Source organism: Thermobia domestica, chromosome 14 (assembly GCF_964235325.1).
Source record: "Thermobia domestica chromosome 14, izTheDome1.hap1.1, whole genome shotgun sequence".
Lineage (NCBI taxonomy): Eukaryota > Metazoa > Arthropoda > Insecta > Zygentoma > Lepismatidae > Thermobia > Thermobia domestica.
Window position 1 is genome coordinate 100,915,131 of NC_137467.1, and position 144,179 is coordinate 101,059,309.

Consider the following 144,179-nt stretch of genomic DNA (forward strand, 5'->3'; position numbering starts at 1 on the left):
TCTTTCCAATACATCATCCCTACCGAAGATATAAGTTGGAGGATAATTTATCACCGGAACATTTGGTCAGCAAAGCCCATTCTACGCATTTTATCTTTCTTTAACGCTAACAATGGAGCATAGCGTAGTTCCCAGTTCCTTTATACTCCCAACCACAGTTTTTCAACCATTTAAGTCACACTGAATATCCGTGATGCACGACTAATGTAGAAGTTTTCGTAATAGTTACTAAACTGTTACATGGGGACACTTCCGTTCCTTTGAACACCTTGTCTACTCCATTTAGACAGTTTGGTTAAGTAACCGACAGGATTGATTGTGGTAATAAGCTATCTCGGATATATCTCTAAGTTGTATTCAAATATTCCTCACAAGACTCAAACAAGTATATTCTTCTTTGTGGTGTGTATCAGGTAGCTTCTGTGTGGATTACAACTAATACTAGTGTTTAGGCGACATAAAACTTGATTAGTAGTGACTTTATCTTATTATAGGGCTATTTACGCTTATATTTATGCACTCCAGTGTATTGAATCGTTAATTTTAAGTCTATTTGCTTTTGCTTTTTTATAACTAATTGCCCAAACCTTCTACCTGTTGTACACAGAATATGTTAAAAACGTGCTTAATAAAAAGTTCTAACTGTTTATATTTAACATATTAATTTATTTACATGGTTTTTGAGTTTACCCACCAACTAACAAGAGGTTACAAAAATACTAGCGCTCAAATTTAAATATCCGCTGGCACTTGTTCTAATAATAATAGCAAAGCACGTCCATGTTCTTTATCATCCCTATCCATTTTGAAGAAATTGAAACAATACAGTTTTTAATTTGTAATTAAATCATCATAATTGTTTAAGAGGGAAAGTAACTTCACATTAGCAACGTCTGTTAGGACAGACAGTTTAGGAAGAGATATCTGCTGCCATGACCGTTTACTATTAGGAGTTAGCGTCATGTATTGATGCGTTTCCTTTTATAAATTGGAAAAATACTTAAAAATGCATAAAACATTAAGGAAGATATTTAAATATTTATGTAGATGTTGTTCGGGAATTCTTATCAGTGTGCGCATCACTGCTATCGCTATATGCATCACTATGTATGTCACAATTGTTGGCGTTAAGGTGAGTGTATATCGGAGAAGGTGTTACGTACATTTTATCGGGCAAGGTGTTAATTTGTACCAAAAACAATTGAAGGGCGAAACTATATTCGTGTTTATGTTTGTAATGAAAACTTGGTTTAGTTGGAAGAATTAAGTCATATGTGCATGAGATTTTGGTAGTAATTTTAAGTAGCGAAAAATGTTATGTCTTTAGGGTATATGAATGATCTGAAGAGTAGTTAGCTTGGCGAAGCTGCAAAGAATAAAGTACAAGAATGGATTGTTTGAGAAGTTGATGTCTGAACCTTAGTAGTTGTCATGTGTATATGTATTTACACAGAGGCTTATAGGTATATTAAAGATTGAAATAGGCTGAGAAGAGTTTCGATATTCATTGCATTAGTAGTTACTTTTACAGGTAAAACAATAGTAAACAATCAGCGTTTCAATACACGGCTTATGCTTTTAAGAACCCAACAACTATTAGCAAGGGTAAAAGTTCATCTGAAAAGGTAGGGGGACGCTCCCCCTGCCTGTCTTTGACCATTCTATTTTTAGAAAGTGGGGGGACGCCATAGATATGTTTTGAAAGTGGTGGAGCGTAGTTCGCCCGCGTTCTCTCTCACTTTTACCTCTGACTATTAGGAGAAATCAAAGTAAAATGGATTCAATCTTCTACTTAATAGTGTATACTTTCATCTATATATTAAAATGCTAGGTTTATATGTTTGTCTCCAAAGAAAAGTTTATATGTTTGTCTCCAATCCTTTCGACAATGAGATCTCGAAAACCACAAGTGCTAGAAATGTGCAGTTTCGCTGGTCGATTCCAAATTTTGTGTAGATTATCCTGTTTTAATTGAATATTTAAAAAAATGTGGCCGTTAATACTTTATTACATATTTTAGAAATAAACAACAAGTGTTGAAATTTTAAAAAAGTAAAGGGTCGTATCCTATGGATTATACATTCCAACACAACATAGTTGTACAAAGGGGTTGTATGTCTCTCAGACGTTTGTTTCAAGCCAAATGATAATGAAAAACGAAGGATAACCACTTCTCCAGGCTAAGATGAATCTTTATTGTTTGGAATGTTTTTCCCTATGAACACCATATATCACTCTCATTATAATTAATTTTGTATATGATGTGTTTTCTTATTACATACTGGATACAAGAAGAAAGAAAACACTGATCACACATGAGTTAGAAACTCCAACCGGAAGTAGGCTCAATCTTGCAAACGGTGCGAGATATTGAAAAAATAATCGAAAAAAATACCCATTTATGGTAACCCTTGCAGATTTTTATCAAGACGTCTTTCACTTGTGTCTGTAAATGGACATGTACAGATGTGAGGAAAGACAAGGAGATTCAAGCTCATATGTGAATGAATCGCTGTGTAGAGAGCGCAGGTTTAGCTAGTATAAATAGATAAATAAACATCAAATATAAGAAGTATCAACTGCATTAGATTCTCAACGAATGACCTACTTTTCAATGCTGTAAGCATGTTTCTCTGGATGCTCTCGAAAACTTATCCTCAGGCAAGTAGTTTTGTTCAGCTCGACGTAGTTTACCGATTGATGTAAAACTTGTATTTTACCAATGAAAAGTATTATAGTTATAAAAAATTCAATGTTAATCATAATTTTGGGCTATATTTTACTAACTATACTATATACTTGTGTATAGTATGATTTTAGTAGAAGGTAGAATGATTAGGTGTATTCAGTTTGCAGATGGTATGGCGCTTGTTGCGGAGTCTGAAGAGAAAATCAATAAGATGTTAGAAAACTTGAGGAAGAGCTATGAAGAATATGGGATGAAAATAACTGATAGAAAAACAAAAGCCAGGTGACTGGAAGAAAGCGGTCGGTGTCAGCAATAGAAATACGAGGGTAGAAAATAGAACAGATCACTAGTTTTTGATACCTATGTAGTATTACTAGTAATGATACGAAGTGTAAAGTGAAATAAAAGCAAGAATAGGAATGGCGAAAGAAGCCTTTAGGAGGAAGAAAAGTCTATTTTGTGCAACCTTAAATAAAAAGTTGAGAAAAAGAATCATAAAATGCTCCGTGTGCAGGATTGTTTCGTATGGCTCAGAAACTTGGACATTACGCAAAAATGATGAAAAATGAATCGAAACTCGAAATGTGAGTGTGAAGAAGAATGGAGCGAATTAATTAGGTCGAGGGGAAAATAAATGAGGGAGTCTTAGAAATAGTAGAGGAGAAAAGAACAATTTCAAACATTATTAAGAAGAGGAAGAGGAACCATCATCATGATCATCAACATCATCATAGGTATTCTGCCTTTATTTGCAGGTCAATTGCCGCCGCTGAGAAGCTTCCATGCTCCACTGTTCTCCGCTAACGTCTTCGTCTTCGCGTATGATCTTTCTGTTTTTATATCATCCATTAGGCCTAATTGTAGTCTCTTTCGCCCCCTCCCTCTCTTTCCCGCCATCATACCTTCTAGGACGTCTTTCATGGTAAAATTTATTTTTAGGGAATGTCCCAACCAGTTTCTCTTCCTCTTCCTAATAATATCTAAAAGTGTTCTTTTCTCACCCACCATTTCTAACATTCTCTCATTCGTTTTCCGCTCGACCCAACTAATTCTTTCCATTCTTCTCCACACCCACATTTCGAAGGCTTCCAGTCGATTTTCATCACCTTTACGTAATGTTCACTTTTCCGCCCCATACAGTACAACACTCCACATGAAGCATTTTATGAGTCTTTTTCTCAACTCTTTATTCAAGGTCCCACAAAACAGACTTTTCTTCCTCCTAAAGGCTTCTTTCGCCATTCCTATCCTTGCTTTTATTTCACGCTCGCACTTCATGTTATTACTAAGAATACTACCCAGATATCGAAAACTATTCACTTGTTCTACTTTCTCCCCTCCTATTTTTATATTTGACACAGACCCTTTCGTTCCAATCACCATGGCTTTTGTCTTTCTAACATTTATTTTCGTCCCATATTCTTCAAAGACCTTTCTCATTTTTTCTAACATTCTATTGATTTTCTTTTCAGATTCTGCAACAAGCGCCATATCGTCTGCAAATCTTATGCATCTAATCATTCTACCTCCAACCGAAATGCCATCATCATAATGTAGGCTCTTTTTCACTATCTCTTCTAGATAGACATTAAATAGTGTTGGCGAGAGGCAGCATCCTTGTCGAACACTACAGAAAAAAAAATAGTGCCATATGATATTTGTCGTTGCATGAGTACGTATACTTTCAATTCAAGGGTATAGAAGCAAAACTTGCTAAAACCATTTTTCAATTTTGTCAGGAAACGAAGAAGAAGTGACGCCCTTACGTTTCAGAATTGTTGAACATTTTTTTTTGTTTAGTGGTCGCTACCCGTGTGCGTGGGTTTTCTCGGGGTGTTCGAGTTTTCTCCCACTTTCTTCATTCCACCATTTCATTAACTCTCATCATCACCGTCTCCTTTAGCCTAACCGGCATAATCGTGGAACGTAAAACTCAAAACTTTCATTTCATTTTCCTTTTAGTGGTCACTACTTAATACAAATGAGTTATATTAACCACTAAACAAACAAACAAACAAAAAAAAGTTGTTCAACAATTCTGAAGACATGAGGGCGTTACTTTTTTTCCGTTCCCAGATAAAATTCGAAAATGGGTTTAGTAGGTTTTGCTTCTATACCCCCTTCTTACAAAGGCTCGATGTGTTAGTCAGCCGCTTTGAAACTAAAGAACGTTTCGCAAAAAAGAAGTATTTCACAAGGTATTCTTTAATTGCACAAAAAAATGACAATTCCTAAAATGTCTTTTCTTCTTTATAAAGTAAGGAATATTGATTAGAAAGAGCGTAATAAGAAACAACTTCTACCTTTCTCATTGTTTTGTAGTGTAATATACTAGTGAGGGTCTGTTTAGGAGTGTACGAGTGTATATACAATTAAATTTAATGATAAAGTTCTTCTCGGGCAATCAGCCAGGTGAAAACTGGTGGATAGGCCAACGTTTCGAGAGCTGTCATCGTTCTCGTCATCAGAGCAATTGCCCTGATGACGAGAACGATGACAGCTCTCGAAACGTTGGCCTATCCACCAGTTTTCACCTGGCTGATTGCCCGAGAAGAACTTTATCATATACGCCGCCAGGAAAGCTTCAAATCTTACTTTAAATTTAATGAATTCAACACAATTCTAGGTTTTAGGATTATTTTGTAAAACTGGAGTATGGAGTTTCGTTTATTCCATTATGCGTAAATGGAGTGCGGAGTGGAACACATTAAAAGTATTATTGCGTTTTAATGTGTTCCAAGAAAGTAAAAACTGCACCTAATGGTAACGAACATGTTTCGGGAAGCTGCAAAAGCAAATATTGCTTTAAATGTAGTAGCATATGCTTGTATTATTTACTGTCTTTCATTTTCTAAGAGTAATAATATACATTTAATAACATGTTGGGAATTAAAAATTAAGTTGTTCATTAATCCCCAGTTTCAGTGTAACTTCTGCCAAACGAGACTCGTTATTCATTACTATGTTTAAGATGATCCTTTCTATTAATTTGTTCTGTAAATTTGTTATTAAATAATCTGGTCACTCAATTTTTCAGGTAGAATTTTAAGGTGTTCGTGAGCAAGGAATAAAATCTCTTCTTATACCGTCGTTGTTTAAGAGTACAAAGGGATAGTATCTACTTGCGTTGCTCTTGCCAATTTACTTAATAAAATATGAAATATGATATACGGTATTTTAACCGAAAAAAGATAGTATCCTATTAGTTATACAACTTTTCGTCAAAAAAGTGTTAGAAACAACGAGGGAAACTAAACTTGATATACAAATATTCAGATCATGTCTAGTTCCCCTATTTTTAACGTCCAATCGCCGCCATAACATTGTTTCTTAGTTTTATTAAGTAAGAATGGCGTCCACAAACAGAAAGAAAGAAGAAGAGATGTATGATGAAGAGAAGATGCATAGACTGCTTGAAGATGGCGGTTCAGATGACGATATAGATGACTGGTTAATACAGATTATGAAAGTGAGCCAAAGATGTCAGAAAGTGAATATAGTGATGATAGTAAAGGTGATTCGGACAATTTGAGATTTTGTACCAAGCTTTCTTCGAGAAGCTACTTTAAATATACACAAACTGCGGGAATCCGGACACAATTCCCAACAACGCGAATGATCTAGATTATTTTGAAAGAGGATATGTGGGGAATGATAGCTGCTCAAACAACATATTTATACCAGACAGTTTCCTGATTCACATCCAAATCTGTAACAATCATATAAATACAAACTTTATATCTGTGTGTGTGTGAGAGAGAGAGAGGAGAGACAAAATATATGTATGTATGTGTGGGGTATCTACCTATAGGAAGTTACGACAGTGGAAGTAATAAGTGGTTAAGATTTTATGGCTACGACGTAGTACTACGTATGCCACCTGAGAGTACACATTTACAGGAAAATGTGCCAGTTAAAGGGTTAATGGACGGTATCATAACAGAGAAGCCATAGCTGGAAACGAAGGGGTTAGCGGAAGACCGTGAAGCATGGAAGCTTACCAGTTGCTGCAAGTGACCTGCCAATACTGACAGAATATCTATAATGACCAGTGCTTCTTGCTAGTTGTCATAAAAACGAGCTTATTGAACTATGCTTTAGGGTGAGTTTCATCAAAGTGGTGTGGGTTATTGTACAACATAATTTTACATGTTTACAATACAATAACTTTTTTAGTTTCTCTCAAAAAATACGCATGAAGATTCACGGTCATATCAGTTTGTTCAGCTTGACGAGATCCATCAAGGAGTAAGTATCTTATCTTTTTTCGTTACACACTAATGACTGTAAATATTTGCATCCTTTGTTTAACCGTAAGTACTCGCGCCCTTTTTTCTGACAGCACTACTCCCGCGGGGATCCAATAAACCCCCAAATTGATAGTTTTTTTTACAATAAAAATGTTTTTTTAAAAATAATTAAGACAATGCAGCATAACTCTAGACATGTTTTTAAAAGTATTTGATGCAATCAGACTTTTTGTACTCGTTTTGAAATATTTTTTAAATATTTTTCATTAGGACTTTTACCTTGCAACACAAAATTTACCTGGGGTTTGTGAACACGCCACGCGAGTACTTAAGGGTTAAATTTTCAATAACAAAGACATAATTCAAATGAATACGCAAGAACTAGTGTTATTATTTGTGATGTATTCTAGTCCATGTTTGTTTTTCTATGGTATTTAAAATTTATCTAATTTCATTTTTTAAAGTTTAAACTAATAATTACTTGAAGAAAATTTATAAATTAGCCGTTCATGATCGACCAATAATAATAATAATAATAATAATAATAATTTTCTTTTTTATATTTCTCTATTATTTGAAAAGAAAAAAATGTTTTAAGTATTAAATTCGTTTAGGTTATATACTAAATCTATATACTAAATTCGTTTAGGTTGTATACGAATATACCGGTATATCTTTAGTCGAAATTTCCTGAGTAAGAAACTAACACAGTTCTTCTAATCAGAATCTTTCCTTGGCATGCTCGGAATTTTTATTATACCTGCAAACAAGATGTGAAATTTTGAAAATTCTTAAGAGTAATATCCTCTTATAAACATTTAACAACACTGTTTCTTTTTTTTTTTAAGTTTTACTATAAAAATATCTATAAATAATATAAATTTTGTTTCTCTGTAACATTCATTATATATCAATACGTAGAAAATACGTATCGAGTTTTAAAATATGTTTATGAATTCAATTATTTTTCGTTCTTTTTCTTCATTACATGAGAATGTTATTTGGTAATTATATTCTGTACATAAATATTTTTCCTGGGAGACTCACTCTGCATTCTAGTGGAGCAATTCGCAGTGACTAACGAAGCTCGTAAAATTATATGTCGATGCAGTGCTGTGCTGAATAAACACGTAACAATGCATGGGGGACGCATTGTGCTATTGACATCACAGAATAAATTAGAACCATATATGACCCCTACGTTAAATTTGTTATTTACAATCAGAAAATTCTCTTCTATATTATATATAAAATAACGTTATTTGCTTCTGAATGTAATGACCATCACAATATACGTTACGAATATTAAAATAATTGTGTTAACAACTAATTTTTTATACTTTTCAAGCACATAATTTAAAATAATTAGTATTATGGCAATTTTCAGTTCAGTTTGGAAAAAATAAAAACACTGAAACGAGAAACCAAATTCATATGTAATTTTTACGAGAATGTGAATAATATTCAAATTCAGTTATATTTAACTATTTACTACTAATTATTTTGCACGTCTCACAGAGTCAATATACCTAGGTAATCTATACAGAATAAATTCAGAGTTTTTATGCATTAAATTTAGCGTGAGTGTTCACGTTTGGTATAACTTGTAACTGAATCTCACTTTTTTGGCATCCAATTCTCGAAAATTTCAACAAAAAAATCTTTCAGTTTAAAAACAAAGATTTGATAACTATATATAACAAATAGGTCCTTAATTAGGGATTCTATACACGTTCATAGTGTAGTCAGAAGTCATACTGTACATATACGGCTCTAGTGCTATAAGAAATCAATACATTTGGCGTCCCCAGCGTGGGATATTACTACTCTTGAAATTCTGGAATTTCGTGGTGCTCCGTGCGTGAAACATTGCTGCTCGTGAAGTTCTAGCTGGACTTCCGTGGCTTCTCCTTAGGCGTGGAATCGCCAGAAGCGGCGTTAGGTGCACGCGGTGTCTAGTGCCAATAATGACCTCGCAGGGCCAGAGTACTGGTGAAAATCCCCGAGCGTGCGAATTCAAAATTTATCTACCATATATATATATATATATATATATATATATATATATATATATATATATATATATATATATATATATATAATAATATGTGTGTGTGTGTGTGTGTGTGTGTGTGATGTGCTTTTGTATCTACTTCTTGGAAAAAACATGCTCTCAGAACGTGGGGCCTTCCTAAGCACGAGGCCTGAAGCGTGTGCCTCATTGGCCAGCGGCAAAATCCGCTTCTAGGAATCGCCGCCCGTGAAGTCCTGGACTTTTGTGGAACCTGCCCAAACTACCAGCGCCAGAGGCGGCTGCCTGTAATTTATGCTTGAAGTAAGGCCAATCTGTAAATTTATTTCCAACAAAAATGAGGGTTATGATCAATAAGTGACAGAAAGACACCCCCAGTAGGTGAGACTTTGTTTCATTGTGCAAGGACAAAATTAAAGTAGAAGAGAATCCTCAATGGGAGGACACGACGAGAAGAATGTTAAGAGAGTTAAATTTTACTAAAGTAAAAGTATACATTGATAAAATTAGGAGTGATAATTGAAAATAGTATATTTATTTAATACAAAATATTACGTCTAAACAGCCAAATGGAGCATTTTTAAAATTCGCACCTAATTTATCAGGAGGAGCCCTGCCTGTCTAGTGAAGCTTTCAGTGCAAGTATATTTTTGTGGTCCTTAGCGTCCAGGAGGTATGGATCATAAAAACAAATGTTATAAAAGAAGTTAATCGACACTTAAACAAGCGCTAGACACCACAAAACAATTTTTAAAAATGTCCTACGACGTAGAAAGTACTTCACATATCCTAATAATATTATTAGTTTGGCGAAGACTAACGTTAAAATTTCTAACGTAGGACGAGAGTTATTATTTTTATTATTATTATTATTATTATTATTATTATTATTATTATTATTATTATTATTATTATTATTTTGTAGATAATGATAATAAAAGTTAATTGATCTTATGTAGGTAAATACAACGTAATATAGATATTGAAGAATATAGGACCCTAAAATCATTACTTTATAATAAATTAAGTAAGTACTCATGTTATTCGAATATGTTTAATGCTTTCTGCTTTTTAGCTGTTTGTGTTTAGAATCACAAGAGTAAAAGTGTGAATTTAACACTCTTCCCGTTATTTAGAAAATATACCTCACGATATCTTTAGTAAAAACAATACGATTCTGATAGAATATGGTTTGTATTTTCTACGAGGCTCTCCCACAATTCTACTCCTTAGATTGAAACTAGTGTGAATTACCGTTTACTTTGATAAAAAGAAACTATGTTGCGCGAAATTTCTTTTAAAAATCTCTTGCTTTTATGAAACATAGTGAAATTCCTAGTTCGAGAGTTAACAGAAGTTAAAAATTTAGCTTCCAACAGTTTCAGCTAATTTAAAAATAGATAACAATAGATAGTCTCGTCGGTAATTGGCACTTTACCTCCTGGAAAGGAACTGGATGAGGTGTTTATACTCTGATAAGGATAGTTTTATATATATTAATCCATAGGCAAAAGTTTTTCTTTGACCTTATAATTATATATTTAAATTGTAATTTATATGAATGCAGTGTAATTATGTTATTTCTGTTAATAATCTTATTATTGTAAATTTTATTGAGACTCATTGTAATAGCTTGTTACTATAGAATATTTAATAAATGTTTTAAAGATAATCAAACTATTATAATTTTTATAGATTCACAATTTTAGACTTCTTCATGTAAGTGTTTGTATATTTATTTTAAATGCTAATTCCAGAGGTGTTTGCGGTTACATAAGTACAGTACAACAGAAAATAAGTTACAAAAGTCTTCTGCTGTTTGGCTGAAAGAATTATTGTTTTAAGGCTCTGGCTTTAAAAAGAAAGAAAAGAGAGGAAAGAAACTCGAGTATGCACAGCAAAATGTATTAATGTATATCAGTACTTCAAGTTTGGTTTACTTTCTGTTTCAAGTTTGATTACATTCTAGCATATAGTATAATACTCTGTCATGAAGATTGCAGTAAATGTGAAACTGCAAGTAAATATAATTTTATTTTATTTCTTGAGATATTCAACCTTCTTAGAAACGAAAATCGCTTTTCCTCACAACCTTCTACGCAAAAGATGAATAGGATTAAACACGTCATGCATAACGCTTTAAATACGTGCTGGAACTCTTGAAGTTTCTAATTCCACCGCATGTTGATTCTAGCGTAGTTAGGGACGAGCAAGAGTGTATGCGTTTGAATTATGGTGACTTTTATTCGTTATGCTTGAACATTTTATGAATATAGAACATTATTTTTCTCCTCGACTTTGTGTACAATCATGAATTAATTTCCTGGATAATTTGCTGGTCTCAAAAAATAAACGAGAACATGATATGATGAAATATTAATATCAGTGAATATCTTAACAAGTGTTTTTTAAAATAAGAAAAATTTCGGAGCACTGGCGTGTTTCCTTGATACAGGCTCCTTAAAATATGCAGGTGAAATTTAGCCTTTTGTCTATTAGATTGTCAACATATTGATTACATCTATAGAAGCCAAAGAGGGCACTTTGAAAACTGTATTTGTAATAATAAGTCGACTAATGAAGAATAGTCGTCACAACCTACAGTCACGAAGAATAGTCGTCACGAAGGATACCGATGTGTCTTTGAGCAGGACTCAGGATAAATTTCGCAGTAAAAGCGTACCTGTAACCTGAAGCCCGAAGTAATTTAGGGAAGTCCAGTGTGTATTTTGTTGTCACCCGCAACAATTCTAAAATTTCTCCTGACGCAAATACACTCTTGACATTAAGGAATGCTATAAAAGTTCTTCAAAATAATATTATTTAAGTGAAGGCTCTTAAGTGGCAATGTTGAGTTCATTTAATCAAACGCATTATTTATTCCTCGAATAAGCATTTTAGTTCTCTCCCTCTTTTCGAATCCACTTACTCAAAGCTTGCGATAGAATTTTAAACCAGCGTAGAGTGTAGGAAGCCCAGGTGTGCCAGGGTGTAGGCAGCCCATTTACCGTTACTCTATAAAATTTACAGTATAGTGATAGTTATGCGCCTGCTTTTTGCTCAAATATCAGAATTGATTACTAGTAAATAATAGGATAGCCCTCACCAAAAGTTAATAACAGAGAGTAGATCATTTCTGTTAATCGAATATGGATGACTTGATACACGTAAATTCTAGTAGCTCCTTTTTTCGTGATTTGGTTTGCATGAAGTGTCCTGGCCTCCTCATTTGTATAGTGACTAGTGTGTCTTTGGTGTACAAGTCCCGAGTTCAATTCCACGTAGAAGAGAGTCAAACACACAGGGCCATACTGGACAGGCTGGAAACCGGGAAATTTTCCGGTGGGTCCTGTACGATAAATTTCATAATGGGCGCTTCGCATCGGATCGTAAGTAGCGGCATATATACAAAAAGGCACACGTCACTCACTCCTCGCATACAGGAGTAATGGAACGGAGAGCGATGAAACATCGAGTACCGGCGATACAGTTAGCTAATCCCAGGCTAGATTGCTAGCCCATGTGACAGTTGCCTCATATTCATTTTTATTTAATTTTAAACAAATTCTTTTAATTCAATTATGCATTTGATTAAGACAACTCTAGCGACTCTATCGAATGCCATTTTAAATTTTGTGTGTTTAAAAACCAAAGTTAACTGAAATAGCATTTCTTATTTTCTTTCCCTATCCAAGAGTAAAATGTTTTCTTTTTATTCCGTATACCTGTCGTTGCGGAAAGGACATTTAAACTACTCTTCTTTTGTCCCAATAACAATACAGAACGTCTCAAGCCCCACAAGACCACACATACAGAGGACCCAAAGGAAGAAACAGAAGAGCTTTTAACATCTTTCTGTAAAACAGGAGAAAAATATTAAAGTCTGGTCAAACTGAATATAATCGTAGTACAAATTAATCTAAGAATTTGTGAAACACACACCTCCGTCAAGATGTCTCCACGTAGAACCTAGATAGAAAAATCTTTGAGGTTTACGTCCCACGGTTTTGCCGGTTAGGCTAAAGGAGACGGTGATGATGAGTGATGAATGAAAAAATGGTGGAATGAAGAAAGTGGGAGGAAACGGGAGAACCCCGAGAAAACCCACGCACACGGTGTTTGTCCACCAGAAAGTTAACTGGCGGGGGCTGGGATCAAACGGGGGATCCCAAGCACCAGAGGTGAACGCTCTACCACTGAGCCACCGCGGCCCTGTAGAACCTAGATAGAATTTTGACACAAGTTTGTAAGTTGCTCCAAGAGCACGAACCAAACTAAAAATCTCCAAATGAACTTCCATAAAAGTTTTAAATACAACTTGCGAAATTTAAAGAAATCACGTGCTTTGGAGAGACGACGCTAGAGAACCGTAAGTGGGTGGATACGAATAAAATAAAATTGAGGACACCAAAATTATTTGCCGAATTAGAGGAAAAGGAGAGGAAATCAAGAATGCAATTAGGGGCGTGTCCTAAAAAATCGGCGAGTTGAGAATTCTAAAATTCCAAGTCAGTAGTAGTTAGCCGGAAACCGGGAGCAAGTGCGATACAAATTCGGTCATACACAAAAATTCCACACACTACCTAGGTACACTCAAGCATATACAACACACATCAACTACAACGATGAGCAGATAATTTAGAAAACAGTGCAGGGACGATTTTCGACAGCACTAAAGTATAGATATTTATACGTAAATTTTCTTTATCCGGAACGCTAAACTTCGAAAAACTTTGAAGGATTCACATACATTTTGTGCAGGTGAGACATGTTCACGCATAAACACATATTTGCAAACACTCCAGACAACGGACATGTTTAACGGAAATTAGTAGTCAGAAATACAAACTTAAATGTTGATTGCATCCTTCTGGAGAGCACTTAGACTATTCTTAATCATACACCATGAGCTAGCATTTATAATGAACACTTCTTAAAAACACTTCAAGACAAAATAAAATTAATCATGTGAACGACACCAACACAATAAATAAAAAAAAAATGTTGAAGGTGAGTGGCTGGGAATATTTAATTAACTGAAGATTTACATAAAATGCAAATATTAGAAATATTATATTAGTAGTTATATATTTCCTTTTGGAGATTAGGATTTTTTTTGTTAGGGCCACCACTTCCTTATGAATTTGGTAGAGCAAATATTAATTATTTATATAGAACAGCAGATTTTAGGGCCATTTGCCTAACAACCATGCTTTAGGATGCTATAAATAGTGAGTCCGTAATAAGTTTTAATTTATTAAAAAAAAAAAAAAAATTATAATTTAGATTTTACAGGTAGCTGCCTGTAAATGTTTTTACTATTTCATGGCTGTTAGTTGTTTTTTTGGGCAGTATTCTTTCTTTGAGCCCCATGCAGAGAGGTGGTTAACATACACATTCAAGGGGAAAATGTCTCCTTGAATCACACTTTTGAAACAAAATTGTTATTAGTGCAGGTACTTACCCTACAGCAATTCAATAGATAGATGTTCTGGTAAGAGCTGACAGATTTATTTTTTATGACGAGAACAGGCATCTCAACCATAGTAGATGAGATAATATCACTCATTATACACTAATTTTTATTACCTTTGTAGTGCACTATCACATAAAACACTTTACTTGTAAATGATATATATTTGATATTTAACACACTAAAAAAAAATAAAATGAATGAGAATAAACTGATAAAATGCAAAGGTCTGTTTGACCTTTAAAAATAAAAAAAAAACTTATATAGATATATTTATAGAATTATTTTATTTCCTCATAATTTTCTAGTTTCTCGTCTCTAACAGTTCTAGAGGAGAGATGTATTAAAATGTCGAAGCAACATATTTCACTATTATTTGTTACTTAAAACCACCGAGTGAAGATAAGAATAAAGAAAATTTTAAATGCTGATACACTGTTTCAAACCGTTACTTGACCTATTCAAAGTTCCAATTTCCTGACACAGTTTCCTCCAAGATGATTATTTCACCACATGAAAATGTTTTGCTATAAAATCAGGCACACTGAATGTGAAGCATTCTATAAAGGAATGTTCAGTAGCTCCAATTTTAAACAAGCAAATGGTTACTTGTAAGCCTTGTGCTAAAATGTCCAAGGACAGGCCTAGTATAATGGCGTTACTGGCCTCTATGTTGTATCTCTATTTGAGATATGTAATGATATATAGATTTTTCCCATATTGGGGAAACTGCAATTGTTTCATATTAACACTGGGATTGTGAAGAGCTTTTAAAGTAGATGAGCTTCACTGAGAGTCCTAAGCACTTAGCGAATGGCGAATAATTAATATTAACTTTTAATGTTAAGCTTTATTTTCACTGAATATAATAGCACCACTGACGTATAACTAAAATAAGGTTAAGTTATACACTGTTTATTATTGTACTATTTCATGTGCTTTTGAGTAATTTTGTACAACTTACTTGCGATACTGTAGTTTACAGGACAAATCCCGGGGAACCGAAATTGTTTTCACCGCGTCCTGGGTCTTGAACTCTGTTTGGAAGTCGGATGACTCCCTTTAGCACTGCAAAACTACCTTTTGTTACTTCACGAGTTTAGCTTTAACTCCCCGTTTTTTACGGAAAACGAGTATATGTTTCGGGCAAAACACAAGAAACGAAGAAACTCGCTTTTTCCACCACCCTTTGATAAAGGGTTCATGCCTTGCGGCGAATATTGCGGGTGGTCTCCCGTGTTAATGCCCTTTTTCCAGCTACCATTCGTAGCCAACTTTACCTTTTTTGGCTGATACGTGCTGCCCCTTCCTGATAGCGGACAACACGGAAGCTTATTGCTCACAGCAGAAACTATGGATGATTTCCGCTTACTTTTGCTTTCCTTTGCTAGTTACATATGAATGAAATACAGAAACATATGATATTACACATAAAAATAAAGTTTAACATACAAAGATTACATATATATACAATTTATTAACTGACATCTCTCCCAGAAGCAGCATTTTACCCAATTACTGTGGCAGTCGTTTAAACCGTCTGCTTACTAATGCAGCCATGCTTTCTTGGAGAGAGATTGAAGGAAAACATCATTGATAATTATTTACTTTTCACAAATACAAGATCTAAATGTCTTGTTTGATAAGGGAAACACGTTGTTAAAAAATAAACAGAATTTTATGCGGTCTTTCCAAGAACGATTATAGCTTAGTACGTAAATATTAATATTAAACAACAGAAAATGAGTCAAATTAAAGTATACATTTTCAAATTGGTGTTGCCTACTGGGAACCTAGCAAGAGGCTCGCTAGCCAGGTTACTGGTTTTTGGTGAACAGGGGGGGAGGAAGAGACGCTGATGCTAGATGCATTGGAAGTCACACGTATAGAAACCAATATTTTCACATGTAGACGTGAAAAAGTTTATGGCATTTTAAACAATACGAGCTCTGTGTTTTAACACATTGTATCAAACCCAGTGTAAATTCACCAACGGAAGTTTCTAGGCTACTTCCTGGGTATACGATACTTATTTCGTTTTTATTCTGGGTGTTTTTTTTCGTGTTGAGTTGAGATAGACCTTCCAACCTGTAGTATAGGCGACAGTCAGTCGGGAAAAGAAAAAAAAACTTTTTCAGCTCTAGCTCTTTTCCAAGCGTTCAGAAAAATCAAGTATGATTCTTATAGATTCTGCTCATTTCCTTTTTTAATTAATTTTTCATCTCTGCTTTATATTCATTATCTTCCATCATCCCCTGTTAGTTATGTATTATGCAACAACGATGTAATTATATGCAACCCATTAATACATTATCTACGGTCTATAAATGGAATAAAACACAATGAAATAAATACAATATATTACAATATTGTATTAATATTTACGTACTATGCTAGGTGTTTCACACATCAATACTAATAATATTCAATAAATATGCACAGAATATGCTAATATTCAGCAAATAATTAAATCACAAATTATCATATTTACATATACATATGCAAATGTGCCCCTCATCTGCATTTTGATATGCAGATGATGTAGACGGGCATCGGCCCTCTACATAAATTTCCCCCCTATGATTCTAGGTGCTGTACTTTCTAGTACAGGACGTAGATCATACGGAGGGCACATTTTTGTTCCTGAAATATTAGAATTTCACAATACATCCAAGGTTAAAAAAAAAAAAACAATATAAAACACTGTTAAACACACAATAAACATAATAAATGCAGGTCAATAATTAAAAGCTAAATAAGAGAATTCAGTGTTCCCTGAATTACATGAACATAAATGACATAAGTTTCCAATACATACACTTACACTAATACACTGAAATATACACTAACACTATTACTATATACACTCGTTGTCACTTCCGGTTGCGTGATGCATATATGTGTGATTTGTGTCTTTTCTATGTACCAGTACCACTTTGATCCTTCTCGTTTCTAGAGATGTATGGTTTCAATAGAAACGCATTTCTTGTCATCTTTGCTTCTTTAGTCGCTGGATCCCCTAGTGTGTACATGTTTCGACCAGTGGCGGCGACAATCTGCCACGGTCCCGAGTACAAGAGCAAGAGCTTTTTTGATACACCTGCTAGAGCATTCGACTTGGGGAAAACTCTAGTTAGTACAAGATTACCCACTTTGTACTTTACAGTACGGTGTGACTTGTCGAAGTTGCGTTTTCGTGCAGCAGCATTTCTTTTATGGTTCTTTTTAGCAATTTTTACATAGTACTGCACGTCATGGCGCTTATCCACTTTTGGGATATCAAACAGCCTAGCTATGTCTCTTGACATAGACTGTCCAAAGTGGCACTCAAAAGCTGACACGCCAGTGGTCAGGTGTTTGGCGGAATTCAAGCACTTCTCTATCTTTTCCAAGTATTTGGGCCACAATTTTTGGTTATCATGGCACAATTTACGTAGCAAACGTACTGTAGCCTTGACAGCTACCTCTGCCATTTTTCCTTGCGGATAATATGGCGTCGACGTTATGTGCCTGATACCAAGATCTGCTAATTCTGTTTTCCAGCGGTTAGACTGGAAAGGTGACCCTTTGTCTGTTAAGACTAGTTCCACACTAGGATTAACCTTCAGATACTCCTTGAGTTTCCTTATGGCAGTGGTAGTGTTTGCCTTTCTGCATGCATACAATCCTATTAGTTTGGAGAAAGCATCATAAAATACTAATACGTAGTGGACTCCCCCAATTTCCTTGGTTAGAGGCCCTAACCAGTCAGCACAGACCAAGTAGCCTGGCTTCTGAACTACCAAGGGATTCAGTGGTCCCGGACTATAACATTGAGGGGGGTTGCTTTTCTGGCACAGTTTGCAGGAAGCACAAAAACGCCTCACACTTGCTCTCATCTTTGGCCATACGAAGAATTTTGTTAGAAGCGGAAGTAGTTTACTGGCCGACAGGTGCCCTCGATCTGAATGGTAATAATCGAGCAGTGGAACTACTAACACTTCTGGGATGCAAATTCGGACTCCTTCCCGGTCACGCTTGCATAAGCGCCCGTTCAAAACTTCAAAACGGTGACAAGCACCGTTCACCTTTGGTGAGTCCGTCTTATTTTTGACGTCTTTCTTGATCTTGCCATAGACAGGATTTGAAGACTGCATCTCCGGTAGTATGGCTATTATTTTCCTCAACTCACATGGAATTTCCGTCAGGATGGACATCAGCGACTCCTGGAGGATAGGCTTCCGTGCAATACTGAGGTCTTCTTCTGTGTGAGGAGGGTACCTAGAGTGATAATCACTTAGATTCTTATTGGACTTGACAAACTGGAATTCGAAATTGAAATTTGAGAGTAACATCGCCCACCGGGTGATACGCTGGTTTGTAAGTCTACAATGGAGAATAAATTTAAGAGCAAGGTGGTTACTGTGTATTATGAATTTAGTACCAACTAAGTATTGCTTAAACTTAACAACGCCATCTATGAGTCCATAAAATTCCTTCTCCGTTATAGAATAGTTGCGTTGTGCGGCATTGAACACACGTGATGTAAAAGCAATGACACGGATGTCATCATTGTCATCACGCTGGTACAATAGCGAAGAACACGCAATATCACACGCATCACATTTGAGAATCAGTTGCTTGTTAGGCAGGACGGTTTTCAGAACTACTTCCTCCTGGAAGATCTGCTTGATCCTGTCCATCGCTGCCTGATGTACTGGTTCCCATTTGAATCTAACATTCTTCCTTAGCAGTTGGAACAACGGATGGAGAACTTCCGAGTACTTCCTACTAAAGCAACGATAATACTGGCAGTAGCCAATGAAGGAACGCAGTTCCTTCACGTTCCGTGGTGTCCTAAAATCTAACACCGCCTTCACTTTCGCCGGATCTTTACCGATACCGGATTGCGAAAGATGGAAACCAAGTATGTTAAGTGATTTTCTCGCAAAATTACACTTTTTCAGCCTGAGAGTTAGGCCGCCCGCAGTGAGTAAACCCAACACTCTGTCGAGGTGTACCAAATGATCTTCGAAGCTCCTGTTGGCTAGAATTAAATCATTTACATAAGCGCCGCAGTACTCTCTAGCCTCTGATCCAATTATCATATTTAATGCTCTTACGCAAGAAGCAAGGCTCTGTTTTGTCCCAAACGGTAGTTTTTGAAAAACATATGAAATGCCTTTATGTAGGAACCCAAGATACTTCTGGTCACTTTCCTTGACCTTAATTTGTAAAAACATCTCAGTTGCATCCACGCAGCTGAACCAAGAGTTGTCGCAAATATCTTGGAGAACAGATAGGGGTGGCATAGGTTTGTCAGAGAGATCCCCTGAAATTTTAGCCAGAGCTCGGCCATCTATACAGACACGAATACGTCCATCGCTCTTCGGTGTCACTACCAGAGGGTTTATAAAAGCAGTAGGCATCTTTTTGATCACACCCCAGGCCTCCCAACGCGAAATTTCATTCGATACTAAATTTCTGAATTTTTTTGGGTAAGGATACAATTTTGTTTTTATTGGACGTTTGTCCGTTACTCCAACCTCGTGCTCGTAGTTAGTTATGCAACCTGGCTTGATATCAAAAAGCGCCTGGTGCTTTAAAAGAACAGCTTTCAAACTCTCTCTTTGTGAGGCTGAGAGATCTGAGTAGTTCGCGACAAAATCTTCAATATTTGAATGGGAGGCACGTGTGTTCACTTTACGCCACTCTTCTGGTGGGAAAACATGAACTGCCATTTTTTGGGCACTTGGGAATTTTCCATTATTCAAGTTCGGGGCGCGAGCAGCCTTTCCTCTGCAGGTTTTATGCTCATTTTGTGCGCTAACCCGTATGGCCTTCCGTCCTTCATCTGACGGGGAAAAATTACATTCAAAATTATCTAACTCCTTAATGAAACTATATGGTTTCTCGCACTTACCATTCAATTTTAAACATCGAACTACTAGATCCTCAGTCTCGCAATCTATAGATTTAAATTTGACTTCTACATCATGAGGATGTTTGAGATGTAGAAGGCCAGTATCATAATCTAACACGGCACGAGATTCTGTAAAGAAGTTGGAACCTAAAATCAAAGATCTATTTAGACCTGATATAATGATGCCTAATGTATGAAATTCCTTCCCATGTATCTGAATGACTAACAGCGTTTGGCCTATGATCGTCGCTGATTTACTTCCGAAAGCAGACGTAACCCGTATATTTTTAGCACTCAAAAATGCGGGTGTGGGGTGGCTATTTGAGACGGAGTCCCAAATTTCTTTTGAGATAGCAGAACAAGTAGCTCCTGTATCTAATAATGAATTAACTTCCTTTCCAAACAAAAGTACATTAATCTCTGGTAGTGAGATGACGTTATTACTGGGTAGTTTTTCATCACTTGAATCAAATAAATTTTTAAAAATGCCATTGGCCTCTTCATATACAGCCCTATCTAAATCAATGTGTTTTCCTGTCCTACTTAACAAGGTTAACTTACTTTTGAACATGCCTTCACTAAAATGCTTCTTTGCTATTATATTTGAACAAATATTACAATTTTCTTCTTCTTTTTCTAATACATTTTCAAAAATCTCTTTCACTGCGGTTTCACACGTATTATTATATAAATGAATATTCTCTACATTTTCTTCTAAATTACGCACATACTTGGAATTTTCATTTGTCAACTCAGATGTACTTGTGTTCTCCATAGTCATCCTACCGTTGTCCAAAGTACATGCGGACCATCCTCATTCTCTGGGAGCAGAAGAAGAGGATTGGTTATTCCTGGTCATGTTATGATTCTGACTGGTAGGAGGAGGCGCTCGGTTATAGTGCTCCAACAGCTGGATTTCCTGGTCCTCGTGACGAAAGGAATTTCCCTGCTGTCTATCCGTTTGGCGCATACCTCCCCTCCTACCTCGGGCTCCACGAACGTTGTTGTTGTGAGAGGAGTGGGAGTTCCCCCCACGTGACCAGCCAGACGACCCATTTCCGCTGCTCTGGTGGCGAGGCGGGGATTGCTGGTGGTTGTTGTTTTGGTTTGTGGTTTGCTGTCTCTTTCTCTGGTAAGGACGCTGGTTTTCTCTCGTTCTATTCTTTTTACGAGCAGCGTGTTTACCACTGTGGCCAGAGGGGTTATTGTCCTCGTTTTCGATGCTCACTTGGAGCATGTTGACCCCTTTCCTCTGGTTACCCTGAAAGAACTGGTCGCGATTCGTCATCGACGACTGCAGTTCCTGAACAAGATTTAGAAGCTCGGCTATTGTCTTTGGGCGAGAAGAGACTATCGCCCTAAACAGCCAGTTAGGGAAATGACGCGGAAGTACCTTTAATAACGTAGCGTCAGACATCCTTGGCTCTAAAATACTGTTTTTGTGTAACAAATCCAGCAGATATTCTGCTGGGGATTTGTGTACACGAGTGTCGAAGTGGGAGGTGAGGATCGTTGCCCTAAGATTTGCCAGTCGTTCTTCACTCAGATAGCACTGTTTGAAGTTGTGTACAAAGTCATCGTATGTATGGATCTTGTTCCGGTTCACTTGAAACCATTGGTAGCAAGTATTACGGATCGCTCGCGGTATGAAGCTGAGTCTCATCTCGTCCGGTACTCCAGTGACCTCAAAGTACCGGTCGAGATCTTGGAGAAAGTTGTATGTTTCTGTCTCAGATTCGTTCCCTGAATACACTGGTAAGGTAACATCCCTGTGTATTAATCCAAAGGCTGTTGCTAGGTGTTGTCTCGTCTCATGATTGCATGAGCGAGACGTCGACGGGACAGGTTCTGTCTCGCGGGAAGTAGCAAGGTTCCCAGGTTGAGAACCAGGCAGATTGCGACTCGAGACATTGTTCGGAGTTGGTGGTTTTTCCTGTGTGCCGGAGACAGAGATGTTAGCGAGTCTCCCCTCTATAACCTCACTGGTTTCCTTCTGGATGGAGCTCTTCCACTCCTCCATTTTCTTCTCGAGCTGAGCACACACGTCTTGAACGGTCTTTTGCATCTGTTGGATGCTGCCGTTACATTTTGACCTTATCTCATCGAGTGGCGTTTCCTGCTCTAGTTCCCCCCGGATCCTAGCTAGTTGGGAAGTGAAATTCACTTCCACTCGCCTGACCTGATTATTTAAGGTAAGGGTGGTCTGTTCGACGCGAGACGAGACCTGTCTAACACTCTCAGCAAGTTCGGTGTAATTCTCATCTAACTGTCTGGCTAAGCTAGAAGCGTTTTCTTGAACTTCGTCAATCCTGCTCGAAGTTTCGGTTACACGCGCAGACAGTTCTTCTCTGGCCTGGTGTATTTCCCCCCTAAGCTCTGCAGTCGTGAGCTCAAGACGCTCCGTCAGCTGACGCTCACTTTGCTCCAGTCTTGAACTCACAGCCTCCATCTGGAGTTCAAGACGAGCATTACTGGACTCAACTGCCTGTTCTAGTCTCAGATAACTAGTTTCTAGCGTGCTATTACTTTCCTCGATTTTCTTTTCTAGCTTTTCCAGACCCTTAGAACTTTCTACTAACTTTAAATTCAAATCCTCCTTTAAACTTTTACTATTCTCATCTAATTTTGCTTCTATTTCTAACTTTAATTCTTCCTTTAACTTCTTTTGTCCTTGCAAGAGTTCACTTAACATGGCCGCAATATTCAAATTGCTCATGTTTATCATTGCACTACTTATGTTACCGGCTGGGCTAACACTACTTTCAGTAATTTCTGCGGTTACCTCCCTGTCCTCCTGCAATGGTACTTCCGGTTCCCTACTGGGGCCTGGCGGAACCGTTTCTACCGCATCAGCGTCTCCCACCACGCTGACGGGACGCTCGCTAGCGCTCTGCGCGTCAATAACATTACTCTCCTCTGAGAGCTCCCCAGCTCTCTGAGCGAACTCTTCAAAAACGAACTTGTTATCCATGTTTTTAACTCTTCGAGCCTGTGCTCGCGTTATCACCATTAAGAAAAACAAACGGGCTTACAAGTTTTCTTCCCCCCAAAGTTCAAAATAACTGAATTCTCTATTAATGTTAAGACAAAATTCAAATCACAATTAAATTCCACAACACAAGACACCTACGTTCTTGGAAATTATCGGGGAGAGAAAACAAACATATACCGAAATTTTACACAAGCCGTATGTTGACCATTTGAGTATATAGAATTATACTCACTTGCCCCACGCTGGGCGCCACTTCTTTGTGAGGTGCTAGGTGGCCAGAGCCGAAGCTACTATTTACCTAACGACACCAACACAATAAATAAAAAAAAAATGTTGAAGGTGAGTGGCTGGGAATATTTAATTAACTGAAGATTTACATAAAATGCAAATATTAGAAATATTATATTAGTAGTTATATATTTCCTCTTGGAGATCAGGATCTTTTTTGTTAGGGCCACCACTTCCTTATGAATTTGGTAGAGCAAATATTAATTATTTATATAGAACAGCAGATTTTAGGGCCATTTGCATAACAACCATGCTTTAGGATGCTATAAATAGTGAGTCCGTAATAAGTTTCAATTTATTAAAAAAAAAAAAAAAAAATTTATAATTTAGATTTTACAGGTAGCTGCCTGTAAATGTTCTTACTATTTCATGGCTGTTAGTTGTTCTTTTGGGCAGTATTCTCTCTCTGAGCCCCATGCAGAGAGGTGGTTAACATACACATTCAAGGGGAAAATGTCTCCTTGAATCACACTTTTGAAACAAAATTGTCATTAGTGCAGGTACTTACCCTACAGCAATTCAATAGATAGATGTTCTGGTAAGAGCTGACAGATTTATTTTTTATGACGAGAACAGGCATCTCAACCATAGTAGATGAGATAATATCACTCATTATACACTAATTCTTATCACCTTTGTAGTGCACTATCACATAAAACACTTTACTTGTAAATGATATATATTTGATATTTAACACACTAAAAAAAAAATAAAATGAATGAGAATAAACTGATAAAATGCAAAGGTCTGTTTGACCTTTAAAAATAAAAAAAAAACTTATATAGATATATTTACAGAATTATTTTATCTCCTCATAATTTTCTAGTTTCTCGTCTCTAACAGTTCTAGAGGAGAGATGTATTAAAATGTCGAAGCAACATATTTCACTATTATTTGTCACTTAAAACCACCGAGTGAAGATAAGAATAAAGAAAATTTTAAATGCTGATACACTGTTCCAAACCGTTACTTGACGTACTCAAAGTTCCAATTCACTGACACAGTCTCCTCCAAGATGATCATTCCACCACATGAAAATGTTCTGCTACAAAATCAGGCACACTGAATGTGAAGCATTCTATAAAGGAATGTTCAGTAGCTCCAATTTTAAACAAGCAAATGGTTACTTGTAAGCCTTGTGCTAAAATGTCCAAGGACAGGCCTAGTATAATGGCGTTACTGGCCTCTATGTTGTATCTCTATTTGAGATATGTAATGATATATAGATTTCTCCCATATTGGGGAAACTGCAATTGTTCCATATTAACACTGGGATTGTGAAGAGCTTTTAAAGTAGATGAGCTTCACTGAGAGTCCTAAGCACTTAGCGAATGGCGAATAATTAATATTAACTTTCAATGTTAAGCTTTATTTTCACTGAATATAATAGCACCACTGACGTATAACTAAAATAAGGTTAAGTTATACACTGTTTATCACTGTACTATTTCATGTGCTTTTGAGTAATTTTGTACAACTCACTCGCGATACTGTAGTTTACAGGACAAATCCCGGGGAACCGAAATTGTTTTCACCGCGTCCTGGGTCTTGAACTCTGTCTGGAAGTCGGATGACTCCCTTTAGCACTGCAAAACTACCTCTTGTTACTTCACGAGTCTAGCTTTAACTCCCCGTTCTTCACGGAAAACGAGTATATGTTTCGGGCAAAACACAAGAAACGAAGAAACTCGCTTCTTCCACCACCCTTTGACAAAGGGTTCATGCCTTGCGGCGAATATTGCGGGTGGTCTCCCGTGTTAATGCCCTTTTTCCAGCTACCATCCGTAGCCAACTTTACCTTTCTTGGCTGATACGTGCTGCCCCTCCCTGATAGCGGACAACACGGAAGCTTATTGCTCACAGCAGAAACTATGGATTATTTCCGCTTACTTTTGCTTTCCTTTGCTAGTTACATATGAATGAAATACAGAAACATATGATATTACACATAAAAATAAAGTTTAACATACAAAGATTACATATATATACAATTTATTAACTGACATCTCTCCCAGAAGCAGCATTTTACCCAATTACTGTGGCAGTCGTTTAAACCGTCTGCTTACTAATGCAGCCATGCTTTCTTGGAGAGAGATTGAAGGAAAACATCATTGATAATTATTTACTTTTCACAAATACAAGATCTAAATGTCTTGTTCGATAAGGGAAACACGTTGTTAAAAAATAAACAGAATTTTATGCGGTCTTTCCAAGAACGATTATAGCTTAGTACGTAAATATTAATATTAAACAACAGAAAATGAGTCAAATTAAAGTATACATTTTCAAATTGGTGTTGCCTACTGGGAACCTAGCAAGAGGCTCGCTAGCCAGGTTACTGGTTTTTGGTGAACAGGGGGGGAGGAAGAGACGCTGATGCTAGATGCATTGGAAGTCACACGTATAGAAACCAATATTTTCACATGTAGACGTGAAAAAGTTTATGGCATTTTAAACAATACGAGCTCTGTGTTTTAACACATTGTATCAAACCCAGTGTAAATTCACCAACGGAAGTTTCTAGGCTACTTCCTGGGTATACGATACTTATTTCGTTTTTATTCTGGGTGTTTTTTTCCGTGTTGAGTTGAGATAGACCTCCCAACCTGTAGTATAGGCGACAGTCAGTCGGGAAAAGAAAAAAAAAACTTTTTCAGCTCTAGCTCTTTTCCAAGCGTTCAGAAAAATCAAGTATGATTCTTATAGATTCTGCTCATTTCCTCTTTTAATTAATTCTTCATCTCTGCTTTATATTCATTATCTTCCATCATCCCCTGTTAGTTATGTATTATGCAACAACGATGTAATTATATGCAACCCATTAATACATTATCTACGGTCTATAAATGGAATAAAACACAATGAAATAAATACAATATATTACAATATTGTATTAATATTTACGTACTATGCTAGGTGTTTCACACATCAATACTAATAATATTCAATAAATATGCACAGAATATGCTAATATTCAGCAAATAATTAAATCACAAATTATCATATTTACATATACATATGCAAATGTGCCCCTCATCTGCATTTTGATATGCAGATGATGTAGACGGGCATCGGCCCTCTACAATCACCATAACATTACGCCCGAACTTGAAGTAGTGTTGGTGGTGGAGTGTAATATTTGAAAATGCTAGTGTAGGATTTGCATTGTTGGAGTGATGGATCAACGAAGGCCCTGTTTCGATGCAGATGGACAGACCAAAGCGCGTCGCCCCTGGCAATTTAGGAGGAAGGCACAGTAGAAGTCCGAGGGGAGAACTCAGGACCCAGGACATTCGTCGCACAGGCACAAACGTAAGGATCCCTGTGTATGTATGGTCAGCGCAGTGGCAACAACGAAAGTGGTCAGCGCAGTGGCAACGACGAAAGGTAGGACCTACCTAAATGATTTTATTACGTTGAAAGGCCGATTCTCAGCATTAAATAAAGATGCAAGACGTTGTCTATAAAAATTAAAGCTGGAAATAGTTGATATGTCGAAGATGATTTGATCGCATTCAGAATAGGTGTTTTAATTCGAACTTGAGCTAGCAAAGATTAGAATTTTGACCTTAAAGTAGACTTACAGTGAACTATAGAGACACTTTCGTAATTTTATTTCTATATATGTTATGTGATTTTAGTGACCACATCGTTCTCATTGGAGACAAATTAACTCCCATAATTTTTCCTTTTGTCAATTATGATTCATAATTGTGGATAAGTGGATAAAGAAAGAGAAGCTAAATGCAAACAAAATGACATGTAGATCTTTAATAGTTCGAATTACAAATTTTCGATAAAAGAAGGGAACCCAAATATTAAATTTAGAATATTTAAACTTGCATGAGGTGAAATTGCGTCACGTACGCTATTGACAAGCACTCTTTGAATGTAAGATAATTAGAAATAAAGCTATATATATTTTCTAGAAGTGCGATTAGTGGTTTGTTTAAAATTGTATAAAGTCACTATGTTTGTGAAGTTATCCACCTAGGAGTTGGTAGCTTAATTAATTTGTTTCAATATGTTAATATGTGTTTAATGAACGATCTGTTGTCATATCTCAATAAAAGTACTTTACGTAGAGAGCTCAAAGTTTAGTTAGTGATTTGAAAAACGTAATTAATCTCACGATCAGTCATTTTTTGTGTTAGAGATATGGAATCCGTCAATAAAACAAACAGATATTATATTGTTGTAACGAGGAATACGTTTTGGCTAATAACCATAAAGTAGGCTAAGCAAAGCCGCATTTAATGTACCATTCTGATCCTCTAAACAATAGAGCTATAGAAGTCTATGCGCATAAATCACAGTAATGACGACACCCTACGGCTACATTCATACGCTACTGTTGCAACATAAGAAAAGCCATAAAAGATAGACACATTTGTCTGAGGATCTCTTAAAAAAAAGTCTTTGCATTTAACCTGAATATTTGAGTGTTAATTGTATTCTGTGTATGCATGCCTATATTTATGATTTATCTATATATATTTGTGTCTTGATGTTTTTCTATATTCGCCAATATGTGTGTATATATTATGCATGGTTAAAAAACAATACTACCCGCATTGATAATATGTATGTATAATGTATTCTTGTTATTTCATGTTAACATCAAATTTCATATCTGGTGTAGTTATCTCCTAATCTCAGTTGTTATCAGAAACGATTACAAGCCAGACATGGGCTTACTTAGTTTTCTTAGATCATTCCATTTTTCTTTCAAATTTCTCACTAAATCTTAAATCCAATTCATGACTTATTTCAACATATCTCGACTTATTTCGTCATATTTCACCTTATCCACGGATTCTAGATCATTCCACTTTTTTTTTTCTCACGCAACCTAAATCGTAGGTATTTAAATTCAGATCCCATCAAACTACATAAATCATAATTCATAATCTTCGGAATATAATTAGTCATAAAGTATCAGCTGATCAACGTTAATCGTATGCTTATTATCCAATGTCACGTAAATAAGTATTTCAGAAGTAAGGTTGTAAATTAACCAGTTTTGTATTGTACAAAATTATAAGAGCTCATTATGTAAGGATAAACAATCATAAATTTCACCTAGGACTGGTTATGGATATTGGTTTTATTAGTTTGTTTGTGTGTGTCAGGTTACTTATAATAATTCATGCAAGCTATAAGTCAAGAAAGAAAACCAAAATGTAATTTACTTAACTTAAATTGAATTTGGTGCTAAGGCCTTATGCTCAATTCTTCATATCTGTTATCATAAAGTTCCAAATTCAGTGTTAGTTTTCGTCGAACTTGATTTTTTTATTTAAACATTTTTTGTTTGTTTCTACTCATTAAAGCTTTTATTATATTGCTAACCTAAATTCGTGAACTTTTCTTTCATGAGCAAATTTTATCCCTAACCTCAGGAATAACTTTGGTTTTCAAAGGTTTGTTAGGCTAAACTAATAAGGCAATGTAGGCAATTTTCTAATTCTATCTACCATGGACTGAATTGAACTGTTTTTCATGATTTTCAATCAAAATTTTATATTCAAGATGTTTGTTTATTTCTTGCATTATTATTATTATTATTATTATTATTATTATTATTATTATTATTATTATTATTATTATTATTATTATTATCTAATTTCTATGGAAAGGGAAAATCAGTCAAGTTCGTCCCTACAAACCTGAAATTAAAGCAAAATTATTTTTTCAACATTGCAGCATGTGAATACACGGATACAGGTGCAAATAAAATAAATTTTCGTTTGCTCTCTGTTTAGGGGATCTTATTTCCCTAAAGCCCTGGAATACCACGGGGAGGTAGGGTTTCCAAATCGTGAAATCAGTCTTCATCAAGTCACAAACCATTTTAGTTTGAAGAACGGAGACTTTAGCGGTGGGGCATATGACAAATTGTGGCACCCGGAACATGAACCCAACACCCCACTCATTTTTCTTAAGTTCTACGAAATTTAAGACCTCAATATTACATTCTATTGCAATGTAAAGAAGCATACTGAAGTTGATAGGAAAAGAAAAAGAAAGGATAAGAGATACTTTTGAGGGATTAGTAAATGAAAGTTTTAAGTTTTGTGTCCCATGGTTATGCCGGTTAGGCTAAAAGAGATGGTCGATGGATTAGTGTCTCAAAGGAAGCGATAGGGGAGAAAGAAGGTGTCAGCACCTGGACAATATTAATATCAAAACTTCAGATACCTAAACAGAAATTAAATAGTAGTTGTCTTCACCACGATAAGGCGCTTCCACACGCTTTCTTTGGATAAAAGACTTTGGATTATGTATGCGTTATATTGATAGTTGCACAAAATATACATAGTCTACCAATATAAAAAAATAGTTCCTATTTACAAATTTTGGTTGAACGGGTATATGGAACGTGTTAGAATTGCCAAAAGAAAATATTATTTCCAGGAGTAGGAGTAATAGTGGAAGACGTTTGGAATAATTGCTCGGAAATATTATCATTTCAGACACATATATGACTCATACTAGGCCCTAAGCATGACCCTTAGGGTCGTTGTTTGCCAAACACGTTACGTATTCACACAATACGAATCAAGGTTGTAGACAGACATGTGATGTCATTTTGCTAGTAGCTCCTTTGTAATCAAAGCCGTCTCAACTCTAACTTGTAAGACCGAAGGGAATTGAGTATTTTTCATTTTATTACACACCAAAAGCCTGGATATTGTAGTTGATAAAAACAACTTACCTCAGCGAGAATCTAACCTGGGACGCCTGAATTACTAAACGAATGCTCACGCTACTACGCTAAGACTGCTTAATTAAATAAGACTCAAAAACCACCCGTTTATGAAGCAAATTGCACACGTTTACGATAACGACGAAACACACTGATTTGCTGTCATGATGAAATACTATAGTCGAGAGACTTCAAATTTAAATTAAAAAACCTCAGACCACTTTCTCTTCTGATTTACCGAAAGTATTTATCTTGTCTTTATAATACTTACTAATACTCGTTTTACATTTATTTCCAGTAACCTTGAACGACAGGGACACGAACACAGATAAATCGAGGACATATAAAATTTCAAAGTATCTCCCACCGGGAATTGAACATGGGACCGCGAACACTGAACTATCTGAGGCAGTGATGGCGTGAGTCAATGAAAACTTGACCCACCATCCACCGTGACCCACCATGACCCTCCATCAACCGTGACCCACTCTAATCCACAACCCACTATCACCCACTCGGACCCACCACCCACAATTACCCACTCTGACCTACCACCCACCGACCCGCTCCGAATCACAACCTACCAAGATACATCGTCATCAAATCTGACACATGATACACATGCTTTTATCTACTGACTAAAGAGTTTATACTTGTAATAATAAGACAAGGTGATGAAATTCTAACTAATGGTCACTCGCTCAAGCACCGGTCTGTTACAATAACGGTGGATCTGACCTTTACGGTATAAAATGGTAAAGTGTTTTTCATGGGCCAAGTTTCGATGAATTTCAAATTACATTATCATGTTATAATTGAACCACTGATTGGAAAAAGGGAATAAGTACAATTTTTTGCGATTTTAACCTGAGATAGCAGATGTGTTCCTTTGAGATAGTTACATCGTTGAGTAGAAAATAGGAATGTTTGGGCAACTCTATATGACCAATGTAGAAGACAAAATATCTCGCTGATTAGAAAAAGGGAATAACTACGTTTCTCATTTCATTCTTCCAATCACTATAGGATACCACCACAACTGTGAGACTGTGTGTATGTAGACAACCATTAGAGCCCTCTGCTGATGTTACGATACTTCGCATTGTCTTCGCATTGCACAATCTATAGAGAAATATTTGGCCCAATCAGTTACAGATTTACGTGTTTTCAGTGATACAAGTGGTGATCATACAATACCAAAACTGGAATCATACAATGACATTAATGCTTTTCAGTCTGATTGTGTCATAACGCTTTACCACTGTACAGCAACATTTGCCAGTCAGAGGTCACAGTTTTTACCATGTGACCGAAATTTTGTTATAATCAAACGAGAACTCAAACGACACAATCGCATTTATTTACCAGCACAGTATAACCACATGATTACGAATGCAAGAAATACTGATACTCCATTTCAGGTTTACGAAGTTGTCAATGAAGAAATCTTAGATTTTAAACATTGGTGGTAACCGTTTTACAAGAAATCTTCAGGTAGCATTGTGGACAAAACAGTGAAATTCCAAGTAAGTAAATATAGAGAATGTTTATAAAGCAGAATCTCTAGGTTATGTGCAAGCTCATAAGTTTATCAATGAACTAAGAACTGATATTTTTCGATTACTCAAAAGTAATGTCACAAACGTTCCACTGCTAACGTCAAAGGCATACGATTGGCAAGTCCCGATCAATCAGAAAAAGATAAACGATTCTTCACAAATCATCAAATGAATACCTGACCAATACAAAAAGTTTTATAGGATGATTTGTTCATGGAAAACCACTGACCAAGAAACTGCAGAAGACGAAGATGCAGACGGATAGGATCCTATGTAAAGTAATTCTATTTTGACAACGTATTTTGCTACGTATTTTTCCAGCTGTCTATTGTATTACTTTTCTTGCTGTACGAATAACACATGCTTTACAAAAAAAAAAAAAAAAAACGAACGGTGACAATAACAGTGTTAGAAGCCTAACATACGTGATAGTTCGGATACATATATCCAAGATTAACATACAACATTGTATTCAGCATGTATATTTTCATAGCTTTCTATCATAAACTGCACATTACATGCCCTACACACAATTACAATTGCGTCCAACTCTAATTGATTGGAAAAAGGGAATATTTTTTCAATTTTTAAGCTTATTTAACCAATTGCAGTGCTACAATACAAGATTCTCCTTCTTGTCTTAGTGTTTGTTAGTTCTTTTGCTACAAGTAATCAATTATACACTTTTTGCAACAAGTACAAACAACGCCTCGGGAAGGTTTTTTAGCGTTTTTGAAAACTTAGGTCTGATGCACTTATTCCCTTTTTCCAATCAGTGATTCAATTATTTCCTTATGGAATTATCGGTACTTTTCAGTGGATGAACCCATGAAATTTGAAAGTTCCAAATCAAGTTAAGTAGACCAACGTACAGAGCAAATTAAAAATTTCCTTGTAATTAAGAGTACTCTACACATTTTATATCTATTTTTATCACAACTTTATTGCTTGCTTGCCCTGTGTCCTAAGCGCTCCATATAATAAACATAAGCTTCAGCAATTATTATAGTAGAAAAGGCACGGTTTCCGTTTCTCAATTTGTTCCGTTTCTGAATTTGTTTCTCAATTAATATCGATCGTTTTCGATTATTTTTACAAACCAACCCACTACCAATTTTGCATATATAGAAAGTGCCGCCGCCCTTCATAAAGAAGAATTTTAAAAAATGCTATGAGACGTTGTGTTCATTTTCAATAAAGAGTTAATATACTGAATTTCAGCTCTGTAAGTTTAAGGGCTTGTGAGATACTCAATTTTTTTTCGCAAAAATTCTTATCCCCCTACCCTCTTGAGATATTATTATAATGAAAGGGATATGATAACATCCCAGTTTGGACTAAGTTCTAACTATATACCAAAAGTAATTCCATCCGACTTTGCAATTTGGCCTTGATGATCAGGCATACATAGTTACATCCATTTTTTATATAATAATTTATATACTATAGCGATTCGAAAATGTACCGCTTCAAGTAGTTAGCTCCTCTAAAAATTTATAGGCTGTGTGTCTTGAAAGCCAAGTAGTAGTGTAAGTCCTATAGTTATTCTTGCAATTACAAATATCAATGTCCAAAAATGCCTGAAGTTCTTATCCCACCTAGAGATACTCATCTCAGGTAAGTAAACAGAAACAAATGAAAAAGGAAGGGTAATGGAAGTAAAACGTAGACAAATTCACCAGTGTTCAGAAGCATATTTTTTAAGAACGCTCGACCATAACAATAGGAGCTAAATACACGGTTGTGATTAGTTGAAGTTATCCGTTTCTCGCCACCTACCATAAATATAGCAGAAACGAACTACCTACTACTGTGGTCTTCGTGGCCGAGCAGCTACACAAGTTTTAGTAATTATTATTAGACACTACTTTTGCCGTGGGTTCAAATCTGGCTCAGAGGAACGTTTTAATTTTTGTATTTTATTTTTTATTAAGTTTCCATAAGACTTTTAATATATGATAAAAAATACTCAAAAACGTCAATTACTGACGTTATGCGTGCAGTTTTGCTACACGACTCCATAGTATAGGTAGTAGTAATCGTAGTAGTAGTAGTAGTAGTAGTAACAACGGGTCAGAAGCCCCATAGGGCTCGTTTTGTTCCAGCTTGATTGTCATGATTATAATTTAACCTCAGCTGCTTCTTCAATTTTCTTCTTCTTTAATTCCATCAAACTGACAATTTTCTTCTATTACTATAATATACAATACATATACTAGAAGGTTTTGACAATCGCAAACTGCAACGAATCAGAAACGTGTACTTAGTTCTTATGACTAGGGTCGAGGGTGAAAGAAATATATTGTTCAGAAGAGACTGTCTACAATGTGGTAAGTAGAGTGGGTCGCAGTGGTCATGGTGGGTCGTAGTTCCTCATGGTAGGTCTCAGTGGGTCATGGTGGGAAGTGGGTCGCAGTGGCTTACATGCTGTTCACCCTCGACCCACTGATCCAATCACAAAACGCGACCCTCTTGGCCCACTGACCCACCGACCCACTCCAACTCTGATCTGAGGGTGGGGTACTTGGTTCGTTCCCAAGGCAAGTAAGCTTGAAGTGAACAACATCGTGCTCCTGAGTTTTCTCGGGAGATTCTAATTTCTTCCTTTTTTCTCCTTCCGCTACTTTGCCCATCATAATCAACTTGCTTCAATCATTATCCTTAGCCTAACAGGCAAAATCGTGGGGCATTAAACGCAAAGATCACGAAATATCAAAAGTGCTAATAACTGTGTCAGAAGTGCCTAAAGGACATGAAGAGTTGCAGTGAAATTTTGTGTAGGGACAATACCAAAAATAAACGAATACGGTACGTGTTTTTTTTTTTTATTTTCTGGGGAAGAAATGGTTTTAGTGGACAAAAGCCCGTACGCAAAATTTTGATATTTGACGCCCGTAAGTCAAAAAGTGGACCGAAGTGAACGAAATTGTGCACAGATATTCAAGACCCGAAATGTGTTTAATATTTTCCTGGAATAAAAGGTTGGATGGGCACGGATTCCGGAAAGCCTTTGATCATGAAATATCAAAATTGCTAATAGCAGTGTCAGAAGCGCCTAAATGTCTTGAAGAGTTGCAACGAAACTTTGTGTAGGGCCAATACGCAAAAAGGAAACTTTGTTTTTTTTAATTATTTTCTGCGGAAAGACTGTTCTAGAGTTCAAAAACCCCTAACCAAAATTATGAAAATTGACGCCCTAAAAGCAAGAAGTAATGTGAATGTGAATGTAATTGTGCACAGATATTGTATACGTAAAATGAGACAATATGCGTTTCATATTTTCCTTTAAAAAAAAAAAAAAAAAAAAAAAAAAAAAAAAAAAAAAGATGAGTGGGGCACACACCCTTCCAAACCTTTGATTACGAATTATCAAAAGTGCTAAAAAGTATATATCAGAAGTGCCTAAATTATATGGAGGATTGCAACGAAACTTTTGTAGGGACAATACACAAAAAATAAGCAAACATGTGCTTTTAGCTTGTGCGGAGAAACAGTGTTTGGGTCAAGGCCTGTTCCGCAAAAAGTAAATATTATCGTAGACGTACGGGAAGGAGTGGATAGAAGCAATTGAAATTGGGTGTATAATTTGGCACACCAACAGTAAATAGAAATCGAACCGTGTTTTTAATTATGTGAAAAAATATTGTAAGGGGCAAAGGCGAGCCCTGAAATACTATAAAATACGCCATAGGTAGGAAACAGCTAGTGTTAAAATAGTGAAATGTTATCAATAGACAGATGACGTAAAAGTTAGAATCTATAAAGTGAATTTCGAATTATCTTGTTTCCATCCTCAAAAGTTCAAGTTCAAAGACGGAAATACTTTCGGTGAATCAGAAAAGTGAGTGGTCTGAGGCATTATATGTATATTTTTGTTTTTTGATTTAAATTTAAGTCTCTTGAGTATAGTATTTTATCACGACAGAAATCAGTGTGTTTCGTCGTTATCGCAAAGTGTGCAATTTGCTTCGTAAACGAGTATTTTTTTTTTTACCCTTCCTTACCTAAGCAGTCTTAGCGGAGTGGAGTGAACATTCGTCTCGTAATTCAGGGGTCCCGGGTTAGATTCTCGCTGCGGTAAGTTGTTTTTATCAACTACAATATCCAGACTTCTGATGCGTAATGAAACGAGAAATACTCAATTTCTTTCGGTCTTACAAGTTAGAGTTGAGATGGCTTTGTTCACTGGGGAAATACTAGCAAAATGACGTCACATGTCTGTGTACAACCTTGATTCGTATTGTGTGAATACGTAACGTGTTTGGCAAAAAAAATCATGAATACGACCCCTATGGGTCACACTTAGGGCCTAGTATGAGTCATAAATGTATCTGGAATGATGTTTTCGAACAATTATTCCGAACGTCTTCCACTATTACTCCTAGTCCTAGAAATAATAATATTTTCGTTCGTCATTTGTAACACGTTTCATATATCCGTTCAACCAAAATTTGTAAATAGAAACTATTCTTTTTTATATTGGTAGACTATGTATATTTTGTTCAACTATCAATATACGCATACATAATTCAAAGTCTTTTATCCAAGAGAAAGCATGTGGAAGCGCCTTATCGTGGTGAAGACAACTACTATTTAATTTCTGTTTAGGCATCTGAAGTTTCGATATTAATATTGTCCAGGTGCTGACACCTTCTTCCTCCCCTCTCGTTTCCTTCCACACACTAATCCCTCGTCCGTCTCCTTTAGCCTAACCAGCATAACCATGGGACATAAAACTCAAAGATTTCGTTTACTAACCCCTCAAAGGTATCTCTTGTCCTTTCTTTTTCTTTTTCTATCAGCTTTAGTGTGCTTATTTACATTGCAATAGAATGTAAGTAATATTGAGGTCTTAAATTTTCAGTAATATTAGTAATACTACTACTACTACTACTACTACTACTACTACTACTACTACTACTACTACTAATAATAATAATAATAATAATAATAATAATAATAATAATAATAAAATTTTTAAACTTCCCTAAAATTTTGCAAAATTTACAGATAATTCGGGATTTCGGGAGGGTGTTTGGACCTCCAGGACACACATCTGTAACTACCAAATTTTAAACCAAAGCGTTTCATGTAGAAACTATTCTACTGTACGATTTGAGGAAGATAACTGTAATAAAAATAACAATACCACTAAACAGTAAGGCATATAATAAGCTAACTTCTAGGATATGGAGAAGTATTTATTAAAGCTTTGCTACAAAAATGCCTACACAGACCATAAGAAATTCAATGCGCTCCGAAACACAAAGTAACAAAATCGCGTATAAGATTCTGTCTACAAAGCAATTGTTACTTAAAGAATAGACATATACTATTTCGAGAATCGAGATAAAACTAGAAATATTAACGATACTTTTCGTCACGTCTCGATTTCCATCTCCAAACCGAGACAATAATTTGAGTTAGCCTTGTCCGTCATTAATGTAAAATGTTAACTCTCATGTCAATTTGGTTTGTTTTCTTTCAGAAACAATATGAGAAATTCCTCTTCTCATAACCAACACTAAACAAAACCGCCACTAGTATTCTTGCCAAATGTTGCATTTCTGGTTGTAATGCAACCTGAGCGATAATAAGTTCATAACTTTTAATGTTCTATAAGATAATAATTATTAGTTTATTATTATTATTATTCCTGAAGATTTGATAGTTCAAATATTGAAACATCGGAGTATTGAAATATGTGAAGAAAATAAAACGTGTCATCGCCCATCAATCGCCATAAATAATTCTAGAGTAAAAAGAAAAAAGTACTGGTTGCTCGTAGGTCCTATTCTTTTCGACTACCTTCAGATTACTGGTCGAGCGCGTTGACCACTTAAACACGATTATTGCGCAGCAATTGATTTGTTTTTAGTTTGTTTAAGAGTATAATACACGCACTGTATTTGACTCAAAATAAGGAGTTCTATATTTTGTTTTTAAAAAATCTTTAATGTTGATAATTTAGTGAATACATTGTTATAATCTCCTCCGAGTCCTCAATTACATATTCCTGTGTTTTGTCAATCAATCTGACTATTAACAAGCTACTGTTTTGAGCGAAGAGAAAAGGCTTTTTATTTAGGTGAGCCGGAAGAAGTAACGCTTTAGATGAGTGGTTTCCTAATCCGACAACCCGTGTTCTATTCCCGCCTTCGCCTTTTACACTTTTTAAAATATTTCATTTACAAGGCTGAGCTCAAGTTGGATGCTGTTAAATGAAAGATAATCTCCAGTGGAGAAATTCAGTGATGAAGTAATCTGAAACTAAAGGAGAGAAAATAAGTGGAGAAATCGAGTTACAGAGTTAATTCAATCAATCGTTCTATATTTGATATTAACCGTTAATTTCGTGCATTTTTAAATTGTTGTTTATTGATACTATATTCTTCCCTTTTCTCCTTGTGTCTCAATGCGTAAATTTACACAAATATTAAACAAATCACGAACCCTCAGTTATATTTACAATCTAAGGAGAAATACGCTTAGTAGGGGTAAGTTCTCCAACTCGTTTAAGTGTTATCGAATTTTGCATTTTTAATATTTACAAATAAATTACCGCATAACAATATTTAGCATTTTTAAAAGTTATTTAACGAATAATGAAATCAACAATTTCTTCTTTCGAAGTAGTATTACGTGTAAATCAGTAGTGCCGGAATCTAAGAGCTCACGCTGTTACATCCCCAAAATTTTCATTGGGTTCTTCTCTCCAAATGATCCATCCATACTTTTAATTGTTGTAGATGTAGGAATATTGTTAATAGTTTCAAAACTAAGCCCAAAGCTTTCTGTTAGTCAAAAAAATAACCTACCATATATACCGCATAATATATCCTATATTATTTGATACGCGGATATGTATAGTTATTTGATCTAAGTAAACTTGTTTATATGATCCTCATTTGAGTTAATTATAAGACTAACTGAGTCCCCCGACTCTTATCTTCTCATCAGCGCTTTTGATATTCGTATATTCTTTCAAGTGGCTGTGTATAGGTTTGCGTGTGTATCATACAAACAAGAGGTACTGTGAGTATAAGTATCCAAAGACTCCCTTTTGTCATTTCGTCAGCCAGCGTTTCGCTCCACTTCTGCACGAAAACACTCCTAACAATTTGTGCCTTTAACAGTTGGGGGCAACTTCACGCTGCTGTGCTAGCTACTACCAGGCGTAATTAACCTTCGAGCAGGCGTTAGTTGGGTTGCCAATCTCACGGATTTTGTACCTCAAAAAATTCTGTGGCCCGCTGTACAGTCACGAAAAAAGTATTCTTCAGTTGACGAAATTTCTTTTCCTAATAACTCAATAGTAAATTAACTTATTAGAGTAAGGGTTTTGGCAAGTTATCACAGGGGCGTCATTTAGGGAGGGCAGGAGGGGGCAATTGCCTCCCCCCAAGAGTTTGAGAAATACATATACTTTAATCGATTGTCTACTAATATACTAATACAAAACCGGAAAATTCTTATGTCTGTGGTGCTTTTGCCCTCCTCAAGCGAAGTCTGAAATTACGCTCCTCAGTTATCAGATTATAACTATTCCAAGAATAACAACAAAAAGATTCAAATTAATTAATTTGTTCCCGAGATATTGACAAAAGAAAATTTGTCAACTGTCAAATACTTTCTATTCCGTGTGTACCATACGGAAGTGTTCCTTACCGTACCACCGATCTTTTCCTTGAGATAGTCTAGTACCGTCAAGTGGGGTGAATAGGAATTGTGTGGTGAATAGGAACAAAACTTTCACGTTTTAATTTGTTCAGTCTTACGTTTTATTTCTGCAAGATAAACTCTATTTTAATTGTCTGAGACACTCTTCATAGCCTAACCTTGCTGTACGTGCAATAATAGGTTTTGCGGCTTGCTTTGATATTTTTTTCTCCGCAACTATTTTTAGCCGCAATGTTGTTGACAATTGTGAACTTAGCTTAACTTTGTTCACTCCACAGGTGGCGCTCTAAGCAATTAGTTGTATGCTACTTCAAATCATTTGTTTATGAGCGCACTTCGAGGTTTAACGTGCAAAACTAGTTTCGAAATCAGATAATTTGATTTTAACACACTTCTGTAAATAACAACAGCATTTTTGAGAGTGGCAGGTGAATAGGAACACAATGCCTCGAGTTTATAAACCAGATCCCCGTGTCAAAAAATATCGCAAATATCCAAAGGATCTGTTGGAAAAAGCTAAAAGGGACATTATCGTTAACAGATTAGCGTACAGAAGTGTGAGTGACAAATACGACATACCCACAAGTTTTACACAGACATGTAAAACATTCTAACGTGAAGTCTCAAGGAGGTCAAACAGTGCTAACAAAAAATGAAGAAGAAATGATTGTTGACAGAATTGTAAAGTGTGCAGAGTAGGGTTATCCCCTAGAAGTGTATGACATAAGGCTTATGATCAAAGGATATCTGGATAGATGTGGGAAAACAGTTCCAAAGTTCAAAAATAATTTTCCAGGGAAAGAATTTGTTTGTGGTTTTCTTCTACGTCATTCGGCAAAATTGGCAGTTCGGCTAAGCCAAAACATCAAAAAAGCCAGGGCTTCAGTGTCTCCTGAAGTCATAAATGCATATTTTGACAATTTGGAGAAGGAGCTTAACAGGATTCCTGCTGAAAACATTGTAAACTATGATGAAAGTAATCTTACAGATGATCCTGGAAGATCAAAAGTTGTTGTTAAACGTGGATGTAAGTACCCGGAGAGCGTGATGAATCATAGTAAGTCAGCTACGTCCGTTATGTTTGCAGCATCAGCAAGCGGGGTTTTGCTGCCTCTATACGTTGTCTACAAAGCGGTAAACATGTACAACACATGGAAGCTCGGAGGACGTCCGGAAGTAAGATATAACTGTACCAGATCGGGTTGGTTTGACAGTCGCACTTTTGACGATTGGATACAAACTGTCGCCCTCCCATACTTCAGAAAGTTAAATGGTCCTAAAGCACTCATCGGAGACAATCTCTCGTCACATCTGTCAGTGGAATCAATTCGCCTTTGCTCTGAAAATAACATAAAATTTATATTCCTTCCCTCCAATTCAACACACTTAACTCAACCACTTGATGTTGCATTTTTTGCCCATCTCAAGAGGAAATGGCGGGAACTCATTTCCAAGTGGAAAAGAGGCCCTGGTATCCGAGAATCAGCTCTTCGGAAAGATATATTCCCAAGGCTTTTTGCAGAGCTTCTGACAGCCATTGAAGAACATTCTACTTCAAGTATAAAGTCTGGTTTTCACAAATGTGGAATATTTCCTATAGACAGAGATCAGATTCTCAAGCAGCTTCCCGATGCAGATCCTGAAGCTTCAGGAAATATTGCAGCGTTGGACGGATCACTGTTGGAAATGTTCAAAGAAATGCGATATGGGAGTTGCATTCCACAAAGAGTTCCAAAGAAGAAATTGTCTGTTGAAGCCGGAAAAAGTGTTGCCCTTCATGAGGAAGACCCAGATGACCTAGATTCTTCAGAAGACGATATTGAGGTAGAGGAAGAAGCAATCGAAAGTGACTATGAAGAGGAGGGCAAGGGGAAGCAGGAAACGTTTGTAACGGTAGTAACAGATGTTAACTATGACGACATTTCAGAGGACGACTGGCTGTTAGTGTCTTTTCCTGTAGCTGAAACGTCAAGAGCTATGAGGGCTAATGTTGAAAAGTTGTTCATCGGTAAAGTTCTTTCCAAAAGAAATGGAAGACTTACAGCAACGTTCTTGCGGGGCAGATCTACTAGGGAACACAGTGGATTCGTGTATGGTTTTCCCGACGTTCCAGATGTATCCGATTTTCATTTTGGGCAGGTAAAAGGGAAACTCCCGCTGCCCAAGCCTTACTGTAGAGGAATGATGATATTTCCCGTCAATTGCAATGTTGGTATCTGAACTATAACTATAGTACGGTATTGTCAAGTCCTCATTTGAGCCTTTGAATAGGCTATTGAAGTCTTTTGGTTAGATTACTTTTTCCTTTTGTTTGTAACGCACACACACACACACACACACACACACACACACACACACACACACACACACACACACATATATATATATATATATATATATATATATATATATATATATATATATATATATATATATGTCGCATTTCTCCTGATCATGATGAAACTAAGCCTTCAAAGGTAATGTTTTATATTATATTAGCAGATATGTCAAGGTAATTGAAAATTTATAATTTTGGAATTAGGAGCGTTATTTGGGGACAGGAGGGGGAAATTACTCTCCTGAATTTCAGAATCATACGCTTTTTAATAAATTGTGTACTAATAAAACGTGAAAGCCTTAGGTCAGTGGATATTCTTGCTTCTTCCCCTCCCCTTGACAAGGTCTGAATTGACGCTACTCTTTTGAATTTACTCATGACTTTATTCAGTATAAAAGAACATAACATGGCTCAACATATTGACAAAATTCTACTTAAATCACTCTATCTTATCTCTTCGCTTGCGATTTCTGGAATTTCATGAGGAGCTACAGGCCAAAAGGCACAGGCTTTGTCGATAGTAAGTACTGTTTCGTCTCCTGCAAATTTTCCATTTTCTTAATGTTGATTGGAACCTGATGTGATGGACAGGATGCTGTTAACGGAAGGTAAAGTACCTCTAAGTTCATTTGGCACGAGCTGGGGTCGAAACAGACATTCCACGCACCAGAATTGAATACTCTATCATATTCTCCTGAAACTTCCTGACTCTTATTTTCTTTGTTTTCAATTATTCAGGACTACTGGAAAGAACAGGGTCATGAAAACAAGAAACACTTAGAACAGTTAAAAGTCCAAAGCTCTCCCACCGAGAATTGAACTCTATACTACGTACCCCCAGCGTTGCTAGACCAGCAAGGAGGGCTTACCACTGAGCCACCGAGATCCCCTATCTGTTACAAGTGCTGTATTAATACGTGAAACGACTATTAAAGATAGTACTATTTTTTACTTATGATTACAGTAGAAGCATAATTGCGGAGATGAAATCAGTTTTTGAAATTCTGACAAAGTGTCCTATTATCGTTTTCACTCTACAGGAATTAATATTGTGCCTGGGAGTGATAGTTCATTTCTATTTTCCCATTACAATAGAGGAATAAATTCGGAGATGGAAACTGTCTATAGGGATAGACCTCTTAGACCTGTGTTTTCTTTTTCTCTTTTTTTTCTTTCTTTTTTACTATGGCGATCAGTATCGAAGTCGGTAATTGTAGACTTCCACCACATCCATTTTGGATAAAAACACAAACATCGAATTGAAACGTACGCTTTGCATCAAATCTATAAGAAAATCTTTCTTTCTATATTAGCAATTCCTCCCGCTGGTCTAGTGACTAGCACCCACACATTTGCTGCATGGTCCCGAGTTCGACCCAGAGGGAGAGATTTAAAATTTTAACGCTTTACAATGGTTGGATTCCACCTGAAACTGTAGTTTCACGTCTCGTAAAGATTCGGTACTAAAAGGGCGTTAAGCTTTAACCTACCTAGCTAAAAGCTACTTATTTCTGTTTTTTAAACTATGATGTCTGGTGTTGAAACTGTAAATCATTTTCTTTTACTACTTCCAGTTTGAATGGAAGGATAAAGTTCGAAATGTAACTTATTCTTGGAACAGTGATGTCATATCTATCTGTTTCTTATTGATATTGCTTTACTGATATTAATGTTGAAAGAGGAAGTGATAGATTTCTGTTGGTTTTGGTTTCAGTAGAGAGAGAAGGGAGAAGATAGCATATGTTCTTGAGAAGATGAATCAACTGCAGAAAACCGCTTCTCGTTATGTATTACCATTTTTGCTCTATGACGATCAACATTAGAAACAGGAATTGGTTTATTTCTACCACCTCTAGTTTGAATAGGCGTTTAATAGAAAAGATTGGATATATTCATGGGTCACTGAATCAATTTTAGTAAATCGCTTACATTTTTGCTCTCATGTATCCTGACAGAAAGATGGATAGCCGCCCTATAAGATTTCCCATGCTTACGTATAGCATAGTTTGGAAGCGTAAAACGGTCGATATATGTGACTATTCAAGTACGGTTTACCGTCATAGAAAGAGATTTACCGCCCCTCTAGTCACAGAAAACTGTATTCTATTTCGAAAATTTTGTCCAAAGATATGGGAAGATAACTTAGGTAGTATATTCTTTTGCAGCTGCCTGTACGTATGAAAATTTTTACAGAATATTTGACCTAATTGCTTTTTGTATCTCTCCAATGAATGACTATCAAAGAGCAAAGAAAACTTTGAAGTTCAAGGTAACGTTACACTGTTAGAAATTTCCGTACTAAGGAAACTTATTCTGGTTATTTATCCATAATACGAAAAATAAAACACGTCTATAATATTGCATGCAATACATAAATGCTGTCTTAAAGAACAAGTAAACAGTGCTCGCGCTTTGACAAATTTCAAATTACGCTTTGTATGCTAATTTGAGGAATCCAAAGAAAACTTTAAAACAAACTCGTTTATAAAGTCTTTGACATTCTTTGAAATTCAGTAGTACAAGATCTCATCCTCGGATACATTTCTATTAATTTGAAGATGCTCAATCTAATGGAATGATTTTAAAACTTATTCGCTTATGGTGTCAGGACAAAAATGACTTTAAGTTTTGAATATGTACAGTATTTCTTATGTCAATAGGAAATGTACCCACACTTCAAATTAGTATCAAACCTGATCTCATTAACAGATATAGGAAATATTATATCACTTACTACACTCAGAACTCCGCGACGCACGTTTTTGGAATTGTTAACGTAATCTGTATTTGCAATAATGCAGTTTTTAAATATTTCGTTTGGATTTAGAATCCATTAGAATATAGAATAGAATAGACATTGGATCGGAAGACAGTGTACGATTAGTTTTGGATCAAAATTTCATTTTTGTCTGGATATTTTATTACTTGGAGTTAGCAGAATTGATCAAATGATGTGATTACGTAAATGTAAACTCTATGGGATTTGGAAACTTAAACTTTTCATTCCAACTCTCATTGGTAAAATCAAGTTCTATAACGAAGTAATACTCACAATTAGTGAAAGAAATTTCTCATATTGTAAACAAAACGATATCCAAGATGGGAAGTGCATTCTTAAATTCAAGACGAGCAGCAAAACATGATAATTTCCACACAGTTTCAGACACGAGAATCGAGACTAGACTAGAAATTTCCCAATTCTCTAGAGCAACAGTAGTCTTACATTTCAAGCACTATTCTAATGTTACATGATTCATAATACAAAATAGTATACATTGATAAAATGGTTGTACAAACAAAATAAAGAACATTTATAATCATTTAAAGGTACACAAGTCATTATATAATCATATGACAAATCTCGATCAATTTTTTTACATAGGTGACGTTCGCGTCTGGGGTGGATTTTATCATTTTACTTTGACGGTGCAACTCAAGGGAGAGGGGCGATGTTTAAAATGATCGAAAATGACCGATATTAGTGTCGAGTCGGTAGCTTTCGGAGTTACTGAGATAAACAGTGACACTTCCGATATCGTTTAAAATCAAATTCAGCCTCGGAGCTTGGGGAAGAGGGAGAGATGTAAAAATGATCGAAAATGACCGATATAAGAGAGTGCTTCAGTAATAGTAAAACGTGACTAAATTACGGAACATATTACTATTTTTTTTATTATTTTAACTCAGCGAAGCGGGTAATTGACGCTAGTAATAAATATTGTTTCAACTTTGTTATATCACACTCTTTGTGGACATATCGTAACGCACACATACATTTTGTACAAGGACTTACAGAACAAGATTAAGCGGAAACAGCTTTCCAAGAATCGAGAGGAGACAAACTCCTACAGAACTTATAAAAACGAAGCGAGAAAGCCTTGTTTCTCGTCTCGTGGACAATACTATCACAATAACAAAACGTGGCACAATTAAACTGCCTTAATATACGAAAGAATGTGCTAAGAATATGGCTATTTTACAAATATTTTCAAAGAAAATGTTTTCTGCTATTCTTAGTTATTATTTTGAATCACAAATATGATATCATATTAAAATATTTGTTTCGGCCAAAGTAGGCTTTTCTTCCCAATGCTGACAATATAACTGGAATCAGATTGGCCGATGTGAACGCAGCACTCAAGATTTAATGCCACTTCAGGTGCTGCGTCCTATGTCATTTTTCTTACAATATTCATGAAGTCACACATGTGATAATTAAAGCAAGTGACTTTGCTTTTGTAACTTCTTGTTTTAAACATATTAATGCGACAATAAATTAAAAATGAGAAAATCAGATGTGATTGTATTGTGAGGCTGTATGTATTATACAGCGTTAAACAACACAGCAAAATTGCTATCTGACGTTTCCATGTCACGCACAACAGACAAGAATGAACAGGGAAAAACTCAATAACAATAATGTTTTTTAAAAATAAATTTTCTCACAAGAGTATAATATTTTATTTCAATTATTGCAAAATTTATAATTTTATTGAGTTATATTGCGTTTAGTATTTTCTTTTTAACATAAATGAAGGTTGTTCATGTGGTAAAGATTTTTAAGCAAACAGCACAACTTAATTTTTAAATTATGTTAGCATTCACGTATAATCTCAGAATTTAAAACACGAGTTTCTAATTACAACAAGCTTCAGATCTGACTTTTTATTTTCTACCTACTTGCCATGATCTTCCAAAAACACAATTCTAACTACTGAATTTCACAAATTTTCATATGCATACGTTATATTACCAAATGTTCACAACATAGATTTCAGCGAATACTGACAAGAGGAAGCAACATATCAGACATTTCTAAATTCGCATTATGCGATATTAGTGCCAAATTTGAATTAACAGATACATTTAATTATGGCACTTTCTTAAAGCAAGCAGATATAGGCGCATTTTTCTGTTACTCCCGCTTGGATCTTGTTGTTGTTGATATCAGTTCATAATGGTTTTGTTTTCATATTGATCATGAGTTTTGTTTATGTCTATGCTGAAAGACTGATATAATTCAAATTGTTCTTAATTATCAAATAATTTATCAACGATATTTTCAACACAATTAACACAAAATGTGGAAGTTTAATGGTGGTGGCCTCCCCCACCTCCACCACCACTATGTCCTCCTCCATAGTGTTCCTCGTTTCCACCTCTGCGTCCGTGACTTTCGTCTTCATGATAATGACCCTTATGCGCGTGGTTACTTTTGTGACCACTACCATGGTTATGGTGACCTCCATGATCATAATGACCACCTTTACCGTAATGACTTCCTTGGTAACCCTTACTATGGTGTCCCCCTCCATGGGATTTACCACCCTTATCATCATGAAATCCATGATGCTCTCCATATTTCTTATGATGTCCATCATCATGGTGCTCATCGTAATGATGTGAATCCTTCCCAGATTCTTCTTTGTTATACGTATTATGAAAGCCTTTTGTACTGTGTCCTTTACTGTGCCCTCCCTTCTTACCATAATGTGAGCCTTCTGATCCTTTCTTACCTCCGTGATGACCTCCATGGTAAGAACCGCTTTCATGATGACCTTTGCTGTGGCCTCCTTTTGCTCCGTAGTGACTTTGGTGCTGTTCATCTCCGTGATGCCCCTGATGGCCACTTGAATATCCACTTGAAGATTTATGACCTCCATCTCCTCGACTTCCCGATTGTTGGTGGTGGCTTCCTCCATATCCTTCCCCATGACTCCCTCCATAGCCACTATCACCACCTCCTCCACCATAACCACCGCCATATCCTGTAGCTGAAGATTCTAAATCTTTAGCATCAACGTCTGAAGATCTTCGCAAACGACCAAGAAGATCTTTACCCAAGCTAATTGATAGTGCTTGGTGTGCCACTAAACTGATACAAATAATAAAAAATTGTTTTTGTAGCTTCATAATGGCAACATAAATAATTTACGTTGCAACGTAAAGATTAAAAGTAAAATATTGTATCAAATCGCAAATTCATGTCTTTTATAAGCTTCTTGGTTTTCTCTCTTCCGTACTTTTCTTTTAATCGTTGACGTAATACAGTTTCTGTATAGAAGGCGTGTGTTGCAACAGCGAAGAAGTGAAGCATTTATGCATATATATACAATAAGCAGATGAATGACGAATGTGGTTATCATCCGGAACTGTGGTTAGTGTTACGTGCTCAAGTTATGCGGAAGCTTGCGTTATGTTTTCCATATATGGTTTGTATTTTGATGAAATATAAGGAAACCTGAATCGTTAGAATAAATATGAAAAGGGGATCTTATGTATTATGATGGTTATGATGATTAAATAAACATGCTAGTGAAATAAACATGCTTCAATATTTCGTTGCACTGCACGATTAATAGGAAGAAACCAAAATCAGTAAACAACTCAAATTCTTTACAGATTAATTGTGGTATACTACTCTACAAATTAAAAACTAAATTGTTATTTTCAATGTATTGACTTCGTAAATTGTGAGGTTTCATGAATCCGAAAGATCTACGCGCGTGTAATGCCAACGACACGTTCCACGCCCGTAGTAAAACTGATTGATATTTTCCAAATATTCTACAAAGAGACTTCAAAACATTGTTTTCTGACGGAGAGTAATATTAAATCATCTCATTAATATTCTTAATTGAAGTATTGACATTTAAATCAAAGACTACCTTTTCATTTTATTCAACCAATTTGTGGAAATAAACATATTAATGCTGTAGTTCCGTATATCGTAAAAAAAATTAAAAAATCTATCTTCAATACTTTCAGATTACAGCACAGAATCCGTGGCTTTTCTCCGGATACTCCCGTTTCCTCCCACTTTCTCATTCCACCAATTCTTCCATCCTCATTCACTTGCCTTAATCATCATCTCCCTAAGCCTAAACGGTATAATCGTGGGATGTTAAATAACTCTTTAACTTTATACAGCACAGAATTATTTTAGTGACAACTATATTGATTTATGCGGCACGTGCAATATACATATGGGTTGTTATTATATAACTGATACGAAAGCATATTGCTTTCCTCTATTGAAGCTCACATTAGGGAAGGAAATTCTGTTTAGGCTCAACATTTATAAGTTTGCGGTACTGCGCTTAAGTCATTTAATAAAGTTGTTTCGTGAAATATTGTTTTCTTCATATCTGAAACAAAAGGAATGTGAAGCTATCTTCAAATTATCTTTTAGGCAAAAGTTATAGATCTGTAAAAATTTAGACGTTGTTTGATAGTGAATTGTATTGCAGGCTCTGTATAAGTTTAATATCGTATGTGCAACCATACGTGGAAGTTAATATCGGCTCGAGTCTTTGATTATAATGTATTAACACATCACTATAGACAACTACCAGTTACAACAACTATTTTTTCCTACAAATTTTAAAATGTAAATTCAAATTATAGTAGCCCTCATAAATTAAGCCTGCAGTAAAACGGAATTTTTTCCTAAATCTAGAACGAGCAAAATTACTTTTTTGTCTCTGAAAATGATATAATCGTGTCATTTTATGAAAATTATTTTAGATAGAATCGGTTGATTTGCAGTGCTTAAATGAAAATTTATTATTATTATTATTATTATTATTATTATTAGTAGTAGTAGTAGTAGTAGTAGTAGTAGTAGTAGTTGTTGTTGTTGTAATAGTAGTATGTCTTTGTCGTCTTGTCGACTTTCTGATCGTATTAGTAGACCTTCTCTTCCCTAGTTAAGCGAACATGAGCAAATGATTTACCCCGTCCCCAGTAAGCATTTTCTTTTAACATTTCTCAGGATATGTTATCTTTCGTGGCTTTCAGTCTATTTTAACTCCTTTAAGGTATGGTGATGTTTCCTATTCTTGTCTGTTAAGTTTTATTAATTAAAACAATATTTTTTTTCTTCTTGAATGGTCAGCAAAAATTACCAAAAATATTGGTCAGAGATTACTGATTAAAATATTTCACAAGTAATATGCAGATTGAAACAGAGTACTAAAGATAACAATACAATTGAGAAGTAAAACCTTTTGTTCCTGGCCTAGTGAAACGAATGCTTCGTTCAATGTCAAAGTAGTTAAATCTTAAACTTAATTGGATCCATGTTTTGTATATTCGTTCTTTTTTCAACTTTTTTCAAATATTCAATTCCTTTCTTTGCTGAAATCCTGAACATTCAAGCGTCCTGAGAAATATTTTCGGGACGCAGATCTCGATTCCGTGATGGTCCCGGATTTCCCGGGACGAATGGCAACCGTAAATTGGAGACTTATCTTCATCTAGTACTTGGATCTTATATGGCCTACCGTACACTGTTAAAAATGGTTTCTTTAATTCGAGAAAAAAATCCTCGTATTTGAGAAAATCCGTTTCTTACCTGTGCACCGAGTAATACATTCTTAAAAGTGAGATTTCGATTTTCTCAAATCAATTTGAGAAATAATGACTCAAACGCGAGGAATTGTGTCTCATTTCTGAGGGTGCAAATGCTTTCTCAAATTTGAGAAAAAAATTATTCTTTCTTAAAATATAGAAAGGAACATCTGAGGAAATGAGGCACATAACTCCCATTTTGAGAAACACATTTCTAAAAAAAAAAAAAAAAAAAAAAAATTGAGAAATGTCTTTCTCCAAAGCGAGAAACGGCGCACAGAAACAGGATTCTCAAATACCATAAGGAGAAAGGGAGAGGGTATAAACAAAATATAAACATGAAAAAGAATTCAAACTTAGTACACACAAAATTTATATTAAATAAACATCTACAGTTATATTTTTTTAAAATATAACATATTTAAATCTTCATTTCAAGAGAATCACATTCCTTAATAACGAAATATTTGTTTTACAACAAACCAAAAAAATAAGCAGATAAATTCTCTAAAAACTGCCAAGGAACGAACGCCACATTTACACTACACCATTATTATCAATCTCTATCAATGTCTCCCTTAGCCTTGGAGCACAATCTAGGGACGTTAAATTAAAAAAAAAACGAAATCTTTGAGTTTTACGTTCCACAGTTGTGTCGGGTAGGCTAAAGGAGAAGATTATGATGAGAATGAATAAGATAATGGAATGAAGAAAGTGTGAAGAAACGGAAGAATCCCGAGAAAACCTATGCACACTGTGTTTATCCACCACAAAGCCCATTTGCCTCGAGGTGGGATCGAACCAAGAACCTCATGCACTAGAAGTGAACGCTCTACCACTTAGCTATCGCGACCCCTACATCAAATTAAGAACAAATGGGTATATTGTTATATGCAGTGCGCGAATTGATGGGGGTTGTTAGAAATTTGCCCTCTGAGGAAAATTTAACGCTCCTGGAGAAGAAAATTTTCTGGTACGGATAACTTTTCAAATTCTCTCTTTATAGATAGTGTACGTGTGTGGATGCGTATATGGGTGAAATTCATCCCTCTCCCTGGAAAAAATATTCGGTGCAGATTGATTATACGGATCCACATAATTGTAAAATTTACAGAAGAAATTTGTAATAATATATTAATGCACTAGTGGGTAATAATCAAAATATGGTGTGCTCTTACCTGTGACATGAGTATTTACGTTAAAATATATTAATGAAGGTCGAACCTGGTATACTCGTATTCGCCCATAAGATAAGTAGTGGTAGATTAATAAAAGACAATATGACGTGCGATGAATGTAATGAGCAAAGGACGTTAAGGAAAAAGATATCTTTGTGTTGTGAAAGCAGTGGTTTTCCATACTCTTTGTTTACGAGTATACCCACCATCGCTGACGCGACTGATTCCTACGGACGCACCCCTGAACAGAACCCCCTTGTTGCACTCCTGCACTGACTTGGTTAAATAGCATTCGTGCTCTTTAATGGCCACCTAGCACAGGTTGGTTTGTGTTTTCAGCATAAGACCTCTTAAAGTGAATCTGTTCCGGGAATAAGTGCACCTCAATGTAACAAGCAAATGATTAACAAAAATATATCTGCATCATAAAAACAGAGGGTTCCCATAATCCTCCATTACGAGTATAACCTCCATCGTTGACGCGCGTGCTTCCTACAGTTGCAACCCCGCGCTATTGCGCGGCACCCTACTGCACTCCTGGCCTGACTTATTTAGATAGCATTCGTACTTTAAGTGGCCATCCAGCACAGGTTGGTTGGTGTCTTTGAAAAGGTCCCCTTAAAGTGAATCTGCACCTGGGAATGAAAGTGCACCCCTGAAAAATGATTGCTGAAGGCACAGAAAGTGAATTCATAAAGAAGTGTATATTTCATGAATTTTTTGTAGGGATTCATATAATCAATCTGCACGAAATGCTCAATTCGCACAGTGACTATATGCCATAAATAACCTGCAAACGTATGTCATTAGGAAAAAAGAGGCGCCAATCTATGCTAGGTGATCAGTACAAAGTACTTTTGCATTACAATTTCATAATAATAAATCACACTGTTTTCAACGCTGTTTCTAACTACACAGATGACTTATGGGTTCTATGTTTCTATACGTAAGCTATTTTGCACCTTATAACGAATGGAAAAGGGTGTAAAACATTAGCATGCCTCCCCAGTCTATTTATAGCTACATAACAAAAAAGATAATTACAGTAATTGATCCATTTATTCTTTACCTTTGCCCACCATTAAACTTCATGAACTTACATTACAATATTAATTTTAATAGAACACAGGTAATAACTTCCATGAATCTTGTTGCTCAAATCTATATGTTTATTTTCACATGCTGTTTACTTCCTCGACTCTCGTAATTGTATGGTGTGTTCATACGCCACCTCAGCCGCATCACCGCACTGCGTACTCATATCCATTCGCACTCTGCTACAGTTGAAATCTTGTATCTCTTTCCCTGTATAGTAATTAAGCCCTAGCAATATTACACCCTAGTAAAACATAGTAATATTATTTAGGTAAGCAATGTTACCGTTATTTTTCAGTCATCTATTATATTACAAATCAGGCGCTATTTCACTCTCGTTTTTAAGAATTGAGAAAATCTTATAAATGGGAACCTGAAAATTTGCCTTGAGCTCACAAATGAAACCATGTTTGAAAATAATGAGATGTTTTGTCTCAAATATGAGCAAAAATTACTTATTTTGTTTCGAACATGCATTTTTCTCATTTTTGAGCAAGGAAATTTTTAAGAGTGTAGTTGGCGAAAACTTTTACCTTTATTTTTGGTAGGATATCTAGGGCATTTTGGAATTTCGTTCAGAGATACCCTTCCGGCGCCTCTCCAACACACCCGATGATGCATTAATGAAATGTACGACAAAAGTTTAATGGGAGTTCTTTGTTATCCAATTTTTCATTGTCGAGTTACCTTTATTTTCGCATTTTGTCGAGAAATTTTTGTCTGGCATTTGTGCACCCAGATTGGTAGGCTCTATATACCTTTCATTCATTCGGTTCATTCGGTCGGGTCATTCGGTGCATAAAGGATTAAAGTGCAATTTTGGTCATTTTGGTCGTTTTATTTCATATTTAAGAACTCTATCTAAGCTCCTTAAGTACTTAAACGTACCGTACAAACTTCGTCCCTTTTGTCTCAACTTCAGTAATTGAACTTTAATTTTTTGTGCTTTGAACGCCATGTATATAGCTAGATGTTTTTATATTGAAAATCCGACCATATTCTTGTCTTGCACAAGATCTATATCTACATCAAAATCTACATTATTTTCATTATCCAATAATGTAATTCTCGATGCTTTTTGTATGTAGTACATCCTTTAATTCTACTGTTATCTACCTTTAAAAACAATTTGTTTTTGTAGGTACCTTTAAAATATTATTATTATTGCAATTAGTGATATCTATAGAGTGCATGATGTTTTGCTGCATTTACTTTCAAACAATTGTATCAGTAATATTTATTTCAAACTTTTATTTTTGTCTGTTTGGATAATCTAAAAGTTATGGAAAAAGTTTCTAAAAGTTTTTCTAATGTTTCAGGTCCCCATGTCACAAAGCATATACTGTGGTTATGTTCATTTCTTGGTGTGAAAACCACTATTCATACTGAGAGTTAACTAACAAACGAATAATGACCCTTTGCTCGGAAAACGAGCATGAGTTCCTTCGGCAGGGTAACTAAGCATGACTTAGGTTCTCTCTGTTGACAGAAAAAAGTTTTCCTCAGAGAATTCCAAACACAACCTCACTGAGCTTTATAAATGTCCTATTCGCTACATACAACAAAGTTACAAAGCGTCACATAACAGACCAGAGCACGCGAGAGTACGTTCAAGTTGGCTCATCCCAGCATGCTTCCTTTACAAAATATAGCTTTTTGAACTGCAAAACGAACTAGTCCATAAGGAATTTTCAGTTAATTTACAAGAAAGACTCAGAAAATCTATGTAGTTAAATTACTGTACCCAGTTATGACAAAAGAGTCTTTGTTGAGCTGTACATTTCATAAAAATGCATTAAATGATTTACTTTCGGTTGGAAAAATGTAGCCACACAAACTGCAAACCTTTATGGTACGAATATAGGGTGTTCACTTAATTTAGAAGATTCAATGTTACATGAGTTGCAACTTGTATTGTTATCCGGCAAAACTTGACCGAATGTCTTCCCATCCTAATCAAATCATTGAATCCACCGTCATCATTAAAATGAGTACACAAAACTTTCTTTTTCAAAGAAATGACGAAAAGAAATACAATTACGTTCTACTTAGAAAAAATGGAAGTAAAGTTGATCGAATCTTCCTAAGTTTATAAAAAATGAACATATCGAGTACTTATAAATATAAAATACTGATATCTATAAATTGAACGAGAATTCGCAATCATCCTTAAAAAAAGCACCTTTATAGCTATCGTGATATGCTACTGAGTATTGTTGGTGACAGTGTAAACTCCGTTAGTGCAGCATCTGCTGTTGTACGTTTGTGATGCGAAGGTATTTTGCTTCTTAATAATTCATACAAAAAATTGAACAGTATGTTACGATCAATATTTCTTGGAGTTAATGACGTCCGAGTACGCGGCCAATCCTGCAACTATAGCTTTTATCATTCTCGAAAGTAGGTGACAAAAAGAGCACGTCTGCTTCATTCTGTTTCACCTACTTGATCTTTACTGTTTCAGGTCAGGTCCGTTACGTTATGACGTTCGAAAGTGAATAAAGAGTATGGGCCTTATACAGAGTCGTTCTGACGCGTGATTAGTGCCATACTAAAGGAGTTGACTAACCTGTTTCCTGCAGTAGTCAGACCTTTGGTATGACGCTAATCATACGTCAAAACGACTCTGCATAACGTGGTGTATCTTATTTAATTGTTTCAATAGATTTTGGTGTTCCTTGTTCCCTTTCTTTTTCCTCCTTACAAAGTTGATAGCTTATTTATTTCGTAGAAGCCGTTTCTAGTTTTAAGGATATCCCTTCGTGTTGGGCTATATCATTTTCTGCCCTTTGTGTTTGACTGTACTGTCTGCAGCCAATCTTTTGTCAGTTCCTCAATGTCATGTCGACATCATGTCTTGTCCTTATCTTAGAAGTAAAGAAGTCTTGCCACTCCTGTTTTCACCTCCAGTTAGTTGGTGCAACATTGTGATATCAGCAAGTGTGCCACATACCGAAGCAGGAAGTAATCCGAAAGGTTAAAATCAGTTCTGGCATCAGTTCGATGCCATTAAATTCCTGAACTTAGCATTCTTCGAGTCGAGTGGGGTTTTGCGTTCTGTTGTTACAGCAGGGAACACTAGGAACGAACTCGAGGTGAATTGCTCTTCTTCCACCACAAATGGAGCATGACTAACGACCGGTTCTGAAGTTGGCCGTTGCCCAACCACTGCGTTTGCACATTAGTATTTGATTAAAACACCAACTTTTTTTTTTACATGCGACAATCTGTTTCAGAAAAAATCAATTGTTAGTACATATTCAATCTCCTTTGGTTGTGAGCTGGTCAACTCATATAGCACAATGCGGCAGCTCCTGATGGTTTTCTTGAGTTTGTGATGGTGACCCACAGCTGTGGACTTTGACGTGCCGAGTTGGTTCGGCAATTGCCGTGAGCTGGTGAATGGAATCTCCGCAATAGAGTGTCGTATAATCTCAGAATCTGTTACCCTTGGGCGAATGAATCTTGTCTGATCTTCGACATTTTTACAATCTGCACGAAGTTTCTGGGACCAACAATTGCTATGCTGTGGTTCACACATTTTTTCTTTCCCATAAAAAAGGCTGCTTCATTGTTATGCCCGAGTTTGAACAGTAACTGTTCACGTATCAGATGTTGCTGAGCACTCACTGTTACTGTCACTAAAAACTGATTGAAGATATTGACGACGTGGCGGCTTCCGTGTTAAATCTTGACACGCTAGCCCTTAGGTCAGTTTGACCTTGTAATTACGGTCGTTGATAGCGTATACACGAACCTGCTTTTGGGTTGGCGAGATATTGCGTGATTTAAGGCTCACTCTTGTAATAATAAATAACACCTTTCTCATTTCTTCGAGAAACATTCTTCTCTTATGAAGAACACTTTTTCGTCTCTCATAGGATTAATTTCTGTACCAAACATAGAAACTTTGTATATAAGGTTACATTAAGAATATTGTAAAATAAATCACCAACGATTAATTTTCTGCCAGTACGTGTACCTGGCAATAAGGTTATCTAGTGTACCAATTGACATTTCAGTGACGTACCAGTCTAAATATTTTTTTTTTTTTTTTGTGATTAGCTTCTGTGTTTCGTATTGCCCTGATTTTTACATTATGTTTATGAGAACATGACAATGCAGAGATCTTGATTTTTCTTGTGTGTTTCAACTGGTGGATTACCCGTATAGACTGTGTTTTGCAAATATAAGCATAAGCATTATCGCACAGAATTCAAATGTTTGTGTCGTCCTGTAAGTAATGTTTGAATAGGCAATGTGACCATATGGTTAACATAAGCAACTTCTCTTGGGAGATCTGCATTCGATCTCAATGGAAATTCATTTAGTTCAAGTCCCACATTAAGCTCTGACCTGCGTCTTCGATAATCTTGGCGACTAGCTGGACAATAAACTCCAGCTAGTCTTTGTGACAGTAGTATGGTTATTCTTAGTATGTCAAGTCAAATCTATTCTTTATTATTTCTAGGTGTCACTTTACTTTCTTTAAATTACACTTTTTGAAACATACTATTTTGTGCCTTATGGTATGGGATTTAAAGAGAGGATAAGATTATTTTGCTTAAATACCGCAACGATTAGGATTGCCAACTATAGGAGAGAAGACAGATATGAGGCATTTCCGAGAGAAAGAAATGTAGTTTTGAAGCGATACACCACTTTCACGTCACCTTCTCGAAACATGATAACCTCAATTTCTGTTTCGTAAGAAACCTTATTAACGATATCATCGCGAACGTACATATGGAAAGAAAAATATTTCTGTGCATACTTCATATCTGTTTACAAATTTTTTAATACTTTGTTCGAACAATTGAATAATTTCAGTACGGAGAGAAGGAGATATTTCATTGGCTAAAACTTAATTTTCAGGATAGTGACATTTTAAACAACCTCTTGCCTCTTAATATATCTTGTTAAATAAAATATTTAAAGTAGTTTTTTATTCTTCATCAGTAAAAAACATTTTATGACTCATGTTTGCTAAAACAGCTAAAAGATAAAAAGAATAAGCACTTGAAAACAATCCTTTCATATTTATTAAAGAAGCTTTAAAAGTAAGAGAGTATTTCAAAATAATGATGTACGTTCATGCACAAAAAATGTTCGTTCCTGTTCGTTCGTTTACTTTTGCTGTGTAAATTTCGAATAAAAAGTGTAATTTTAAAGGTTGTTATCATTAATTCTTATATCATCCATTTGCTGTACTTTTATTATGTTCTTTCATCATGAACTAGTACGATTTTCTACTACCGGAAACTACTAACATCCCCATTATTCCCTCTAACCAATCAATCTGGACCGGAAACGAATTATTATTCTATTGATTACCAACTATGTAAATCTCAAACTTATTAGTGAAATCGTCCTCCTTACTGTAGCCTCAAATGACACCCTTACTCCAAAGAATTCGTTTGTACCAAAGAATCAACCGTTTGTTGATAATTCTATCATATGCAGAAGTTTGTTTCTTTCTGAAAACCGAGCAAGGATCTCATAATATTGCAAACATTTCTTTTAAAAATTAATTTAGTGAAGATTCTTGTATTACATCTATTGTTGTTGTATGTAACACTGTAATGGACACTATGTTTGTTTTATTTTAATTACATACATAAAAACAATCATCAAACCAATATGTAAACTCATACATCATTTTAGCCATTGTAAATTCTTACATACAGGGTTGATTAAACTAGTTTCAAAGTGAGTTGAAGTGCACATACCGGAATCAATTAAACTAAGTTGATTTACATTTGAAATAGACACAGATCACTATCGCTTCGGGACGCTATGTAACCCAAGAGATAACAACAGATAAACTCAATTCTATATTATTTACTCTTCTTTCTAACTAAAAATCTTTGTTTCAACCTATTATGCTTGGGATCAACTTTGACAAATACAAAGGTTTTCCAGATCATTGTTTTCTCAGCTGATACAGGTTCATAACATTTACTTTCCTTTCGGCACTTGTCTATTATATGTGTAGTGATAATGCAGCATTGCCAAACGTACTGACTAGACCCATAATTGTTTCATTTCGTTGGTCTAATGAAAACGAATAGGTCAGTGCACCCAGAGCACAGAGAACGAATACATTATCAAAATAAATACGAAATACAATAACGAAGAACGTAAAGTCTTGTATAGACTAATTGTGAATAATTCTTCTTTGAAAGGTACTTTGAAACGTTCTTAATATAAGAACAATTGTTTCTGGCTTAGTGTTTTCTCCTAAATTTTGGCAACGCTAAAAGGGATGCTCACTTTCTTTCTCGAGATTTATGTACTTTGACATATTAAATTGTATGACGTCATTGGAACTATGAGAAAAGAGCCACGATGTCTGGAGGTGAAGACAAAAATCTATATTATGAAACGTATTGCCCCTCTTTCCTTGCCGGAGAACCAAGCTTTTTTCCTTTCTTTTGTTAGGTTGACCATAACATTTCCCCCAACTTATTACTCTTGAATTGCATTTTCCGAAATAAAGCGTCATCAAAGCGGAGTGAACTGAGCAGTAGTTCTTTAATAGGCTATAGAGAGAATATAGTTCTATGCAAACTCTTTATCTATGCCTGTCGTAAATATATTACGATCTCCATTTATTTCAGATGTTGTTGTATACCAAGAAAATAACTGTTTTTTCACATTTCCTTTATTACTTTTCTTGAAGGGATTACATACGCGCAACTTCAATAAAGAAATTACGTATCGTAATCCGTAGAAATAATAAGTGTATGTTTAATGTTTATATACAACTAACAAATACAATACATGCACTTATATGAAAATCCTTTAGCTAATGCTTCTCTGGTAAAATTAACTTAAAATTTAGTTTTCAATGATTTTAAATCTTTATTCAGAATTGATGTTTACCATAAAGTTAAGAAAACCACAAACAACATTATACAGTGAAACTTGGCGTACACGGACTAGAAGCGTCATGAATAATGTATATTTTCAATGTACTGGAAGGGTGCTGTTAATATTAAACTATTGCGAACTATTTTAACTTGTAACGAGGTTGAACTACGAGTATTTTAAATGGATATATAGGCTTACTTCATATCAATTGCATAGTTCGCTCAATACAAATTACATTATATTTAATTGGGTTCCTTATATATTGATTGACCTTCTCACGGTTCATGATATTAGTTCTTTGACCTTAATTCTGAATATTTACATTCGATAACTCTTTTTCTTTAAGTATTCAGTGAAAAATATAAAACTGCAGAAATCTGTAACATTATTCTGTTGAAACTGAAATGGCTGGAGAAGGCATGCTGACAAAATTATCTTTACAATTGATTATTTGTTTTACTACAATTAATATTCATTTACTGTTACTAATGTATTATATGTGTACGCATTGAGGCGATTAAAAAAGGTAATATGCATAATATAGTACAGAATGTAGAATTATAAATTATACACGAACGTGAATTCTTTGCTTTCCTGCTGTGTAGCCTCGCCTAAGCAAAGGTCCTAAGTTTTCCCCAAAATACTTTATGTGTTTTTACTTAAAAGATTTTGAATGTTTAATAAAAGAGTGCAGTGATAATAACCTGGAATTCTTGCTTTACTAAAAGCACGTATCTCGTGTAATTGTGATTGTGTCTTACAAAAGCGTTACGTATAAGGACTTATGGTGAAACGTTCTCAATAAATATATAAATAATCAGAAGTTCTTAATATCAACTATAGGCTAATTTCTTGGTTGTCGCTAGAGAGAAACCAGCTTCAAAAGCGAAAATGTTACTTTTTTATTAATGACAGCTTAGTGGCATAATTAAAGGTTTGGGGCCTCTCCGCAGACAGCGTGAAGTGGGGCCCCTTCTGTACGTCCAAATTCACGATTTGGGGGCTCTTGATGGCTTGAGCCCCCTCGCAATGCGGGGTCTGCGGCACCCTTATTTATGCCCCTGTGTCAGCTTATTAAAATTTTACTCTTCTAGTCATTCTTACTCTTCTAGTCACTTTTAGTCTTCTAGTCTACTCTAATCCTGGTATTTCTGAATGAATGTACTGAGAAAATAGAAAATAGTGAGTAAGAGACAGACACATTTTAAAAACTACAAGAAATTTTCAATAATGCCTAATTTACAGTGGGTAGTATTGTTCAACATATAAATCAGAGATCACGATCGATAAGTTTTAACAATGTAGGTTTTTTGGACTTTGATTTCAGCTTTCATGTAGCTGGCCAGTGTTGCTTGCTTAAACGATTCTTTTAATAGATATGATAGTTTCAAATCTTGTCTAAAAGCGAAAATTGCTTGTTAATGGGTTCGCAGAAAATTGTATGCTTAAAGTTAATCGTTTCATAACTTTTCGATTCTTTTCCCTGTCATTTGCTTTTAGACTAAGTTTAGTTTTTCAATGGATTTCTTGACGGAAATGACCAAAAATGATAACATCTGAAGAAAGTAAATTTCATTGAGCATGAAAGAGTATTGTCAATTATATTTTATTTTGGAGCAAAGTTCTGTAATATGAATATAGATTTCTATAATAGATCCATATACTTATATAAGCATATTTATATCTTTTTTTAAACGAGTCCCCAATAATGTTGAAGGTATTTCACATACACGAGATCCCCCCTAAAAAGCTAAACATTTTTAGTCATAATCGTAAATATTAATATCTCTTATTGAAAATATATTATGGTTTGACATTTTGAAAACCTTTGTGAATTACAGGTTTCAAAGAAAAGTGATCTTATCAAAAACTTACTTTTTTACAAGTTGCGTAAATTAAACTAGCCATTGTTGATTAAACATCTTTTTTTGAGTACGGATTTGGATTTGGAGAATTGAAGATGAAGACTTAATATTAAGAAAAGAAATATCATATTTTGAAGCAAAAGAAAATTAATTGTATTATTCACTTTGTTTCGAAGAAACAACTAAATTCAAAGAAAATAATTTTCTTTATCCTATTAAGACAGAGTAAACAAACTAAAATGAATTTAGAAAACTCAGTACACATCCTCGCCTAGCTTGCGGTGTGTCAGTTGTTCATCAATAGTGTACACGATAAGAAACATGGCGATTTGAAACCAGTTGTGTTCCTGCGGAACGTTGGAAACCGTCTGCACACAGATCATCCGGGACACCCTTAAGAGAGAGCTGCAATTGTCAGTGCAATCAGAGCCAAAGAGCCTGCATGCGAGCGTACGAACACTGAATGGTATACTCTTGTAGACAAGTTTATTTTCCAGCAATTCTCGCTTGACACTTGCATATCGCTGAGAATGCTTTTATTGCTGCTGGGAGAGACTGAAGTGGCAAGGCGAACGGAAGATGGTGGTAATCCGCGATAAGAATAGTTATCGTCCCGAACAAAGCTATGGCCTTGTTCGCGTTTGTAGATGTAGAGGTGGGGAAAGGGAGAAACGGGTGTGTGTTTGCAACTGTCCCATCATATACAGTCTGCTATGTGGCAATAGCCTACTCTTCGCTTCCCACTTGTCTTCATTCAGAGGAGAACAACTTGTGCACTGTGTGTTTGTGACGTAGTTGATAATTCCCTCTGGACTAACTAGACGCTGTGGGAAAACTCATCTTCCAACAGGATAACGTGCCTCTCGAAACCGCCAGTGGAACATGGTGTGTTGTTTTCACCATATGCCTCATACACCGGTTAGCTAGATCTTCCACCTAAGCACTGTGTAACATGTGTGAAACGGTTTGGCTACAAACTGAAACTCGCAGCCAGAACATCGCGAACCATTATATCGTCTGTTCGAAACCTTTCACGTCAAAATCTGATGCCACGAAGTCTCACGCGGTCAGAATCTCGCGGGACGAAATCTCATCGTCCAAAATCTCGCCATAGTGATTTCTGCAGTGTAGATACAAAATATCATTGCATGTACTCTATATAGTTCTCTATTAGAAAGTAGCATTTTTAGTGAAGTCCCCATTAACAGAGACCTCTCAATAACAGATATGTTTTATATTATCTGTAAAATATATGTATTATTACGCGACAAATTCCTCTACTTTACGGAAATCTCAGATACGGTCAAGGACAATTTTCTTTTACCTAAAAAGTTTAGTAACCTCTTCAAAACGGGCTGGGACAGGTATTTCCTGTGATGATGAAACAAAGAACGTTAATATGCATGTAAAATATTAACTATAAAAATTGCCCCTTTATCCTTTGAAAGTAGGATTTTCGAAAACTTCACATGATATGTGTTTGGTTATTTTTCATGAGGAGGTGATATGCAAAACTTTCATATTCTTCTTTATTCTTATTTCATATACCTTCATAAAGAATTCAAGAGATACTAGATCGTTAGCATAAATTTAGAACTCACTTTGGGATACTCAGTTCACTCTACCAACAATTTAACCAAAACAGATTCGATCAGGTGCGTCATTTGAAGATTTAGGCGTTAATTGTCCATGAGTGTAGTACACACACACACACACACACACACACACACACACACACACACACACACACACACACACACACACACATACACATGTACATACGTTCATACGTATATATACATACGTATACATGTACCATTAATCATTTTACGATTATAGATCCTTTCACCATTCATTTTGAACTTCTTTAGTTGAAGTTTAGGCTTGAAACTTTTTAAACCTTTAGTGTCTAAAGTAAGCATTTCTAAACCCATGTTACTTAAGCACTCCTTCTTCCTCTTTTTCTTCTTCTTAGTTTGACCCCAAAAATTCTCATATATATTGTCATGGGAATATTTTCTTCTGATAAAATTTCGGCCTGTAAGTTTGTTCAGCCAAGATTTTGGGCAGCGAGATTTCGGCCACGCATGGTTTTGAACAGTGTTGTTTCGGTCGCGCAAAACTTAGGCTCTTGGATTTTAGACTGCGATATCTCGGCCACGAGAGTTTCTCCGTATACCGTATGGGTTATGCATGATTATGGCTGATAATACATGATGTAAAATGAGCATGGGAGTTATTCCCAAGATAAACATTCAACAGTTTTACGGCTGGCTACCTGTTCTTGCAGATGATTGTTGACTGCTCTGTGTGGTTGGATATGCTATTGAGATGATTATTTCATTTTTCTGAACATCCTCTATAACATATTCGTGGTGCCCCATGGTGTCATACTGATTTACTGCAACTCATCATCTTCTTGATCCAGCTTCAAATTGTACTGCACGTTCTTAAATTAGTGTGTATTAAAACATTTCACTTACATTTAACGTTCACTGGGATGTCGCTTTAACATATATCTTTATTGACATCGTTTCCAATAGAATGAATGACGGTGACTTCTTACATAATTATAATGCTTTTTAAAATCATATTGCGTACAATTTCTTTTAAGGAAAGAATGCAATAGTTACCATTATTTTCGATTAATTTTTCTTTCTTTTATTACCAAAGTGGTCTTCGGACAGACTAGCCACTAATTTCTGGTACACTGTTGGTGGAGTGTGCTCCATTCCTTCTGTAGCACGGTAAACGGTGCACGTTTGGTTGTTGGTCAAGTGAGTCTTGCACACAAGCGATGCTTCAATTCATCCCGAAGTTGTTTTATATAGCTTTACGTCGGTCAGGCAAGCACTTCCACCTAATTATTGTCAAGTACGACTCAGTGATGTCTTCTATATGAACAAGAGTATTATCGTGTTGATACAGAAAGGAGCCTGTCCCAAAATGTCCCAAAAGGAGCCTGTCCATAGTGTCAGCAGCATGCTATTGTCTAGAATGTCTTCCTACACACCAGAAGTCATCGACTTGTCACTTAAAACCAACGGGCCTGAGCCAAATCTGGAGTAACAGTCTCAAACCACGATACTACCACCACCAAATTTCATAGTTGACAAAATATACTCCGGTAAACACCGCTCCGGTAAACATGTCCGGTAAACTCCGCACATTCGCTAGGTCTATATACATCCTTCAGGGTGTCAGAGCATGTATCGTGATCATCACTGCACATTCCATTCTTCCACTGCTTGAAAGTTCAATTCTGGTGCCTTTTGCACCATTTCAAACGTCATCACGCATTCGTGCATGTGATTAGAGGCTTCTTTGCGGCAGCATGACCACAAAAACAAAGTACTATCATTTCTCGGCGGACGGTCCTGTCACTAGCCTGTGTACTTGAGCTGAGACGAAAGTCCTCTGCAACCTCTGACAAAGATGTCTGCCGGTTGTTTCGCAGACCGGGGCTTTTTTAGCTGCTGAGAAATCTCTGTAACCATATGTCCAAATTTATAAGCACCTACAATTATGCTCCTTTCAAATGCAATCAATTCATACTATTGATTCATAACGATGGACAACACACATTTGATGCTCCAGCATTTCTGCCTTCACTTATGTGTACGTGAGGTGTACTGACGTTTACTTGATGTGAAAAGGTTTTCGGTGACTTTTGGCAACATAGGGTATATCTTAATTTGCGGTTAATTACATTATCTTTTGCGTTTCATCAGTGTTTTATATATTTGAATAAAGTTTGAAATACGACTTACTGACAGCTGTCCTTATCATTATTGTAATTCTGACGGTAAACACAGTAAGTCTCCTTCGGAACGTCCCCTCAAATAAATCAACCAAAAGTGGTACAAAACTTTAATTAATTATAAAGATCTTCATTTAAATGACGTGGAATATATAAGATTGTAATTTGTTTATCGGCATTTCTAAGAAAGGAATCTCGTTAAATATTTCTAAGTATTTCGAATCAGGTAAACAGTATAGGTATATTCCTTAATACTTAGAATATTAACTAAAAAAAGAAAAAAAACAGTCCTTACTTCTTTGCCCTTCTATTTCAGGATACTTTTTGATTTGTGTCATGTTTGAATCATTTAATCGTTGCAATAATACCATGAGCAATATCTTAACAGATGGAGTGTATATTCATTTCTCACTCTTCCTTATTTCTAGTGCTTTATTTGTTTTATCATACTTATTAATTTAAATACGGTAATATGTTTTTAATTACTAGCTATTACTATAATTTGTATATAGTACACGATGCAAAATACGATGAACTGTGTTATAGTGTTTCTAACTTTTGAGTGAATTTTCTTAAAATATCTTTTGTTTTGAACATAGGTTTCTTAATAAGAGTGATTATATTAACGTTGACTTTAATTACAATTCAAGCACCTAGATTTCTTCATTGAAAAATCAATCTTTAATTCAAAAAGTTGAAGCTTATCTTTCACTCTATAGATTTTACCACGAATATATTACATAGTTCACTTTCGAATTAATATGCCTTAGCGTTGCGATAACGTTACGTATGTTTCAATTATCGGTTTAACACATTACATCTCTAAATTGAGATATCTTCATGGGTCCATAATTAAATTATCGCACGTTAGAAAAATATAGTATCATTCAATTGTTTATTTAATCTGTTATTAACGCTTGGAATTGTTTTAAATACATTGACAAATAGTGCGTTGATACAATTTAATATATTTTGTTCTTTATTTTATATAATCACAACGATATTTTAAACTCGTCAGCATCCCCGGGTTAAGAGAAAAATAAGGTATAGGTATAGGTTAAGGTATAGGTTTTGCTTTAATAATAATAATATGAAACATCAAATTAAATAAATTGATTTAAGTGCGTAGGTGTATTTTGTAGTGGAATTTGATTACATTTTTTGCGGAAGAAAAAATAATCGTTTCAGCATTTACGAATCATTAGAATAAAGTTTTCCATTTTACCACTGCATGAAACATAGAAAGTTGCATGATGCTCTTCCGACATTTGTTTTTGAACTTGAGAAGCATATGGATTTTCAATAACGTAATAAATATACTTTCTTGTTTAGTACTAATAATTGAAGTGTATTAATCAATTGAATGTTTAATCCTATCTACTAACAAATGTATAATGCTTCTAACAAATTCCATTTATATTGATTAAACGTGTATTGTGCTTTGGATAACAAAGCATAATGAAAAATGACCCATAGTGAGGAACTCTACGATATTCAAGGAGGCAAAGTGTGAGTGTGGGGTTAGTTGAAGGAAGTGTATTCAAGATTGTTAACGCTTGGTATGTAGAGTGTAAGAAGAACAGCCCATGGCGATCAAAGATAATGAACAGTGGAGGGAAACCAAGTCTAGATGACAAGGAATCGCGGAACATAGTATATTGTGAGAAAGAACCATACAGCTAATGTAACATAACTCGCCTTTGGAATAGCCAATGGACAATAGACTTTGCGATTTTCAATAAACACCCGTCCTATTTTATGAGTTTGCGAGATTTATCGATCGCTCCATCTTCTAGTTAATTTGATATCTCACGAATGAAGTCTCTGTCTCTATGATTTTTACATATTCATAGTACAATCGCTAGAAACTATAAAATAAGATAAGGTTCTAGTATTAACGTCCAAATGGAATACGCCTATTGGTTATTCCAAGGACGAACTGATTACAGAATTCAATATGCATCTGGAATAACCTGTTTCTATGGTAAGAGTTCGACGTGATTTGAATAATCTTAACATCCAGAGTCCGGTTACGATTTCGAAAACTGATAACCGCAGCCAACATTAAAGTTTACATAGAATACCAACGATTGAATATAGTAACGCGCTAGGAGTTCATCTTCATCCACTTTTGCAACAACGTCTTCTAAAGAAACATATGCTGCGGATTGAATACAGCTTAAAGTGTTCTTTTGGTAATGACTCTGTGTTATTGTATGTTGCAGTAGGTTCTTGATGCTCCATAGGTTATATTATTACTCTAAAGGACAAATTAATGCCAATAGTAACAAGGTGCATGTTTTGATACGGATGTTCCCTAACCACATTATCTTCCAAAGTGACAATATGGGAGTAAGCACAGTCAGACATATTCAGGGGTGCTGCGGGCAACATTACTTGAACATCGTTGAACATCTAGGATCATTTTTAGAGTAGCGAGTTCCATATAGTTTTCTTGCCTATCACTGCTTGACTCAACTGAGTTCTGTTATGTGGTAAATGATGCACTGTTCTTCTGCAGATGATTTAAAGATGATTTAAATCTACATTTCAGGACAAATATAAGTTATTTTACAGTCTAGAGGCAATCCAATGAGGTCCATTAGTATCTAGGTTTTACAGTCTAAAGGCGGTCCAACCATATTAATATCTAGGGTGAATGGGCTGTCACACTAGGACAACATATTTGGCTCCATCTCTTCTTTTTCATATATTACAGAATACGATTATTGTAGTAAAAGTTTATATAGGTGTTTTCCTGTATTTTAGATTACAACTGATGCTGTGCATTCCTGAAGCATTTTTCAATATATTCAACCTTAAACCATGGGGATAATTTCTAATGTCCGACAAATCACATAGTACAATATTCTATAAAGATATAGGCGTGTGTACTAAATATTCAGGAAATTTTGAGCATTTACCTTTGTTTTCACATTTAAATTGCTTTCATTCAGAAACTGTAAGTTTTTCATTGCTATTGATTCTAATGTTCCAAATAAAATATTAGATGTTTATAAGTAACACTATCTTGCCTTCTTTTCAATCATCGTTTTTGTTATGTATGTAATAGAGGTCTTCACTACATTTTTGAATAAATGTTTTCGTTTGTTCTATTAGAAAATCCTGTTAAATTAGCAAAATCATGAACGAGTTTTAGAATATTCTTTATTGTTAGAGTAAACTTTTCCTTTGTAGATAATAATTGTAAGAAGTTAATTTGAAAAGAAAAATTAATTTAATTTAAGTCTCCTCTATTCTGAATGCAGGTTCCAATGAAGAATGTGTTTTGTTATGAATTTCCATTTGATTTTCGTTGCTTTTCTTCCCTAGAGAGTAGAAGCCACCTCTTGTTTTTTGAAAACAGAATATTACTTTGTTAGTCGTAATATTCTTAGTTTCATTTATATTGATCTGACTTGTTTCCTCAAAGATTGTGCTCTCGTGACACTGATTTGAAGATTCTTTGCTTGTTATTATTATTATTGTATACGTAACAATGTTCTGATCTTGAGATGTGCTTTGGTTATTATTGGAATGTGTTAGAGTGTCTTTATTTTTGTGAGTAAGATACTGATTATTCGTAAAATCCTGTAATTGTGTCAGTAGCAAAGGATTCTAGATCTTTGTGTTTCTTCAATATGTGGGTTAGAAATTAGCCGGGAATCTTGGTTTCGCTGAGAACTATGTGAAAAATTTAAAAATTGAAATATTGAGCGCCATATTTGTGAAAATTTAAAAATATAAAGAGATGTATGGGTGGTTGTTTGTCGCGTCAAATTTGTAGAACTTAAGGAAAATGAGTGGGGTGTTGGGTTCATATTCCGAGTGCAACAATTTGTCATGTGCCCCACCGTTGAAGTTTCCGTTCTCCGAACTACAATGGTTTATGACTTGATGAAGACTGATTTCACGGTAATGGAAATCCTATCTCCCCGCGGTATTCCAGGGCCTTAGGGAAATAAGATCCCCTAAACCGAGAGCAAACGAAAATTTATTTTATTTGCATCTGTATCCGTGTGTTCACATGCTGCAATGCTGGAAAAGAATTTTGCTCTAATTTTTGGTTTGTAGGAAGGAATTAGACTGATTTTCACTTTCCATGAAAATTGAATAATAATAATAATAATAATAATAATAATAATGTTGCAAGAAAACAAACAAATATCTTGAATTTAAAATTTTAATTGAAAGTCATGAAAATCAGTTCAATTCAGTCCATGGTAAATAGAATTAGAAAATTTCCTACATTACCTTATTAGTTTAGCCTAACAGACTCTAAATAAATGTTATTCTTTTGAGGTTAGGAATAAAATTTGCTCATGAAAGAAAAAGTTTACGAATTTAGGTTAACAATATAATAAAAGCTTTAATGAGTAGAAAACAAACAAATAAAAGTTTAAAAATTAAGTATGACGAAAACTAACACTGAATTTAGAATTTTATGATAACAGATATAAAGAATAAGGCATAAGGCCTTAGCACCAAAGTCAATTTAAGCTAAGTAAATTACATTTCTGTTTTCTCTCTTGACTTATAGCTTGCATGAATTATTATAAGTAACCTGACACACATAAACAAACTAATGAAACCGATATACATAACCAGTTCCACATGAAATTTATGATTGTTTATCCTTACATAATGAGCTCTTATAATTTTGTACAATATAAAACTGGTCAATTTATAACCTTACATTTGATATTACTTATTTACGTGACATTGGATAATAAACATACGATTAAGGTTGATTAGTTGATACTTTATGACTAATGATATTTTCAGAATTATGAACTTAAAATTTACTTATATTTTGATGAGATTTAAATTTAAATACCTGCGATTTAGGTTACGTAAAAAAAATATAAGTGGAATAATTTAGAATTCGTGGATAAGTTGAAATAAGTCCAAATAAGTCGAAATAAGTCATGATTGTGATTTAAGATTTGGTGGGAAATTTGAAAGCAAAAGAGTATGATCTAAAGAAACTAAGTAAGTCCATGTTTGGCTTGTAATAGTTTTTAATAATAACTGAGATTAGGAGATAACCACACCAGATTTGAAATTTGATATTAGCATAAAATAACAAGAATACACTATACATACATATTATCAATCCGGGTAGTATTGCTTTTTAACCATGCATAATATATACACATATTTTGGCGTATATAGGAAAACATCAAGACACAAATATATATAGATAAATCATAAATATAGGCATGCATACACAGAATACAATTAACACTCAAATATTCAGGTTAAATGCAAAGACGTTTCTTAAGAGATTCTCGGACAAATGTGTCTATCTTTTATGACTTTTCTTATGTTGCAACAGTAGCGTAAGCATCTAGCCGTAGGGTGTCGTTATTAGTGTGATTTATGCGCATAGACTTCTATAGCTCTATTGTTTAGAGGATCAGAATGATACATTATATGCGGCACTGCTTAGCCTACTTCATGGTTATTAGCCAAAACGTATTCTTCGTGACAAAAATACAATATCTGCTTCGTTTCATTGACAAATTTCGCGTCTCTAACAAAAAAAGTGTCTGATAGTACAATTATTTACGTTTTTTCTAATCACTAGTTAACCTTTGAGCTCTCTACATAAAATACTTTTATTGAGACATAACAAAAGATTGTTCATTAAACTCCTATTAACATATTGGAAGAAATTAATTAAGTTACCAACTCCTAGGTGAATAACTTTACAAACATAGTGAATTAATACAATTTTAAACAATACGCTAATCGCACTTCTAGAAAATATATCCAGCTTTGTTTCTAATTATTTTACATTCAAAAAGTGCTTGTCAATAGCGTAGATGACGCAATTTCACTTCATGCAAGTTTAAATATTTTAAATTAAATACTTAGATTGCTTTTTTTAAATCAAAAATTTGCACTTTGAACTACTAAAAATCTACACGTCATTTTGCTTACATTTAGTTCCTCTTTCTTTATCCATTTATCTAATATTATGAATCATAATTGACAAAATGAAAAAAATTGTGGGAATTAATCTGTCTTTACCGAGAACGATGTGGTTACTAATATCACATAACATATATAGAAACAAAATTACAAAAGTGTTTCTTTAGTTTCCTGTAAGCCTACTTTAAGGTCAAAATTCTAATCTTTGCTAGCCAAGGTTCAAACTAAAAGCACCCATTCTCAGTGGGATCAAATCATTTTCGACATATCAACTATTTTCGGCTTTAATTTCTGTAGAGATCGTCTTGCATCTTTATCTAACGCTGAGAATCGGTCTTTGAACGCAATAAAATAATTTAAGTGGGTCCTACTTTTCGTCGTTGCCACTGCGCTGACCACATATACATAGAGGTCCTTACGTTTTCTTGTTTTCTACATGCATGACAAATGTCGTGGATCCTGAGTTCACTCCTTGGGCTTTTCCTGTGCCTTCCTCCTAAACTGCCAGGGGACGACGCGCTTTGGTCTGTCTATCTCCACCGAAACAGGGCTTTCGTCGATCCATTACTCCATAATGCACTTCCTACACCAGCAATTTTCAAATATTACACTGCACCAGCATCACTGCTTCAAGTTCGGTTGTAATGTTGTGCGGATTAATTTTATTTTGTCTTGAAGTGTTTTTAAGAAGTGTTCATTATAAATGTTAGCTAATGGTGTATGATTAAAAATAATCTAAGTGCTTTTCGAAAGGATGCAATCAACTTTTAAGTTTGTTTTTCTAACTACTAATTTCCGTTAAACATATCCGTTGTCTGAAGTGTTTGCAAATATATGTTTATGCATGAAAATGTCTCGCCCACACAAAAATGTATGTGAATCCTTCAAGGTTTTTCAAAGTTTGGCGTTCCGTATAAAGAAAATTTACGATTAAATATCTATACTTTAGTGCTGCTAAAAATCATTCATTGAGCTACTCTTTAACTTAGCCGCACATTCTGTCTCTTAATTAACTTGAAATAATTAGTGTAGTATGTATGCAACTTTCGGTTATTAATAAATGTTTTTAACGCATTTGTTCCCGGTCTCCAACTTACTACTACTGACTTAAAATTTTGAAATTTCAACTCACCGATCTTTCAAAACACGCGTCTAACTGCATTTTTATTTCCTCCTTTTTCTCTCATTTGTCAAATAATTTTGGTGTCCTCAAAACTTATTTTATTCGTATCCGCCCACTTACGTTGCTCTAGCACCGTCTCTCTAAAGTATATGATTTCTTTAAATTTTGCAAGTTGTGTTTAAAATTTTTATGGAAGTTTATTTGGAGACTTCTCGTCTGGTTCGTGCTCTCGGACCAACTTACAAATCTGTGCGAAACTTTTATCTAGGTTCTACGTGGCGACATCCTAACGGAGGTGTGTGTTTCACAAAAATTTCTTAGAGATTAATTTGTATTACAATTCTATTCAGTTTAACCAAACTTTTATATTTTTCTCCTCTTTCACAGAGATATGTTAAAAGCTCTTCTCATTCTTTCCTTGAGTCCACAAAGAGTCCTCTGTGTTTGTGGTCTTGTGTGGGTTCAAACGTTCAGCGATTATTGTTTAAGAAACAAAAAAGGGTAATTTAAATGTCCTTGCCGCAACAGGTATACAAAATAAAAAAAAATCTTACATTTAGATAGGGAAACAAAATAAAAAATGCTATTTCAGTTAACTTTGCTTTTTAGCACACAATATTTAAAATAACTTTCGCTAAAGTTGTTTCAATCATATGCATAATTGAATTAAAATAATTTATTTAAAATTAAATAAAAATTAATGTGAGGCAACTATCAGAACTACCCATATTCCTTGCTCTTGAGGTACTATTTTGAACATTATTTGCATTTGAAATAAATTTGGTAAATCCGTTGACTATATTGTTGTAAATCTGTTGACTACATTGTTTTGTTTGGTAAATTACCAATCAACATTTTTGTTTTATTCAATGAAATATTTAAGGTAGCCTTTTCTATATTATTGATTTCTGGGGATTTTTGCTTGAGGAATTTTTGTTATCTACGTCATGTTGTTTACCACAAACGAAACATTTAAGATCTTTACGCACATATCATTACTGGATTTCCACTGTACTTGTTTTACAGCGTGTATGTTTAAAATTACACTAGATTGTGGTATATCCATAAAGTCAGCGTTTCCTACACTGTTTAATTGAGGAAATGTAAGTTTTTGCCAGTAAGTTTATGTAATAAAGCTGAACATCTTTTGGCAGTGTCTGAAAATAAAATTTGGTCTCGTAATTGTTGGTCTCGTAAGAATCAGTTTCTTCTGTATATTCATCCTATACATTCTTTGAACAAAGATCATTAGTTTCTCACTTTGTAAGTTTTCCACTAAATATTACATAGAAAGATCAATATCTTATACCCGTTCGAGTTGTTACATATGTTGATATATATGGAGACCATGTATTTTAAGTATACAATGATCTAAGAAGGTGTTTACTTATTGACCAGATCTGAATAGTATTCTAATTAGTTCTTTTACCAATTTTCTTAATATCGTTGATACGAAGAATATAAGCTGAAATAAAGTTTCCTACTAATTGACATTAGTGACATTTAATATCCTATTCCAAATTTAGTTTAACTATTAAGTCATATGGTGCCCTACGTTTATTTCTGTACCGCAGTTTCTCTGTTAAAATACTACCTAATTTGTCCTGTGCAGCCAGCGTTGCAGATAAATTGTAATGTTGTTCCAAATTTGAACACCTATTTAAATTTCGTTTACTGACTTTTCATTTATTTTTACTTATCACATCGACAGGAAAATTGGTAGACGAAGATTTATAACTCTACAATCTGCCATCTTGAATAAAGTTTTCTACGGAGAATAGATTTTATTATAAATCACTTTAAGTTTGTTCATACTAATAAAACTATATAAGTAAATAATCACTGATACTACATTATATTACGAATTATTTTTACTTGACAAAACATCTTAAAATACGAATTAATCACATATTTTCAGCACTGTATCACCATTGCTGTTAATTCTTGGCAGCTACTTCTCGAACCTCGCATAGTCTCTTTGTAGAACGAAGTGCAGAATATAAAAGATGATGATCATTACCTTTTTAATAAAAAAAAATCTTCAACATTTGGCATTACATCTTGCAATTTTCAACATAGTGTATCGACTGTACCTTGGTACAAACAGAGGCGGAGATACAAGGAAGAAAGGAAATAAGTTAATTTTCCATAGGTAAGTTATTTTTCCTTTCTATTTTTTTCTAATATTAAGGCTTACTTCACGAATATTCAGTCATACTATGTCGGACAAAAGCTCTATTATAGTTTATGGCAAATATGGTTTTAATTCTGGTTTCAGCTACTATCATGTTATATATGACAACAATTGCTTGTAATATTACATCATTTTGGGGTAGGCTCCACCCATATTGGTTAAACAACCTCTATAAAAATTGTCGCGTGAGTACCTTAGGATTCAAAACATGGATTTTTGGATAGGGCACATATTAATTTCTAAGTGAAGTCTTGACCCGACCACGGTAGGTCATATAGTTTTGGAGCTATGAGCCTTTAAAGTTCATTTTTTCTAGTTTTCGGCAGCCTATAACTCCCAAAGGAAGCATTTGTGCACCCAGGTTGGTCAATACTTTTTGTACTTTTGTCTTATCTTGGTGTCAGCAATCACCTCCCAAATATATATAGTATATAACTTTTTTCCTAGTATTATGACATTTTATTTTTATTAATTTTCAGTTATGATTGAAAATAATTTTTCATAATAATACTATGTGCGTTATAAGTATAAATATCAGTAAAGTTTACGTTACAAAATCAAGATTCGCAGAGAGTTCCTCTCTACATTGTCGCCGTTGGTCAACTCTATCTAACGATGTGTTCTCCTTGTATTTTTATTGGAAGGTATTGGTCATTGAATTCCTAGTTCAGTGAATCGAAAGCAGGCTGATTATATGCAAAACGAGCAGGTTCACGTCAGATAAGGTGATCTCTAGGAATGCGACGCAAATGAGCAATCTGTAAATTCATTCATTAAGAAATACATAAAAGAAAAGAACCGACACAAAATAGAAATTCTTTTATGTCAATTTTTGTGCTGACTCTTTCCTTTTATGTATTTCGTAGGAATAAATTTACAGATTATTCCTTTGTAAATGGACTGTAAGTTGTGCTGAAATAAATGCAAATTCAACATATAATTTTAACACGAATCTGATTCACTGCAAATTCACTGGAAATGATTTCAAATAAATAATGTTTTTGACAAAATTCCAGTCTATTATATAGTCTATTATATCTATTATATCCAACACTTGCTATTATTATTATTATTATTATTATTATTATTATTATTATTATTATTATTATTATTATTATTATTATTATTATTATTAAATCATTTCGTTTATTCTGTTTGACAAGATATTTTCACAATGGAATGCTAGGGGCTTGGTGATACGGGAAAAATCTTGTTCAATTTGATATAAGCTCAAACTGCTTTTGCAATATCTTTGTATATACTAGATCTATGCTATTACAACAAGTTTTTTATTGTTATTATTTTGATACTTTATATATTTGTTAAGACATATACTCTATTCCGTTGGTCAAATTATGCATTTTTTCAATTTTAATACTTTTCCATACACAGTAATATTTTTAGGTAGTGTGCTTGTTAGCAAATCATCAAATAAAATAGTAAAGACACAGAACACCTTTTTCCAAAGATAAAAAAGAAACAAAGTCAACTTTATAAATAGGGGGAAAATTTTGCAAACGTTCTTTTCTCTTCAATGGTTTGAACATGACTTGTAAGTACTTCTCTTTATTAAATGATGTCATTTTTATATCTTTTGACTCATTTGCAAATGATCTTTTAGTAGTCCTTCCCCATTTAGTAGGTTAATTAGTCGTCATTACCTTGTGAACTTTTAAAAATTTCATATTGCAAATATTTAAAAGGAAAACAATACCCTTCTAAAAACACTTAGCAACAAAATGACTGAACTGTAAGATACATTGTTATTTATTCGATCAATGAACTTTAGATAATATTAAATAACAAAAAACAGTTTGTCTGCCTTAATAATTTTAAAATGAAATTGACTTCTATTACTAAAGTAAAAATAATTACACCATAGTAACACATCATACCATAGTTACGCATAGTTAGATACCGTACATATCATAACAACCATTTTAAGTGCTGCTGTTAAACACCAATAGTGAAAGCCTACAAAACACGGTCCTTCCTTCATGCTTAACAATTGATTTTCTGTCTTGCGTTCTTCTGCAACATCAGGAGTATAAAGAATACAACCCACTTTTAAAGCGGACTGCAAACCATAACTGTGACTTGAATATAGTGAAGAAACCATCATACAAAAGGATCCATCACTCTACAAACCGTCTCTCACCACACTACTTTTTCTCCAAGAGAGCAGGATTACAAGTAAAAGTCATCGGCCTTCATTCAGTAGCGGCTTTAGCGGGACACTGGGTAGGTATGGGTCTACCCAAAAAAAAAAATCAAAAATATATATATAAGCTAAAAGATACAATAAAGAGTAAATATATTTTCCACTATTTATATTAATGGTACCCTGTAAAAAATGAGGTGTTCAAACAACACAGAATGACTACCACTTTAGCGTGTTACTTGGGTGTTAATTCAGCAACAAGCACATCGCCTTCCGAGGATATATATATATATATATATATATATATATATATATATATATATATATATATATATATATATATATATATATATTGTAATATCCCATGTGAAGTTGTTTACAAACAAATCCACACATCAAGTGTTTATAAACACCACCACGTGCTTCATCAAGAGGAACTTCCACCAGGGGGACCTGCAATCACCTGCAGACGCCACTTAGCCCCTCCCACGGAGCAGAAAACGAAATTGAAGCAGCAGCGCCACCGCCACCCAAGGGACGCTATAAATTGGACAGAGGAATCCAGCTCAGTGAATTGGCCACCTGGAATCTCTACCCAGGTAAAAAAATAGGGTATCCGTAGCTGGCGGAGAAAAATAACCAAATCACTTAGGTATTCCATCCCCATTGGTTTATTTTAGTCGCGAACATCTTATACGGTTGGATTACTTGGCTCTTTGAGTTCAAGGAAACAACCGTCGAATTGATTTTAAGCCTCCACGGAGGCTACCACCAACTTGATCTTACACTGTTGACGACCTTGCTATTTCTCATGGATTAACGATTTCTTTTGATACTCTCCTCTTCGGAGGCAGAGATAACTAAAACTTCGTTGACGACTTTGGCACCTCTACCGGCTAATGATTAGTAGTGCTTCCTCTTCGGAGGAAAAGCACCTTGACAAACTAAAACTTAGAGCACTGCTCTAAGATCATAAAATTTATTGGGAACGCCACTACTCTTCTTGTAAGCTGGCGCCATCCCCCACTTTAACAATAAAGATGGCTTCTCAGAAGACATCCTCCAAATGTGAGAAAAAATCGCAATCGACTAAGATTCCTGCTACCAGGGGCAAAATAATCCGGGCCACATATAAACCAGAAGACTTTCTTCTGCCCTTGGGCAAGAAGAAACAGCCATTCCAGGGTAGCTCAAATCGAAACCAAATACACTTAAGCAATCAAGTGCCTCACAACCGTCTACTTCAAATAAACCTGAAGATATGGACTTTACAGTAGTTGGAACACTAAAACGACGTAGGTCTTCATTGGAAAACCTCAACAAGGCAGACTATAAGCCTCTCCCAGTAAGCAACAGGTTTGATGTTTTCTCTTCCAACCAAGCAGATAATGCAAATGCCAGCAATAATACTGCTCCGCCAAAGCAGCCGCCCAGTCATAAGCCTCCTCCGATTTTCATATACGCCATTACCAATACATATACTTTTATAAAGACCTTGTCACGGGCATTGAAGGAGCCTCCCTTAGCACAGCCAAATAAAGAGCGCATTCGAATTCAAGCGTCCAACAAAGATAACTATATCACCATCAAAACCTATTGCAAGCAAACGAAGACTGAATATGCCACAAGTGTAGCAAAAAATGAACGACCTATTAAGGTAGTTGTCCGAAAACTACCTATCGACACAGATTTAGACGACCTGAAAGGAGAATTTTCCCAACTGGGGTACAAACCAAACAGCGTCCACTAAATGTCTCGTAAAAGCAAGACGGATGACAAGAAAATAATGATGCCCCTGTTCTTGGTAGCTCTAGAAAGAACTGCAGCTGTCAGAGAGATATACGCAGTTAATACCTTGCTACATTACAAAGTCGTAATTGAACCATATAAACCTCCTTCAGTGCTGCAATGTTACACATGCCAACGCTTGGGACATTCGCAAGACATCTGCCAAGCCCACCCGAGATGTCTCAAATGCGGGCAATTACATTTCACGCAGTCTTGCAGTAAAACAGACACATCCACACCTGCCAATTGCGCAAACTGTCAGGGAGATCATCCGGCAAAATACCGTGGCTGTCCAGTATTTAAATCTCACTCTGAAGCTCTCAAATTGCCGGCACAGCAGCCAAAGAAACAACCGAATATAACCAAACGAGGTTTCTATACACCATCAGCAGAGGAACCTTCGATTCCCGCTGCTGACACTATCCAAACAATGATCACAAATACCGATGATACTGAAGCTTCCACTTCTTCCCACACCCTGCCACTTACTGCCCTTCCTCAAGATAGTTCTAAAGAAGACCTCGACTTAAAGTCCGTTCTTTCCTCACTCAAGGGCTTACCTTTCCGCAAAATGTTAACGCATATCAAAAGTGGTATCACTCGTTTCCAACAAGCTGCAGACTCAGCTTCCAAGGCTGCAATAGTAATAGAAACAATAGCGGAAATGGTTGACGTAGGCTATTTCTAAATCCAGCGTATTGCATCACAAACTTATCCTTGCTACCTGGAATGCAGATGGCTTAGAGGGGCAAAAACATATGCTTCTCAGATTTCTAACCCAACATAGAGTCGATGTCATGTTCATCCAGGAAACACATTTTACTGCTCGAATCACTACTTGGCGTCTACCAAATTACATTGTGTACCGACAGAATAGAGTGGGCAGACAGAAAGGAGGATTGTTACTTATAATTAAAAAGGCATTCCCAGTCAGGTTGATTACAATACCACCCTTACTTACTTTGGAGGCACTTTCTGTTGAGTTAATAACTCCAAGAGTTTCATTAATATTGGTCACTGGGTACAGATCCCCGGCCACACAACTAGAACCCACAGACTTCGATGTCATAGCTAACTTAGGGCCAAAAGTCATCTTAGCTGGAGATCTTAATGCTAAGCATGGAGAATGGAACTCCATTACCACAAACACTGCTGGAGATGCTTTACACGAATATCTACTCACGTCCAACTTCATCATTAGTGCTCCACCAGATCCTACTCATCATCCAAAATTTGGCGGACAGCCCGATGTGCTTGATGTCGCTCTTTGCAAAGATGTGTCTTTTACTGTCCATCCTTATGTTATTTCGGATTTAGACTCTGATCACGACCCAGTCATTTTTCACGTCTCACATAGAAGCATCGCCCATTCTGCCCCTATATTCAAGATAATAGAAACTGATTGGGATGTATTTAAACAAGAACTAAACACTATGATCGTCCTACGAGATCGGTCCGCCACCATTGACGACATCCACCAAGCAGTTTCTCACATTACATTAGGACTTCGTACAGCGGAGGCAGCTAGCTCCACTACCAGAATCTCTCCAACACACACAGGTCAATGCGACAGTCTACATCTGCAACTTTATCTTCATTTAAAACGCTGGGCTAGACGCAGATGGCAGCACACACTTCATCCTGCATACAAGGCTCTGTGGAATAAACTGTGTGGGAAGCTCAAGATGCTGACTCAGCGACAAAATCAACAGTACTGGGAAGACACTTTTAGAAATGTCACCGTAAATGACCGTAAATTTGGACGTACTCCAAATCCTTTCAACGTTCCTCAAATGCTTCCAGAACAAGAGTCCTACAGGGACCACAAGGACTGACTCAAGACCCTCAGTCGCAAGCGGACATATTCGCTGACTCTTTGCAAGCACAGTTCCAGCACAATAGAACACGTCTTGAGCCCTATTTCCGACAGCATGTCCGAACCACATTATATTGCATGAGTACTCAACAACCTCCACATGACATCATCTTAGTAACACCACGCGAAATAGAACGCCATATCAAGTGTCTGTCTGCAAAAAGAGCACCTGTGCCTGATGGGATTCGAAGTGAGACACTGAAAAATCCAACCCGAAAATTATTGGTCTTTCTGACATGCTTATTTAATGCTATCTTTCAACTATGCTACTTCCCAAAGACTTGGAAGGAAGCACGTATCATCACCATCCTCAAACCTGGAAAGAATCCGCTGCTTCCAGAAAATCATAGGCCAATAAGTCTTCTGTCCCATTTGAGTAAATTATTTGAGTGTGTGTTCCTCTGGAGACTGAAACAGCATGTCGACAATAGTGATCTTCTACCCTTCCATCAATTTGGGTTTCGTGCTCAACATAGCACTACTACGCAACTCGTAAGAGTAGTAGATCACTTAACTGTAGCTTTTAACAGAAACTAACATACTCTTGGAGTGTACCTGGATGTCTCAAAAGCTTTTGATAAAGTCTGGTTTGCAGGACTATTATATAAGCTAAACGCCCAAGGTGTTCCGGATAGTATTCTGCATTTACTTCGTTCTTACCTCGTTGGCAGAAAATTTCACGTGTCTATTGATGGTGTCAAATCCTCATCTAGACCAATTAAAGCAGGTGTTCCACAGGGCGCTGTACGTTCACCACTTTTATATAATCTGTATACAGCCGATCTTCCAACCCAGCACATTGCTTCTTAGCAACGTACGCCGACGATACCGCCTTTTTCACAACAAGCAGTTCACTTATGCAGTGTTACATCTATATGCAACGTCAACTGAACAGTTTTCATTATTGGGCCAGACGTTGGAGGATTGAAGTAAATACCGACAAAAGTTGTACTGTTATACACAGTAGAAGGCGTATCCGCATCCGTCGAAATCTAATATATGAGAACGCATACATCCCTCACGCCACATATGCTAAATATTTGGGAGTGATATTAGACCGTGGGTTAACGTTCGCTGCGCACATCAAGGACATAAAGCAAAGAGCATTACGCAAAATCACAGCATTATATCCCATTTTTCGCTGCAGTTCAAATTCTCATGAGGCCCGAGTGCACATATTCAAGATGATAGTCCTGTCCACACTTTCTTATGCATGCCGTGCCTGGCAACATGCCTCATACAGTCACCTTCAGACACTGGAAAGTGTGCAAACTAGAGCCGGCCGTATCATCACTGGTCACGACAGATATACTCGCAACCGCCAAATTCTGGAAGATGTAGAGCTTTCCCCTGTTAGAGAAGTTTTACGCCATCTCCACCGTGAGTTCTGGCGTACCTTACCCAGGCATATTAACACAGCTATTGCTAATATCGGCACCGAATACGCTCTCCGGAATGTCCATCGCATGCCACGCATACAATAGCTCTCTAAAGCTCGCCTAAAGTCACCATCAGCCACTCTGCGACAGTTGCAGATTTAGCCTACCAAACCTACCAACTCAATAGTAATACCCAGTTTTTCACCTGTACCTCTGTATTTTCATCTATTTCATTCTACTCATAGAGTCAGAGGCTTTGGCCCGATACTCTACCTAAAACTTCAACATTACTGTGACCGTGACCGTGAGCTCAGTACCAGTGTTCTGGTGACCCTCCTTTAGTCTGCTACGGGACTCTTCGAGTAACCTAACCCCAGGCCTCTAGTCTGCTACGGGACTACGCCTATCCTATCTCCTGGCTTAGCCTGCTACGGGGTTCTGTTTGGGAATCCCAACCTCAGCCGCTTAGCCTGCTACGGGGCACTGTTGGCAACTTAACCTGCCTCTGCTTGCTACGGAGCATTGGTTCCTTAACTCCACTCCTCTTAGCCTGCTACGGGGCTCTGTTGGAGATCCTGTCTGCCACCACTCGGTCAAAGACTACCTTTTACTTACCTTTTGAAATAGAGATCAGATTGTATAGTATTTTTTACAAATACTTTATAGTGGATTTTATAATAAAACTGGTAGTAGGAGTCGATTCCGGACGCTCTTTTTATTTACAGCTCTACCTATTCCCTATATATGAGACAAAATTACACAAAGTTTTACAATATATATATATATATATATATATATATATATATATATATATATATATATATATATAAATTTGCTACTACCTGAGAGAATTTGCATTGGTATTTACCGTTTAATATGAGCAAAACTTTGCGAAATATATTTGGCACTTATGCCAAGTGAAGAATAATGTTCTACGTTTTCGGTAATCGGCCACAATAATATTGTTGTGAACCTGTGAATCGTCTCGACAATAGTTACAATAGGCAACAGTTCTGCCATCTTTTGTTCATATATGCTAAGACACAAGAATAACAGATAAGGAAAACAGATGGAAGCATTGTTATCTGTGCAACTGTTGTCAGATGATTCACAGGTTTACAACATTATTGTAACCGATTACAGAAAACATAGAATGTTATGAGCTACTTGCCACAATGCCAGATATATATTTTGCAAAGCTTTGCTCATACCAAACAACAAAAAACAATGCAAATACTTAAGCCAGTAACGAGGTTTTTTTCTTATATGCTCTGAAGGCGATGTGCTTGATGTTGAGGCTTCCGACCTTCCTACTCCATCAACGATCAACTCCTTCGCCTCACCAGTCTAATCACAACCCACTACAATTCTGTCAAACCCTCTTGCCTTCTACTATTTGACTTGGAGAAAGCCTTTGACAAGGTATGGCACCTTGCACTTCTTTACAAGCTTATTCACCTTAAATTTTCCACTGCCTACGTTCGTTTTATTTATCACTTTCTGGTCTGTCTCCTTTCTTACGTCTCCATCAACAATCAGCTCTCTCATCCTATATTTCTTCTGTCTGGAGTACCTCAGGGTTCTGCGTTATCACCTCGGTTGTACATTATTTTTTTGGCCGATTTTCCTTCGCTTCCTCCTGACATTTATTTATTTCAATATGCGGACGATACTGCTTTTCTAGCCTTGGGTAACACTATTCGACAAATTAATCAGCATCTGCAAGAGGCCATTAATTGCTTCACTCGTTGGTGCACCACGTGGAACCTCTCTATTAATGCAGCGAAAACTCAAGCTATCACTTTCATTCCACCTCGCAAACGTTCTAAGGTCCATCGAAACCCGTCGTTACTCTCACTTCGGGTTCACGATACTCCCATCATTCCAACCAGAACAGTCACCTACCTAGGCATCATTTATGATACTCACCTAACCCGGAAAGCTCACCTACAGCACATCGCTGCCAAAGCCTACCAACGCCTAAATCTCCTGAAGCGCCTCACTGGTACGACCTCGGGACTCCAACCGACCGTAGTCCTTAATATATACAAAGCATTCATGCTTCCTTTTACGAAAAGCTGCGAATTCTCGAACTGCATGCTTTCCGCATAGCCCACCGTATTCAGCTACCCAGCCCCACCACAGAACTTTATGAACTCATTAAATTCCCCAGCACCACATATCATCTTGAGTCTCTCCGACAGAAATTCATCTCAGCTCGTTCCAGCTCTCAGCATCCATTACTCATGGCCAGTATGCATTTCCATGAACTTCATCCTGTCCGTCCTCGGTACGTTTACTCTCCGCTTTGTCTCCTTTTCACACTTTACTGCTACACTCTGCCTCCCGACCATCCAGATCGAGTCCTGTTACAAGACTATCAACTTCATGCCCATCTACCTCACATTTTCCCTTCATTTATTGCACAGTGATACCTCTTGTGCCTAACAGGGCTCCCATCGTCCTCATCAGCCTAGAGATGCCCCTAGGCAGAAGATAACACTCATTCGTCTTCCTAACATAACCCTGTGTTGTCCCGTGTATCGCACTTCATTCCATTCTTCGCCCTCATTATTGTCTGATTAATACTTTACATGTTAATTATTTTGTATGTGTTCATATCAAATACTAATCATTTACTGTATCCCATTATGTTGCGCTTACCTTAATAGTTATTGTATGCATTTTGTCATAGTCATTGTTATTATATTTCTATGTGTGACACCAATTAATCTACATTGCAAGTTCAGTCTAATAAACGTAGAATACCTTTCCCAAGGTTATGATTATGATCGCAAAGATCATAATGTCCTGGTTTCAGATAAATAAGACTAATAAAGGATTCCTACAGAATATCACTTAGCCCAACCATTGTTCCTATGAACCTAAACTATCCTATCACATCCTATACCTAAAAGAGGGTGTAGCCCTCTAAAAGGATGCTAGCCTCCGGCTAGCCTTAGAAAACTTGATGTTGACCCACAAGTGTCGTCATTTCTTTGCCAAAGAGAGGGCGTAACCCTATAATGGCTAGGGTTAGGAGACACTCTACAAGCATACAATTTTGAAATGAAAATAGATGAATAAAGCTTACACTACCAATCCCTAACCCTGTAACCTTAAAAAAAATTGATGCTCACCCGAAGGAAGGGCAAAACCCTTTAGCGGGACGACGGACAAAAAAAAAATTGATGTTGAATTGACATGCAAGTAACATGCTAAAGTGGTAGCAATTTTGTCTTATTTCAACACCTCATTTTTTTACTGTGTAGATAATTATTTAGCAAATAAAATCAAATTTGTAATTTCGTACTGTAAAAGTAATTTCGTACTGTGATTAAAAATAAAATGTGTACATTTAGCCATAAACGAGGGAGCGGGCCTACCGAAAATTAAAATACTAAAGCCGCCTCTGCCTTTATTAGCGTTTTGATAGAAGGAGTATATTATTTGAAGCATAAGTGCGAATTGATTTGCAAGTAATATTTTAAAGTTCCACCTTAAATTTCACATTACTATCAACATCATTTGTAAATCTATTTGCAAATGAAGCATAATAATAATAATAATAATAATAATAATAATAATAATAATAATAATAATAATAATAATAATAATGATATTTCATAAGTTAAGAACGTCTTTACGTTTCAGGGAAATATTCATTCAGTCTCTGCTCACAAGTAAACCTTACGTTTGGGTGAATCGAGTTGCTGACTGAGACACATATGAAAAAGTAGTACTAAATGTGGTCAGTATTTCAGTGAAGTTGTAGGTGCGAAGCTCCAGGGGTTTAGGAGATACAGCTACCAGAACATCACATGGAAGTACAGAATAGTCTTCATACAGTTGGAGGTAAAAGCTCTGTAAGACCTCTTGTAACGACAAAAGGTGAATAACAAATATATGGGTATATATTAGGACTAGGGGGAAATCATATAGTAAGGGTATACCTGATGGCGGCCATCTTGAAATCCGCCATTTTGAATTAAGGTTAAGTTTTTAAAATAGGAATAGGGTCATGTGATACATGATTTAAGGCGCAAATTTAATCAGAAGATCAATGGTGACGTTAATTTTGATTTACGTGCAATTGGTAAAATGTTATATGGAAATTAAATATTGTTGTAGCATATGTATTAGTCCTTTACCCCACCTTGTAAATTTTGTGTTAATGATAATAATTAAATAAAAAGCAGGTGGATAAATATTAGGTCTACGACTACTGCTTTGACTGAATTGTTAACGACAAATGTGTCAAGTGTAACTCGATTGCCTTTGTCAGATGTGCTCACTGTGAGCAGAGCATTTGTGAAAGTCATGCACTCTTTTCTGAACTACATATTGATTGTACTAATTGAGGACTTTTCTGGAAGAAAGACCCAAGTTCAATTATGACTCAATTCCACTTTGGTCATTTTTCCTTAAATTAGCAACTTGTTTATGCGATAACAAATGCTGGTTAATGATAAAGCAAAAATGGTTATACCGATGGATTTATGGTAAAATTTGCTATTAATAAGGTGTCAATGTTATGCGTTTTGTTTAAAACTTTTGTCTGATTCAGAATGGCGGATTTGAACATGACCACCATCAAGGCAACTCTTACCATAGACCTAATATTTATCCATTTATTCTGCATTTTATTTAATTATTATCATTAACACAAAATTTACAAGGTGGGGTAAAGGACTAATACATATGCTGCAAAAATACTTAATTTCCCTGTAACTTTTTACCAATTGCACGTAAATCAAAATTAATGTCACCATTGATCTTCTGATTAAATTTGCGCCTTAAATCATGTATCACATGACCCTATTCCTATTTTAAAAACTTAACCTTAATTGAAAATGGCGGATTTCAAGATGGTAGCCGTCAGGTATACCCTTACTATATGACTTCCCCCTAGTCCTAATATATACCCATATATTTGTTATTCACCTTTTGTCGTTACAAGAGGTCTTACAGAGCTTTTACCTCCAACTGTATGAAGACTATTCTGTACTTCCATGTGATGTTCTGGTAGCTGTATCTCCTAAACCCCTGGAGCTTCGCACCTACAACTTCACTGAAATACTGACCACATTTAGTACTACTTTTTCATGTGTGTCTCAGTCAGCAACTCGATTCACCCAAACGTAAGGTTTACTTGTCAGTAATATTCCTTTCGGGAATTGTAGAATTTTACAAAAGTTGTATGTTTTCATTAATGTCGTTGAATCAAAATATATCATACATAAGTAGTTCATATGGTTATTATAAAATCAAATTCTGAGGATATCACTTGAAATAATTGTAACTCCTTATTTAAATCATTTCTAGAAATCCTATGTACGCATTTTGGCTCATTATTTCAGTAAAATAATTGTTTGTGTATAAGTTTAGGCTCAAGATAACATTCACTGGTGCTACAGTAGAGCGATATGTTGTCAGTGCGTGATTCCCTCCTTTGTTAATGTTCCCGGCTTTCTATACAGTCACATCTTACCTTTTGATTCACGTATTTTCTCAATTGTCTAATATGTCGATTACAAGTGAAACTTCTTTTCCCGTACTATCAATGTGACAGAAGTCAACGCACATCAATTATGCGTAACTGTTTGACTGTCATAGACAAATCTTATAGATTTTATTGAATATGTTCCAACATTCACTTCACACGAAGTTTTGAGAAGCGTTCTCATAAATTGTTAAACTGTGAAGTTTTCTTGGCAAACAGAAAGATGAAAGAAAACAAAGATACGAAAAGAAATAGCAAATAATATATGGCTTCTGCATCGGTTGGAAGCAGAAACTTGTTCTATGGGTGAATGTTATATTTCCACGTCTTGTTATCAAAACAAATGTAGAATTAGAGTTGCTATTGAAACCTGTCTTAGGTGAATTATTCAAATTGATTTTTTCAAAATGGATTGAGTTCACTCTCATAAACAGAGTTCGGACATTTATGTAATATCAACCCCCTCAATATGTATATAAATAAGTAACAAAAATCGCCTAAAGATGTAAGAAATATATAATATTATATAAGAAGATGTAATATTACATATGTTACATATTTATGAAAACGTAATATTAACACTCGTATGAGTATGCATTATTTAAACAAATTATGAAAATATAAACGAAAATCTACTACACTTTATCCTGCTTAATGCAAGTCCCTCAATGAAGTGATATGCTTGAATAGCTGAGACAGCCATACGTCACTAACGTGACTGATTGCAGGATAATAAAAATCAGACGCGAATGAAGGAAGATGTGAATCGACTAGAAAGAAACAGGAAATCCCTAGAAAAGCAATGCATACGGCATTTGTACATCAGAAATCTCATGTGGTGTGGTGTGGTCCCGTTTCAAATCTAGAACCTTCTACACTAAATGCCCATCCGTCTCCACGGCCCAAACTTGAAATGAATTATACGTCATATAGAAATTTAAATACAGTACTAAAAGCAACTTAAGACGAAATGTATTGTTTTATTTCATGCAGGGAAAAGCAGTCCTCTATCTTTTAAACAATACCAGCTGAACTAAGATTGAAGAATATTTCCACTAATAAGCATTTTTAATTTGAAATAAAGTACTTACAAAAGATGTACCTGCAATTCAACTGTGTGTTGTTGCACAATGGGTTACAAGGTACATTTCCAAATGATCAGAAGTAAAATTTTGTCGGCGATCGGATAAAGTATTCTCGTATGCAGGGAATTATCTCTCCACATCGCATGAAGTAATAGGGGCGTGTTTCAACAGGGGGATGTAGCTGGGGGAAACATCTTCAGGGGGATTCTTGTTTCACCACTGAGAATCTCACACACTGCCAATTGGCTGTCGTAACCCGAGTTTCTTTCCAGCACTGCATTTAGTTTCTTTCGAACTTTGTCTCCTACATTTGAGGCGCCTTAACATTTTTTTTCGTGGAAGAAACTAGTTGATTTACTTCGCAAAAGTTGTCTCTCACCTCTTCAGCAACACGCTGAAGAGCATGGGCCATACAGGTGAAATGAATTAAGTGATAGTAAAAAACTGTAAGTGCTCTAGCCGCTTTTAACATGTACTCTGCACTGTCTGTATAGGGAACAAGAACTTTTGTTCCTGAACTCCTCCCGGCCACAAAACTTTAAGACCATCGTTTACAAAGCGAGCAATCGTGGAATGTTCCGTGCGTTCCAGCAATTTACTCGCAATAAGATAGGATTTAGATGGAGCATCTTCACTTAACTTTCCAATCACTAAATTTGCTACATAACGTTCCAAAACGTCTGTTGTTTCGTCCAAGGAAATCCAAATATATGAACTACCTATTTCTGCCCTAATGGTATCTATAGCTTCCCTATAACAAACTTCGAGATAACACTTTCGAAGAGTGGATTCATCAGGAATTCGACGCCTACAGTACTTCTCCATAAAAGCACGGTATTTTGGTACTTGAACTTTGTTCCAAGGAATGTATGCTGCTATTATTGCTTGGCACAAGTCTTTGAAAATCTCACTCACTGAAGTATCCTTTAGTATCAGTTTTATGTTAATAGGTGGTATGTCCATCCAGGGTGTCACACATAAAACCGTTACTACACACTGTCGATCTGTCTTTCCTGCAAGAGACACTTTACATTATTTCATATGTATATATTGCACATGATGACAGCTTGTGCGGGATACATCAATTTGTTGAGATAATTTCCTTGTCAATTTTTGGGAGTTTCTCAATATCTCAAGGCGAATTCTATTTATAATCAACAGAATCCTCACTGTCGAACACTTATTCTTCGTTACATTCTCGACGGATCCTATAGTCCTCCATTTCTTGTATAGACCTTGAATTGTACTGGTTGTGACAAGCGTCATACCAGGGTATTTTGCCACTAACACTTCTTTAGTTTGTTTAATGAAACCTATTTCACGTAAAAATACATAATATCAATTCGCTATTCAATTGTAGACTCTACCACTTCTTCACAACACTTACACGACAATTACTTTTAAATTGCCCAACTCAACTTCAATGCCTTCCTAGAAGTAATCAAATATTTTAGTGTACGCGACTATATGAGCCTAATAACAGTGAGGTCGACACCCATTTATATATGAACTTCAAAATGGAAGTGAGGCGTACTGGTTTTAAGGTAGACACCTAATAGTACAATATACATGTTTAGACTTACAGAAAATAAATTTTATTATCATCAACATCATTTAGTTCACTTCTATGAAAACCATAGATTGTTATATATTTCATCTTTGGATTATTTCCAGTTACGCGCTAGTAATATTGTAAAATCTTTAGTACTTACTGTGTAATTGTTTAAAGAATACGGGAATTTTTTCTCTTTTTAAACGTAACAAATAGTTAAGAGTCTTAAGATCCATTTTGTTATCTTTTTCCAGAATATAAAGTTGCTTCTTAGAGGCTCTGTTCATCATTAACTTATCTCGTGAATCAAAATCTGAAACTAAAATTATATTTCTACAGCACAACTTATAATTCTCTTCAATTAGTGTTGGTGAAATGAAGTTGTGTGCTCTTTGGTCCGAGGTGAAGTGTGATTAAAGTTTTGATTGGACTATTAGTGAAATCCGTTTTTGAATCGCTTCAGTAGTCCAGATGATTTACTGAAAATTTGCTATTTTTAATTGAGGGTCGTTAATTTTCAAACAATATTACATTTCCAGCAATGCAGTTGGGTGTAATTTAAATTTAAATGTAAATTTAAATTTAAACTTTAAAACTTTATAATAACTATGGAAGATGATCGTGATTCTTCTAACGATATCAGTAATCCGTTACCTGTTATTAGTGATGACATCAATAGAGACTGCAGGTCCATAAATGCTTATATCTCCCATGTAAGCAAAGCATCAGGATCAAAATTTAGCCAAAAAGAATCAAACCCAAAATGATCCGCTTTAAGCAAGAGTATTGAATTTTCAAACAGGCCTAACGAGACTACCTGTAAGCTTTGAAGAAATTAGCGAGAGGGGAAGAAATTGTGTGTTAGTTTAAAAGGCCTAGCAATTCACAATAGCAGGTGCCATTATGAAATCAACAAAACCAAACCATGCTCGCTTTCACGGAAGTCACAATCATCCATTGATAATGTCGATTACCCAAGAAAAGGTCGATCTCCAAATTCAATAAGCTTCTTGCAAGACTAGTCGTCTACTCTAATGTTACGCAGGGTACCTCGAGGGGCTAGAGCTATAGTGGCAGACTCTGTGTGCGAGTTATTGCAACAGATAGTACATACAAACGACTCAGAAGACTGGATTAATCTCTTCTTTTTTCCTTACGTAACACTGTGTGTTCCATCAAAAGCTAACAAAGTAAATAATTTAACATCATGGGTTAACATTTAACATCATGCAATCACAAAGAGTGCAATGTTGGTCTGATTCTCGCTGCGAAGCCCTTCCTAACCACAGTAAAAAATCCTTCAACGCTCGACAACCTGCAAATTCCACTTTTAACATCAAGAGTGTCGAGAACAAATTAGTAGACGGTGATGTCCGCAGCGCACTACGGCTTCTCATCTCAGAAGATACTATAGCTTCTCCGAATGGAACTGTATTAGAAGCATTAGATAGAAACATCCGGCCCACAGCCACCCTTTTGAACCTCCCAGTATCACATTGAGCCCAGTATTGTAGCGTCTAGAGTATTAGCTGACGAGTTTACGAAGGCACTTAAATCCTTTCCTTCCGGGACATCAGGAAGTACGGACAGTCTCCGTCCTTCCTAATAATATCCCAAGACTGCAAAGCTAAAGACCATCTGACTAACGCCATCTGTGATTTTCTCCACCTGATTATTTCGGGTGATTCGCCCACGGAAATTAGACCTATTTTCTTTGGAGATCACTGATAGCTTTGAGGAAGAAAAGTGGCGACATTCGTCCCATCGCAGTAGGCAATGTGTAGAGGAGATTGTCAGCCAAAATCATTTGCCACAGAATTAGAGAACATCTAACACATTTTCTATCCCCATACCAACTGGGAGTTTGCGTCCCATATGGAGCAGAAGCAGTATTCCACGCTGCTCTTTTTCACACCATCAGGGGAAAGTGTTTCTAAAGATAGACTTTAGAAACGCATTTAACGAGTTGAATCGTGATTCTATGCTCATACAGGTAAACAACAGTTTTCCGTCAATTTATCGGTACGTACATCAGTGTTATTCGCAACCGAGCAACTTATATTTAAGAGACGAAATAATCCTCTCTCAGTGTGGCGTACAACAAGGCGACCCTCTTGGCCCTTTTTTTGTTCGCACTAACTTTACAATCCATCGTTAACAGTATCAATACGGAACTGAACTATGGTATTTGGATGACGGGACTGTAGCAGGAGACAAGGATACAGTACTAGAGTCATTAAAAATGATCCGTAGACTGGCTAAGGGCATCGTATTGCAAATGAATTTCTCCAAATGTGAGGTCAGCTTTCTCGAAGTCTCCAATGAGCAGGCTAATAACCTCTTCAAGCTGTTTGACGAAGGCGCGCCTGGGATTCAAAGAATTTCGACAGATAACGCCAGCTTACTAGGAGCAGCATTATCTAATGAGGCAAGACGAACAATATTAAAAGACAGAATTTCTAAAATCGTCATCGAGTCAAGTGGTACCTGGGGTCAAGAAGAAGCTAATTCTATCAAGAAAATCGGCCATCGTATTTCACTTATATCGCGAGATAAACGGTGTAAATCTTTTCTTATTCAACGGATCAGTGTCGAAGTTCAACGTGGGAACGTATCAGCCATTTTGGGTACGTTACCCACAGGTAAAGAATTAGAGGAGTTCTTTCTCATATAAGGCAGAAAATCACTTGGTATCTGAGTATCAAAGACGGAAAGATGTTTTAAATGCACTTAAGAATTTATCTCATCATAACTGTCATCGTCATTGAAAGATACATTTTCATTTCTACGTTTACTATCCCAATTTGATTCTGATGTATATCTTTCTTTTACCATGATTTCCTGTTCTTTTAGCATTCCTTGTTATAATAAGATTATATTGTAAAACCATTGTTTCAACAATTAGATTTAATAAATGAAATGATCATGATCTAAAACAAAAACTTAGAATCAGAATAATAGGAGAAAAACATTTGATTTTTACTTTTAAACAAAACCATAGTGAATTTTCAACGAATGTAAAAGGTTTGTTACTGAGTTCTCTATGTGTGTGCATGTGTATATGTGTGTGTCTCTCTGTCTGTTATTTGTGACTCTTTTCAATTTTGAGCTCTGCATTCGATAGAACATCAAATGCGAAAGTGATGATATTTTTCGTGTTATTATTAAAATTTCCGAGATATTGGCCAAAAATGGCTGATTTCCAGATATGTAAGGAGCTATAGCTCGGGAGCTATAAGTTACAGAGAGATTATATTGGTGTTGATCATACCGAAGAAGATGGTGAATGTTTTGGTACCAAATAATAACCAGTGGTCAATGATTTGGCCATTGACCAGTTGGCCAGTGGACATCAGTTAATATTGCTGCCTAAACAATCATAGGTAGCAATATTAACATCATCATCGGTACTGATTAACACTAATATCATCTCTCTATGGCTTACCATTCCCGAGATAATGGGCAAAAAATAGTTCGGATTTCGGGTGATTTAAGGAGCCATATCTCGGAAACCGTAAATAATAGAGATATTATATTGATGTTGATCAATACCTAAGAGGATGATAAATATTTTGGTACCAATAGTAACTGGTGTGTACTGGCTAACTGGCCACTGTTGCCCAGATATTGGCCAAGACAGTTCGAATTTCGGGATATTTCAGGAGCCAGCCATATCTCGGGAACGGTAAGTCATAGAGAAATTATATTTTGCGAATTTTTGCGAGGAACAGAAGAAGGTGCGGATTAAAATATTTATTGTTACATGTGAGAACAATCATAATTATCCTTCCCGCTCCACTTCTCCATTCTTTTTAATTTCGTTCTGCCAATGCTCTTAGAGCATTCTCAACAGATTGTGATTGATTTCCAGATGAATTGATATCTGGATATTCCCATGCCGTTACAGAAACTTCCTACCAGAGATGCTACCTCCCAGGTGATATGTCACTTTCTTGTGAATGCCATTTAAAGTTCTTATATATTTCATGTTATATATATTTATTTCTGTTCAATTGCGTTATTCTCTAAGTATTCCTAACAATTTTCGGTCAACTTAAAAAAGTTGATTTTGAGATAATCGAGATTTAATTGTTTGCCTCCGTTTGATCGCATGGTAACCGTGAGATACAAAATCAATTTCTCTCACACCTAATGGGGGTATGAGAGACTGCTTTATACACACTGGCGCGGAAGCATATGGAATTTCCTTTTTTGCTAGGTAACCCATTTTCACAATTTTGGAGATATCTCTCTATACACATCCAGCAAAGAAATTATTGTTGTTGAGTTCTATATTTATGTATATGTTGTGATGCACTTTATATATATATATATATATATATATATATATATATATATATATATATATATTGCATGTTAACTATATACTTTTTAAAGAATAAAATGATGGATATTATGGAATTCTAACTACCCACATGATATTCTGATTACTCTGTAAATTTTTATCCGTGATTTCTAGTTTTGGGAGAGATATAGAAACATTGGTGAAAATCGAATTATTATAATAAAATATTGCAAAATATTAAAGTAATGTGTTCCTAACTATTGTGAGTATGTGTGTCACTACTAAAGTGTATGTATTGCTATTAGTTGAAGACATAGTCCGATGTTTAAGAGAGTACTTTTCAATGCACAGTAAATGAATCTTGTCTATGAAAATTCGATTTTGACCAACGAATTTGAAATATTGGCACCATTGGATCAACTGTATTTATTTATTGAAGCAGAACACAACAGGTACTATACTCAATTACAGTGTTCATCTTTCATGAAAATATATAGTTACAATTTCCCTTTTAAACCTTGTGAGGCAATCAGCATAAATATCTATATTATTTGTCATTCTTAAGAGTCTGTTGTAGGTTGCACTAATCCTCCATGTTGGCGACTTATTTAGGATATTTTCTTCGTCCTTGCTTTTGCACAATAAAAGAAGTTATAGTTTTCTGGGCGTGTTTTTCTACCTGGTACGTTTATTTGAAAGCTCGAAAGCAATTCGTTGCAGTCTAGCTTATTATTAAGTATCTTGTATAAAAGTATCATTTCAGATAATATTCTTCTTTGCTTGAAGATAAGAGTTTCAAAATTCCTATTTAATGAATTAGAATTTTCAGTTCTTGGGAAAATGTTTGTTTCCTTACATACATGGTATCTAAAAAAAAATTGGACTGTTTTTTTTTCTATTTTTGTATCTGGGTTCCATACATGCATCGCATATTCGAGTTTGGATCGAACGTAAGTTTGATTCAATTTTTGAAGCGTGGCAGGTTTACGAAACTCCCTACTAATTTTTAGAATAAACCCAAGATTTCTGTTCGTTTCATTTATTATGTTATCAATATGAGATTCAAATGTAAATTTCGTATCATATATTACTCTTAAATCATTGACAGTACTTACAACGGGTAGTTGAGTCTCATTAATTAAATATTTAAATTGCACTGGTTTTGTACGTTTTGTAATACTCATGATTCTACATTTACTAATATTTACATTCAATAAATTACTTTGACACTATTTCACTACTGAATTTATATCTTGTTGAAGTTGATTACAGTTATTTATGGAATTTATACCTCTAAAAATTTGAGATCATCTGCACACAACAATTTGTGGGAATACGTTACACATCTAGGAAGATCATTTATAAATATTACAAATAGTAGAGGACCCAAATTTGACCTCGTGGAACACCAGATAGTTGCAAGTATTCGGCTGACTTGTATCCCTTATATACAACGAACTTCCTTCGGTCTCTCAAATACGACTCGAACACCCCAATTAACTCTGCGGAGAAGCTAAATCGACGAAGTTTCTCTATTACTACTTTGTGATTTACTCTATCAAATGCTTTCACAAAATCGGTGTAGATAATATCTACTTGACCACCTTGACCTAGGGCGCTTACTATAAAATTGTTAAGAATACTGAGATTTGTGACTGTCGATCTACCCTGGACGAAACCATGCTGGTATTCTGAAATTGATTGTTTTATGTGATTTTCAATCCGTTTATAAAGAATAGATTTAAACACTTTAGCAAAAGTATTCAATATTGATAAAGGCCTATAATTTTGAATATCTTTATCACTATTAGACTTAGGAATGGGACAGACTTTTGTATTAATAGCTTTCGTATGATATAGGGTTTATAGTTCCAAAAAATTCGATAAGCAGTGCAAATTACGTTCAAATGTGGGAAATGTTGTCATACCGTTACAAACTGGCCCTTGTCCACGTCTAACAAATCAAATTGGCGGGGGGAAAATCTTTATATTTACATACACAAACGGTTTCTTGGTATTTAGATATCTGTAGTATGTAAATAAAAATAATTTCAGAGCGACTGTCATCCACAAGCCACAGCTAAATTCAGATTAGTTAAAAACGTATTATTTAATCATAACACAGTAGACTCTAAGGACAGTATCTTAAGTCATAAGTGGGTAAGAACAAGCTATATCAGATAATTGCTTCAACTACATTTTGGAACGGATTGAAGGGCTATTCCTTTCTTGAAAATCTACATGGATATTAAATGTGATGATACCCTTAGAGAAGAAAAGGTAGCAGAAAATGATTATGCCGAAAGAAGAATGGAGGGATTTTGATATACAGCATAAGTACAACGAGACGATTGTTCACACACATAATCATCTTTAGAAACTGTTGTTTACCGTGCAAAAACGCTTTGATCAGGCGGTTTCTTTTTAGGTTTAGTTACATGAAGTTTTAAGAGGAGTTGTCATTTGCTTTTAATAATATTATCCCCTGCTTCGAAGAATGTTTCAAACCAGTCATTGCTTATTAATAAGTCGTTCTATTTCAGACAACTATAATTTCTTTTATAGCTATCACTTTTATTTTGTGTCCATGATAATAAACAAATAATTACATTACGTCATTTTATAACTTTTGTCTCCGAAACTCCTTATCTCCATGACAAAAAGCCTTCATACAGTTCCAAAAGGTATTTTGCCCTTCAAACAGTTCTAAAACGACTTTTGTCCAAATTATTTTTTAATATTTTCTGCAAACTATTGCATAGAATTTGTTCAAATTTTTAGCAAACATTTATTTGCCCCTCATCTATACTTCTAAAAAAAACATATTAGTGAAAATTAGACGCACCAGAACGTTTTTTCTTCGATTTCTGTAAAATTGTGTTTGGTGGACAAGATGTTGTTTGGAAATGGACGACTCAACTATCAGTTATTATTGGAAACTAACGACATACCTTTATGACAATTCACTTTTGACGATTTTCTCAGAAACTATGCATCAGGATTTACACTTATAAATTACATTTTGTAAAGCTTGATGTTATATAAATATGATATTTGACAATATAATGACTTAAATTGAAATTAAAATTTGAGTAATCTTAATATTAAATATATCTCATTAACTATACTACGCATTTTCATCTTGCTAATGTCGTAATGGAGAACTTCATAAGAGTCTAGTTCAATATCATCATTATCATAGATTATCTGCCATTATTGGCAGGCCACTTGCTGCAACTGAGAAGCTTTTATGCTTCACTCCTCTTCTGCTAACCTCTTCGTCTCTACGTACGATTTCTCTGCTTTGATACCGTTCATTAACTGTAGTCTCCTTCACCCCCTCCCCTCTCTCCTGCCACCATACCTTCTAGCATGTCTCTCATGATACAGTTCCTTCTTAGAAAATGTCCCAAACAGTTTCTCTTCCTCTTCTTAATATAATCTAAAATTGTTCTTTTCTCTCCCATGCCACAATTTCTAATGCCCTCTCATTTGTTTACTGCTAGACTCAGCAAATTCTCTAATTTTTTCTCCACGCCCACATTTCAAAAGCTTCCAATCATTTTTCATCGTTTTTGCTTAATGTCAATGTTTCTGACCCTCACAGCACAATACTCAGTACGAAGCATTTTATGAGTCTCTTTCTCAATTCTTTATTCAAGGTCCCACAAAATAGTATTTTCTTCCTCATGAAGGCTTCTTTCGACATTCCTATCCTTGCTTTTGTTTCACGCTCACATTTCATATCAACATTAATAATACCATCTAGGTGTGGGAACTAGTCAATTTTCTCCCCTCTATATTGACACCGACCCCTTAGTTTTAATTACCATAGCTTTTGTCTTTCTAACATTTATTTTTATTCCATATTCTTCACAGCCCTTCCTGAAGTTTTCTAACATCTTATTGATTTTCTCTTCAGATTCTGTAATAAGCGCCATATAATCTGCATACCTTATATACCTACTCATTCCAATTCCTACTGAAATTCCGTCTTCATTTCGTAGGATCTTTTTCAATATCTCTTCTAGACAGATATTAAATAATGTAGGCAAAAGACAGTATATCTGTCGAACTCCCCTTGCAGTAGCCTCTCCTCTGTCATTTCCTCTCCTCTTATAACGCTTTTCACCTTAATATGTAGAATGGTTTTAGTTCAGCATCAACTTTATGTTTACCAAATTTTGTTTTGTTGGGTTTCCTTGAAAACTACACATGAGTTTTTACACTGATGTCTATTCATTTGGTATACTTAGTGAGGTCTATCGATTAACATACGTCTGGTCTTTTTGTTTTTTCCGTTAAGCGCTAACAATATTGTAGAATTTGATCATATATTACAACTTTCTGTTACAGAGAGGTTGTACAAATTTAGATTACTGACAACCCATGCGTCAATTGTTTGCATATTCCATTACATGTATTAGCTATAAATGTAAATACAGACTAATATCAAAAGGCTACAGTCAGTATTCGATCTACTGGTAGGACGAGGGGAAGTTCCCTTAAGCAAACAAATAAATTTACAACTGGAAGGATGTGCTTCAATAACAAAGAATATCTATCCATGCTAGAGATGCAAGGGCTCGGAAAAAAACCGGCTTTTTTGGAAAAAAAAACTCGTTTTTTTCTGCTTCGCTTTTTTGCTTGGGAAATTTTGGTCTTTTTTCAAAAATTCTGCTTTAAATTGATAAAGCAGATTTTGTTTCGCTTCTTTCTAACACAAAAAGTCATTTAATTAGTGGTTGATGCCGGTAATAATATAATACCTCGAAAATAAGCCATGAATTTCGAAAAGATATTTTAAACAATTTTACTCCAACATTTTTACATTATGAATTCCAAAGGACTAACCAATGTGTATAATAAATAAATAACCTCCTATATACAAAAATAAGCAGAGTTGGCAAGAACCATGGTTGATTCTGAAAATGCCAAAAACCTGTTTTTTGGGGGCAGTTTAAACCAGGCTGTTTTGGGGTTTAAACCAGGTTTTTTGATTTAGATATTTTGCTATATACATTTATATTACATATTCACAGAAATAAGTTTGTTTCGCCTTGGTGTTATTATGCAAGAACGGGGTTATGCTGGAAGAGGTCCCATAAGCTTAAAGAAGTCCGGTCAGTAAATTTCTTAAATTGAGAAACTCCCGCCCTAGCCATCGGGAAAATCCCGTCATTATATTAAATGTAAAACAATAACGGGAAAATCCTGTTATTTCTTTCCATGTAAAATTTAAAGGTCAACGTATTATAATCAGTACGCTAAATTGAGGTATTAAATTACAAATTTAGTATGTGGATATCATTGAAAGTCTAATCCAAGCTAATGTTGGAAGCTACATAGGCAATCGATAAATTTTACCAATTTGAATCAATATATTTAAGCAACCTTGGCTTCTTTATAAAACAACAGGCATTCAGAAATACATAATTTGGTTTCGTTTTGTATGTTTATGCTTAACATCCTTACGTAATATCGAGGTTATCAAGGAGAAGACTTTCACTTATACCAGCGTTTCCCAACCGGTGTGCCGCGAATGGGCCGCTGGTGTGCCGCGAGGAAATTGAAACAAAATTATTAATTCTATAGCAATAAATTGCAAGACATAGGGAAAAATTGTATATTTGTTATTTCACATTACTATGAACCTCTACTATGAATATACAATTTTTAAGTTTCATACTGTGTTATTTTTCTGTATATTTTTAATGTGGACAAAGGTATTTGTTATTATTGTTATTACCATTATTGCTTCTTTATTGTTGCAGACTACTTCGTAACTTAAAATATTAAAGAAATCATTCAATCGTCTCGACAAAGCAAACGTGCATACAAATTACCTACTGTGTTTAAAAAGTACAAGAGATTTGTTTGATCGTTCGTTCTTGAGTGATCTTCCTTCTTAGTGAAAAATCGGATACAGCTTTCGAAACAGAAATTATATTTTAAAAAAAATCTGAATCCTATATTTCATTGCAATTGTTTTGAAGTTTTAAATTGAAATGAAAAATAAGCATAATGATTTCCACGGGGGAAAAACAATGATCGAGTTTTCTTCTCTGTGAGAAAATCAGTAATCACCGAAAAATACCGCGGTACTTTATATTTACAAATAATAAAATAATATCTTTGAGTGTGCCGCGAGAATTCAAGCTCCCCCCGTAGTGTGCCGCAAGTTGAAAAAGGTTGGGAAACGCTGGCTTATAGTGACATTCGAACCGCTATTTGGTTTACACATGAAAGAAGGGTTGTGGTTCGACCGAGAATTCAACATGGGACACCTTGATCAAAAGGTGAAAAGGAAATGAGACTAATGCAGATGGTTTGACATGTGGAAACGTCACCATGAAGTTTACACGATTCGCATTTTTGTTCTTTTTATTTATTTTTCTTTTGGTTTAAACCAGTTATTAAAAAAAAAACAGCTGGTGTAAACGAGCCAACCCTAAAAGTAAAAACTTCTTTTTTAAAAAAATATACAAATAACTAGCAAAATTGTATGTAGTATTTTTACTTCAAAATATTCCATACCCTCTTTTTGAAACAAAATAAAATTAAAATAAAACATAAGAGAATTACTTAGATTTATATGATACAATTAAAGGTTGCACATCTGGAATTTCTGGTTCTGTATATTCTTGAAATTCTACAGTTAAGTTTTTTATAACCACCATCAAGGGCGCCCATCAGGGGGGACAAGGGAGGCGCTCGCCCTCCTAGAGGAAAATATACTTCAGAATATCGAAAATCCAATAGAATTTTTACATTAGTTACAGCAAAATTTGGAACTATTTTTGAAACGTCGCTTATACGTGCCCCCCCCCTTGGAAACCACAACATGGGCGCCCTTGACCACCATCACGGTTTAACCAGTCCTCAAGTTTTCTGAATTTTAACAAGACGTATTCAACATATCATTACGGAACTCCCCCCCCCTCCCAAAAAAAGGACTACGGAATATATTTAAGTTAAGCTAAATATAACTGCACAACAAACATGACTGAGTGGTTGGCTTTTGCGCTTCTATCGGGAAGTCCCGGATTCAACCCAGCATTCGACCATTCTGATAAAGCTTTCCTTCATTCCATTTCTGAATGTAGAAATAGTGGGTGTACTGGCCGACTAGGAGTGTAGGAGTTGGCCGACTTCCTTTCTTATTGTTTTTAAATCGTTATTATTACTAATTACCAGCAGTGACGGTTTTGCGAAGGTTAGGGGGCCGGTCTTTCGGGCTGAAGCCTGTTCCCCAAAGTTGCGGAATGTCTAAAACGAACGAAATATCTATTGGTTATGTCTTTACTCATAACCTTTAAGCTCCCGTCAAATAAAAATTACGAATGTTTAGAAACACTAAACATTAGTAGTAAGAAAACCCCTCCGAAAATACTTTTCTAAATTCGCCACTGATTCTCAGTATAAAATGATCTTCAAGGTTGTATCCGGAAGATTATTGCTAAACATATAAACGAAACGAAATATTAGTTATGCCTGTACTCATAAACTTCAAGCACCTCCCAGATAAAATTAGGACTTTTTAGAAAACGAAACAATCAGAGAAACCCCTCCCAAAGTACTTTTCTAAATCCGCTACTGATTATTTGTATAAATTGGTATTCAAGGTTGTATCCGGAAAATTATTGCTAAATCATTGCACAACTATAGTATAACAGAAATGTGGAAGTACGGTTTGACGGACATATTGAAAAACGTATGCTTTGACGGATATATAGAAAAACGTAAGTTTAACTTTTGTGCTAGAAGCTAGAGTACTAAGCTCTTAGAAATGAAACACGGATGACAAACTAAAATGATCTAGAGAAGAAAAAATGTCTATAACTCAAAAGTTAAAATAGCCTGTAAAATTGCCCTCAAATACTAAATTCTTCATGTTAGCTTTAATTTGTAAAACATGTGCTCCATCCATCTTGATGGTGAATTACAGAGCTAAATATGGCATTTAGGTCATGGAATTCTTATCTAACTATAGAATATACTATAAGAAAGCTATTTGGATAGAAAAATCTTGAAAATGAAAAAAGCCAAAATTTCCAAAATTCTCGTTTTCTTTTATCAAAAAAGCCGGCTTTTTATGTGGAAAAAACCATCGATTCAAAAAAGCCGGATTTTTTGCAAATCTAATTCATGCAGAAAGTGAAGAAAGAAAAAGATTCGGGTAAACTCAAATGAATACAAACTATATTCATTGTCGCGTTCTAGTATTATCAGTGAAATTAAAATGATAGTTTTTCGAAATAAGGTGAAAGGATAAATGTTTGTCGTTGAAATTATATCGTAAAACAATTTATGTTTGTTTCTTTATCTTTGGTGTTCTAGAGGAAGATGCGAGACCCAACCAAAAGAAGAGTGAATTTTTCAATGAAGAAAACAAATTCCGAATAGAGTTCCTGGCTATGCGACATTTATAGTGATTGAAGGACTTCTAAGACTCACACCAGAAGGCAATTTATTACTAAGAGAGAGAAAGAATTTCAAGTTCAGTTTGCAACAATTTCGTGACAAGGAAACTGGCTCGTGATCAATATATTTTGATCGCAATTGACTTTCTGTATATTTTAGATTTATTTCTAAATTGCAGAAAATATTATTTGTACTAAACACACATGAACTGAGAAAAATTCCTGTCTGTTATGAAGAGCTTATTAAACCATATGGTATCCGTATCTGAGAATATTCACAGAAAAGGGGGTTAAATTGGTGCACTCTGAATTAGTAGTACATAGTTTTAACAATTTCCAGTAACAGACTAAATTAAGAATCAGTGGGAATAATCAGTAAAAATATATCTACTTTACATCTTATTTTCAATTCAAGCTAATTCTAAAACATGTTGGTCAGCTAACTCGGATTAGATCTCCTCTCCGTTGGCCTTTAAGATATTCCAACATGACATAAGTCCCCGACGGTTCAGTATACAGTGAAGTTCTGGTGAGACGTGAAGTGGTTCGATGCTATTCAATTTAGGTGCTTCTCCGTTTGTTTATCATTATGTGTTTCTAATAACCTAATGTTATCCTTAATATATTAGGTTGTGTAGTTGAGAACTTTGTTAATAACAATAACGTTACCAACTTAATTCCACATGGATAGTTATAGTCTAGACTACCACTATCTTGAACTACAAATTATCGAACTACAGAAATCGCGATACTTCTTGTTTCTACTACTACTTCTGCAATTCAGTTTCCATCACCCTACCGCATGATTATCTATTTACAAGACAGTGAACTCGGATCTAAATTAAAAGGAGATTTTTACTAATAAAATTGAATTAATTTAATAGATGTTAAAAGTAAAAACCCATCGCGGTAGCAGGACGGCAGTTGACACCACACTGGAGTGTTAAAAAGGAAACCAACATTTCTCCCCTAGCAATCCATGGAATCAATATGGGGCTGACGTTGTAAAGGAGAATGAGAGATGCACCAAACTCTATTCCAGTCAATAAAATGAATGGTCACGGAAATGAAAAGACAATAACCGGAAAACGAATAACGAACCTAAAATGTCCAACGATAATCATGTTCCAAACTTCCCACCGGCCTCTCGCAAGTCTGACGGTGAAACTGCGAGTGCAAGCAAAGAAAATGAAGATGTAAGGTCGATCTAAGGTGAAGTTATCCTCTCAGCCCACCCCTTCTCTACGTTGTAGGTTCCTTGCATGATGGAATACATCTTGTACTTTCGATAAACATTTTATTCTGAGTTCAGTTTACAAAATTAAACCCGTAAGTTGCTATTTTCGATTTGATATTAGTTTAACATCATTATTTACAGAACTGTTTTCTTCTTCACTCATATATCGTGTCACGATTTTTGAAATGACTAACTTCTGGATAGAGTCTTATACAATCTTCCCTCAAAATTTACAGCCTCAATAAATATTATAAATAGTTACAATGAAGCTTTAGTTCATTCTCAAATTTTAAACGATAATTTCATCTCATGAAAAGTACTACACTTTCAGAAGAGTTGTTGTTCACACACAGACGTTTTACTTAAACATGTTTATCTTTGAACTTTAGTAGCCCTTAAACAATATTTGAGACTTCTCCTTTCCTATAGAACGACTGGCTTTATTTGATTCTTGCTTTGTTTAAGAGGTTTTCTCTTTAGAATGAAGTAGTTAAATGTATTTTCGCGTTATAATGGGAAAAGAAAAGTGTAACGGTTCTCCACTAAAATTGAAATATTTAAATAATCCGAAAAATCCCTACTTGGAACAGAAACGAGGGAAAAACGTTTAAAAAAAAAAGAAAGAATGTTTTATCAAGCCCTTGCATCGCTGATGTTACTAACATTTCTTTATTGAAAGAAATACTGCACTTGTATTTGGTTGAAAAAAAAATACAGTTGTATTTTCAAGTTTAAACACGTTTATTACTACGAAAGAAAGGAAAACGAAATACGGATTTATTGGGCTACAATTCTACTGTTACAGCTATTTCACAAAGTTCTATTAGTAAATATATACAGACTGAAACACTAAAGCTCATTATTTATGCCTATGCATAGAGACGGACCAGTGATTGCATGTGATCCTCTATAATTAACAACATGGATCGAATTTCTCCTGCACAATGTCAAATCATTGTAGAATGTCATTAAGAGCAGATTGCATGTCTCGGCACAGAATTGCATTCCTGGTATATTGAATATATAATGCTAGAGGTGTTGTGCTGTTCACAAACTGGATTAATAATAAAAAAGTTTTATTTTACGTTGTTTACTTTTTGCATTTTTTTCCATTTTTTTTGTATGTGTTGCTGAATTTGCAATAATTTAATTATTTTTCACGAGTTAGAAGAGCAAATCACTCAATGAATATTGAGATTTTAGGATATTTGCAGAGGAGTTTTCATAAAGGATAGGTAACCGTAACTTGCTACAATATTACCTGAAATTAGATGCATATGTGCCTTTAATTTTTTTTAGTTTAACATCCTACGGTTATGTTCCGAGGCTAAGGAGGCGATCATGATGTAAAATCAATTAAATTGCGAAATGAAGGTGGGAGGAAACGGGAGAACCGTAGAAAATCCATACTTCCTATGTTCATCTACCGCAAAGCCCACTTAGCGAGAGACTGAATCCAATTAGGGTCCGTAGGCCTAAACATCAGTAATGAGCTCTTTGCTATTGAATCACCGCGGCCCCTACTTTTAGCCTTTCTGCAATTCATCTAATTCTTACTTTATAAACAATATTAAAAAATTAGAAGTGAACAACAAACGTATAGTAAAATTGCCGAGGAACATAACCTTTGCTTGTAATATAAGAATTTTTTTAAAAAAATCATAGAAGCAGGCACGTAGCCAGGATTTCGTGAAGGGTGTGTCCGTGACATGAAATACTGTGATCATCACAAGAGGGTCTCGATCATTCTAAACTATTTTACTAGAACATATATTGGTTCGTACAGCCGGGATTTCGTAACGGGGGGAGGGGGAGCGTGACATGAAATTCTGAATGCACAGGAGATCGATCAATCTAAACTACTTTACTATCAACATGTATTGGTTTGTTAGGACAATTTAAATGAGGGTATGTTGATAAGTATTTTAATAACAAATTATGAGAAATCTCGAGTAAAATAATAATAATAGAAAAAAGCATGCTGAAAAAGATTTTATAATATTTACATCCTTCCTCTGTTCATTCAAATATAACAATTTTCCTTTCATTATGACCCCAACTATTATAAAAAGTATATATTTACTATTATAAAAAGTACATACTCAATAATGTCTTGCAAAATATTTTACAATATCTGAGTTCCTTTCTCTGTTGAATCAAATGTTAATTGAACTTTCCTTCCATCTAAATTTTTGTTTTTATTATTCCGTCAACTACTGTCTGTTCCAATGACAGGTTAAAGGAGCAGTAGAAAATTGTTTCTGAAATAATGTGTTTGATACTGCAACGATGCGATGACGAAAATTTATCATAAAAAATGTCCACGTTACACAACGGTACCATACTTTCGGAAGCTTGAAATCCCTCTGACTAGTAGCAGAAATTCTGAAAATTCCGTAACTTTTCTAGAAATTTCAAATTCCCTGACTCTTCCAGGATATGTCGCTCACCTTGCCACTGGCTACGTGCCTGCATAGAAGTTACCATTTTTATTTTCATAATCATGAATTCGTTCGAAGGGGAAATTGAAAGATTTGGAGCAGTAAGAAACAAAAGTTAGTGAGTTTGATATTTTTATTATCATGATTAATCCATCATGACGAATGTAAGTTGAAATGGGGGAATATAAAAGATCGCGACCTTTGACCTCTGTTGACTCAGTATTTTTGTTACCATCGCCATTTATACACATTGCCATGCTCTTGGAGGCCTAGTTTTTGTTAACTACGTGACGTGATATCACTCAGTGAGATGAAGCATGGTCTTAGGCAGTTAAAAAATGTTTTTGGGTGTTGTTGGCTTTTAACTCCTCTCTGATTTGAGAACCCTAGATCCCTTTTCATATGGTAGTAGCTCTACGAGTGCTTAAAAAGTTTTTTCCTTGTCATTGAGCGTTTATTAGTTGTTCTTTTACAGTTTAACCACTGTTAAATTCAATAGACCGCTTTCCTATCGCACCATGTACCACTTTCTACGCTTCTTTCTTGACCCACTTTGACTTTTTGTACTTTCATAAAATATAGTTTCTACTTATTTTGTGACATCATACTTACGCAGATGTGATGTCATAGGAGAAGATCGGAGTTTATATTCAGTAATATTGAAGGTAAAAATTGAAGCGTGTGAAATGAGTGATTAGAAATTTTTAGTATCTGAGTTGAAGATGGAAGGTAATTTGATTGTGATCAAGTCATAAGTACGTTATATATTAGTATGTACACTGGAAAATCACTGCTAATCCTCGTTGAACATGCTTGGGGATTTGCTACGGAACGAATTTCATATAAAAACCATGTAGTTCGGGTTTTTTGTCAAGTTGTATGTCCACTCTTATATTATCTCAGTACTGACCGAAACATAAAACTGAGACCCGATTGAACAAATTGCGCTACATCCTTTGTGAACGTCAGCTCCGTTTGAGGTTCATGAGCTTTATCTCCTACGTGTAGTAGTCAGCCGCGAAACGATAAACAACAGCCGTCGTATAAGTCGATATGTGTTTGTTACTATAACTGAAGAGTATCCGAGGTGTGTTTCTTAGCTAATTATGAGAAAGGAAGTTTTAAAAAATATCAACAAAGCGACGCTTATCATGATGAAGTTGGAGACAATGCGAATGTAATGTTGGAAGAATATAGCCAAAGTACAACTTCGTATTCCGGAAGGAACAGGAGGAGGAGAAATAGAATGTTTCAGTATGTGTGGAACAAACGAAATGGACGTCTTGTCAGATGGTTTGTCTGTCTGTGTGTGTTTGTTATAAGAGTTTATAACGAGATGAAAAGTAAATAATATGAATGATATACCTGAAAATATCGTATTCGTGGGTAGAAGTAATATGTGTCTGAATATGTGCATGTATATTCTGTTAGCAGTACTTTTGTTATTATTATTATTGTTTAGTTAAGAATATGTTCATGTATATCACTGTTAGTAGTACTTTTCTTGGTATTATTATTGTTTAGTTTTGGAATCTGTAATATGTGTTATTGTTAAGAGTGCATGTGTCACTGTCAATGCACGTTATCGTTAGAACCCTCTATAACAGTAATTTAACACTGAATTCTGTGACGTCACAGTTTGATACTTCCTTGTTTACAGATCAAAATGAAAGTGAGAGGGGGTAGAATGTTCACTCTGAAAGTATGCGTGGAGGGCACAGTGTGCGCAAGAGGCATTTTGCATATCTTCAAAGGGCCATATCTACGGTCGTGCACTCAGTGGGGATCACTACTATTTTCAACAGCATCCTTTTTATCAACGTACTTGTATATTGAAATTCCCTGGGAAGAAATATGAAATTACCATTAAACAGAAGATCCTACAGAGCCAATCCCTTGGACTCCGTTGGCACGAAAGTGTCAGTACAACATCACGTGACCAATTATCGAACAAGGGACCGTTTCATCACCGTCCCTTGATGAAATTTCGAGAAACTTCGTTTGGTCCAACGCCAACTGATCTTGGGAGTTGGAAACTCAGTGATAGAGAGCTCATCTTTGCTACATGGGGTTGCTGCTTAGATTTCAGCTTCTACCAAGTGGACTTCGTGGTGGACGAACAGCGTGTACGTGCGTTTTCTCGCTGTTCTCCCGTTTCCTTCGTTTTCGTCATTGCATCATTGTCTTCCGTTAAATTATTATCGTGTCCTTTAGCTTCAGTTTACAATTGTAGGACGTTAAACTTGCAAACTAACGAACTAAGGGGCTTAGTATAAGCAAACATCAAGGGATCCCTGGGCCGCAATGGCTTAGTGATAAAGCCTTCACTCCTGGCGCCAGGTTTTCGAGATTTGATTGTGTTCTAGCCAAATAGACTTTGTGATGGACAAGTACCGTGAGTGAATATTCTTGAAGGTTGTAAGGCTTTCCTTGGGACGTACGCCTGAATGATATGGAGGCTCAGAGGTAGAGTGCTCTCCTTTCAATAGAGTTCTTGGTTTAGTCTCAGGGGTCGGAAACGGGTTATAGGACTTTTGATATTTTGACTTCAAGATTAATGTTATTCGATTAATTAGTCTACACACTAAATTTCAACATGCGCAAATGAAGGGATCCTAAGTAATGGGAGGGGTCAAAATTTTGCTAAAAATTTAGAGAGTTATTGAACTTTCGATATTTTGACTTCAAAATTGATTTTATTCGATTGTACACGTCTTGCTTTGTCTACACTCACTCCAAGTTTGAACTCGCGCAAACGAAGGAATCCAAAGTTACATGGGATCAAAATTTTGCCAAAAATAGAAAAGGCTTTACGATTTTTAATTTTTCCTTTGAAATTTTGAATTGCGTAAATTAAACCCGGTTATAAGTTAAGATTGGGTCATTTTCCTAACTCGTATAACATGCAGATTACATATTCGAATAGAAAATGAGTTCACGATTTGGCTACGCCGCTTTGATAACGCATAGAAAAGTGAAGTCTGCGTAGATTTGCCAACACGATTGTTTAAAGCTATTGTTGTTCGAGTGGTTGTAGAAAATTAATACTGTTCTGAAAGAAATCATGTACCAACCACGCTCCATTTTCATTGTACCTAGCTTATTTTTCCAATAATGAAAGGTGGCTAGAACTAGAATGCTTTGATGAAACCAATTTGAATTATTATTTCAAGAATTAAGAAGATGCAGTTGCATTCCTTGCAAAATATAATCTTACTCCGACAAGAGAAAACACTGAAAAAGTAAAATGTAATATACAGTGACTGAAGAAAACATTCATACATCCAAAAATTTAGTCGTAGGTGAGTTACATGTGAGAGCAAGAAATTAAAATGAGTTGAAAACCCGTTAAGACTATAAGGAGACGAACATAATGTGAATCATGTAATTATTATACCTCAAAAAAATGTATTCATACAACGGGACTCTTATCCTGTTCTGTGTCTTCAATACTTGTACTGTCCAACTTGCGCAATCGTTCTGTATCTTCAGCAAGGGTTCATTGCATGTCTGTTAGTCTGCTCTCGTTGTGAGTGCTAGTGGTCAACATGGGGAGCAAGAAAAGAGAACTTTCCTTAAAGCAACGTGATGGGGTTGTTTCTCCTTATAAAGAAGGTAGGAGTTATCGTGAAATGGCAAAGACTCTCTCAATTAGTTTTGGTATTGTTAGTTTCATCATAAATAAGTATAAAGAAACTTGAAAAACAGAAAATAGATGAAGATCAGAACACCCAAATGTGCGTACACGCCGCAACCAACGGGAAGTAGTCAGTTTAGCAAACACACATCAAAAGTGTTGTGTCTTTGGCTGAAGAAATCGTGTCAACATCTACTTACAGTGTGACTCGTCAAACTATACGAAATGTGCTACATAGTGCCGATTTTCATGCTAGGACAACCAGGAAAAAACATAAATTCCAGAAGTAAACCGAAAAAAGCGCCTAAAATTTGCCAACGAATACCATACTAAACCTAACGAATTTTGGGATACTGTTGTATTTTCCGATGAATCCAAGTGTAATATAATCGAATCAGATAACTAAAGATGAGAATGGCGAAAGCCAAACAATGAATTGGATTCCAGTGTATTATCCGTACAGTATTGAAGCCAGTGTATTATCCGTACAGTAAAACAGGGAGGAGGAAGTGTGATAGTTTGAGGATGTATGACGTCTTCTGGAGTGGGAAACTTAGTCTTTATTGAAGAGGTCATGGATGTTAATAAGTATATTAGTGTGTTGCGCCTAACTTATCAAGTATTGTGCAGAAGTTGGGTCTTGATAGGGTCTTTGTTTTCCTACATGACAATGACCTTAAGCACACCGCTTTGAAAACTAGGGAATGGTTACTGTATAACGCTCCACGACGGCTTCTGACTCCTCCACAAACCCAGATGTCAATCCTATCGAGTAGTTGTGGGATTATCTGGGAAAAAGTACAAAACGCCATCCTTCGAGCAAGGAAGTACTACAAAATGTACTTTTGGACGAGTGGTCTAAGATTTCCCCACAAATGACCAAAACGCTCGTTCGGATCATGCCAAGGCATCTTGAGGTAATAATGTGTGTTAAAGGTATGCACACAAAGTATTAAGATCGTGATTTCTAACACAGATTGTTAGAACTCGTTCAGATTTGTAGTTCGTGTTGCTGTATGAATACTTTTTTGAGTTGAGAATGAAGATTTATTTACATTTCTCATCTAAAGATTTCTTGTTTTGATAGTTTCTTTACGAACAAACGTAGTAAATTATGTACATTTTCATTTGATTCTAACATTGTTTTTATTTAACCTTCACATATAATCTTAGATCAAAAACTTTGGGTCTATGAATACTTTTTTGATTCACTGTATGTTGATCCCATACGTACACAAAAGATAAAAGATAGTTACAAAATTGGTTCTGTTTTCGTCTGCAGCAAAGAAAAATGCCCAAGAGATATAAGATGTAAATCGTGCACTAAAACAGCAGGAAAACGCAGCACTGAAGGATGTAATAATCTAATCAGTTCGCTCTCGAACAATATTTTCCTAAACCCCCTATACTTTTGACAACAGTTTAACCCCCATAACTTTGGATTCCTTCATTCACTCAATTTGAAATTCAGTGTGTAGAGAACCAAGAAGTGTAGAATCGAATAACATCAATTGTGAAGTCAAAATATCAAACACCCTACCTCCCTCTATTTTTCTGGCAAAGTTTGACCCCCATAACCTTGGATCCCTTCATTTCCGCAAGTTGAAATTTATTATGTAGACTAAGTATAAAACGTGTAGAATCCAACAACAATTTTGAAGTCAAAATATCAAAAGTCCTTTAATCCGTCTCCGACCCATCTCAGGCTTAGCGAGTTTATGAAAGAAAATATTGCGTGTGTAGGTTTTCTCGCAGTTCTCTTGCTTCTTATCCATCCTCATTGCAGCATTTATCTCTCATTATCATTCTCACACTCTAAAACGGTCATTTGCTAATGAGTGCTTTGTGACGAAGCAGATTGCTACTTTCTTATCCACGGGTCAAAATGAAAGTGTGAGAGGTCTTTTTCCATCGAAAGTGTGCATGAGAGGCACAGAGGCTCAGTGGTAGAGCGCTCACATTTTATATTAGGGATCGATTCACAGGATTCATTTCGTTGGTAGAAGTAATATGTTCGATACTATTAGGGATACGTATTTTACTGACAACGTGCGTTACTAATAGGAGTGTGTGCGTCACTGTTAGGAACTTTTAGTTATGATAGAAGAAATGTCAATGTTATGAATATACATGTCACTGTTATCAATACTGATAGGGCTATGTCTGTCACTGTTAGATTTTTTTGTAATCAAATGAGATATCCACTAAACAATCAACAAAATTCAAATGTTCAAAATATTTATTTCTTCAAAAACTCACTGAATGGTAATGTAATCGTCATTATGGCATTAATTTATTCTGCCATATTGGATATCAAAGTGGAAAGCTATTCGCTGTCGTCCACCGGTGTTAATTTAGCCTAGAATTATCTCAGAAACAAGATCTGAATGCTATTTGAAGATATCGCCAATTGGAAAGTAAACACAGTCTCTGCCAATCACAAACGCCCACTTGACTGGAAGGTGGGAAAAGAGAATATAGGATGCATGTTAATTTAGGCCAGAATTGTCTCACAAACAAGAATCTGAATTCATTTTGTGTCTGTCGTCATTCGGAAAGTACAAACAGTGCACTATCAAAGCTCATTTAGCGACGTACTGAGAAAAGAGGTTGTAAGTGTCACATTAATTTAGTTTTAAACTGTCTCATAGACAAGATTTTCAACTCATTTTGGACTATCGTCATTCACAAAGTAGTAAACCATGTCTGTTTGCTAGAAAGCTCAATTGACTGGGAGCTAGAAAAAAGGATTACGTGAGTCATATTAATTTAGGTTAGAATTGACTTATAAACGAGAATATGTCTGATACTTAGTTTCTGGCTATAGAGATGACCCTTTATAGTACTCATTTTCAACTAAGTATGCTGTGGCGTCACAGTTTGCTGCTACCTTTGTCTGTAAATCACACGGAAAGAGAGAAAATAACAAAACAGGAAACCTGAAAGTCTCTTTTTGTAATGGTCTCAATACTTGGAGATTGTTGTCTATATTCTTGAAATGCTTTTCTCGATATGAAATAACTTTCTCTCAAGAGCAGATTATCCTTATCAATGCTTAAGTATTATAAACCGCCTTTATTTGAATGTAAAGTAATTTTATGATATATTAATAAGATTTCTTACCTAAGAAATGACTTTATGTTATTTCTTTTCTTCTTTTTTTCTTTTTCTTTTTTGCTTAAAATACAAACACAAGGTGTATTTCAGAGACTCCTTTCTTATTTGATGTATTTCATAAGGTTTTAGTATCATTTACATATTACATCAGGTATTATTATTGCCGTTTTGTAGGAATTACAAACAAAATGCGCGTATTTCTTATCTCATTCTTTGACAGATTTTCTTTTTTATTACTTCTATTATTATTGAAAAAGAAGAAATAAAATTGATTAAGAGAAGATGTGAAGCACCCAGAATTTAATACAATAAAATGATATGTTTTTTTTTCAGTTTAATGTTCCTCAATTATTCTCTTTAGGCTAAAGGAGATGGATGCTAAATGAGAGTGAATGATAGTTAAATTAAAAAAAAATGCTCTCTCACCATGGAGCGAACCCATAACTATGTGAATCAAAATCACACACCCTTGCCAATAGATGAGCCTGGAGCAGGACTAATAGAAGAGATTAAAAAGTTTCTATAAAAAGAAGAACGTAATAAATGCATAGAACAATTACTGAATGATATAAATATTCACATTTAATCAAAAGAGAATTATTTTTCAATTAAAGAAGCTAAAGAAGAACTGGTAGAAGATGATGAAAAAGATAATAACAAAAAAGAAGAAGGATTGGTAGAAAATTACAATCATAAACATGTAGCAAAAGAGGAACAAGTATAAGATGGTAATGATGATAATAACTTGAATCTCCATACACAGTAGCAAATGAAATTAGTGATATAATAACATAACGATTTTACTTTTTCTAACTCAAAATACAGAGGAATTAATAAATAAAATAAACGTAGAAATAAACGTTACAGTTTCGGGAAATTAACTTTGCCTGTATATAAGCTATAATCTTAGAAATTGAATTTCAAATGTGTCTGATGGAGGCAAAGTTAATTTGCTGAAACTGTGACGCTGTTATTTATTAGTTAATATATCCTTTGGTCAGAATTTGTCTTTTATTGCATACAAGAAGTTCCAACGCTGAAACGAGTGGTATTCTGATAGCACTTATTGGAAAACACATTTCAAATAATAGAGATTAATCTTAAAGAGGAGAAATTGATTCGATCTTCAATTGTAAGGCAGAAATCCGGTTTCCGTGTTCCAAAGGCTTACCAACTGCTTAAAATTAAGTGTAAATTTAGTTTACATCTACCCGTGTGTTTATGATACCAGCAAAGTACTTGACCCGACCTCTTGGAATTTTGACACTTTTGATATTGACTGATTTCTGCCTTAACCCGGGAACGCCCGGTGTCCCCTATAGGGGACAGCAGTTCAAATGTCTACTATTTTTCACCTGAAGGAAGTATTTCGGTTATGTTTGGAGTTGCGGAAAGTATCTAGCCTGAAGATCACCTGGCACTACTGTGCGATTTCAGATCCACCTAGCGGCGGAGATATGAAGTAAAGAATTATGCATTCTGCGGCCTGAGTGGCTGTTTGCACACTTCACTGCATTATATTTTTTGAACTCTTGATTTATTATCTTGAAACATTCATGTTCACATATAAAATGTATGGTTTGGCCACAAATGAATAGAAGTACTTATAATTTTGGAAAAAGAAGAAGGTGTCCCCTATAGGGGACACTGGGCACTGTAAGTACATAATCTCTTTCTTTGTATAATTTCCGATTTTGAGAACATAGTTTGAATGTATTATGTCGTAGATTTCTGACACTGTATACAAAATAGATACATGATAATTTGCTTATTGTATACTAGGTTTGATTTACGTCCAGTTTTCCTCAAAGGCGGAAAAGGCCTTCGAGAACGGTTCTTGTCTACAGAAAGGTTTTCAGGTGGAATATATCTAACTACTACATAACAATGATAATGATTGCTGTAAGTAAAGTAAAAAACAACAACTATAAAAATTGCATTGTATTGTTGACGTTTACATAACCAAACCAAACCTAATCAAATTTCTCTAGCCTAATCTGATTACGTTTTCTATTTGTAAGTAGGTTGTGCTTTGTGTGATAATTTACATGAAGTTAATTTTCTTTTTAGCTTCAAGCTCCATTAAATTGTATAAATTCACTAAGACTTGATTATAAACTGTAGTTGCTGCCACCCAAACAGGTTATTTGATTGCTTTTGAACCCTATCAGGGAACTCAGTATAGTAAGCTACCGTATCAAGAAATCTTGGTCTAGGTGCAAGTGTTGTTTTGGATATGGAGTCTAGGTTACTGCAAGGCCTTGGAGCTTACAATTTTTATTTTGATAAAGTTTTCACAACATTGCCACTTATTGAAAATTTGTCAGCGCACGGAAATGGAGGCACTGGTACAGTATGAGAGAACCGTATCCAAAAATAACTGTTGCAAGAGAAAGAGGCACTGAAGAAGGAGGCTAGTTCTCTTTCGCAGCAAAAAGTGATATGGTTTTACTGAAATGAAATGATAATAGTTTTGTAAGTGTAGTGTTTAACTGTCATAGTGTACTGCCAATTCAGAAAGTAGATAGGATTGTGTTGTTGCCGGAAGGAGAACAAAAATTTCTGTGGACAGCCCATCTCTTATTCAAAAATACAATAAATATATAGGGGAGTCGACAGATTCGATGAAAATGTACACTCAATGCGAATTGCTTTCCAAGGGAAAAAATGGTAGTTCGCGTTTGGTGTGGATGCCATTGTAATAATGCATGGCTAATGCAAAAATAATGCGGCCAAGGTTAAAAACTCACTTATTGTCAATTTCGTAGAATGATTGTTCAAATTTACTGCGGTATTTATGGGAAACCACCTGTGAAGAGTGTCGTTTGTAGTGCACCATTAGATCAATGAGTTCCGAATGCCGTTCGCCTCAACTCTGACCCTAAGGACCAAATATAACAGAAGTGCGCACAAAAGAGGTGTGGTTTGTGCCACAAACACACAAGAATCATGTGCGAAAACTGAGATTGGGTTACATGTTCGTTGTTGGTATGACTTTCACAGCCAAAAGTAAACATTGAAGGTCCCTATTGTAATTCGCGTTCTGTAATGCTATTGATTTACCTTGCTTTTAGGCAGCATATTGAAATGTTATAACCAGAATATCCGTATTTAATATTTTGCATTTTGTATAGTTATCCTATATATAAGTGATATTTGTGTTCATTTATATTTTATTTACAATAAAACCTGTATCTCTCAAATCAATAGTCGTTTGAATATATGCCAATTGTATTTCTAATGCCCAGTGTCCCCTAGAGGGGACACCCATATTCCTCCGCATTGGGTAAATGTATCGAATTATTTTCCTGATAATCTCGAATTAGGGTCTATAAATGACGCAAAAAACGAGAAAATTATGCAATACTCACTTTGTAGTAAGTATGGGCTTTCCCTGGTCAAGTACGTGCCTTCTTGATTTGTATCTTTCTGATTTGAGTATTCCTGGTAGAAGCATTTTTCACATTTTCCAATCCTTACTTGTTCTCGGAATTTACCTTAACGTGTTTTTGTATGGAAAGAGCTGTTTCACACCATCATATACCGGTACCCCGTTGACCTTACAGACCCTACAAGCAGGCTATATGCCATGACGTTCCGAGCCGACCTGACAATGCTGTTAGACTTACACTCGCTAAGTGAATTTCCTCCAACAATAGGCATAATTTTAATGCTCACGTCCACTACGTTAATGCTCATATCTTTCTACCAATCTTCGGAAGGGTTAATAACGAATTGGAATAGAGTACGAAGTACTTGCTGTGCAAGTTACACCTAAGAGCGAAGTTAAAATGCTAGCCTGTAAAGTAGGGTTCATCCACTAATGGTAAATATGAGATACACGCCGTCCTCTTTTGAACCCTTTCACTAATTTTATGCCTTGTGACCAGGGGTAAAAGTGGGGGAAAACGCGAGAGGACGTTGTCTCCTCACTTCCAGAAAATATCTTGTCATTCCACCATTTTCTAAAGATATTAGTATGGGCAGAGATAGGCATGGGTGACGGTGTGACGACACGCGTCCCCCTATCTTTTAAGATCCATTTTTATCCCTGCTTGTGACCGAGAAGCTAATTACCACAGATGCGAACCAAAATAATGATTCAGATCTCATTTTAAAAGTAGGTCCGACGTAATTAACCCCGATGATGAGTACGGGTGCTAAACGCAAGTCAATCATGCCAAATCCAATAATCTGAAACTTCCCTTTGCGTTCATCTCTTCTCCCCCCTTTTTTTTAGTACAGCTTTATTGGCATCATTCTTAACGTTATTCATTTGAAGTAAAAAAGTCAGCCTCCATTGGTTACAAATCCTGTAGTCACTCTGTACATTATACATTAGTTACCTTTCAGTATTTCTGAAAGAGAATTACTTTCTTGTCGAAACACTGACATTTGAAATTAATTCGGGTCAAAATAATTTATTAAATATTCAACAGTGCATCTGCAATATTACGAATTGGTTACCAAGGAGAAACTTGGTAATAAAGCAGAAGAAAAGGTCTTAAAACTTCTATACATATGTGCCTTTCAACAACATTTCATAGTCTGCTGCTTTTCATTTCTGCATGTACTAATTAGATCCTTCTTTATAGCAGAACATATTCCCGTAATTGCATTATTTTCTCTCTTGCCAAATGTGTTTAAAAAAAAAGTCAATATGAGTTACACATATGCCCTTGTTACCGTTTTGAAACTGACATTTCCACAAACAGTCAGCCAGTGATAGTACCGAATGTGTTGTTCAAAGCTGTCTTATAATGTACACCATTTACGGTGTTATTTCTCTTCCTTTTGCATATGGTGTTGATTCACATTTTACGACTACCATTATTTTGCTTTCTTTGTGTACTGGCTACAAGGGGCAATTTGTACAGCTGTAACTAAATATGCATTTTTGTACTCGGTTTCATGATCATTTTTTCCATTTCAAATGTTAAATATCGGTCTGAGAAAGACAACATGTTTCGCTCAGATTTTTTTTTAAAATTCGATTTTTTCTCTTTTCGCTTTTGAAAAACGAAAAAAAAAAACATAAAAATAGCATTATGAAAGAAGTACTTACCAGAAAAATACGGTGTATATAGTATTTGTGTGAAGTCTGTACATTAAGTGCATCTCGTGTTAAATGTTATTAGACAAGTTTCATTCATAACACATAGCACAATATCTTACTGCTGTCATAATTTAAACATACCGGTACACCTTTTATACTAAGTATTCAACTGTATCAGTTTAATTGTTAACGTTCTTCAATAAACTAGAAGTTACGTATATCTATCTGGTTTACTTCTTTACGTAAAACACTTAATTAAACAAATTAATTCGAAGCCTTACGAAATATTTCAGTACATATATTCTAATAAGTATATTTGTCATTATAGTTTACTCCTTTTAGCTATTTTTACAAAGGCAGTAATTAACTATGTAAAAGATACAAGAAAGAATTTTTTTCAAACTCTTCATTTGAAAGTGTAGCAAACCATTTTCTTGTAAAACTGAAGAGAATCTGCAGAAACTTCTCAGTATAACTATCCATGGAATTCAAACTCAACTCGCAAGAACTGATTGAGAACATAACACTAAGTATTTAAGTATGTCCACTTAGTTGTCTAATTTATCTATTATATAAAAGAGAACGCACAAATCCTTTGTTAGCTCATCACGCTAATACGGCTGAACCAATTTCTTTCATTTTTGGGGGGTTATTAAGATTTGGACCCTAGATGGTTTTTATCATATCACTTTAATTTTCAATTACCAGTGTCTTGAGATAATTGACCATTCAAGTGTCCATAACGTAGAAATCCTTTGTTAGCTCATCATAGCTAAATCTAACCGTATTTATATGCAACCCACATGACCGTGTCACTCGGCGGGTTAACATAAATGACAGGCGATATAATGTTAACATTTACTGCAATCTTCTATGGTTTTTATCATATCACTTGAAAGCGAAAAAGTAAAAATTATCTAAGTAACAAAGTTTATTGCGTTCCGGGGTGACCCCAGCGAAGCGGGGTGAACGCTGCTAGTAATAAATAAATAAATAAATAAATAAATAAATAAATAATAATAATAATAATAATAATAATAATAATAATAATAATATAGCAGCACAGACCTATAAGGACTTTGCGGGAGTGAATGCTTTATGACAAATAAGATAAAGCTAATGTTCTGAATACAAATTGTGTTGATCTATCATGTACTTAGGTATTATTTTCTAAATGTGTGCAAAAGATGAAATCTTCCAGTTTTACGTCCCACGCATATGCCGTGTAGACTAAAGGAGCCGGTGATGATCAGAATGAATGAAATAGAATGGAATGAAGAAAGTGGGAGGAAAGAGGAGAAACCAGAGAAAACACTCACATGGTGTTTGTTCACTACAAATACCAGTTGGCGTGGGCTGGATTCGCACTAGTGACCTTACGAGTCAGAGGTAAACGCTCTACCACTTCGAATTTGTATTTAATGCAAAATTAGTATAAGACAAGAAAAATTAACTGAAAGGCACCGTACAGTCAAATTCAAAGAATAGTCGAAACGGAAACTGACAATACCAGAGCACAGAATAATATAGGAGATACTACGTTACGGAACAATTTAAATAATCTAGGCTCTGTCCACAAGAGCTGTAGAAAGGTCGGGAATGACAGCAGATCTCTTCAAAACCTGTTAGAGGGTGATCAATTAATGAAAGAATCGAAGGTAACACTTCCGCAACCTGGGCTTTCATTGTGAAATTCAATATTCAAAATGGCGCCGCTGCGCAAGTACCAAATTATATTTGAACTGAAATACCTTCTCACAGAAACAAGTTAAAAACTTTGCTTTTGTACCAAATTAAAAAAAAATATATATATAATAGAAGTAAGAAAACGGGATATATTGTTTACATGTTTTCGCCATATTTAAAAATAACGGTTATTTGGGCCAAAAATTAGCTTCTCTTCAGAATTTATTTTTATGACAGTGACAGTCTATATACATCAGAGTTTGAAACACACAAAAACTATGAAATTAAAATAAACGTAGTTTTATCTTGATTTCTACTTTTTCTTCACATTTGTATTTTAGAGTGATAAAATCATAAGAGCCAAGCTTTTCTACACATTTCAACTGTACAAAAGTAAAACTTTTTCGTTTTTAAGGATTTACTCCTTCCGTAATTAGCCTTACAGTATGTCAAAATGCTTCTCTTAATTTTTTGGTGTCCGTTTGTGACATTTGTAGCCAGAAAATGACCTGTTAACATCAATAGATGTTCCTGGACAATATTTATAGACCGGAACAAGTATAGTATCTATATTTTCCTATAGGTTGAAATTTGAATCTTGAAAGTATTTTCCCACGGCTTCAATTGTTTTGTAGTCAGGGTTTCTGGCAATAACATCCGTCAATTACTTTTCATTAGAGAGACCGGATTTACCAGAAACTGACTGGGACTTGTGCTCAACTTCATCTACTAGAACTAAGCGTTGAGCAGCATTTCTCGCCTCTCTTGTTTCTGAATTGATTCGCCACAATATTACAATGTCTTTACCGTTAACAGATTTCTCTTTAAGTCTTTGCTCCGCTGATCGGTTGCTAACATTATTGGTTCTCTTAAACTATGCATTCTTCCATCCTCTCATGCAAAACGCCTTTCTGTTGCATAGACATGCATTGAAAATACAAACTAAAACTGGCTTTATTCTATGCTATAAGCATACATCTGAAATAGAAACTTCCCCTGAATATGCTCTTAAGCACTAATGTTTGCTCTAATCTTTGAAATGTGCGTTTATATGCATTATAAAACGTCAAATTCGAGGTTTATTAAAGTTGTTAGAAACCACTATCAAGTTTAACAGAGATACATAGCAAACAAAATATGAATTTGCATAAAAATCCGATGTCTAGGTATAACAGTAAGTCTAAACTAAGAGTAAACGAATAAATATAAAGTTGCATAGTCCTAACGAATTTTTCTATTTAGATTTATTACAGAAGAAATACACTGTAGTACAGCACAAAAAGATGGAGTAAAATGTCAAGCTTCCGAAGTTCGAAATGAAAATTGTGATCAAGTGTATCATGTTCTTTCTCGAGAAAAAACGTAAGAGCATCTGCTTAAATTTGTTGAGGAAGCGAAGGATAAAACGAATATTACGTGCTAGATGAATCTCCCTCTGATAAGAACTGACATAACGAATTAAAGGAAGCTTATGTCAGTGAGCTAAAAGAAAACTGGGATATTGAACTGTTGTATCCGCTTTTGCTATTTTAGGTACGAAATTCACAATAGCATAGATATGAAAACTCTTCTTACCCCAGGAAGACATCAAAACAGAGCTGCATGGGTGGGCACAAATATTGCCAATAATGGTTGTAAAATTATACTGAAGACCATCAAAGGCGAAAGAACCGGATTATTTGACTGTAGAAAGACATTATAAATTTCAGCAGTGGTGATAAGACAAGTATGTGAACAGGCATCCCTAGAAGTTAACAAATGCAGGAGGTCAGTCAAATTGGAAGAAGAAAGGTGAGGTCTAGAGGCTGGAATTGCGTAAGTTATGTATAATGCTGTTGAAAAGCCTGCAAAATATGTGTCATAGTATTAAACAGTGTACCACCATCGATACGGCAGATATAGATGAAATGGTGTTGGCGTTATCTCTTAATATGCGTGTCAAATAATGATCTGATGTTGTTTTGGATGGAAAGCGATGGTGCAAATCATCATCGATATAAGAGTTCATAATGTGAAGGTGTTGAAGACGCCTTTTAATAGCCTAAATCTGGGCCTGATTAAAGGTAGAAGGATGAGCTTGACAAAATCAACCAATGCATCATACAAGAACTAATACAATGTGAATATGTCCTGCCAGGCTAACCGAGCTTGCCAACTAGAAAATCTTATAGCCTAAGCTTAATACAATTAAGCCACCATTGTGTAATTTGGGGAGAATGTTGTTACATACGGGACCAGTGCAACCATTGATAGAGAAAAGATTATTTTTAGTAAGAAAGGAACTTAATGAGACATCGAATTTCCAGTATGATCTGACATGCGTACACTGATACAGAGACGAAAAACTGCTGCAAATCCTACATGATTTATGAAAAAGATTTCACACATCTCACAACAAGTAGGTAGGACGAGAAGCTAGACGAAGACATAACTGAACAATTTGGTCACTATAGCCATAATCCTACTAATTACGCACGGCGATCCCCATAAGCATTTTTTCTACATTAAGTACTCTTTCAATCAGAATCAGAATCTGTGGTATTTTACCTACTTAAACACTTCAAAATGCGTTTTTCCTGTAATGTATTATACGTTACTTCCTTGTCGACTAGAATCAGATAAGGGTTTCCTACCTCTCAACCATTCATATCGAAGGCTTGGTGGGTCGCGGTGGCTCAGTGGTAGAGCGTTCAGCTCTGGTGCATGGGGTCTCTGGTTCGATCCCAGATCGCATCAAGTGAACTTTGTAGTGGACAAACACTGTATGGATGGGTTTTCTCTGGGTTCTCCCGTTTCCACCCACTTTTTTATTCCACTATTTCATTCGTTACTCATCATCAACATCTTGTTTAGCCTACACAGGCATAATCGTGGGACGTAAAACAAAGATATTTCGAAGGCTTGAAAACATTTGCGTCATTTCCTTCGTACCGTGTAAAAGATAATAGATGGTGCATGCCTTCTTGTGTGTACATTCAGCTATTGTGATTTCAAGAATAACATGACATAATTGAGTAATATCTGAATATGTTTTCATTCCTGATTGACTGGCACTAGATATGTTCTGTTACCTCAGTTACATATTAGGTTTGGAATAATGAAGTAGGGTCGACGATGGCTTATGGGCGGAGTCCTAACTTCTGACGCGTTAGGTCTCTACCTCGATCCCAGCTTCCCAATGGTGAACAAATGCCGTTGCGTGTATTTCTTGGAGTTTTCCTGTTTCTTCACACTATCCTCATTCTATTATTTCTTTCATTATCATCATTTTCTTTAGAATCGGTACATAATCACAGGACTCTAAATTAAAAAGTGAGTCAATTCGTGTAATAATTAGTAAAAATGGTCCTTTTCCTCCTATACCTGTTTCAACACTTATCTTTTTTAATCCAAAAATTAAGAATGACATTTTGATGACCAGAGTCTCACAGGCTCATGAAATATTCTACCTTCAAATATAGAATGAACAGTGTGGAGCTTAAGGCATGAAACTCATTTATCGATGTTGTCAGCAATTTTTTGATTATGTCAAACATGACCGATACGAACACATTTCGAAAACAAGGCTGAGAAGGAAGAATGCACTGAAATATCACATGAGTTTGAAGCTACAATTTCTCATTTCTTACCTTGACTACGTTCCATGAAATTTAAATGAGCTAGAGAAAAACAGAGGAAAATTCTACATCAAGCCATTAAAGAGGTGTAGATGTCAATGAGTTGAGTCAATCTTGGCAGAGTACTGTTGGTGCGAGGAATAACCACCTGATTTTATTAATGTGAAAGTGAAACACCCATCGTGAATCCACACAAACTTGGTGCGCTAGTGCACATAATACATCATATAAAATAAGAGTAATGTATGCATATAGTCTTATTAACTACAATAAATAAACTATAGTAATATAGTATTTAATATATCATAGAAGTATATTAAATAATATACTCCGAACGAGATACTCCTTTCTTTGATCTTCTGTTCTTGTACGCAATATTCTATCGATTGAAAACATTAAAGGAGGAGGTACTTGTTGTAATTCTCCTCTGCAGTAAATATAATCGCTGAGTTGATTATTTAAATCCTCTAGTTGATAACTTGAAATTCTCAGATATGTTTTGTTCTACTAATATTCATAGTATCATCAAGAGATAAACCCTTGATGCCTTGAACGTTGAAGCCTTTTGTGGGATTAGTTGTGCGGGACCATTCTAATACTGGATTGTTGACTTTAATTGCCGGCTTTCACAATTAATGGCAATATTTTGATGAAGTTGTACGTTTGATATTCGGTAAAATATTTCCCCATGCGATGCGATGGATGTCTGATTAATTCTTTCTGCGATACTGGCTTTAAGACGTGTATCCTTTGTTGCGATATGTTGTACGTGATTTTTCTTCATAAACATTTGTACTGTCTTGTTCGTAAGTTCATCTCTTTTTCACTGCGTAGAGCAAAATAGGAATACAAAGTAGAAACTGGATCCAGTTGGCTAAGGATAGTAGTCGATGGAGAGCTTTGATGAACGCAGCATTGAACTTTCGGGTTCCATAGAGCATAGAATTATTTAGTTATTTTAATTTTTTTTCTGTCCCAGAAAATCATTTCGAACGCATTCACTACATTATCGGATTTTTTCTTTTAGTCTTACAGTTCAACCGTACCAACTAAATACATCAATCAGTGAGGTATACAGGGCCCGTTGTCAATATATTTTTAAGTGGTAGTTAATCATTTAAATCACATTCCATGTGATCATGAATATTGTTGAGAAAATAAAAAAATATACGAAACCTATGACACATCGGATAATGTAAAGTATATTTAGATTCTTTGTTTAACCCGAGTGTTATTTTTGCTAAAGATACAGATCTTCCAGTATCTTGCTATAATTACCATGTTGTAGAAAATGATGTACGATATGCTGGATTCTGAAAAGTGGATGTTAACTTTATGCTCCTGGTTTGTACACTCCGCATCAAAAAAATTGCGACAGTTAGGCCGCCGTCCAGGTAGCCCACCCAATATACACCTTCTTATCCCACAATCGTGTCAGCTAAAGGAACCCTCCCTCTCTCTCTCTTACTTTCATCTCATCCAAACTAAAATTAGCTAACATGAGTGCAATTCTAATTTCAAACTACACATGTATAGTTCGATAAAATAAAATAACAAAAAAAGAGACAAAACAAGATTCATAAGTTGATGTAGGGAGAAACTGAAACACACACAATGAAAAATTGAAAACAAAGGATAGATGTATCTTACACAGAGATTCAGACATGAAGCAGAGAGAGAGAGAAAGAGAGAGAAAGAGAAGAGAGAATAAGAAAAAGAAAAGGGAGAACAGATAAAAACGTGGAATTCAAACATAATAAGAAAAGAACCTAACATTATAAAGTTCCGTTTCCAGAAATCCAACAGTAATATAGAAATAATATTGGTTTTTACATATTTTTTAGAATTATTCGAATATATAAAGGATGCTTTAAACATTCATTATGTCACTTTCATAATGGATATCATACTCAATTTCCAGTAGAACTGTAGATCTTCGAGACACATCCAGGATAATGTAAAAAGCTTAAAACAGCTGCTTTGTTTCCACGTGGTTCGATTTCAAATTCGGTACTGTTCATTGACCGTACTGATCCAAAATACATCCTTCCTTGGCGCGGGAGACCCGGGTTCGATTTCCGGCGGTAGCTCATGTCGTTCGAATTCCACGTTAATCAGTAGCTTCACGTCTCACATATCCTCGCTGCTGAAAGGGACGCTAAACTGAAATTTAACTCAACCCAAAATACATCCTAATGAACCCAGTAGACAGCGTTGGTCATATCCTCCATTTCAGACTACTAATGCAAACTAAACAAAAAACAGAAAAAAACACCAAAACGAAAAGAAAAAGAAAGAAAGAAAGGGGAAATTGAGTGAGTTCTATTTTACTGCTAAATTTCTATCAGAAATACCATATATTAAAAGTTCAAACTGTATCGTAATGAAAAGTTACAAATGATCGAAATGAAAAGTTTATGCTCTTCATAGATGTAGCATATTTCAAATTTCAACGGGGATAGCACATTGAATTATAGGATGGAAACAAATTTTGTGTCAAACTAGTATAAATAAAATTTTGTTTTCAAATAGCCGAAGAGGTTATCATTTTCTAGTGTTTTCCGAAGATTTATCTGTTCCGAACACCCAGCATTGCTTTCAACTCTTTCGGATATAACGTATTTGGCATAGATAGAATGAATACGCTAGAGCTCAAGCGGATCATCGTGTCAGTCGGATGATGTTTGTTAGGTTATAGACCAGCACTGGATCGAGGATTCAAATCCGTAGTGACCCGGTAATTCGACTGAAACTCGGTATCCCAGAGGAAAGAAAAGAGATTTTACTTATTCGCTTGCGTTTAACCAGTATTTCTATAAGAAATGACCAGGACTGGAGATGTTATCCCCAGAGAACGAAAAACACTACGGCGAACTTCCCAGTTAATTAGATTCTCTAGACCAAGTATATCGGGCTCTTGCTCCATTCTAGCTTTGGAACATGAGGTGTGTATGTGTATGAGAGGTAGGGGGAACTGAAAGATGCAAAGACAGGATACGGAAACGTCAACAAAGAGAGAGAGTGGGACATGCACACTCTGTTTATTCGAATTAATGCCACTGATGCCTTGTAAGTTCTCCATCAGAACATGAATCTCCGTTTGTAGCCATTATTTTATGCGAAAAATCATACTGCCTGATGGGGAATCGTACCAAGATTTTCCATATGAAAGTCTAGGCGTTACCACAATACCACCGATTGCTTTAGCCAAACTTTGTGTAACATATGGTGTAGTGTTTCTGAGAACGACAACACGAAAAGTGTATAATGGAGATCAATGATGTCTTTATAATGTCCTGGTAATTCCTTGCCCTTTTCTAACCAACATTCGTAAATCGTCTCTATGATGCAGTTGTTTGCTTCCGCATTCTTACATACTGCTTGACCAGTATGGTAACTCGATTCTTCACAATTACTTTGTAAAATAACTAACTTTGTCGTGAATGGGATTTGAACCTATATTAGATAGCTGTATTATTCATAACGTCATTATGTTACCCTTACGCTATCATGCCGCTTTAAACTACAAGCCAAATATTACTTAGTTTATCCCTGATCTTTGGAACGAACTGGCTTCTTCCTGTAACGTTATTTGCACCAAAGTGCACAACAAAATTCATTTATTCGACGGTCTAGACAGAAATTAGTGCCCACTTGTAAAGGAAAAACATACAACACAGTAAAAATTACAGAAATAAACATATTTACAGTAATTTCTCTGTATAAGTTCAAAGGTACGCCAATAATAATAATAATAATAATAATAATAATAATAATAACCATTCTTTTAAAATTGAAAGTAACTGTTTGTTGCTTCCTAATCTCTTGAACCACCCGACCGATCTCGATCGAATTTTCATCATTGATAAGGTTCAGCCCTGAAAGCTATTTTATCATTTCATTTTAATGTTAGAATTTAGGGGGAGGAGGCGGGGAGGAGGGTTGGTATATAAAAATGAATAAAACGTAATAATTCTGGAACCACCAGACAGATCTCTATCAAACTTTCAATATAGATAATGCTCGTATCTGGGACGACCTTTATCATTTGAGTTTGGCGGTGCAACGAAGGGGAAAGAGAGAGGGAGAAAAAATGAAAATGAAAGTGACTGACTTTGTGACTTCATCACTCTTGAACCACCCGACAGATCTCAAGTAACTTTTGAACATAAATGATGTTCGGGCCTAAGATGGTATTTATCTGTTTACTTTGACGATATATCTTAGAGTTGAGAGGAAGGAGAAGTTAAAAAGAATACATAAAACTTGATAAATCCTGAACCAAACGATCAATCTCGATAAAATTTTTAACATAGATGAGGTTCGGGACACAGATGCTTTCTATCATTTCACTTTCACGGGAGAACTTGGGGGGAATGGGGGAGGGAGAAATAGAAAAATAAATAAAACCTAATGACTCTTAAACCACCAAACCAATCTCGATCAAATTTTCAACCTAGATGAAGTTCGAACTTGTCATGAAGTTCGATGGTTTCTGTCATATCACTTTGACGGTGTAACTTAAGGGTAGGGGAATGGGAGCGACATTGAAAAGAGAGCGAAAAATAACCGGTATTAATGGCGAATCTAAAACTTTTAAAGTGGCTGAGATGAACAGTGATACATCTGATGCTGTTTAAATAAAATACAGCTCCGCAACTTGGAAGAGAAGGAAACATTTAAAAATCATCGAAATAACCAATATCAGTGTCAAATTCATAGTTTTCCGGCTCGCTGAGATAAACAATGACACGACAGATGCCGTGCCCCACAACATAGAGTGGGGAGGGCATATATAAAGCTCATTGACAATGACCGATATCTAAGAGAGCTTTAGTAATACTAAAAAGTTACTGAGTAAATCAATATATTACTGTTGTTCTCAATTTAACCCAACGAAGCTGGTAATTGATGCTAATAATAATAATAATAGACAACTATACTGCGAATGTGGACATTTATTATTATTATTATTATTATTATTATTATTATTATTATTATTATTATTCACGTACGTTTTAACTTGCATGGCGAAATTACTGCAAAATATGATTCATTTCTATAATTTCTCCTGGATTGTATGCTTTTTCCTTTATTAGTGGGCACTAATTTCTCTCTAGGCTGTAGAACAAATAAATTTAGTTGTGCACTTTGGTTCGTTCCAACGATCAGGGATAAAGTAAGTAATATTTGGCTTGAAGTTTCAGGTGGCATGATAGTGTACGGATAACGTAATGGCCTTATGAATAATACAGGTTTCTGACATAGGTTCAAATCCTGTTCACACCGAAGTTAACTTTTTTTTACAAAGTAATTGAGAAAAATCGACTAATACTGGACAAGCAATACGTAAGAACGTGCAAGCAAACACCTGTACCATGATAGAGGTGATTTACGAAAGTTAGTTAGGAAAGGGCAAAGGAATTACCAGGACATTACAAAGATATCATTTATCTGCAGTATACACTTTTCGTGGTATCGTTCTCAGAAAGAAACACTACTTCATTTGTTAAACAAAGTTTGGCTAAAGCAATCGGTGGTGGACTACGAATCTCCCACCAGATACTATGATTTTTTCGCATAAAATAATGGCTGCAAACAGAGATTCATCTTCTGATGGAAAACATACAAACTATCATTGGCGATAATTCTAGTAAACAGTGTGTGCGTCCTACATCATACACTGGAATGATAAGTATGTTTCATATTTATATTCGTCCCCCTCTCTCTTTCTTGACGTTTCTCTATCCTCTCTTTGCATCTTTCAGTTCTTCCTCTCTTTCTCTCTCTCTCTCTCTCTCCCTCTCTCACGTACACACGCACTTCATGTTCCAAAGCTAAAATGGAGCAAAAGCCCGATATACCTGGTCTAGAGAATCTAATTAACTGGGAACTTTGGCGTCGTGATTTTTTGTTCTCTGGGGATAACATCTTCAGTCCTTGTCATGTCTTATAGAAATACTAGTTAAACGCTAGTGAATAAGTAATTTTTTTCTTTATTCTCTGGGATACCGAGTTTCAGTCGAATTACCGGGTCACTACGGATTTGAATCCTCGGCCCAGTGCTGGTCTATAACCTAACAAACATCATCCGACTGACACAATGATCCGCTTGAGCTCTAGCGTATTCATTCTATCTATGCCAAATACGTTATATCCGAAAGAGTTGAAAGCAATGCTGGGTGTTCGGAACAGATAAATCTTCGGAAAACACTAGAAAATGATAACTTCTTCGACAATTTGAAAACAAAATTTTATTTATACTAGTTTGACACAAAATTTGTTTCCATCCTATAATTCAATGTGTTTTATTCCCGTTGAAATTTGAAATATGCTACATCTATGAAGAACATAAACTTTTCATTTCGATCATTTGTAACTTTTCATTACGATACAGTTTGGACTTTTAATATATGGTATTTCTGATAGAAATTTAGCAGTAAAATAGAACTCATTCAATTTCCCCTTTCTTTCTTTTTTTTCTTTTCGTTTTGGTGTTTTTTTCTGTGTTTTGTTTAGTTTGCATTAGTAGTCTGAAATGGAGGATATGACCAACGCTATCTACTGGGCTCATTAGGATGTATTTTGGATCAGTACGGTCAATGAACACTCCGAATTTGCAATCGAACCACTTGGAAACAACGCAGGTGTGTTACGCTTTTTACATTATCCTAGATGTGTCTCGAAGATCTACAGTTCTGCTGGAAATTGGGTATGCTATCCATTATGAAAGTGACATAAGGATGTTTAAATCATCCTCTATATTCGAATTATTCTGAAAAAGAAAATATAAAACCAAATATTATTTCTATATTACTGTTGGATTTCTGGAAACGTAACTTTGTAATGTTAGGTTCTTTTTTTGTAAGTATGTTTGAATTCCCAATTTTGTCTGCTCTCCCTTCTCTTTTTCTTATTGTCTCCTCTTGTTTTTCTCTCTCTCTCTTTCTCTCTCTCTGCCTCATATGTATATTTCTGTGTATAATTGGTTTAGAGTATAATTGGTTTCAATTTGTCATTGCGTGTGTTTCAGATTCTCCCTACATTAATTTATGAATCTTATTTCGCCTCTCCGTTATTTCATGTTATCGAAACTAAAACATGTGTAATTTGAAATTAGATTTGCGCTCATGTTTTTAGCTAATTTTCGTATGGAAGAGAAGAAAGGAGGAGAGAGAGGGGGTCGCTTTACCTGATATGATTATGGTATAAGAAGATGTATATTTGGTAGCATAACTGCACTGCTTAGCTGTCGCAATTTTTTTTGATGCGGAGTGTACAGTGATCATTCAACAACGGCATGTTTTCCTTTCGGGCGCACTTTTGAAATAACATCATCATCATCATCTTTCTCCAGAAGTTGATATTTCAGAACTTGTTGCACTACATGAATTTAAATATAATTCAGTTTTCATGGGTTACTAACCTATTTTTTTGAGGCGTGTTTGATGATGAAAGATAGTTGCAAAGTTATTTTCAGTCTTGAGAATTCGTATGTTTCTTCCATTGAGTCACAAAACAAATTAAATCTGTAATATTGGATCCATGTATTTATTACCATTTATGTGTACTCTTCCTCTATGATCACGCTTGATTACGTCATTCGTTTCTCAACATGTTTGTTTGAATTTATGAACCTTGTAGTACGATATTCAAAATTCCCGCCGCATACAGAAGACATTGCTAATATGAAATTTACAGAAATGTGTATTTCGATCGTCAAACTATTTAAAGAATTTTGTCTTTTTAATACTTCCCAAATTTAAATGGTTATCTTATATTCTCCTCCAAAAGATTTAAGAGAAGTGTATCAACGAACCTTTGTCTTATAAAAGGGAATTGACTCTTGTACTTAATTATATAACCATATAATGTGATAAAACACATCAGAGGGGATAAATTAGGTTATTGTCCTACCACCAGGTACAACGTATAGCTTACGTACATATAATTCTTTTTACACATGACAGGGGATAAGCAGAATTAATCAAATTTAAAGAAATATATATCTGTTCCCTAGAAAACATTTACCAAATTTTGTTTCTTGACAGTTCCCAAATTTAAGGGGAGGACCAACACATTTCTTCCTAATTGTGGAAAGAGAGCATCAACATACTATGTCTCATGAAAAATATTAGACTCCTGTACCCAACCATCTAACCACGTAACGTTTTAAAGGCTCATTAAGGGAGATAAATTTGGTCAGTAACCGAACACATGGTGAACACGTAGCAATACTAATATTTGGGAATTTTCATACCCTTAGAAGTGAATAAGTAGAACATTAGGATCTAATGGTCTATTTGCCACACTGCACATGCTGGTAGTCGTGCTGCGACCGTTCGGCCTATTTGATGGACCGGTTCTGCCTAAACTGCACAGTTTTCCATCTTCGGACGGTTTGTCCTGATGCACGAAGTGCACCATCAAAATGTCTCCCTGAGTCTTAATTCGCAAAATGCAATGTAATCCTTATTCCCTAAGGGAGTGGTATATGCCCACTTTACGAGTAATCTATGGAATCCAGATCGCTAAGTGTAACATGTGTTATGTTGGAAAAACAGGAGAGAAATTATAGCATCGAATTAAGCAGCATGAAGACGGCTTAAAATTAAAAAGGTATTGAAATACAGTCTGTCGTCATTTAAGGGACACGAGATATAAGGTTAATTGGAATGAGGTGATCGTGCTAGTCCAAGGAGACGATCAGGAAATGGAAAAATGCAAGATCTGTTGAAAGGGGAGGTGATAATGATATGAATATGAACTTAAGAATTATAGTCGATGTAAAACGGAATAACGTGTTGGGAAGGATTGAGAGATTAATTTGTGTTATTTTGTTATTGTGCTTTTCCTTAAATTTGTTATAACAATAATTATTATTATTTATAAATTCCATGTATTGAGTAGCCCTACTTCGTTATTAAATGAAAAGAAACGAAGTATTTAATAAATAATATCGTTACAGTTTCAGCAAAGTATCTTTGAATTCATCAAACACATTATGAAAAAAACATTATGATGAAGGCGAAGATAGTTTGCCGAAACTGTAATAATATTTTTTAAGTAGTATATGCTTTGGTCAGAATTCGTTTTCTACTTTATATAAGAAGTTTCAAAGCTAGAACGTGTGGTATTCGTTATTAAGTAAATGTGTATTCATTCTCAACAGAGGGAAAACTTTTTAGCAGGTTTTGTATTTGTTTTGGAATTTTATATTTCTTTTGGATCCTCAAGATAATTCACTGTTAGCTACCAATCGAGTTACAGGAAGATTTTAGCTACTCTTAGTATTTAATATTCTGTTAATGTGCATGTAAGCCACAGTGTTTGATGAAGTCAAGTGGTTAGTAGGCAAAATTTTCACAATATATTAGTTTTATAATAATAAACTGGTTTGCTTTAATATCAGCGATTAATTCACTTTTCATTATAGTATATAATAGGCAAATATGGTATAATGGAGGATATTACAATAGTACTATGCTTCTGGATTCATACGTAGATTAGAAGAAACTTTACAAAAGTAATTTTTTCATTGTATTGCATCAGTTCTTATGAACATGAAAAACTTACAGTATCCTGCTATTTAAAATGAAATAGAATTAAATAAACAAAAGAAGAAAAGGGAATGACATTGAATCCTGGTCATTATGCTTTACAAGTTTGTAGTCCTTTACTCTACTCACTCACCCAACAGATCTTTATTGAAGGAGCTTAATTAATTCTTTTTATCATACATTGAGCGTTTCCTGTCGTAGCGCGTCGTTTCGAGCATTAAAAGAAGAGCTTTCTGTTTGTTTCTATATTTGTATACGAAATCTTAATTACAGAGGCTAATATACTGTATGTTTGGCAGACATTCTAGACACTAAGTTGAAATCAATAAATAAAACATTGTGCTCTCTTCTCTCTAGTGGTGCTATTCAGCCGGACAGCAGTATATTGTACAAATATACGGATTCACCTTGCATACCACACAAAACAGTATTAAGCATACGTTATCCATATGCTACATACGCATTGCCCTTAGATGTTACATCATGCGTTGCAGGATGTCTGACATCTAACAGTCTTTTGTAAATCACATGCATATACGTTTGTTACATTCCTTAGCTATATGTTATATACGTCCATTTGTATGTGAGATCCTGACTACCTATATTGTTTCATACGGAATGTACGTATAGATGGAAGTGTTATAAAACATTCGTTTTCAGTTATACGTCTGCTGTGTATATATACCTGGCATATAAAGCCGGTTGCTAAAAATTAGAATAATACCACTGCGTCTCTCCCTTCCTTTCGTTCCTTTACTTTAATGGAAATTTCGAAATTCCCTTCACCAGTACAAAAATCCTTCAAAAGCAAGAATGCCAGAATTCGTAAGAAATCTAGCTTAATTTTATTTTCTGCTTATAATTTTATTATTTTCAGGTAGTTTTAGGAACATTTTCATACAAAGAATGCTTTGTAGTGTATTATCTCCATTTACTAACGATTCAATTTTATCCGAAAGCAGAAGTGAAATATTAATAAATGCATAGTTCATATACTACAATATTCGTGAAAGATTAATGAATATAAGTACACATTTATAATTTGTACTTTTATCTTTCCAAATTTTTATATCCTTCTTGCAATATTTTGTACTTTTTAAACCAAACTTTTCATCATACATACAAACAAATTTTGTATATAAAAAAGCCTCAAAATATCAATTTATGTGTCTTTTTATCCAAAAATTATAAGGAAGCATAAACTAATGATAAAATTTCCACCCGTCTCCATCATCACATATTCTGGGTGACATTGCTAACACTCGTGAATAAAATATTTGTCTTCTATGTAGCATAAATTCCAAGTTCAAATTCCGTGCAGTTCTTCATATGAAGCCTTCCGCAACTTTTGGGTGTGCCATATTTAAGTTCTCTGAGCTACTATGAGTTCTGTTTGTAATTGTTGAAAGATAACTGGTTGATTTCTATAGTATGTGTATCAAAGAGATCCCATGCACAAAGTTTCGTACCTTCAACTCGAAGTAAAAAGAAAAAAAAAACATATGAAACAGGGTAATAGTAAAATTTGCTTTTCCTTCACTCATTCGAAGTTGAATTTCAACAATTCTACAAGTGGTTTAGATGTTTGTGTTTCGCGCAACAAAAAATTCTTACATAATCAGTTTTCACCTAATGCATGCGTTAGTTGAAACAAGTTTGCTTCCTTAATCATATATTTGCCATATTTAATTCGATCCTCTCTTCATTTTATTTAGGTATATGTTATTATTACCCAGCAAGAATTTTATATGATCCATTTTTTTACTGTACCCAGCAATTCAAAAACATCTTTTCTCCCATTGAGTTCACCATTTCGAAGTCATTCTCTCCCTATCATTCGGGATGAAACTTTCTAAACTGTGCAAGTAGGTGAGATGCTTCAATACGATGCATCAACGATTTTCTGATTTCTACTGTTTCTTTTTGTCCCTGTACAAATATTAGCTTTAAATACATAAACTTCCTCTATCATATGCACGTGAATCATATATTTGTATTTTGTGTAAGAAAAATTTCCAATATGCCATAATATCATTACTATATATTCAACAGCTGAAAAGAGGCATATAACACTAGTAGTAATTTCCATACAATAATTAGCTTCTTCAAACACATTGAATGCTACTGATAATTCTTTGGATTCAAAGGCTAATAACAGGTTGTCAATCACCCACTTTTGATGGTGAAAGAATTAGTTCTCTTTAAAATTAGCTGCAATATACAAATTTTTCTTCACACTAAAATTGTAACGTATATGGTCAGGGAGACCCGAGTTCGATTCCCAACGGAATTGAGGTTCGGACCCCACGCTAGGCTGTAGATATACATCTCATATAGCCTTGATGCTGAAAGGCGCGCTAAACTGAAGTACCATCTAGTTCAATGTGCTAGATAATAATATTATTAGAAAGTATTCTCTTTTTTCCGTTCATACCAATTTATACAAAATATTGTTGGCATATTTGAACCAGCGTGTATAATTAAATGAAGTTGTTCATTTTAATAAACAGCCTCAAAATTAGCTCTTCATATGCTTTTGCCGAATTCTTGGTCACTGAAGAATTTTTATGTTCATAAATACAAACCGAAACTACGAAACTACGAACTATACAGATATGCCAAATATAAAATTTGTGGTTCATATCATCCTATTTCAACAATAATTTGTTCAGTTCGTAACGTCGAATAAAGGAAAATCACCATCGTTCTTTCCCGTATAGCTCTTAATCAATTATATCACTATACTGCGATCCATTTTCAAAGAGTACCCTCAATATACAAGATAATGATTTTCTTTATTGTTGAAGTGTAAAAGAAAGCTCACTTTGACTTTCATCTCTAGCTACAATCTTACGTCTGAAGCTGAAATCCCATAGTCCTGCTCCGGAATTCTAATCATGAATCCGAAATGTTTGTTTTCTCCTTCTACCCACACTCACATCTGCAAAAGTTCATCAAAGGTCAATTGTTAAAAAGTCGAGCTCTGGTTTCATTTTCTGCAGCGTTCCTTCCTTTTTTTACTATGTTTGGAGCTTCTATAGAGAACTTACAGAAGAAACTTTGTTCTGAGTTTCTCTTTCAAAGTCTTCGAAAAGGCAGTGGCAGCATCCATGGCAAACAGTGTCCGATTGATCAAATATTGACCAATAACGTTTTGCCTCGCTGGTCTCAACAGCAAGAGGAGAGTACAAGTGACGAAAGATTGGGGAAACGTTGTAGACTAGGATAAAAAAAAGATATCTTTAACCTTTTTTGGTGATGATTTCTCACCAGAATTTTAAGCAGCACTGGGGTGAACAAAATGAAATATTGATTTTTCCTTCTACTGTGTGTCAAATATTACATCAATTTTAATCACGTCATGTTGCATTTCTTGTTCACATATTCTCTTTATTGATAGATTTTTCATCTGCCTCTTGACTGACTTCAAAAAAGAAAACTTTAAAAGGTCTGTTTCCTTCTTGCCTGCGGTCATAATATCCCTTTTCAGTTGTAGACGTTTTCCCTCTTTCGAAAAGGTTAGCAAGGCTCCTATAGATGCGTGTAGTTCTTGGTTTGATTTCCAAAAGTATCCAGTATGAATTGTCCTACAATTGCAATTGTCCCTGCCTGAGTTTGACATTTGTATACATTTTATTCCACAAGATAATAATATACCAATGAAAAACCTGAAAATGTACTGATATCTAAGTTTCCGTTCCCCCAAAACAAAATCTGAAATGATGCTACTACAAACCAGAGTTTCCTGTTTGTGTCTTTACCGGAAATCGAATCTTGTACCACACACATAGAAAGCACGCTCATTGGTCACTCGGAAAGATGGTTATGGCAGTGTAAATGTAGTTAATGTGATGAAAATAGCTAGGGACTGAAACAAAGAAAATATTTTTATAATTTTGAAAGAATTTTATTATATAATTTTAATTATTTCGAATCTTGATTTGAAGCTACGATACAGTTATTTGCAGAATGATTTAACATACAAGATAGTTATATACATATTAATAACATATTATAGTTTATTTGAAAAGTTAGCCTCCATATCACAAAATTCAAATCTTATTAAGGTAATGTCTCCTTTTCATCTAATTATCATATATATATATATATATATATATATATATATATATATATATATATATATATATATATCCAGAGGTGTATCCACGGGAGGTTCATCGGGGCCAGGCCCCCCGAAATGATTTCCTGGTCCTCCCAGATGACCAGCTTTTGAAACAACATCGTAAAATTACCTCGCTTCAGTCATTTAAAAATAACAAAGTTTACATCTGTATAATTAATAATTCATGGTAAATTATTTACCGATCCTTACCGATTGAAAAATAGCATGGTATTTCTTCCGTGTAAGGAATAACCAAATTGCACAGCTTGCTACCACATCTGCTACAATTGATAAGATTTACGAGATAATGGAACTTTATTATTCCACACCATTTGTAACTTTTTTGTGTGTAATTCTTCATTAGATTTGTGTCAACATGAACTGCATAATAAACAAATGAATTTCGAGAAATACTTTTCTTCTTGACACCAGATTTCACAATTTACTGTGATTTATATTTGGCAGTTTGAAGACAAACGTTTTAACAAGGTACTATAAACTGTCATAAAGCATTATTTTTTATATGCTGTTAACTAGTATCTTAAAAAAAAACATTTAGACCCCCCTATGAGACGGAAAATTTGGTGAAAAACAACGTTTTTATTGTTTTCCGGTTTGGATTTCATTCGCTTTTCTGCTACTTGATGTAAAACAGGAAGTAAGATATAGCTGTTAGTAAAATAATCTTTAAAAAAAATATGTGAAATTTCAAAGAAAATCAGTCTTATGTAGGTAAGATGTGTACAAAGCCTTAAATGAAATAGTTATTCAGAAAGGCATGGACTAAGGTTTGGTCCGGGGCAGTAGTAATGAAATGAAATGAAATGAAATGAAATCTTTAATTTTGCGTCCCACGTTTATGCCGGTTAGGCTAAAGGAGACGGTGATGATGAGAGATGGGTGAAATGGTGGAATGAAGAAAGTGGGAGGAAACGGGAGAACCCCGAGAAAACCCACAAGCACGGTGTTTGTCCACCACAAAGTCCACACGGCCCGAGCTGGGATCGAACCAAGGATCCCAAGCACCGGAGGTGAACGTTCTACCATTGAGCAACCACGCCCCCAGTAGTAATTGATTATACATAATAAAATCTGCCTGGTACATAATATTTATGGAGACAAAGAAAAAATATATTTTTAGTTTTCCGGACGGAAACCAAATTTTCTGCTTTTTTTTTCAGGCATCAAAATCACTAGCTGTAATACAAATTTTTGGCTTTATACATTGTCTCTGCGCCCCCTCCCTAAGAACGAAAAGCACCTCCAAGATAAATCTGCTGAGGCACAATATGGCAGAAGGAAAGTGGGAAGAAAGTAGGGACCCTACATGAAAGAAGGAAGGTAGTCCAAGGGAAGTCGGTTTTACGGTTTCAGCTAGTAAATTGCAGTATTCTAACAAACTCTTTTTCGGTTTAAGTCTATGAAAGAATAATAAAGAAGATGTAATTTATTCATACATACAATTTGTTAATTGCTACAATTGTGTATTTGATATCGAATGACACAATTGTAAACACAGATAAGTACTACATAATTTCATTCTATTCTGTATTCCTAAAATTATAACATAAACCATATACCTTAAAATATTTTACAATTTCACTGTGTTATGACAGAATTTGTAATTGACATGGAGTGAGAATATGTGTTTTGGGTGATCACAAGAAAAGAAAAACAAAAGAAACTGTTAATAACTTTCTTCTCTTTCCTGTGACAAGAGCACATAATTTAGAAAATTGCATCTGCATCAAAAAGAGAGAGAGGGAGAGGGGAAAAAAGGAACATTATAAAGTCATTCTTTCAGGAAAGAAATAGTTAACACTAGAAATTACCTTGATATGCTGTAACTGTATTTGGTACCAAATTGAATGACCTGCAACCACGTTTACACTTTCAGTAAGGAGATATAGCGCCGAATTGGACCTTACAAGTGAGATAACTCTGGAACAGGATGTGGTGGGTTTGTTTGGGAGAGATGATTAATTGCCGCTGATATTACACTTTCGGACTTTTTTCGTGAGGTTGTGTGAAGGATATAGTTTACAGAATGCTAATTTATTTATTTATTTATCAACAAAACCGGAAGATGCCAAACTACAGTGTTCAAATAGTACGATACACTCTTAAAATAGTTTATTTAGTGTCTTACAGGACATTGTACATATATCAATTTTATCATTTTTCCATATAATTTGCTACAGGCAGTACATGTTCTTCAGAATGACAATTTTAGCATTATGTTGGTCCTAGCTGTTTTGCAATGGAAGATACGTATCTGTACTATTAGTTCTAGTTCTAACGGAAAGAACATTGGATTTTCTTAAAAGTCATAATTATTAAAAATCCATTTTTACAACATAAATAAAAGCTGATTATTTTGTGATGTAAAGTATATTTATCGTAATTGCATTAAAGTTATTGAAAACATCTAACCGTTCTGTCGCAATAGAGATGAAAATCCTTAAATTTATTAAGGAGCTATCTGTAACGTTCATAGTAAGGTCTAGGGTTTGTACTGGGCTTTACAGAATTAATGTTAATATTTCAACAGCCAAATAATTTACCTTTAATTACTTTTAGCTTTCCATTTAATTCCATTATAATTATTTCTTGTAAAGTAATGAACACATAATATTTATTTGCTTTTCTTTCACAACAAAACTTTAAATACAAAACGCTTCTTCTTCAGGGAATAAAATTAAAATTGTTCTATTTTTGATTCAGAGTGTTTTTCTTCTTCTCGAAGCGGGAACGGGTAGGTTGATACAATGTTAATTCAACTAAGAACATTTTTGTGCAATTGGACGATACGAAATACAACTTTAGAAGTATATCATTATTATTGTTAATTTATACAGAATGTAGAAGTTACGATTTAGATATAAACATAATTTCACTCACAAAAGTCACCTTGTTACGTCGCATTATCGTATTGCCGTAACTTTAATAGATAAAATAACAACAATTTCTCTTTTCACTCGTAGTACTCAAATATAAGAGACACAGAATGTTCATATTTGGAACTCTTTTATACATTGGCGGTAAATGAATAGTCTTCTGGAACAAGAACATATTTTACAAAGCTTATATTAAATTCAAAACAGAGTTGACACTGTTGAACTCGTACTGAGTCTTTATGTACATAATAATATTAATACATTATAGTCAAAGTTTAAATTTGAAATACTTTTTCCTAAACTGTTAATCCAGTACGCCTTCAAATGAGAATAAGGTTTCTTTGTATTAATGCATTTACATTGTTTTCTTGTCAGTAGCATCATTTTTAGACTTCCAAACTATGCTATGCATAAGTATCGGAAATCTTACAGAACTTCTGTGTCTATCTGTCTCCCTGTCTGTGTGTCAACAAGTATCAGATCAAAATTGAAAAGGGACAGATGGAAGAGTTTTTGGCAATGGACTCAGAGTCCCAAAAATAGGTTCCATCTCCTCCGTTAATCTATTACTCAAATCGAAATTGGTTTCAGTTTTCTTTGGTTTCTACTATATAACAGGGTACGGGAATAAAAGCCGACAAACGGTTATTTGTAATCTATTCGGCGCCTAAGGGGTATCAACATTATCCATAATATTCGACCAAAATGGGAGCTGGTCCCGCTTTCAATAGCGATTTCCATATCAAAGGCTGTTTATTCGTACCGAAAGTGGTAAATAAAAATCAACTATTTCCAGTTTCTACGTTTATCGCCATTGAAGTAAAATAATAATAGATAGCAACAAACAGTTTTTTTGCAATCAGTATCAAGAAAACACACCATCATCACTTACAACACTTTACCGAGATCGGAAGTAATTAAAATTTACTATTATTTCCGGTACTGACTTCCCAGGATTGGAAACGACAAATGATTTCCAGAAGGGTCTTTTCGCATTCGATTCAGCGTTCCAAAAATCTTTTCCACCTCAGCCATTAACTCTTTGTTTAAACCGATAGTTGTAGAAATCAACCATTTACGGCTTCAGAGTTCATCGCTATAGAACAGAAGCACTAATAAATGGCAATAAGAGTTTTCTTTTCCTTTTTTCTTTTTTTGCAATCGGTTGAGAGTCTAAAGAGCTCGCAGCTCTCTACAGAAACCAGAAGTGATTAAATTTTACTAACACTTCTGGTGTCAATATTGACTTTCGTGTAGCAAAAATGGTAATATATATTGATAACCAGTTTCTTGCAATAAATTCAGGGTGGCAAAAATAGCTCTCATCTCCTCCATTAACCATCTCTTCAAAACTGAAGTGTTAGAAACCAGTCGTTTCCGGTTTTAATCTTCGTCACCATAGAATAAAAATGGTACCAATTAAGAGACAAGTGGTTTTTAGCAATGGGTTCAGTGTCTCAACAAAAAATGTCATCACCAGCTACAACGCCCTATTGAAGCCGTAAGTTCGTAGTTTTTAATAATACTTACGGTTTCAATACCAATTTTCATGGAACAAATCATTAAGGAATATCGAGAAACGGATTTTGACAAATTCAGCGTCCTAAGAATGATTTTTGTTTCACATTTACACAACTGTTGAAACAGCGAGTAGCGAAAATCTACAATTTTTTTAAAGTTACAACACTAGTTGTATAACGAATAAAACAGAAATAGTTAGCGACAAGCAAGTTTTTATGTGAATTCAGTACCAGAAAGATATTAAAATTAAACTTTTTGTTTATTACAAAATAAATACAAATATTGGTTAAAAAGTAGTTAACAAGGAGCTAAGATAATATGATACGTCATGGATTACTGTTGAGTTAACTTTTCTAGTCGCTGCCTTAATATAACCTAGATTTCTGGGTAATTCATATTCTCGCCACACTGTAATTATGGATGTCAACACTGAAATTTTTTCCCATTCATATTTTCGGATCTTGAATAACAGTTCATTTCATTATCTATTTTCACTTACGAAAAACGAACAAAAGAAAAATACTTATCTTTTGTATCATTTTCAGTAGTCTGTTCCCTTAAATACTAAAAACAACGCCATGGCCCTCTCTATAAGAAATCCATTTATATGTTTTTAATGTTAAAATCACCTCTATAAAAAGAATTGAGCTGACATCTGAACTCTTAACAGGAATGTTAAAGAAGAGAATTGCAGCAATTCCAGTGTCATGATCCATACGATGATAGAATTCCAGAGACGTTTTTGCTGTGTGATTGGATGTTTTGTCTTGTTTCAGTTCAACCTGGTCCATATACCCGTAAAACACTGGGGTTTCATACTGGTACACTTCAATCAGGAAGTGAGTATGGTAGTAAGCGGCATTAATTTTGACGATTTACTCTACTTTTTGGAGATGCAGTTGGCCACTGTAAGAAAAATTGACCACAATAATGAATCCTTCTAAGGAACATTTCTAGATGCCCTCGTCGGTTTGGTGGTCCTAGGACTCTATGTCGCATGTTTCCGTATAATACGATTCACACTGCACGACCTAGACGAAAACAACACACTTGACATTTCTACCGTGTGCGACACTGTGAACTTAGAATCGCAATGGGTCACAATGAAACCTTCCAGGAATCTTTCCAGTTTCGGCTGTGTCAGACTATGCTTGATTGCTCTACTACATGACTAACGACATACTATTGCTTACCTCGTAGCCAACTCACATCAATGTGTTGCGTATAAACATTGACTTTGAAACTGAATCAACCTTTATATTTTCTATAATTTGATTAATTGATTCATTATGGTTTAATGTGGATGTCAGGAGAGAGACTATTTGTCACCGTTACGATAACTTCAACGGCCGACATATGCTGCTCACTATAAATTCAAAATAAATCCTCTAAAAGAGTAGCACAAACATAAGTTCTACAAAATAAAAAAAAATAAAACAAGTAACGCATCAGGAATCCGATGCAATTTCCGCTTCCATTCTCTCTCACAAAACTGAGTAATGCACTACGTGCAAAATGATGTAATATTACACTTGCTAACATTCGCAATTTCTGTGTCTCCATTCCGCGTCACATCAAGGCTGTTCTGAGGTTGAAAGATAATCAAATACCATATTAAACTTGTAGGTTGCATTTTTCAGTTGTTTTCATTAGATTGAAAAGTGTCAGTGTATATTTCCTCATTAGAGAAGCTACACTCTTGAGGTCTACAGTATAAAGTAAAATCTGAACCACTGAAGTGCGTTCGATACTCTTCCACGGGAATCGAAACTGGGACCTCATAAAAAGTGGAACGCGTGCAGCTACTATTCCAAAGAGTAAACAAAAGTGATACTTTTTTCCATAGTTCAATAAGCACTTTCAGTCAGCTGCTCGGCAGTTAGTGAAGATAAATTCTTCAGAATTTCAAAACTTCACTTGAAATAGCACTCAGACCAAATTCCAATGTCTTTATGTTTACCTGCGACAAACACGAAAGCAATAAGTGACTCTTCCTTCTTTATTTTGATACAAGTTTTCTCGACTTCCTTAGACAACGTCTTACTTATATGCTTTTCTGCTCATTGACTTCTTGTTGATCAGTGGAATGCTTTATGAGAGTGGTTATTTGTGGAATACTGTGGTTGAAAGAAATGGGGAAAAGGTTTTAAAACCTCACTATTTCGAAAGTAGTATAAGAAGACTTTGAGAAAAGGAAATAACTATTTCATTTAAAGCCTGCAATGGTTATGTTTTTCAACATTTGATGATGGATTCCTATGTATCTTGGTGCGCTTAATCCAAAAAGGACCTTAGCTTATTTCCATCACGTCAGACTTGTTTGCAAATGCCAGTGTACCAAATCTGGTATATGTCGAAAAATATCACAAATATGCGACTTAATGGAGTAGTTGTATAATCGATATTACCTTAAAAACTCCACACATGATCCATTAATGATCGTTATACTTCATTTTCTGGAGAACAAATGGTAAATTTTCGTAACGTTCTTGTAAGTGTACAGAAGTCCCATGGATATTAACGCATACCTGTTTTCTTTGCCAAGCAGGCAAACTGTTAGGTTTCGTTTCTACGAATAAATGAATAGTCTCCAATCAGTGCTTTCGTACGGAATGTTAAATGTCTGAAACAGTTCACACACATCATTGCAGAATGCTAAGTCTGATCCTTTCGACAAATCTGGAAGAAATTGTTGTTCTCTGTGCCTGAACCAGGACAAAAAAGTGCCAGTTGCTAGCAAATTCTTTTCTTTTGGCCTGGAACGAAATAGTTCTGTCCCCTGTTTGGTGAGATGTAAGTCGCGAATTACATCGTTCAGTTCCGATTATGTCAATGGTTATGGTTCAGACGTGCCAGATTCGAAAGAGTCGTTGTTCTCGTCGGTAATTTCATTTTCGGAACCATCTACATCAGACAAACGTTCTG

At 35.2% G+C, this 144,179-nt stretch overlaps 1 protein-coding gene across 1 annotated transcript; it reads right to left on the minus strand.

Annotated features, from left to right (window-relative positions):
* Window positions 1–46,433: 46,433 nt before the first annotated feature.
* LOC145670682 (uncharacterized) lies at window positions 46,434–47,841 on the minus strand. Its single transcript, XM_081739473.1, has one exon. It carries the CDS (start codon window positions 47,823–47,825, stop codon window positions 47,004–47,006), a length of 822 nt encoding a protein of 273 aa, XP_081595599.1. The 5' UTR covers window positions 47,826–47,841; the 3' UTR covers window positions 46,434–47,003.
* Between the last annotated feature and the right edge of the window lie 96,338 nt (window positions 47,842–144,179).

Coding starts and splice junctions, on each gene's coding strand:
- LOC145670682 (XM_081739473.1), bottom strand. CDS start 47,825: ATGAAGCTACAAAAACAATTTTTTATTATTTGTATCAGTTTAGTGGCA.